The 140,179-nt window shown below is 44.4% G+C and overlaps 7 protein-coding genes across 8 annotated transcripts; 3 read left to right on the plus strand and 4 right to left on the minus strand.

Annotated features, from left to right (window-relative positions):
- The first annotated feature begins 1,040 nt into the window (after window positions 1–1,040).
- On the plus strand, window positions 1,041–15,104 carry DIS3L (DIS3 like exosome 3'-5' exoribonuclease). The gene is made up of 17 exons (XM_084213775.1): window positions 1,041–1,227; window positions 3,653–3,806; window positions 4,536–4,664; window positions 5,184–5,319; window positions 6,032–6,208; window positions 7,107–7,185; window positions 8,047–8,226; window positions 8,780–8,949; window positions 9,284–9,445; window positions 10,125–10,372; window positions 11,120–11,212; window positions 11,752–12,285; window positions 13,037–13,191; window positions 13,279–13,457; window positions 13,788–13,933; window positions 14,464–14,638; window positions 14,710–15,104. The coding sequence occupies exons 1-17, from the start codon at window positions 1,083–1,085 to the stop codon at window positions 15,019–15,021; spliced, it is 3,174 nt and encodes a 1,057-aa protein (XP_084069901.1). The 5' UTR covers window positions 1,041–1,082; the 3' UTR covers window positions 15,022–15,104.
- A 594-nt stretch (window positions 15,105–15,698) lies between these two features.
- Window positions 15,699–22,366, minus strand: TIPIN (TIMELESS interacting protein). Of its 2 annotated transcripts, none has more exons than XM_084213633.1 (8): window positions 21,778–22,366; window positions 21,256–21,415; window positions 20,755–20,848; window positions 20,437–20,512; window positions 19,123–19,245; window positions 18,531–18,594; window positions 16,477–16,671; window positions 15,699–16,222 (listed from the first exon to the last, which is right to left on the minus strand). In XM_084213633.1, the coding sequence occupies exons 2-8, from the start codon at window positions 21,386–21,388 to the stop codon at window positions 16,068–16,070; spliced, it is 840 nt and encodes a 279-aa protein (XP_084069759.1). In that variant the 5' UTR covers window positions 21,389–21,415; window positions 21,778–22,366; the 3' UTR covers window positions 15,699–16,067. The 2 variants fall into 2 exon arrangements, with proteins under 2 accessions (XP_084069759.1, XP_084069758.1); XM_084213632.1 differs by having other exon boundaries at window positions 16,477–16,674.
- A 5,872-nt stretch (window positions 22,367–28,238) lies between these two features.
- Window positions 28,239–61,258, plus strand: MAP2K1 (mitogen-activated protein kinase kinase 1). Its single transcript, XM_084213969.1, has 11 exons — window positions 28,239–28,543; window positions 41,711–41,921; window positions 43,858–44,004; window positions 47,927–48,004; window positions 48,513–48,564; window positions 53,661–53,785; window positions 55,883–56,090; window positions 57,235–57,299; window positions 58,513–58,574; window positions 59,450–59,495; window positions 60,354–61,258. The coding sequence occupies exons 1-11, from the start codon at window positions 28,464–28,466 to the stop codon at window positions 60,465–60,467; spliced, it is 1,188 nt and encodes a 395-aa protein (XP_084070095.1). The 5' UTR covers window positions 28,239–28,463; the 3' UTR covers window positions 60,468–61,258.
- Window positions 61,259–61,709: 451 nt separating this feature from the next.
- Window positions 61,710–64,627, minus strand: SNAPC5 (small nuclear RNA activating complex polypeptide 5). The gene is made up of 3 exons (XM_084213856.1): window positions 64,509–64,627; window positions 63,702–63,791; window positions 61,710–63,202 (listed from the first exon to the last, which is right to left on the minus strand). Exons 1-3 carry the CDS (start codon window positions 64,596–64,598, stop codon window positions 63,092–63,094), a joined length of 291 nt encoding a protein of 96 aa, XP_084069982.1. The 5' UTR covers window positions 64,599–64,627; the 3' UTR covers window positions 61,710–63,091.
- A 195-nt stretch (window positions 64,628–64,822) lies between these two features.
- On the minus strand, window positions 64,823–70,303 carry RPL4 (ribosomal protein L4). The gene is made up of 10 exons (XM_084213851.1): window positions 70,242–70,303; window positions 68,805–68,976; window positions 67,469–67,575; window positions 67,001–67,139; window positions 66,550–66,674; window positions 66,190–66,319; window positions 65,635–65,791; window positions 65,423–65,506; window positions 65,127–65,247; window positions 64,823–65,052 (listed from the first exon to the last, which is right to left on the minus strand). Exons 1-10 carry the CDS (start codon window positions 70,242–70,244, stop codon window positions 64,903–64,905), a joined length of 1,188 nt encoding a protein of 395 aa, XP_084069977.1. The 5' UTR covers window positions 70,245–70,303; the 3' UTR covers window positions 64,823–64,902.
- Window positions 70,304–70,584: 281 nt separating this feature from the next.
- ZWILCH (zwilch kinetochore protein) lies at window positions 70,585–78,923 on the plus strand. The gene is made up of 18 exons (XM_084213641.1): window positions 70,585–70,672; window positions 70,950–71,001; window positions 71,360–71,455; window positions 71,549–71,667; window positions 72,148–72,344; window positions 72,814–72,893; window positions 73,145–73,300; window positions 73,506–73,577; window positions 73,894–73,987; window positions 74,358–74,413; window positions 75,242–75,344; window positions 75,928–76,007; window positions 76,197–76,353; window positions 76,927–76,955; window positions 77,315–77,451; window positions 77,715–77,810; window positions 77,899–78,017; window positions 78,681–78,923. The coding sequence occupies exons 1-18, from the start codon at window positions 70,617–70,619 to the stop codon at window positions 78,770–78,772; spliced, it is 1,791 nt and encodes a 596-aa protein (XP_084069767.1). The 5' UTR covers window positions 70,585–70,616; the 3' UTR covers window positions 78,773–78,923.
- A 1,484-nt stretch (window positions 78,924–80,407) lies between these two features.
- LCTL (lactase like) lies at window positions 80,408–89,103 on the minus strand (the record flags this gene model as incomplete). Its single annotated transcript, XM_084213818.1, has 13 exons — window positions 80,408–80,523; window positions 80,828–80,897; window positions 82,188–82,387; window positions 82,792–82,918; window positions 83,232–83,506; window positions 84,066–84,227; window positions 84,309–84,363; window positions 84,977–85,072; window positions 85,562–85,690; window positions 85,968–86,077; window positions 86,312–86,399; window positions 87,853–88,013; window positions 88,980–89,103. The coding sequence occupies 13 exons, from the start codon at window positions 89,101–89,103 to the stop codon at window positions 80,408–80,410; spliced, it is 1,713 nt and encodes a 570-aa protein (XP_084069944.1).
- Window positions 89,104–140,179: the final 51,076 nt, after the last annotated feature.

Below are 140,179 nucleotides of genomic sequence, written 5' to 3' on the forward strand. Positions count from 1 at the left end.
CATACAGTGACATACTGCCTTGGCTCTTTCCCAGTGGTTTTTTCCCTCCTAAGGACAAACACTACACAGCTCTCACCGTGTATTTCTGTTCAAGTGAAGTTATGGTGTAGGCAATTATATTTGAGAAAACATGAATGCTTTTCTAAGAGTCAAAACAATCATCCCCAAAATGCCACACTGGCAGCATTACAGACACAGAGCACTGACTCACAACCGGAGACACTGCTTTGGACTCCTGACCTTCCACTGCTTTTCTGTTTCATCTCGGACTAGACTTCATCTGTCAGTGCCTTTATGTTCTGCTCTGTAAACGTGAAGGGCAATATTGGTGATTACTGAGAAATAAGTTGTCATTAGGGCTTGCCTGCTCTCCTTACACACCCTTCCCTGATCCCCACCTCCCGGAGCGCTCTGGCATGCGATCACACAAAATCAGGGGTGAGGAACGGACCCGGAATTTCTCCTGGAAGATGCCGTGAAAGACCATGGAGGTTCACACCACTGCATCCCCCACTTGAAGGGAATCGGCCCTCTGTGCTCGCCCAGCCACACAAGCCTGGGCTCCCTCAGGGCTTACACTGGTCGGGCTCCCCCTCACCCCGCTCTCGCCCGCCCCTCAGGGCCGCCCTGGTTCCCTCAGCTCGTCCCCGCTGTCTCTCAGCTCTCTCCCGCCCGGTTCCCTCAGCCGCCCCGGTCCCCTCAGCTCGATCCTGCCCGCTTCCCTCAGACCGCCCCGGTTCCCTCATCTCGCTCCCGCCCGTCCCTCAGCTCCAGCTCTAGCTCCCTCCGTTCGCTCACACCCGTCCTTCAGCTCGCGTCCCCCTCAGCTCGATCCCGCCCGGTTCCCTCAGACCGCCCCGGTCCCCTCAGCTCGTTCCCGCCCGGTTCCCTCAGACCGCCCCGGTCCCCTCAGCTCGTTCCCGCCCGGTTCCCTCAGACCGCCCCACCCGCTCTCTTCCCGCCCCTCGGTTGAAGCCGATCCCCACGCTGTGACCCCGCGCCCCGCCCCGCGCAGGCGCCCCGGCAGTCGCGGCCTCAGGGCCGCCGGTCCTCGCCGTTCCCGGCCGGTCCCCGCCGCCCCGATGCTCCGCACGGAGAAGGTGCTGCAGCTGCGGGGGCAGCAGGGCCGCGCCGTGCGGGTGGTGCGGGAGCACTACCTGCGCCCCGACGTGCCGTGCCGCAGCGCCCTGTGCCGCCGCGCCCAGTGCCGCGCCGCCTGCGCCCGCGGTGAGGCTCCGCCGTGAGGGGTCTGGGGGGAGCCGGGGGCGAGCACTGACAGGGCCGGGATCGCCCGCGGGCCGGGCTGGGGCGGTGGGCGGCGTCCCCGGGGCCGCGGGTGCGGGGGGCAGAGATGGGGACTAAGTGATCCCTGGGCTGGGGGGACCCCTTAGGACAGAGGGGGATCCCTGGGCAGAGCCGATCCCTGAGGACAGAGAGTGATCCCAGAGCCGGGGGGATCCCTGAACTGGGGTGATCTCTGAGCTGGGGACAGAGAATGATTCTCGGGCAGGGGTTATCCCTTGAAGGGGAAGGGGTGATCCCCGTCCTGGCGTGTCCGGATGGTGCTGAACAAATCGCGGCTGTAGCAATGCTTTTCATTCAAAGCGAGATGCTTGAGGAATCAACGAGGCGTTAAGAGCGGAAGGAATCGAGGAGTTGATTGTTAGAGGGTTTAACTGCGAACAGTTTACTGGCAGTGATAAAAGACTAAAGGATTGTTCGATTTTTACACTTCTCTTGTTTTAAAAGATCCTCTAAAATGAATTAATTTCTGCAGGGTGGTGGTTTATAGCACGAGTTAAACTCTATACATACCTGTTAAGTATTACAATGGGGCCAAGCCATTATCTTGAAGCCATTGTAATTCTGCATCAGCAGCTATTTCTGTTCAGTAATTAAATGTAATTGCCTGTGTTATATCAGGGCATTTCAGACACGGGAAGGCTGCCAGGCTCTGATGTCTGCATTTGTTGTTTTTACGTGCTGTTATGTGCATCGTAGATCATCGCCAGAGCTGTGGTTGATATTTCAGTTGGGTTTGTTTTTGTTGTTGTTGTTGTTGTTCAATAGCAAAATTTATTTGCTGCAGGAAAATGACTGGTAAATAATAAACATAATATCCAACCTGTTGAAATCGACCGAATGGCTTGCCTGAAAGAAAAGGTTAAGAATTGTGACACTTTTTTTTTCTTTGGAGCTGTGATTGGCATAGATGTTTTCATTTTTGATTTAGGCTGCAATCAAGGCCAGAAGGTGTATGACTTAGACTATTATAGTGTATTACTGCTATCTGGGAGATCAGGACTAGTGATAGTTACTGCTCCCTAAAATACTGTATTTGGTTGTGAATTCCTCAAGGATAAATTAAAGGCACATATCAGAAAAAAAACTCTAACCTTTCCTGCTGTGCCTAACTCCCCCTCTTTTGTACTTAAATGTAAAATGTGCTACAGGTGACTGTCAGAATATGTCCCCGTGTGATTATTCAAGGTAACCCAGATGTGAGAGAAATATTTATTTTCCTTCCTGACTTTACACAGTGTGCTGAGCAAATCTATTTCATGCCCTGAGAGAGACCGCCTGCAAAAATCCCATCAGCAGGTGCTTGTAGGGGTGGGCTGTGCCTGCCTGGGAGTCATTCTGCTCTAGATGGATGGGTTAGGCAAGGATAGCTTCCTATGGGCACAGCTCCTAAATCTTCCAGTGACATTTCACTTCTAATGCTTTTCTGAATTATTAATAAATATTTGCTTTCTTGTATATCTGCTGCCATCATCCATTATAAGCCTTCAGTGTGAGATGAGGCCAAGTTACTGCATGCACAGAGAGTGTCCCGTGTCAGCTTCTAAGGAATACAGAAAAATAACCAGACTTGTCAATATCTGTATGCTTTACTCTGTATAATTGCCTGCACTGTGATGAGTTCAGTGTTTATAATAAATAGTAAATAGGTTTTAAGAAAAAATACAGTGGAGATCCCCTCCCATCTGAAAGCTTTTGGGTAATCTTTGAAATACCAAAAGCAATTAAACTCTTGAATTTTGAGGTACTTTTTAAGATGTCATCTGTGATGTGTTGTGTCTGATATTTTGATGGGATAGAGTCTCTATAAAGAATGATGGTTGATAGTTTAGGTTTAAAAACATCTTTTCTTTGCAGTAGCAGTGGTTTTCTCTACACACACCCTTACCTGTGCTCTTTTATGTAAAGAGCCTGCTGTAAATGGTGTGTTTGAACAGAGAGGGCTGTGGGAGTAGGGTAAAGGAACTGCTCATAATTCTACAGCCTTTAGAAATGCCATGAGAAGATTTTCTGTGCCAGATGTATAGTCCCTTTTTCATATGGAAGCAGAGAAGAAAGAACTGTAACCTTCGCTCTTTTAAGCTATAGCCTTTTCATAATGAAAGTGGATCTTTTTCACTCCTCTGGATAGAATATGCACAAAAGTTTGCATCAGTGGATGCAAAAGGCTTTTGTCACGAATTTATGGACCACAGAATTAAACCATAATGTCTGTAATTTTGTTCATCAGAAAAAGAAATGTACCCATTTGAGGAGACACAACTCTGATTTTCTTATATCAGGAAAGAATTTCAAGAAACCATTACTGCAACTGAAATTTTGAACCTTGAAACTCTGAATTATCTTCTAGATGGCAAATTGTTATCAGATGATGTCACGCACTATGTTGTCCCCGACTGCAAGGTTGTTCAGGAGTACCTGGAGATTCTGGAATTTCCAGAGCTGAAAGGAATTATTTTCATGCAAACAGCTTGTCAGGCCGTGCAACATCAGAAAGGACGAAGGTATTTATCCCGTAAGAACTTATTTTTTATTTAGATTGAAGTAAAAATGCTGATTTTTGAAAAAAATGTATCATTTGGTTTTAGGCCTTTCAAGTGTCTTAGTGTAGTTTTACAGAAGGGGAAGGACTGGGATCCTTTATGATCCGTGGATATCAATGCCTGGCATAGTTTTCACTTGATAGGAGCAATATGAAACCTGCAGCTTTATTAACTGATCAATTGGCAGTAATGATCTATTATGTGCCCACAGCTAGATTATGGACAGGTTTTGGTTTCCTCTATTGATGCCTGAGCATTTGTCTTTGGGGAGCAATTAATATTACTGTATGATACTTATCTCACCAGACATTAACCTGGGCATTGCCATAGCATTTCGGAGTAAAATTTGCTCTCAGGGCCTTCTCATATTTCTAAAGCATGAAGGCTTTTAAAGTAATAGCACTTGCCCCAAAAGTGACAAACAAAACAAGTTCCTGAACACTTAGGATGTTTTGTAGGGCTCAGTGGAAAATAAGTATGTTTAAAATCAGAAGTGTTCACGATGGAACTTAATAAAGTTTGCTTGCAGGTGATGGTTTAGGATTTATCATCAGTGGTATGATTTAATGAGTGCATTTCTCTGTGCACGACAGTAAGTTTCCCGGAGTTTTTCAGCTGTATTTTCACGTGGAGTTAAAATAGGATTATCAAAAGCAGGAACAGGAATATATTTATCTTCTTGCATTGCAGGCAGTACAACAAGTTACGGAATCTGTTGAAGGATCCCCGTCACGACTGTACTGTGTTCGCTAATGAATTCCACCAGGACTGCTACCTGCCCAGGGAGAAGGGAGAATCCATGGAGAAGTGGCAGACCAGGTTTGTTTGAACCTCTGCAGTGTCACATTGCACAGCATCATGATTTTAGGAATGTGAGCATGCACCAGCCACTGAGAGTTCATGCTCTTTCTCTGCTTAGCTCTGCAACAGTTCACAGGCACTGCAAGTCTGCATTGTGCTTTATGATTATAGAAGTATCAGCATTGTTTTCTTAGGGAAATAGAATGTAATTAAATTAAATGCAATAATGCTAAAGAAAAAGCTGTATCAGTTTAAAGTCACACTGTAGCATCAGAGTCTTTACACCTCCAGCCTGCTTTTTACAGTCACTCAGAGGAACTTCATGTTGTGTTACAAGCGGATGTACTGGGGAGGAAACATTGTGTTCTCCTCTCTTCTTGTGGGGCTTAAGAATGGCACAGGAACATTTTTGCTGAAAAATGTTTCTTTAGCTTGGTGTATATCTCTCAAAAGTCTGAGTTTATGCAAAGCCAGCAAAATCTTGCAAGTAGCAAGTGAGCTGTGCCAGAAGTCTTATTTCAAACTTTGCTTTTCTAGGAATATTTACAATGCAGCAGCCTGGTATCACAATCACTGCCTGGGTCAGATGCCAGTTGTTATGGTAACAGAAGATGACGATGCGATCAGGCAGTACGGAAATGAAACAGAAGGAGTGTTTGTGATTTCCTTCAAGGTAACATGCCAGAAAAATAAAAGGTTTCCTTTATGCTGTATCAAAATGATGAAGCAAGTACATTAAAGTGATTGCAAATCATGCCAGAGTTTACATTCAAGAAAACTGTGAGGTAGCTCATATCTTCATTTATCAAAGCAAGCAAATATGTCACTTATGGGAATCTCAGAAAAAAGCAGAGAGCTGGAAAGATAAACAGCAGCTCTGAGGATAAAGGTCATCTTTCTCAGGAGACCTTTCTGTTGTTTTTAAGGAATTTGCCATTGATGAGCAGTGACCAGTTCCCTCAGGCAGCTGCCTAAATCTGGAATGCAAGCAGTCCATAAGCAGCTGTAGCCTAAATATCCATTAACAGTGTTCTTGCCTGGACTGCTGAGGATCCAGTGATGTCTGAGAAGATAATTCTTCATTTTGGTGTCCATCTCTGATGCCACTGGTACTCAGTGGGATCTGGGGATGGGATGTTAATGTTGAGCTGTGAAAAGATGTTGAGTAAAAACTGCACCAAACTGATTGACCCTTGTTGTATTTAGCAGTGGATTAGGCTGAACCCGGGACAGATCTGGGGGGTTTAGAGCAGACTCGTCATTACCATTGCGTTATTTGGATGCAGTGTGAGACGGATCCTGTCCAATATGGGCTTTGCAAATACGTTATTAAAGGAACAGAGATCTCAGAGTACTTTCCTGTTTATTTCTATTTGTGCATACAGAATTACTTGGATAACTTCTGGCCTGACCTGAAGGCTGCCCATGAGCTCTTTGACTCCATAGTCCAAGCTCGGCGTGAGCGGGAGAGTGAAAGCCAAGAGAACCATGGAAAAGAATATCCTGAGCACTTACCTGTGGAAGTACTGGAGGCTGGGATCAAGTCTGGAAGATACCTGCAGGTATTTGTTACATAGAGAACATACACAGAACAAAGCAGTCTTGTGCTTGATCACTTGAGTTGCCTGAATTCGAGTGATTAGAGAAAGAAATATGGCTGTGGTGGGAAGAGGAAAAGAAAACAAAAAACAAGAGGATGGAAGGGATTAGCATTCTCAAAGTATTTCCCTTATTCCCATGTGGATTTTTTTTTTTTTTTTTTTTTTTGTCTTGGAGAAGTTAAAGTAAGATTTGGCTACTGAGGATTTGAAATTTGCTATGTTTTTTCCTTGATATGTGATGTACCTGTAAATTGTGATGAGACCACGGGTGATTTGAAGCAGTGAGACCTTGTTCTTAAATATAAATAGTGCTGCACAAAGGCAACAGTTCTAACTTCATTTGCACAGAGATCTCCCAGTCAATGAAATTAATTTACATGTTTATGGTTGTTAAGGGTCTTAATATGGATTGTTGGTAGACAAGTGTCCTTCTTTTAAAAATAATTTAAAGAATTAGCGGCAGTGATTTTTTTCCTTTCTTGGCAATTTCAGCAGAGGCAGGAATAAAATACAAACAGAAACGCTGAGGTTTTTCTTTCTTGTTGGAATAATGCCAGATTCTCTACTAAGGCTGGCAGCAAAAGTAATTTTACACTGCCTGTGCTTGGAGTAAAATGTCATTTACCATCTTAAAAATAAATTCAGCATTTAAAAGAATTTACTTTTCCAGAAGTGAATACGAAAGTCCTACACCCTGCATTCCCTCCTGCAGAGAGAACAGTTGTGTTCAAATTAACCTACAGATCAATAAAAACTAATTAATGCAAAACTAATTGTAACCCCCAAAATGTTATCCTTTGAAGTTGTCTATTTTTAGGGTGACTGTTTCATCCATTGTGGGTTTGTGGGTCTCTTCCAGGGTGCACTGAATGTCAATAAGCACCGAGCACAGCTGGAAGCTTTCGTTCGGCTTCAGGGGTTTGGCAGCAAAGACACAGGTGAGAGGTGTTCAGTTATCAAACCAGCTGAGGGCTGAGACCCTGCAGTGCCTGTGTGGTTTTCATGGGCCAGAAAAGAGGCTGAAGCTTAACCAGAGGGTGGAACTTGTGAGGAGAACTCCTTCCTCTTTCTTACCCTCTTTGGCCAATTCTGGCCTCTTGTCCTGTTTGCCTGCACCTCTCTGAAGGGAAATGCTGGTGCAAATTGTCCCTGTGCTGTGCTCTAACCTCAGCTGGCCACTCCTTTGACTGCAATAAGAGTTTGCATAGATGTTGGCAGGATTAGGAAGCTGGTCTTTGTGAACATAATTGGAAAATTGCCTTTTGGATCAAGCTGGTCCAAAGTGATGCAGGATTGAGTTACTAATCAGCACCTTTGAAAGAACAGTCCATTGCCCTTGCACAGACACATTGGCCCAGCTCTCACCAATGGCTACTTTCAAATATTCTTGTGACAGACCCTGCAGTCAAACCAGTGCTCAATATACTCATTATTTTTTAAAAGCTTGTTTTATTCTAAATCCTCCCCAGAATCCTGTGGCAGTGGCTTTCACAATTTAACTATGCTGTCTGTTGTTATAGCTGATGCCAGAGAACAATAAACTTATCCCAGCCTATGCTGCTTTTTATCCAAAAGTTCACTTACAGAATTCCTTAAAAGATCCTTAAAAAAAAAAAAAAAAACCAAGAGGAAAATGTTTTCATTTCCTTTTAGTATTAATTTCTTGCCAGTAGTCCTTTTTGGAAGAAATCATTTTGGAAAAGTCATTTTCTGTTATTGCAGCAGAATGCTGCCAAGAATGGAGGGATTTGAATTTTTTTAGCAGATTATAGTTCTGTTTTCTTTTATTTTAAATACAGAACTTCAAAGTGACATCCTTATTTATGGGACCAAGGCTCGGAATCGTGCAATCCACGGGGATGTGGTTGTGGTTGAGTTGCTGCCTGTGCATGAATGGAAGGGAAGGACTGTTGCCCTCTGTGAAAATGAGACTGAGGACAAAGCACCTGCAGACACCACAGGTGACCCTATGCCCACAGGTAAGGAGAAGCATCCTTTTAATTCCCTGCTGATAAATAATGGGGGAAAAAATGTTAAGTGAAAAAGTATCTCTGTGTGAAATGCCTGGGTACTATAGGAACTTAAAATCTTGTTTGAAATTATTATTCTGCAGCTGTAGCTGCATCTTAAAAGTTGGTTGAGGTCAGAGCTAAAAGTTTCAAGAAGTTAATTCTCTTTTTGTAGGGAAATCATGTTTTGTTTTGCTCTTTGCTATTAAAAATTCTCTGTATTACTAGAATTGGCCCCATTTCAGCAGCAGTGGGAATCTCTGAATAATTTATGTTGTGTATCAGCTCAAATCTATACAATGAGTTAGTCTCCACATAAATAAAAGCTCATTAAAATCTGCCTGTGCCAACAGTAGTTTATGACACACACTTGTATTGTCTGCACACCATATGTTGTTGGCAGTTGTAACAGATTTGGGGACACATCAGTTGATTTTACAAAGCACTGAATCTCCTGCACTCCCACATATTTGCTTTCTTGGTTCTGTTTAATTCTTTAATGCACTATGTTCCTGATTTAAAGGTAAAGTAGTTGGAATCATCCAGAAGAACTGGAGGGATTATGTGGTCACTTTCCCCTCTAAAGAAGAGAGCCAGTCCCAGGGCAGAAATGCTCAGAAAGTCCTTGTAACACCTTGGGATTACCGAATTCCCAAAATCCGGATCAGCACTCAGCAGGCTGAAGCATTACAGGTAATTTAACTGAAGTGTTCCTCTGTTCTGTGTTCCTACAAAGCTGTGTGGGCATAATAGGCTCTAATGATGTTTTCCTTGACAAAGCCATGGTAAAACAGAATCTGTGAGGGTTCAATTTCTGCCTTGAAGGATTGTGTTCAATTCCTGTCAGGACCACTTCAGCTTCAGGTACCAAAGCTTGAGTTCTGAATTTGGACCACAGTCCAGCTGCCCTGAGCACTTACATACCACTTGCTTTGGGCTTTTTCTGCTAAATTTAAGGTTGTGTTAGGGGAATAAATTGTACTTTTGAGGGGCACAGAGCTGTTCTAACAGAGCCATCTCCCTGCAGGAGTACAGAGTTGTGGTGCGCATCGATTCCTGGGAGTCGACTTCCCTGTACCCGAACGGGCACTTTGTGAGAGTGCTGGGGAGAATTGGGGATCTCGAGGGGGAAATTGCAGCTATTCTGGTGGAGAACAGCATTTGTGCTGCCCCTTTCTCAGAAATCCAGGTTTGTCTCTGTGATCAGATCCAGTCTTTTTTGTTCATTTCCAGGATCTTGTTTCTCAAAGAGAGGGAGCCTCTTACAGCTCGACATCTTTGTTGCCAGTGGGTTTTTGAAAGCCCACTGTAAAAGCTGAAAATTTATTATTATTTTGCTTTATTTTACTGGAATCTCTTGGATCAGTAGTTCTATTGATAGTATGGGATTTTCAAGTCAGTAGTGATTTTAAGATAATCCTTTTGCTGTGAGGAGAAGATTACAAACTCTTAATTCAAATTTGAGGCAGACTATTAAGATTTTTCTGTCTTTAGTATATGGTTATGCTACTGATCCTGAAGGCCTCATCCTGCTGAAATCATTGTATTAAATACTTTGTTTTCAACTGGGAGAGGAACCAGCTTTCATGGATAACTATTTTGTTTAACCTACAATTAATAGAAAGAAGACTAAAAAACCAATATGTAATGGTTATATTTGCCAGAGCTGCAGTATCACCACAGTAATAACATTGGTTACTTATACACATAGAATTCTTTTCAATTTTCCCACCCTTTCTGTAAAGTATATGTAATGGACTTGTAAAATGAAACAAAAGAAGAATTTGAAAAACTAATTCAACCTAATTGTTGGCATCTTTTTGTGGAAAATACATAAATCTATGTTCATCAGCAATATTTCCGTATAGATGAGTGAAATGCCAGTGAGTTCTCCAAAGAATCCATGGAAAGTAAGTCCAGAGGAGGTGAAAAAACGCCTTGACTTGAGAGATACCCACCTGATATTCAGCATTGACCCCAAGGGCTGCGAGGATGTGGATGATGCTCTCTCTGTCAGGACTCTGCCCAACGGGAACCTTGAGCTGGGGGTGCACATTGCAGATGTGACTCACTTTGTGGCAGCAAATTCCTACACTGATGTTGAGGCCAGAGCAAGGTGAGTTATTTTCTGGAAATTAGAAAATTTATGGAGCTCAGAAGTTTGTGATGCTACCTTAAGGAAACTTTGGAAGGAAAGAAACATGCTTTCACCTTTCATTTCTTACTAAAGATTTCTTAAAGCTAATTAAAGTATATTAGGTAACTAAGAACATCCTGCTTTTATTTGGACACATTTTCCAGAAAGCTATACAAGTTTCTTCTTCCCTAACCACTCTTCTTTGCTTTATAGTCTAATTTAACATCTGTGACTTAAAGTACTTTTAAAAACCACTTGTTTGCAGTCCAAGGGAGATGAACACCCACAAAATGGAATTAAGTCTTACATGAATTTAATTCCAGAGGTATTTGTCAGGCTTATGTTTTAATATTCAGTCTTGTCTTTTAATGTGCAAATATTTCATTCTCTTTTTTCTTTTATTGCCAGTGTATTGAACTTAAACTGCTGAATCACTTAATAAACTGTATTCTTTGTTGAGTCAAAGAAGTATAATGTGGAGGCAGCAGAGATGTTTGATTAAGTCACCTCTTCTTCAGTGAGCAGATTTTGTCCAGCCCTGCTTCTGCCCTTAATGGCAGCTGAAATACCAAGGAAGGCAAAATCAGGGTTGTATTGTACAAATCGCTATTTCGATAATTTGAATTTGGTATTGCACCTGTGATTGTTCTGTGGGAATAACCTTTTCAAGTAGGCTGTGGAGCAGTGTTTATGGGTGGGGAGAGCAGTAGCTGTGTTTTGTTGCAGGGCTACCACGTATTACCTGGCGGACCGGCGCTATGACATGCTGCCCTCCGTGCTCAGCGCTGACCTGTGCTCCCTCCTCAGCGGGGTGGACAGGTAAGGCTTGGGAGTTGTTCTCAGCAGGGACACTTCTACAAGTCATTTTGCATTATTACTGGAAGAACTGTGTACATTAAAAATTACCTTTCAGTTCTACCACAGGTAGGGTGAATTTTATATCAATTGATAGGCTCAGTTGGCTGCTGGCATGAGGATATGCTAGGCTGGCATGAGGACATTCAGGGTACAGAGATGTTTGTTGTGGATGCATCTGACTAATAAAATAAAAATGGGTAAAAGTAACTATCACAGTGTAGCTCTGCTTTAACATAAAGGAGATTTTATACCTTAGGGGTACTGTGCTTCAGCAGATGCATTGAAGGTACTGCTGTGTAGCTGGTCCTCATTTCAGTTGTGATGCATGAGACTGAAAGGCAAGTGCATTATTTAGTGGTGTTGCTGAGCACTGGTTTAATGAACAAAAAAGATGTTTCCACAACCAGAATTAAATCTATAAATTTCTAAGAGTTGAATGTGCTTGTAATGGGAGTTTAGGTCTATCAGAACTATTCCAGAACTGTGGTGTTGTCTTTAAGATATGCTGTGAGTGTCTTGTGGGAGCTGGAGAAGGAATCGTTCGAGACGCTGAGGGTTCAGTACAGCAAAACCCTGATCCGCTCTGCCTACAAGCTGGAGTATGAGACAGCCCAGGGACTGCTGGATGGGGACACGAGTGTCGTGGGGGATATCCTGGAACTGAAAGGCCTGGATGAAGGAGCGAGGCAGAAGAAGCTGGCTGAGCTGGTTTGGGCCATATCCAAGCTCACCGACATAGCGCGACACGTCCGGGCTAAGCGGGACCGGTGCGGCGCGCTGGAGCTGGAGGGGATCGAGATCCGAGTGCAGCTGGATGACAAACGGAATATCCATGACCTCATCCCCAAGCAGCCGCTGGAAGTGCACGAGACCGTGGCGGAATGCATGATCCTGGCCAACCACTGGGTGGCGAAAAGGATTTCCGAGGATTTTCCCCACCAAGCTCTGCTGCGGCAGCACCCTCCACCGCGCCAGGAATTCTTCACTGAGCTTCGGGAGTGTGCCAGTGCCAAAGGCTTCTCAATAGACACACGGTAGCTTTTATTACTAAAGTTCTGTAATTCAAGCAATTAACTGTTTGGCCACGTTATTGTTAAACAGTTCCAGCTCTGAATATCAATGTTAAGAGACACGGCATAGCAGTTCTTCAAAGGAGTTTTATCAGAACCATTCTGATGATGTTCTGACCAGGAGAAGCTGCCTGCCTTCTGCTGGCTGTACTCCAAATGGCAGTGGCTGAATAATTTTAGACATACCCAGACAAAACATTTGTTCAGTCGCTGTGCAGTGGTCAAGCTCTGCAGTGGCCTTGTTTGCACTGTATTTCCCATGTAAGAGTAGTGGTTTAAATTAGGTGAATTCTGTGCAATGTAGTCATTTTAAATTACTCAAAATAATTCATAATTACTTGGACAAGATAACATGAAAAGGCCATGGTGAAGGGCATCTATAGAGCCTCTGTGACCTGGGGGTCACCTTGTCCCATTTGTGCTGGACACAAAGGTTTGGACCAGCTCACTCTTTTGTACTGCACAGGAGGGAGTTTGCTCCAGTCCCTGGTTCTCCAGGTTGCAGCAGACAACTGGGTGAAAACTGGGATTTTTCTAAACATTTTCTTAGAGCAGAGTTGTTACTAAACTGCATTTAGAGTTTCAATATCACTCTGCTTGCCGTTTTTGTATGAATAACTATTAACTTCTCTATGGGTTTTATGCTGTTGTCAACTGTGAGCCATTATAACCAGGGACAGTGTCATTTTCTTTGGAATTAACACCTTTTTGCCAGGTCTAACAAGGCTTTGGCTGAGTCTCTGGACAGAGCAAACGACCCCTCGGATCCCATTGTGAACAAACTGCTGCGCTCCATGGCCACCCACGCCATGTCCAACGCCCTGTACTTCTCAACTGGCTCTTGTCCCGAGGAGCAGTTTCATCATTATGGTATCTGGTCACTTTCCTGCCTTTCCTGTGATTTCTCAACTGCTGGGGAGGCTTTGACTGCTCATCCCTGTTCCTCTCTCTTGGCAGGGCTGGCCCTGGAGAAGTACACTCACTTCACTTCTCCCATCAGGAGATACGCTGACATCGTTGTGCACAGGCTCCTGATGGCAGCGACCCTGAGGGGCACCACGGGGGATGTGAAGGATAACATCATCAGCAACAAGGATCTGGAGGAATTGTGCAGGCACATCAATAACAGGAACCGGGTATGGGCATCCTTCTGGGAGTCTCCATGGTGCCCTAGGGAATGGGATACCACTCCTGACTCTGGCTTTTGTGAATTAGGAACATCATTTTACTTTTATTTGTATTGCTTTGGGGTTTTTTTAAATATCAGTTTTCTTCTGAGAGTGGTAGTAAAGGTGTTTATACTTCACTTGCACTGCACGTAGGATTTTGTTTTAGATGTAATTTTTCTTGGGGACAGGTAAGAGAAAAAAATAATGGGAAAAAGCAGCTGTGGAAGTGAAAGCCAGAGCTGCTTGTTGGAATATTTACGTAGGTTTTTGTCTCTGTGTGGGGGGGGGTGCTCACAGGCAGCCCAGCGTGCTCAGAAGCAGTCCACAGAGCTCTTCCAGTGCATGTACTTCCGAGACAGGAGCGCCGAGAGCGACGAGCGCTGCGTGGCCGACGGCGTCATCTACTCCATCCGCACCAACGGCGTGCTCGTCTTCGTGCCACGGTGAGCCCGGGGCTGGGACGGACACCTGGTGCTGCTGGAATGCTGGGAGGGCACAGCCTGGCACAGCTCAATTCACATCTGGCATCTCCAGCATTCCACAGCGTTGGCTCAAGAGCATCCCCAGCCAGAAAAGGCTGCTGCCTTACAGAGAACCCAGGGCAAACACGCTGCTGCTCTTCAAGGAGTTTCTTTTAAAATGGAGAACTGACTCCTCACGGTCTGGCTGGAAAAACCTGTAAAGCTGCTCTTCTCCCATCACTGATCCATTCCATGCCCCACCCAGTGCTAAGATAATGGATCACTGACTATTTCACTTCTGCTTCACTGCTCTCAAAACACTTCAGTTCCTGTCTCCATGCTGTTTTCATGTCTGGTTTCTGTAACAATACCTATCCTGTTCCTGGGGCAGGATTATCAGGCTGCAATGCCTGCCCCTTCCTGTTGCTTTCCTACAATCCCAGCCAGCCTGCAGGTTTCAAAACTAAGAGACCTAACCCTGGTTAGAACATCTTCTCTCTGCTCTTCTGTAGGTACGGAATTAAAGGTGCAGCCTATATGAAAAACAAAGAGGGCTTGGTCATCTCCTGTCAAGGGGCTGGGAGCTGCCAGTGGAAGCCTGGATCCCTCCATCGTTCTCAGCATAAAATCACCTCCACTACAGCTGCTGGAGACTCGATGACCTTGAGCCTTTTTGATCACATCACAGTGAGTATCTCACTGTGGGGAGGAAAAGGAAATGGCACCATCAGAACTGTAACCAGAGTATTGCTTTGCAGGTGAGAATCCTTGTGCAGAGTTCGCGCTGCCACGCTGAAACCATCAGGCTGGAGATCATCAGGAACGCGCCGCACCGCACTGCGGACACTGAGGCTGCCCAGAGGAGCCTCCACGTGGTGAAGTCTGACCTGGTGAAAGAAGTCAGCCAGTCTGCAGAGGAGGCCCAGCGTGCCCAGGACACGGCCAGGCTGGAAGTGATGGATGAGGAGTCCAGGGAATTCTGCCAGACCAAGGGACCCAGCCTGTACCAGCTGCTGGAGGAGATCCGGGAGCTGGCACTGCTGGATGTGACAGAGGACATCAGGACTTGAACTGGGACCTGCCAGGGCTGTCCCACTCCTGTTCACTGTGCACAAGTGCTTGGGGATCTTTAAAAAAGCAGTTTATTTAAATATTCAAGAGTCCTTTCGATAAGAAGTTAAATGTCTATTTTAAATAAGAATTATTTTTATCTGATTATGAGTATGGATAAGTTATGAAAAGATTTTATACCTGATAAAGCTCATATTTCAGACTAAAGACAGTGTGCTGTGAATTCTTTTAAAAATCATTCCAAAAATTACTTTGCTCATGTTGTCCACAAATTAAGTTCTTAAAACCTAAATATTTCTTCCCTATAAGGATATAAAAAGCAAATTCCTTCATAAAGTAACACCTGTTGCCCTGAGGGTAGTGGCCTAATTCAGTGTGTAGAAATTCAGTACTTTTTACCCTTTTATTATAAGGGGTGATTCCTCTTCATTCCTCAGAACAGAAAAGCTGTTGTGTAAGGAAAACCAGAATTCTAAGCACAGGATGAAGCAGAGGCTCAAGCAGAGAGGAGGTTCTTTTCTGGGCAGAGATGTCTGACCCAAGGGAGGGGAAAGTGTGGGAGCCCTGGCCTTGTAGGAGCCTCATACAAGAGGTTTGATAATAGCTTCCATTTTATATGAAAAATAAATAAGTAATGGATAAGCAGTTTAAAAAAATCCAGTACCCCTGTTAAAAGACCTGTTAAAAAAAAACCAAACACACCTTTAATAGCAACTTAATCCATCACCATTCCAGTTCATTCAGTTTAACATAAATGATAAAACTATATTCAAAGTAGGTCCAAAAACTCATAAACATTTCCTAGAAAATGTTTTGGGAGGTGGAAAAGATGGCTCCAGCGCAGCTGAAGAACTTTGTTCTATTTCCTGGTGTACTGAGCTGCCCTGCTGCAGCTCCCAGAAATGAGTTCTGTCTTTCAGTGATGCCATGGGAAAGATGTCCCTGAAGCTTCTGGAGTGCCAAGAGCCAGCATCATTTCAGTATAATGAAAGTACTTAAAGCAGGAGGGTCTTTTGGTCAAGAAAGGCATTCATGGTGTGGGGAGCTACTGCTCTTCCCTGGCACCTCCCAATTCATCATCTCCATCTTCTTCTGTGGGAGCATCCTTGGCTGCAGGAACCTGAGTGTCTTCAGTAAGGTCAGGGGGATCCTGAGCAACTGGGCTGTCAAACTCCTCTTCTGAGTAACTGCTGGGGAGCTCTGTTGGGAAAAAAAAAAATCATGAGCAGAGACCATTGCTGTGTTTAACTGATGCTTCCATCACCAGAATCCCAGGCTGTGGCAAAGGCAGCTCAGAGACAAAGCTGTCACAGCTTGGTACAACCACCAGGGAGTTTAACTGCAGGAAAACTGTTGAAATGTGAGAGTTGCACATTGCAGCACTTCCTAGGAAAGCCATCAGGGCCGTGAGCCAGCAGCTCAGGCTCCTGTTCCCGCAGCAATGGGGTCCTTACCCTGGTGCTGGGACTGGCTGAGGCCCTGCAGCCGCGCCTGCCTCCGCTCCAGGGCCAGCTGCCGGTTCTTCTTCATCCGCTCCTGCTGCTCCTCCGTCAGGCTCGGCCCAGGCAGGGAATTCAGCTCCTCTGCACTGCCAGAGTGGCAGTGTGCATCTTCAGCAGCTGCGTCCAGCCCATTGCTGTCCCCTTCTCCTTCTGGTTAAAAAGGAGGGGTGCCACAGGGAAGAGGGGCAGAATCAACACTTTAAACCCACAGAGATCCACAACACATCAGTCAAGAGAACATTCTGAAAGCATTTCCGTGTTCTACATTTTGTATTGACAGCTGAAACTCATTCCATAATTTAATTTTAATGGGAAATTTTCTGTCTAGGCCCACATACCCAATATTCAAAGGGCACAAGTGCTCAGAGCTCACACACACAACAATCAATGCATGAGTGCAGAGGCACAGCTCTGTGTACTGAGTTAGCAACATCAGCTGTGCTTGAAGGGTCAAAAGGGACAGGAAATGCAGCAAATCCTTAGGGCCAGGTAATTTTCCTCCCAACACTACTAATAAAACACTGTCCTTTAAAAAGTGGCAGGAGTCCTACAGGAGGAATTCCAACCTTTCAAGGCCAGGCTGTGTGACACTAATTGAAGGTGTCCCTGCCCATGGCAGGGGATGGAACAGGATGTGTTTTAAGGTCCCTTCCCACCCAAACCAATCCAGGATTCTGTGAATCAGAAGTCTGAACACATCCATTGAGCAGTCAGTTCTGAATTCAGTGTGCTCTATTACAGAGATATTTACTCATCTGCCAGCACTGAAACATGCAAAGTGGAGGCAGTTCAGCTAGACAAACTTCACCCACCCACAGAGCAGCAGAGCACCCAAGGCCTCTGCATCACTTTAAGCCTGCGAATAGAAAGGAGAGCTAACAAAAAGGTTGGGTTGTTAATACAACACCCCAGCCTGAGGTTTTATTTCACACAGCTCCTCCCCTGAAGGCTGCAGCAGTGCCCTCAGTCCCCAGCTGAGAGCAGCCCAGCTCAGCAGGCTGGCAGCGCCGTGTGTGGAACCATCGCACAGAACAATCCGCTCGCTCTGCAGACGCTGTCGGCAGGAACCACTGGCGTTGCTGTCCGTGGCTGCCTCTGGCTGCAGTGCAGCTCTCACACTGCAGCAGCACTGAAGGCAGCCACGTGGCACCACTGCCCCAAGGGCACCCCAAAGCCCAGGCCAGCTGTTTCCACACTTGAACTCATCCACCATTCCCAAGCACTGGCTGGGCTGGAGGCCGAGGTCCACGGGGAGACAAATGGGACAATGGGCAGATAATGCTCTCAAGAGAGACTGACAGTAGAAATGCAAAATCCTGCACAGATCCTTAGGAATGACAATGAAATTCCCTCCTTTCTGCTGCTAAAGGTTTTTTACAACCATGTGAACCCTACTTCCTCTTTAATTAGAAAACTGTTTATGTGTAACTTCTCTTTGACTGGAAGAGACTCTTGCCTTACATCCTCATTAAGTGCTGGATTTGATCCTCCTGGCAGAAGGAATTCTCCCAGAGCTGTGTGCCAGCTCTGACAGACACAACAGTGCCCCCAGCACAAGCAGCACTTGGCCTATGAGGGACACCACCCCCTGACTGCACTGCAACTCCTCAGAGAATAATCAGCATGAGTTTGTGATTCCTGCTTTAACAGGACCCAAGAGCTCTCCAGACAGCGCTCATGTGAGACTACAACACAAACCTGAGTGCTCAATAATTGCAGTTTTAGGGGCTTTTTTGGAAGAATATTTCTAACAATGCTGGTTAATCCCATTTTCTATTTCCTTCAGCAGACCATGCAATTTTATTTATTTTTACACACATATGTACAAGTACCAGTCCAGTTGTGTCATCATAAGACTCACAGAAGCCTGGTTTTAAAGCAGAGACCTCTCAACAATTTCTTCTACACTAGAAAAGCCTATCATGACCATTCACTTCTGGTCAGTAGGAAGGGAAATAAATAATCTTAAGCGCTGAAGTACTGAACAAAGAGCAGAGAGAGCATACCTTCATTATTTTTGAAGTCTTCATGTAAAATAGGAAGATCAAGTCTAATCCGCTTGAGGCAGGTCTGCAGGTGGGACATTAAAAGACTGGTGTTTCATCTGCAGCAAGATTTTATGTTCAACTTTGGGAGCATGGGAAAACCACAGCAATTTTACACTTTATTACTCTGAAAAAATACTCTCACTTCATGTCCATTTCACACACAGACCTTCAGTGCTGTGATCATCTTCCCAGTCCTTCATCTATCCCCCAGCCAGGTGAAGCTGAATTCTTTATCAGCCTTCTTTTGCAGGTTCAAACATTAAAAATCAACCAAACAAAACCCAAACCCCCAACCAGTTCCAGCTAGTTAAGCAACTTGCTGTGGTTAAAGATGGCCTGAAAATGCTGAAGCCAATTCTCTGGAGGATTATTTCAAATTAAAAAAGGTTGTATCTAAATATAAACATAAATACCAGACAAAGCTCTAAATTGAGATAAATTTATTTAAATAACATTATACTTCTCAGCAGTATGTACAACCTAATTCTTCTTTTGCTGCATAATTGATCCCCTAAACCTACCACCATGAAGAGCTGACAGAAACACATACCTGAACCTCCTTTTTGTTTCCCAAAGACTCCACTACGTCAATAAAGTCCTCAAACTGCAGTTTTGGGAATAGTCTGTGAGCCCAGTGCTCCATATGTTGTATCAGCGTCTTCAGGTCCTCTGCCTGGAGCAGGAAAGACAACACGCAGCTGCTAAAGCTGACAGAGAAGGGAGACTGCAGAGGGAAATGGGACAGCAACTCCTGAACACATGGAGCATCTGCAGCTTGCCAGTCTCTGCAAAATGTCAGCAGTACCAATGTGAGGAGAACCTTTCCTTCCTCCTCCCAGTGTCAGTGTAAGCTCAGGCTGTGAGAACAGCACTGACACAAGTTCAGGGGAGCATCTGCATATCCTGTGAAACATCTGCAGGTCCTGAAGCATGGTCCTTAAACAACTGGGGCTGAACTCAGCCTGAACTAAATCCACATGGGCACAGCTGGCATTGATCATGGATCCTGATGTTTAGAATGCAGGTACATCAAATTAGGCTGATCTAGGAGAGGTTTTTGCACCTTTCAGCACTACTGCCCAGTTCCTTTGTGCTCCAGTGGTAATGAGAACACATAAACCAGAGGTGCACAGGTGTCCTTGCAGTGTGCCAGGAGAATCATGGCATTGTTTGGGTTGGAAAAGTCCTTGAAGATCACAGAGTCCAGCCACTCCCCCAGCACTGCCAAGGCCACCACTAAAACATGTCCCCAGGCGTCACATTTGAATCCCTCTGGGGACGATGGCTCCACAGCACAGGCCTCCCAGGGCTGGACAACACTCCTGATGAAGACATTTCCCCTAATAACCAACCTAAAGCTCCCTTGGCACAATTGAGGCTGTTTCCTCTTGTCCTCTGTTTGTTACTTGGGAGAAGAGACAGACCCTCCCCTGTCTACAACCAACTCCATAATGATATGTAATATCATTACAAATAAGCTCTGCCTGTTGAAGTGCACCCAAAACGATAAGAAAGCTTGGAGAGAAAGTCCTGCCTTCTCTTTGCTCAAGTGCTATGTCACACTTTTAAAAAAACTTTGGGATTCAAAACCCTGCTAGTATGGACAATACAAGAGTCACAGATGGGATATTCTACTTTTAGAGTTGAGGAAAAGAATTTTATGATCAAAAGATGGATTTTTTTAAAAAGCATTTAATGTTTGTTTTAAAATTTGCAGCTCCAAATGCCATCAGGGCTTGTCCAGGTACTGCTGGGAAGCAGGCTAGCAGGAGTCCTGTCAATGCTCCCCAGATCAGATGGGCAGTACTCTAGCAAACCTACACTCACCTCCCAGGAAACAAAACCAAGGCTCACCAGCTCTTACCTCGTGCCCTTTGCCCTTGAACTTGACGTTGTCAAACATGTGTCTCAGAGCTGGGAGCCCTCTTTCTGAAATTAACCTGGGAATAGGAAATGGGGGAGTTCTTTGAAACTTTCTTCTTTCAATTAACAAGTTAAAAAAAAAAAAAAAAAAAAAAAAAAAGAGAGAAAAAACTCTCAGACTGCTTGATACAGCCTAAAGCTTGGATTGTTTTCTGTTGATTATAAAGAACTCACACCAGTTTTAGAAGTACCTTAATAATTTCCTCCCACAGCCCTACATCAAACTCAGCACACAAAGAAATATCCTGTATAAAGTTACCTTTGGGCATCTAATTTAGGCCTTGGTCTTTTTATTGCCTTCTGTGTGGTCACAGCAGAATCCTTTGTTTGGGACTGCTGGTTTCCATCTGGATCTGGGGAAGAAAACCGCATCATTTAAGTATTCAAAACAATTGCTATCACCTCGGATTGTATTGTGTACGTTTTAAGTTTCTACTTGTATTTCTGATAAGTGCATTGAGAGCACATCCAACACTCTTATCTCTTTTAAAAGCCAAGTCATAAAGAGTAACTATAGATCATTGCTGCACAATTATTTGTAGCAACATTTTGTCAGAAGAGCTTGAGTTTTATAAAAATTCCTTTGTGCATATATTTTCATGGACTCTACAAAAATAACGTTTTCCCACAAGCTGGAAAGCATCACATGATTGACACTTTATAGTTTGTTTTCCGCCTATTTTTAGGCCCTGAAATCCAACACCACTAATTTCGATTGCACAGCATTAAAATGGGATTTTTAGGGGTCCCAGGTGCTCACCTCCATTAGCCTGAGCCCATTCTGCATCGTCTCTTCCTGGAGAGGCAGGAGGTGGAAGAGGTGGGAATGTTTCGTCTTCTGTGTTCTCATAATCAGGAAGATCAAACAAGTTGTTCTCTAAAGGATCTAACATTGCCACAAAGAAGCCTTTTTTCCCCTCCTGCAGAAAATACCAAAAGCATTTAAGGAGAAGCAGCGAGGCTGCCACAGAAGCGGATAAACGTCAATTATATACAACATTTACAGCTTTTTCAGGAAAAGATCTGCCAACCTGATCATCATACAAATTAAACAGCAGATACCATACAGAGGATAACACAGCCCAGCCTTGCTGAGCCGAATAAAACAAGGGCTCGTGATGTTTCAACTCGTCAAAGTTACTTGGGAGTGTCAGGAATTAACCAAAATAAGTGGATTCCTGACCACAGCGCTTATCCATGGAGCCGCGTGCCACTCACATCCCCCGCCAAAGCCTCCGGGGCTGGGGCGGCAATTCCCCAAACTCACAGCGCGCTCACCCACCCGAAGCGCGGTCTGGAGGAGGGACGAGTGCCCTCTGCGGCTGTCCCGGCCGGAGCGGGGCTGGGCTGAGGCGGGACTGGCTCTGTTCCTCTGTCTCAGGAGCGCTCTCTGGAGCGGGGCTGGGCTGAGGCGGCGGCAGGAATGGCTCTGTCTCTCTGTTTCTGAAGCAGGGCTGGGCTGAGGCGGTGGCAGGAATGGCTCTGTCTCTCTGTTGCTCTGTTTCTGGAGCGGGGCTGGGCTGAGGCCGTGGCAGGAATGGCTCTGTTGCTCTGTTTCTGAAGCAGGGCTGGGCTGAGGCGGTGGCAGGAATGGCTCTGTCTCTCTGTTTCTGGAGCAGGGCAGGGCTGAGGCGGTGGCAGGAATGGCTCTGTCTCTCTGTTGCTGTTTCAGGAGCAGGGCTGGGCTGAGGCGGCGGCAGGAATGGCTCTGTCTCTCTGTTGCTCTGTTTCTGGAGCAGGGCTGGGCTGAGGCGGTGGCAGGAATGGCTCTGTCTCTCTGTCTCTCCGTTTCTCCGTTTCAGGAGCGCTCTCCGGACCGGCTCCGGCCGCGCGGGATCGCGGGTCGGGCTGAGGGGCCGCGGCCGCCCCCGCGCGCGCCGGGTCCCGCGAGAGCTCCGAGTCTCGCGAGCTCCCGAAGGCGGCGGCTCAGGGGTTTTGGCGCCAAAACGCGGTGGGCGGGGCGAGGCGGCTGAGGCCATCCCAGGACTATGGAGTCCGGGCGTGCCCAGGGTGGGAAGGGACATTACAAATCATCTCATTCGCATTCCAGCCCCCCTGCTCTCGGCAGGGACACCTTCCACTATCACAGCTTTCTCCAAGCCCCGTCTAACCCGGCTTTGGACACTCAGGGATGGAACAGCTGCTCTGGGCAACCTGGCTGCATGGCTGCACCACCGTCTCAAGGAGGAATTTCATCCCAATATCCCAGAATTTCATCCTAATATCCCATCTAAACCCACTCTGCCAGTTTGAAGCCATTGCCCCTTGTCCTGTCTCTCCAGATCCTTGTAAATAGTCCCTCTCCATCCTTCCTGTAAGGCCCCCTCATGAGCTGGAAGGGCACAGGTCACCCCAAAGCTCCTCCAGGCTGAACAAGCCCAGCTCTCCGCCCTTCCCCACAGGAGATGTGCTCCATCCCCTTGATCATCCTGGTGCCTCCTCTGGACTCTCTCCCCTTCCTGTGCTGGGCCCCAAGGTGGGGCAGCGCTGCAGGTGAGGTCTCACCTAGGCAGGGCAGAGTGGCAGAATTCCCCTGAGCTGTGGGATCAGCCCAGGACACACTTGGCTTTCTGGGCTGCCACTGCACATGGCCGGGGAATTCCAATGTCTCACCCACCAGCACCTCCAGCTGCCTGTAGTGTCACCTCTTCAGTGAAAACCTGCTGGGGATTAGTGTTTAATTTGAAATATCCAATGTTGCAAAGCCCCACGATGAGTCATCTCCAGGAATGGGATTGAAAATTGTTGATCTCCTGTCACTTCACTGAATCACAGAATCCCTGAGGTTGGAAAGGACCTCCAAGACCATCGAGTCCAACCTGTGACCGATGCCCACCCTGTCCCCAGCCCAGAGCCCCGAGTGCCACCTCCAGAATTCCTGGGACACCTCCAGGGATGGGCACTGCAGACCTGCCTGGGCAGCCCCTGCCAAGGCCTGAGCGCCCTTTCCATGGGGAAATTCCTGCTGCTGTCCAGCCTGAGCCTGCCCTGGTGCAGCTCAGGACGATCTCCTCCTCCTGTGCCTGTTCCCTGGAGCACAGCCCGACCCCCCGGCTGTCCCCTCCTGGCAGGAGCTGTGCAGAGCCACAAGGTCCCTCCTGATCCCCCTTTGCTCCAGGCTGAGCCCCTGCCCAGCTCCCTCAGCCGCTCCTGGGGCTCCAGCCCCTGCCCAGCTCCGTTCCCCTCCCTGGTGTCTTGGTTTGAAAGGACAGGTGTTTGCTAAGGAAGGCAGGAGCCTCTCTTGAAATGGAAAATGCAAACACCCTCCCTTGAATCATTATAATTTTGAAATTAGGGGGCAAAGATGTGGGAGTAGGAAAAGGAGTTCTTTATTAGGGAAAATAAAAATAAAAATGCAGTAATGCAAAACAACAGTGCCCTGCTCCTGTGGCCACACTGCAGGTCAGGGATTCCCACCCTGGCTCACACCAGGGCCAGGACAGCGAGCCATCCTGAGATGTTCTCCAGACAAAGCCTGCTGGGAATTGACAACTGAACAGTCTGCAGTTGTCCAGGCTGGAATAAATATGCCGAGCCCTCAGAGGTTTGGCAGCTATGCACATAAAATGCCATGTAAGGATTTGGGCTGCAGGGACAACAGGAGAGGCTCCAGGCTCCTGTCTCCAAAGCAGTTGGAGCTGTAAATTGTTCTCATATTTTTACAGCTCAGTCCATAGAAGCGTATCTGACTTAAATTATAGTCATTTTTTTGTTTAAACAAAACTATATAAATTAATGTAAAATATTAATCCATTAAAGGAATTGGTTTTCCCTTATTTCTCTATAAATTCAAATTTGACATACAATGTTTCTGGTAATTTAATGTATTCTTTCTAGTATGGCAAAATCAATGGCAGTTACTTTCTGGTTAAAATTCTTTTAACAGTTAATGTTTAAAATGTGAATTCTAACATTGTAGCATCTTTTATAATCAAGAATATATTAAATATAGGGAGAACACACTAATGGATTTTTAGCACTGAATCAGTTAATTCTATCTTTTTAGATATGGCCAATTTCTTCAATCGATTGAGGCAGCTGAAGTAGGAAAATTAACACAGAGATTTAATAATAATCATAGATCAAGTGCTGCTAATTTCCAGCACAAACTATTGTAATTGTCATATAAAATTACTGAAAATCAAATATCTACATGATGAGCTCTTTGCATTGAAAATAATAGGTGCTCTTTGAAAAATCCTTACAAACAACAACAACAAAAAAAATCAGAAGATCGCTTACAATCTCTGCAGAGGACACAGGGTTATAAACCCCACCATATTTATGCGACTTTGATTAATCAATATTTTTGAAGAGTGTTTAATTGGAATCTGGACTTGATGACCTAGGTGGTTCTTTCCAGTCCTATGTTCCTAATTAAATAAAAAGCAAATGCTGGCAAGCATTGATTATTGGTTTTTCCTCAGGAAATGAATAACCAGCCACATGCTGCTAAAATAATAAGTCAGGAAAAAACAAACAAAACACCCCCCCACAGGTTGCCTTCATTCTAGAAAACACTTCTGGTTTCTAGTTTAGGTGAAAAGGAAATATTACTGCTTGTTTCTGTTTGATGACTGTAATTTCATTAGAAAAACTGCAGAAAATTAGCACCTTATTTTATATTTCAGTCTCATTTCCTGCTTTGTTACACGTAATATACAGCAAAGCAAATCTGTCAAATGGATAATTGCCTGCTTCCACGCTTGAAGGGGTTTATTCCTAAGGGAGCAGAATTTGCTTGGCAAAAAACCCTTCAAATATTGTGTTGGCAAAGCTGTTCATGCCATAAACCCTCAGCACAAGTGCTCCCATTGTATCTGTTTTAATGGGAAGTCACATCCTAAGGATTAAGCAAATTTCAGTTATTTGTAATTTATACTTATTTACATTTATACCTTGCTGATCTAATCTAAATTTGATATTATGCAGCCACCTTAAACGTTAATTTCTAAGCTTTTAGTATATCACAAAGCATTCAAATTGTGCTGTGATCCACAAGGCTCTTTTAAATCTGTGTTTCTTGAGGAAAATAAGGTGCAAGGGAGGTGTGATCTCTGTCAGGCTCTCTGTCAGCTCCCTTATAATAATTTTTGATCCTCTTGGCCAATTTCATTAAAATTCAAACCAGACTTCTTAAATTCCATTGCTTTATGGGACTAATTATTTCCCTAACTTGCTTTGCTAACCACCAAATAGATTAAGAAGTATTAAATCTTGCAAATAGAAGTTTGTGTGCACATGTTTTGGCTGTAAAATATGTAGCTCTATGTGGCAATCAAGTTTGAAAAGTTGGCTTAATTTAGATGCAATTGCTCTATATAGTAATTGTGGTTTTCTTTTCATGCAAGAAATCAGGCAAAATTTTGGTTTCTATAAGGGGAAAAAAGTGGTAATGAAGACAAGCTTCTTTGTTCCACTTCTGTTTTCAGAGACAAATTATTTCTATTTTTCCAAGCAGTGGTGAAATCAATAAATCAGAAAGTCTCCCCGCTCAGAAGCCTCTCGCTGAAATGACAGTGCCTTCTCTTTTTTCTTCATCTTTTCCTCTGTCATTCACCTCCAGAAACACCTGTTTGTACAGCAAAACACAGTTCCTTCCACAGAGAATATTAAAATTTCCAAAACATGCGTTCTGTTTTGGCTGAGAAATGCACTTAATTTTTAGTAACTAATGCCCTGAAGTTAAAACTCTTTGTTTTACAGACAACAGTACAGAAATTATTTCTGCAGTGGCATCAATCCATATGCCCATGAATTTATTTCTAGATACAGTGAATCCAAGATATTTTTTGGGTTTTGTGCTTTGGTAAAAGGGATTTGAAAAGAGATTGATGCAATCAGTAATTTCACAGTCCAGTGTTCTCAGTGCAAGGATAAAACACTCCAGAGGAGGGAGCTGTCCCTTAATATCTGGCATTGGAAAGAGGAAATATGACTTTAATGGCAAAGCTGTGGAAAAAAAAAATTACTTTAGAGATGGATAAGATGATAGGAACTCTTCAGCATTTTTGCATTATATATGGGGAACCTTGTTCATAATTTCAGTTTCTGTAAAAACATTAATGATTACTTTGATTAAAATATAATTGTACTTTTGCAAACCACAAAAATTTAAATCATACAGGATTCAGGCTGGTTCTTTATCCACAGTATTCACAGCAGAAATTTTGTTATGGAATTAACTCTGCACTTCTTCTGGTGTCTGAATCAACTCATTGGAGTATAAAACCTGTCCATTGCTGGAAAGATGTTACTCATTTAGGTGGTGTGTTCATGTATCTTGTATATGAAAAGGACAGTTAGGGAATTTCAGGAAAAAATAGAGCAGCCAAAGAGACTGGTTTTTCACTCTTTTACCAGTACCAAGGCACTACCTCCACCTCAGTGCTGAGTTCCCTGGTGCTGCTTCACTTCTCAGCTCACGTGTGTCTGTGAGAGGTTTCATTTATCACTTAAGCAAAATTATGAGTAACTGCAGAGTCTTTTCTGCTCCATGTGTCGTGTTTGTTGACAGATGGAGCACTGTGTGGTACAGAAATGTACAGCAGCAAGAGAAAGAATTTCTCAGCTGTGTCAGAAATCAGAAGAAATCCGTAAGCCCTTCTCACTGTATAACTCCCACAGGCCTTAAAAGAGTTTTCAGCTGACTTCTGCTGGATTCAGACAATGAGAAATTAATCTTATAAAGCAATTCAAACTTTAGCAAAGTTCTTTACCGATCTCAGCAGTAGAGGCAGGATTGTAGTGTCACTCTGTTCACGGAAGTCAAATGCATGGAACTCCTTTTATCTCCTGAACCTTATCATGTGATTAGTGTGTGTGTCACAGTTAATTAACTGCACACGTGTGTCCAGACTGGCTGTGCCACCCAAACAGGGCCTTTGGGTGCTTTAATATTCCATATCCTGCCCCTGAACCCCTTGCAAGACCCACAGCCAAACAACAGCACCTTCACATTCCAGCTCTCCCTGGTAGAGAGAGAACTGCTATGGAAGAACACCTTCCACTGACCATAGCAAGGAGATATTTTTATATATATATATATATATTGCTCTCAAAGCAGCTTTGCTGCCGCAGAAGGGCCCACTGGGGCACGGACACGCCGTGGTCCTGCCCGGGGGTGCCGTGCCCCGCTGGCCCGTGGGGTGACAGCCCCACGCGTCCTGGGCGGAGTGACCTGTGCTGTGCCAGGTCCAGCCGATGGCACAGGACACCTTTGTCCTGCCTCTCCTCTGGATCCCTCTGCTCCCACTGCTTGTAATACTGCCGTTCGCACGTCCTTTAGTATTAAGTGGCAGACTCTTACAAAAAAAATCAGTCGTTCATCGATTTGCGGAAGCAAGTTGGTGTTACAACAAGGTTCTGTTTAAGTCATCACAGAATCGGTTGGGTTGGAAGGGACCTTAAAGCCCACCCAGTGCAATCCCCTGCCATGGGCAGGGACACGTTGCACTATCCCAGGGCGCTCTACGCCCCGTCCAGCCTGGCCTTGGTCACTTCCAAGGGATGGGGCAGCCCCAGCTCCTCTGGGCAGTCTGTGCCAGGCCTGCCCACCCTGCCCGGGCAGCGTTATTGCCGCTGCCACCGCCCACCCCGGGGCAGGGCGGGCTGAGGGCAGGAGCGCGCTGAGGGCAGGAGCGCTCTGAGGGCAGCGCTTCCCGCGGCCTCGCTCCCCGCCGTGCGCGTGCGCGCGCTCCCCGCGCATGCGCGCGACGGGTGCGGGCGGCGCGCGCCGGCGCGGTCCCGGCCGGGCACATCCCGATCCCGGGCAGTGCCCGCCGGAGCTCGGAGCGCTCGGAGCGGGGTCCGGCAGCCGCACGGCCACCTGTCCGCAGCCCGCGGGGGCACCGCCGCGAAGGGCAGCTCCCCGCCCGGTTTGCCGCGCCGCAGGAAGTCCCTCGGACCTGTCCGAAGTGGGGCCGCGGCGGCTCCGTCCGCTCCCCTGCGCGCCGTGTGCGGGCGAAGATGCCGAAGAAGAAGCCCGGGCCGATCCAGCTGAACCCCGCTCCGGATGGATCCGCCGTGAACGGGACCAGCTCTGCGGAGTGAGTGCCGCCGGGGCGGGGTGCGGGCCGGCCCGGGCCGGGCGCTGTCCGCGGGGTGCGGTGCTCCGAGCCCGCCCTGCCCCGCACGCCCCGGCCCGGCTGCCGCGGGCACCGCGGGCGGGACTCCCGGGTACCCCAGGGCGGGGGATGCTCGCCGTGCCCTCCGCGGAATGAGGGGATGCTGCCTTCGGCAGTAAACAAACTTCTGTCACATAGGCGAGGGAAAAAAAACTGGTGAAAAAATAGGGGGAAACTTGTATAACTCCTTTCTCCTAGTCCGTAATGGTGTCTGCCGGGTTCTTAGCTTATATAATTACCTAGTAATGCCAAATTACACGTTTGCGATGGCATATTTCATAAACGTTGTGTGTGGGAGAATTTATACTGGAACCCGCATATTTGTAGAAAAGGTGTTTTGTTTTGTTTTGCCTCGTCCTTGGCTTTAACCCAAACAATCGTTAGTTTGAGCAGATCTGTTTGTCACTAATTGACATGTTGTGCTGGCTACGGCAGGAGCGTGTGTGGAGAAACAGCTTCGGAGCTCCTCTGTGGGCAACACAAACATGACACTGTAAATGTGGGAAGGGCTGAGCTAATCACGGGGACACTTCTGGGGGAAAGACACTGAACACTGGGTGGTTGCGTGGTGGTGCTGGTGAAGCCTCTGTTGCACGTTTCTCTCGGATGTGGGTGGGCAGGGTGGCCTCGGTCAGGCAGACACAGCACCGGCACCGCCAAGTGATGAAATGTTACAGCAGGTTTTCATTTGAGGTTCACGGGTCAATGTTCACACCTTGATTTTTAGACAATGGTGTCGGGCCAGCCCTTCAGTGAGCCTTGAAACAAAGGTGTGTCTTGGAGGAGCAGATTCCTGCCCCTGTATGGTCAGTTCTGTCTTCTCCGGGAGATGTAAACTGAGCTGCGATGTGCTGCTGTACCGCGGTGACACAGAGGATGTGAGGCTGCCTTGCAGTGACATGTGCGGCTCTCGGGCTTTAAAGTGCTCTGTGTTCATCAGTGCCACGTTTTCACACAAGCTCAGATCTCCTTTAACCACCCAAACATCTAAAAAAAAAATCAAACAACCATAACTAAATCAACCGCAAAAGAAATGTAACCCCAAAACCAAGCAAACACCTCCCAAAAAATAAAAAATTCAGCATCTAACAGCTCCAGCTGTGACATTTCTAGCAAACTCTTTTGATGATTAAGTGAGCGATGAGCTGTTTAAAAACTGTTCTTTGGCAGGAGTTACTGATTGTATCTAAGCATTATGATCTAAATATTACAGAGCTTTTGTTCTGGATTGACAGGGGGAAAAATACTGTGTTTTTATATTTGCTTGGGTAGCACTTTCCAGTTGATTTTCTCAAGGCAGTTGGGAATACGTTGATTTAGTCTTCAGGGATCTCTGTGCGTTTTAGTCTTGTTCTGCAGAATAAATCTAATACACCAATCACTTGCTGCTTGTAGTACCTGATGTAAATCACTCGCTCCCAATATAGTCAATATCGTACCTCTTCCCGCAAGAAATGTCATCAATTTTAAATTGCTTTTACATGTATGGTACTCATTTACTTGTTGGAAGCCTTTGGAGACTCCTGGGAGTGCTGGGTCTTTTCTGCACTGATGAACTGCCTTGCTTCATTTTCTGCTCCGTGTGTTGATTTGGCTGGGGTTTGTGTGTGTGTCCCCAGACTTGTGATCTGTGCCACACACAGGACCTTATACCCGGCTTTTGCCAGGCTTAGAGGTGTCCAGTATTTTTAAAAGAAGTAGCTTAGTGAAAGTAAATTCAGCAACCAGTTGTCCTATATACAGCCAGGATTAATTAATGGTGGAAATATCCCCTCATCCTGCTAATTTTAAGCCCTCGTTGTGAAAGATTTCAAATAGCAAAGAACAGTTGCATCAGAATTTAAAAATGTTTTTGGAATTGAGTTGAAAACAGTTTTGTTTTTCATTTCCTTAATCTGTAGGGTTGTTTATTTTCCTCCCCGAGCCTGCTCTGGGTTTTTTCCCCCTTTGGTCACTGCCCGAATTCCTCGGTCAGGTGTTTGCGAGGCTGTTGTGCATGCCGTGCATCCCTGCGCTGCCATATTAACGCTTCCTAAAGCCCCGAGCCTGCCCTCCTGGAATTTTGGCAATGCGAGGCTCTGGTTACTGGTTACATACACAAACCTGTGCCTCTCCAAACGCCTCCCTGCTCCTCAGACACGGCAAAGCACCGCAGGAGCTCGAGGACTTGGCAGGGCGAGAAGGCAGATTCCGAGCGAGGCGCTGGAATTGCCGTCTGTGAGTGCCCCAAGGATCCGAGCATCCCGAGGGAAGGGAAGGAAGTTCTTCAAGCCCAAAGGCGATTTTGGCACTGGCCCAAACGGATGTGCAGGGCCTGGGGAGCTGCGTGCTGGAATTCTGAGCCTTTCTCTCTGTCACAGGGGGAAGGTTCTGTAACTCATTAATGCTTTTAGGAATGAGCGCTTCTGACACCGTGACTTCCTGGCAGAAAGGAAGGGGAAAGGGAGGAAATGAAAGAAGGGGCTGGATGATTCAGGATGTCCTGCTTTGCATTTGTGTCCTGTCCTCTGTCTTCATCCTTATTTGGTGATGGGAGCTCATTGACTGGAACAAGGGAAAGCTTATTATAGCACGTGGTGTGGGGCTTTAGGAGTATGCAGGAGGCCTGGGTCTCATGTGCCTGGCTCTTTCCTCTTTTCCTTTCTTTTTCTATTTTTTATCCCTCTTTTTCCTGGCAAGGTAGTATGAAGGGGAGTTAGCACACTTACAATTTAAATACCTGTATCCCAAATATTTAAATGAAAATTTCACAATGTTTCTTTCCGACAGCAGATTTTGTTACTTGTAGCTATTACTTAACCACAACATCCCGTACCAATAATTTTTCCCGAGGGCCTTCCCAATCCCTGGCTGTGCCCAGTTGGACAATAGAGACAACTTCATGAGAGGTTTTCCTGTGCCCTGAGCTTCACTTCTGCTTTTGACACTTCCGCGGAGCCGCGGTCGCACGGCGAGGGCCGAACCTTTCTGCGGCTCTGAGCTGCCTCAGCTCCTCGGGCTGAAACCAAGATGACACTGGCCAGCTGCAGATTTAATTTCATTCCTTGGAGCTGCACAGATATAATTGTGCAAAGCTTCTGTAGGGAAAGGAAAAGAACCCAGCCGAGCAAACCTGAATGAAAATTAATTGAAGGAAAACTCTTCTGGCTGAATGTTTGGTGTCTTAATAGCCAAAAGAAACAAGAACAAATCTCCAATTTATGGGTTTATGTTCCTTTCAAACTTCTAAGTCTCTGTTGCTTTCACTGTCTGACAATTTTCAATCAATTTTTGTTTCTCTGAAGCCAACCCAGCCTCAGAACGTGAGGTAGGACAAAGAAGCAAGTTTTGAGATAATGCCACTTTCCATATTAGATTAAGTTTTTTGTTCACATGGAAAGAAAGGTGTTTCATGAAGTTCTGTAATTGTGTCTTTGAAATTAAAAAAAAAAAACAAACAAAAAAAACCAAAGAGAAGGGTCAAACTAACTGCTCTGAAACCTGACTTTTTTACCTTGTCTTAATAAATCCAAACAACTTTCCCAGCTCTGGTGTTAAAATATAAACCTTCCAAAAGTGCCTGGGATTTGATAAAATACAAAAATGACAACAATTCTTTTTAAAAATTGAGTGCCACTGACTTTTATGTATTTTATGAGCTTTGACACGATAGGATTGAATTGTATTTTTTTTTCAAAATACAGTTCTTTTCAAAGTCTCACTGTGTATGTGTTTTAGCAACAACTGGTGTCTCCCAAATCAAGCCTGAGCTGTGACCTCTGCAAATCTCAGATGTCAAGTATCGGCTGCAATAGGGAGGTTTGTGTTTAATTAGATAAAAATGAGAGCAAAAAAAAGGTAGGCAACAGAATTTGCATCTTTTCTGATGTGGTGAAAAGAAATGGGCCCTTGAGAGAGATTTAAGATGCTGTCCATAGGTTTATACCACCTTAGGAGCTGTATTTCTCTTTGAAAAAGAAAGAAAATCCAAAGCAAACTGGGAGTAGAACCAAGTCATCAGGTACAATGTGGTTATTCAGGGTTTTCTCTTTTTAAAGCTTTAATTATAACAAATCTATGCCTTAGAATTGTCCAAGCCAGAGTAATTTTGTAAAAATGGGTGACTGCAAATTCCAGTCATAGTTTGAGTATTAATTAATCAGCCTTTTCTTATTGCTGCTGTTTATTCTAGTTAAATTGCATTTAAGGAGGTCCCTAAATGGCTGCTGCAACTCCCTGCGGTCGCTTGGCAAAGAAAAGTTTGGGGATTGTGCAGAACTGGTTTGCACTTCAATATATATTACAATTTACAAAGTAAACAGTTGTTTACTTTTTGTGCTTCCTGCAATTTTTGTGTTTTTCAGTGTCTTTCTCAAGGGAGCTTCAGTTTGGGTTTTTGAGGAGTAGAGGGGCAGGCTATGTCCCATCAGAGAAATGGGGGTGTGGGGCTTTGGGTTTGGGTTTTTGGGCTTTAAGTTCCCATTGTGGGCTCTTTCCCAGTGGATCCTGTTCCAAGAGGATTTGTCCTCCATGGAGTAGGTTTTTTATCAGTTTCTTGGGTGTGAGATTAGATAAAAGGACAGGAAGACTTTCACAGAGTTGTTCACTTTAATGCTGGCAGGGTCATTTCTGCCTTGCTTCCTGGGGGGATTTTTTATTTGGGTTTTTTTTTCCCCTTTGGAATTCCTTGGACATCAGGGGAGTTTTTTTGCCTGTGTGCAGTGTTCTGGAAGATTAAACCCTGGAATTTTATGACCAATCTGGTTGGATTGCAGTTGCATTCCATATACATGTAGAATTACTGCAGGCTTTTAAATATTAAAAAAGAAAAAAAAAGACAGAAAAACCTCTTTTTAAAATCCCCTACTAATGAAGGATTAATCAAACTTTCAAATACATGTGATATGAGAGAGTGCATTTTAAATTAAAATATACTCATGCACAGCTTTCTCTTTTAATGTGCTTGAGCCTGGCATTGTCCTTCACTGAATTAGAAATACCATTTTAATGTTACTTAAGTACACTAATAGAACATGTGATCTGTGATAATAAAATAATGAAAAGTCAGAGCCTGCAGCACCTCACAGACTTGTGCTGAAAAAAATTCTGGCTAAGTGTACACCAGTAGCACAGAAATTAATGAATTAAGGGGCACACTGACCTGTGCAGCTCTTGCTGGCTGTAGGCAGCTTTTTGTTGACAATTATGGATGTAGGAGGGATTTTAAGACATTTAATACTGTCTTGTTATGTTCTGACAGTCAGGTTTGAGCATAATGATGGTAATGGAGGAACACTTTAGTTTGTATGAGCTTAAAAAGCTTCAGTTGGTTTAGGGGAGTTAAAAACTGGGTGTAAAAATAATTGTTGCTGAGGAAATGTGAGGAGGATAAGTGGTGAGGGAAGTGCAGCTCTGCTCTGCATCCAGCTGCTTTTCTTGTCCTTACAGGGAGGCACAGAGGTGTGATTTCACAACACAGCTTGTGCAAGATCCTGCTCCTTCTGCAGAGTCTCTCCTCTCCTGGCTGAGAGCTCAGAACCCCCCAGAGGAGCCCTGAGGAGTTCTCAGAGCTCTGCCCACCAGCACTGGGGTAGCCACAGGGTCAGCTCAGCCAGGGAAATAATCCCACTGGAAATGGGATTTAATTTGTAAATGGGAATGAGAGCCTTGGGGCAGAATGAGACCATCACCTGCTGCCTTGGCAGGATGAGGGACAGAGCACAGGGAGATGCTGGAATTCAGGAATTGCAGCAATTCCTGAGTTGCACAGATTTTAGTGGAGCAGGCTCAGGTCTCTGTCTCAAGAGGAACAAATCTCCTGCCAGACCTTCCAGTGTTGTCTCACAGCAAGAAAAAAGGATTGAGAGGGTCTGGGTAAAGCCAACATGTAGCTGAAATATTTATTGGTATAGCAACAGTGCTGCTGTTGTTAGCCTGGGAAAAGAGGTTTTGAGTTAGCACTAACTTAAAAAAACCCAAACATGAAAATTGTGGGGAATTTACATGAGGCAGGAAAACCACCAGCCACTTTTTAGAGTGGATTTTTTAATGCATTTTACTGTAAACAGGAAAAACATTCTGAAATGAGCTGAGGAAGGAATTTTCTATGAGGTCTGACAAACCTTTCCATCTCACCTTTAGGTAGCTTGTTCCCTTTCAATTACTGACTTGTCAATTTTCCAGTAAAAAAGCTCCTCCCCCTTTTTGCCTGCGTTACCTTCTTTACAGCTGCATTTTTTCTCCCACCATTGCCCTGGGGGCTGCCTGGGCTGTGGAAAGTGTGCAAATTCCACTGTCAAAACACAAGAATGTCTCTTGGAGGAAGAAATGTTAGCTGGCAAAAGTGAATTTTTGGGGAATTGTTCTTTCTTCCAAAGACGTCTTAATTTTTTTTTTTTTTTTTTTTTGAGGAAGCAGTGTATTTCTTTTTCTAATCACTTTTGTCCCTAGAAATCAGTACTCAGATGATTCCTGCTTTGATATGTGCTCAGTATTACTCAGACAAAATCATGGTTACTCTTTGGAGCAGAAGTTCAGGGGCACACCTGGGCAAGGCTCATTCAGTGCTCAGCATCTCTTGGCAAACATCTGTGGAGGAGCCTTTGTCATCCTGAGTCCTGTCTGGGCAGGAGGAAGGTGGATTCCAGCAGAACTCCTCCCTGCTGACACCTCAGGATGGGATTTCCACCTGGATCCAGCCTCATCCATCAAGTGGAGTCCTTAACAAGGGATACAAGAAAAGCAGATTATTTTCCTTTGCATCCTGAGCACCAGGATGGAAATATTCCAACAGTGTGGGATTCTTTGGATGAACGAGAATCTTCTTTAAAATCTCCTTATGGGTTTTTATAACAAACCCTTGAAAGTTCCTGGCAGCTCTTCCTCCTTTCTTGCAGGGTTTTGTACAACTCAGCATTGTTCTGTGCTTTTCCAGAACTTTTTTTCAGTGTGGTGGGAAGATGAGTCAGCAGATTGCAGAACACATTCTTTTGGGGAAAAAAAATGTTCTCTTTGGATATAGATATGGGAATATTTCTGTATGTATTGGTACACTCCATTCATATATTAGGTAAAAGTTATTACTTTCTTTTGCTAAATGGCTCTGCTGACAAATGTTCAGTGTTATGCAACCCATCCATTTGAAATACAGGCAAACCTTCCATCCTGGCTTGCTCAGAATCCCACTTGTGGGGTTTTTGGTCTGTTTTCAGGCAGTTTGTGGCAGTTTCTTTTCCTGGTCCCTGGTGTGGTCTCTGTGGCTCTGGATGGAGTTTGTCCTGCTGTGCTCCAGGCTCAGCCCTTGCACAGAGGAGTCTCAATTCTAATCCTGGCCTAATTCAGGGGCCTTGAAAACTGATCCTGTAACTTCATCTTTTTTATTATTGTAGTGGCCCTCAAAGGCTGTGTAGCTGCCACATGGGAGAGTTGGGAAGATACTGTTACTGTAACTATTGCATGTGCTCATCCTTTGGTTTTGTCATTATATTTAACTCCTAATCCAGAGATATAAAACAATGGGAATGCAGGCCTTGGGTAAATATATGTGTCAGCTGATGATCAGAATTTATAATTCTATGTATCCTCTGTTTTGTGCTTTAACTATCCAATCAATAAGTTCATTTTTCTGTCCATAAGGAAGTTTTAATTGCCCTGGGTTCCTTTATCCTGATAATGTGTAGTGTTGGCTGGGAAAAATCATGCACAGACATGGAAGGGAGATGGAGAGCTTGGATTTCTGGTTCTGAAGATTTGGCTGTAGAATTTCTTGAGATTACAGAGTTGATTTAGGGCAAATTTTGAATGCAATGGTAAGTCCTGAGGAAGGCTCTTAACTCAGAAAAAACCCCAAACTCCCTCTCTGTGGCATTGGTTAGAGAGCCCCATGGTGGGCTTTGGCTCAGGGGAGGAAAATGGGATGGTGGTGAGTGCAAGAGAAAGAGGAGGAGGCTTAAAGCAAAGATTCCCAGCCTAGAGGGAGTTTTGAAAGTTCAGCTGTCCAGTTGGTTGGAGATTCAACAGGGGATTTGAAGTTGTGTCTGCTTTCTTCTTTAAAACTCCTGCCTTTCAGCCTTAGAAAAATGAGAATTTACATTAAATTAGGGCTAGCAGGATACTCTTCTGGACAGAGCAGTGCTTTTCTATTGGTTTTGTTTTGCATGCCTTTTACTGAGAAATGGATTTTAATCAAATGTCTGCCTCCTTTTTTTCTGGCAGTATCAAACCTCGCTCTATGCCATGCAGTGTCACTGTGATGTGGAAGTGGATGGTATTTTAGATATTAGGGAAAAATTCTTCCCTGGGCAGGCCCTGGCACAGAGTGCCCAGAGCAGCTGTGGCTGTCCCTGGATCCCTGGAATGCCCAAGGCCAGGCTGGGCAGGGCTTGGAGCAGCCTGGCACAGTGGAAGGTGTCCCTGCCAGGGCAGGGCAGGGACAAGATGAGCTTTAAAGAGCCAGTCTGTGATATTCAGGTGATAAATTCACCTACAAACCCCACCTGAGTAAAAGGGAAAATTTTTAAGATCCTCTAACACGTTGCAAGGATTGAAAATCAACAAGGTGTATTTTTCCAAAGCAGACTCATTGCATTTGTAGGGAATTTTGGATTCTTTTTAGTTGATGCTCTGACTGCAAGTTTTGTGAGGCTGGAGTTAACCCGGACAGACACCTGTGCTCTGAGCTGGAGGACTTCTGGAATTACATTTATCTTCCATGTTATTCTGTGAACTGCTCTTTGCTAAAGGAAAAGTTTAATAAGAATTTGTCTTGTTGCCCGGGTTTGGCAGAGTCACACAACATAGTAGTCTGTCTTCTCAAAACCACAGAATGTCTTCATGTTCCTAACACTTAATTTCAGCTCCCTGATTGAGGTTGTTCATGGAAATTATGTAGTGAACTGCCTACTTTCTTCTCCAAACTGACAGTTGTGTGGGCTTGGGGAAAGCATTAATGTCACTGTTCTGGAAAACAACCCCCAAGCTTTGTATCCTCATGCGACAGGAGATCTGAAAGTGAAAGTACTTCTTGATGCTTTCACTCATGCTAATTGTTCAGCTTGCAGCGCTGATAGTAATGCCTTTGAACAGGTATTTGACAAATTACTGGTAAAGGCTCTCAGATTTTTCTCCTTTTTCCCCTGCCACATTTTTTTCCTCTCTCTCTAAAGCAGACTTTAGTGTTGAGTAACAGCTTTACTGTAGCCTTTAGGGTTGAGTGTATTAACTTAGCACTAACATGAATTAAAAAAAAAAAGCTCCCAGGGATTTGGAGTACTAGTATTAATTAAGGACTTATTTTCTGGTTTTTGTTATGCCATTATGTGCTAGCAGCCTACAAGCAGCATTTCTCTTCCTGTTACTGCTTCCAAGAGAGCAAGTGTGTTCTGAAATGTTCATGCATCTCCTCCAGGAGTGCTTTCCTCAGTGCTGACGTGGCTGTTCCCAAAGCCAGGAGCTGAGGATCTCCCCTTGCCTTCTGTGCATCTCTGGGTCACAGTCTGTGGCTCCTCCCTGCCCAGCCTGCAGTAGGAAACGCAGGTTTGGTTCTTTCTGCATTCTTTTCCAACTTGGGAGGTCACAGAAGTGCCGTGGGGGGATGCTGCCCTGTCAGAACACTTCCTTGAGCACAGAAAGGAAGAAGCAATAGGAGTTAATAGGACAGATCTTCCCTGATCAAATGTGGGTGCAGAGAATTCCTCCTCTAGGGCACCTGGTACCTCATGCTGCCCTTGGCAGACAGGAAGAAACAACCAGCTTTCCCAAGAACTTGCCCTGAGTGTGTATTGTTTTGAACTTTCCATTTAGGCAGGAAGGGAGAGCTCTCTCAGTAATTGTGAGGATGCAGCACGGAGTGCAGGGGCTCTGTCTGCTGCCTGTGCAGGGTGCTTCTCCCCCTGCCAGCTGAGCAGGGAGGTGTTTACTGCTGGTGTTCTGTGGGATTCCTCTGTTTCCTTACCAAATGGAGGAAGCAGCTCTGACCCCCCCGTGGCTTCATCCCAAGGATCACCCTGGGAGAGCTGGATCCCATCCCTGGTGCAGTTTAGAGAGTGCTTGGCTCCCACACTGCTAGCAATAAATGAAATGATCACCTATTGCTTCAGAGTGGTGCTTGGCACCGTGGAGCCCTGAGCTGATTTGATGATTTCCTGCTTTGATGGATCCCTGGCAAAGCCATGGTGCCTTGACAGTGAAAAACACAACCACAAGACTGCAGCAGGTAATGGGGATGAATTTTAATAGGAATCTTTGTCTCTGAATAAAAGTTTTATAGAAGATTAAGTGACTCCCAGTGCTCTTTCTGGAGGCAGACAGTTGCACAGTAGCATGTTGCTATTTTAGCTGCCAAAGTTCCTGAACATTTTTGTGGTGCCTGGTGATGAACTGTCTAAAGTATTCCTTCTTCTGTATTCTGGATGTGCTGGTTTCATTCAGTCTGTAAAACTTCCTGTGTAATGATTTACTTTCCCCCCTGTTTCTCTGTGCTTTGGAACTTGCTGTGATGTTTTTACCTGGGGAGGGGCCAGGTGATGACAGTCCCAGCCACCAGTCAGGGGAGTGTTCTTACAGTAGTTGGAGTTGAAAAGCTGAAACTTCCAAAGTCCTGCCTCCTGGAAACACCCTGAGTAGGTTACACCACCAATTTAGATGACAAAAATACAACTTCTGTTTACCTGTCTGCATTTTAAATTGATTAATGTCCAGTCCTTCCAGCAAAGAACCAGGATGAAAAAAATCAATTCTTTCCTGATGCCTGGCATTCAGTTATGATAGCTCTGTTCTCTTCATAAAGCTACCTGGAGATGTTGGTAGTTGCACTCTGAATAGTGATTCTGACAATGCATTTGTTGGGTTCATATCTTTCAGATTAATTCACTTTACAGTTAGAGAATTGGTCCTGAAAATCTGAGAACTTCATTGCTCATCACTGCAAGTAATGAAATTAGAGTTTAGAACATTCTGGTGATTTGACTGGTGGCCACACCTGGTGGGGAAACCTGAGGTGCTGAAATTCATGAGATCAAGGCTTTCCCATCTGGGAGAGCCTTTGGAACCTCTTGACTTGTATTCAAGCAGGGACCCCAGCAATAATTCATCATTTCAAGCCAGGAATACCTGTTTGAAGTGAATACCCAGTTTATTTAGATAAGCAGGCAACTTATATTAAAAAACTAGCTTTCTCCAGACAAACATTAGACTAAATAGATGTGAGAAGTGCTATCCTAGCAAGTGTTTTTGTTCCTAAAGCATCAGCAGGACAGTTGTTTGTTCCCTCACACCAGCAGTCTGTCTGCTCCAAGTCATGTGCTCAAGCATCTCTGTGTTGTCTCCAAAGCCAAAAACCCCCTTCTGCCTGAGAGAAAAACTGAATAGTTGTTTTCTTCAAAGCACAGCAAGGAAACCCTTGTTGCATCCTGTTTCTGTGTCTCTAGTTGGTTTTTTTTAAATTCCAAATGGACAACCCTGCCTTATTCAGTAATCCTTAAACTGACTGCAAGTTTCTTCTCAAAACCTGTAAATTATAATGAAGATTTGAGTTCTGCCTTCTCACAGCAGTAATTTTCCAGGGTGAAACGTGGAGTTTGTGTCCAGCATTTATTGTTTTGGAGTTTATTGCAAGAAAGTGAGGGGTGCTTGACTTCTCACTCATGGTGTAAGAAGAGCTGGATCAGGGGTGTTCTAGGAAAGACACACCTCACTTTGATTTCAGCCTGGAATTTGTTTGCTTCACTGGGCACATTTGATGGGGAAAAAAAAATCCAGGGATTAATCATTCAGTTATGCATTTCTGAATTTCAAAAAAATGTGTTTCTTTCTTAATGATTCCTCTTTAAAACAGAGTCAGGAAAAAGATTAACTTGGATGTTCGTGTAAGCCACGTTTATCTACCTGGGGGATTTTTCAGTGGGGATACTCCAGGATTATTGGTGTGTGATTATATAGGTATCAAACAAGGTATGAGGACAGAAATGAAGTTTCTCTTTAAAAGATAGTATAAAAATAATTTTGTTTTGGTGCAGATACTTGATTTTTAAGGTAAGATAGAGGCAGTTGTGGTAGCAGTCATGTATCCTCTCAGCTGACCAGCTCCTCACTGGCTGTGAGAACGTCCCTTTTACAACAGATTTTCAGAGTGAACATTTTATGAAGCATTGAATAGAAATAGTTTTGATTATTGGTGAAATTTATTTTTTTTTTTTTAATGGAAAGGGGTTCTGTACTTCATACTTCTGAAGAAATAGATTATCTCCCTCAAATTCTTCATCCTAGCAACGCTGTATTCCCTGGGAACATTGCATAAATTTGGTGAGGCAAAACAGGTTCTTGCTGTTAAATATTTACTCTTGCAGCAATTTATTATTGCACTTGGAAGCAGGAAATTTTAAAGGAGCCTTTAAGTTGTCATATTGGAATGAAGCATTTCCATAGGAACTGAAGTTGTTAAAATGTTCCTGGAACACTGAACTTATATCTGTAGTTCCAAACTTAACTCCTGCATAAAGTTTTGGTTTTCTATTTTGTGTTGCTTAAAAACATGAATCCTCATGTTAAAATGAGGTTTCCAGCAGATGTGTCCTTAAACAAAATTAATGTCAGCTTAAAACCCTTGGGCCAAAGACTTCCACATTACCAGTGACTTTGTTCTGAGTGTGTTTGTCTGGGCTTGATGACTTTTTACTAATAACTAAATTAGAAACTTGTGAATGAATTGTTGGCTATACAGTGCTGTGGAAATCAGTCAATAAAACATTTAGGCAAACTCAGGAGGAAATTACAACACCACCTTGAAAACACACAACTAAAAATAGCAGGGAGTGCTGTGATTCAGGAGCTCTCTCTGACCAGAAGTGCAGAGTCACGAAGCCACTCCTGGAGGTGATTGGGGCAGGACCTCAGGGATGGGGAAGCTGGCTATCTTGTGTTTGCCATTGTTTTATCTGGGATAAAACAATAAAACACAGTTTACTTAAATCAGAGGTGCAGCAACACATCCCACAGGGTGACTGTGCAGGCTGGCTCCTCCTGAGCAGCGTGTGCAGGTGCAGAATGGAGTGGGTTCACTCTGCCCTCTGCTCCCCCCAGCCCTGCTCAGCCCTGCCCTTCTCTCTGGTGCAGGACAAATCTGGAGGCGCTGCAGAAGAAGCTGGAGGAGCTGGAGCTGGATGAGCAGCAGCGGAAGCGCCTGGAGGCGTTCCTCACCCAGAAACAGAAGGTTGGGGAGCTGAAGGATGATGACTTTGAGAAGATCAGCGAGCTGGGAGCGGGCAATGGTGGTGTGGTCTTCAAGGTGTCTCACAAACCCTCCGGCCTCATCATGGCAAGAAAGGTGAGGGGGTCAGAAAGAGCAGCCTGGGGATGGTGTTTGTACAGGGTGTTGTCTCTGAAATACAGTGAATTTATTCAGAGAAATAATTGGTGGTGACACACAAAAATTACTATTTAATGCCAGCTTTCAGAGAAGGGGATGTGTTTCCATCAGTAGGAAATGTTGCTCTTCCTCAGACTACATGAGCATCCCCGTTTTTCAGAAGCAGTGTCACACGTGTTAGTAATGAAAGGATTGGCATTTGTTCCTCCTTTTCCTCTCACTCAGGAGTAGGAGGCCTAAAAAATTACTGGAAATTATCACTTAGACAAAAGTGGCAATATTCTGTATCCTGGGCAGTAAATTTAGAGGAATGGAAAAGGTATCACCTGTCTTCAGAGTTTCCTTCACAGGCCCACAGCAGAAAAGAGCTCTGGATGAGACTGGAGAAGAAGAGAACTCAAAAAAATGGGAATGAGGGAATGCAGTGGAGTTCAGTGGCATCTCCTGTTCTGTAGTTCCATCCTGGGATGCAATTTCTGGGCAGGAAGGGATTTTTCCTTCTCTGAGAGTATTTTTCATGCTTTACAACCTGGAGCAGTTGTGACCTAGTTTGCAAGAGAACTGAGATTTTTTTTTTTTTTTTGTGACTGAAATAGCTTGATGTTTTAATTCTCATTTAGTTTACATGAGGAGCTTTCACTTCCTGTCAATATCCCTGGGAACAGAACACTCATCCCAGGTCCCATTGTTTTACTACACTGGGAACTTCCCTTTTTTTGATTCAGAAGTTGAAGACTTCTTTAAAAGATAGTATAAAAATAATTTTCTTTTTAAGGTATTTCTTTTTAAGATGGGGACAGTGTCATCTTCAGCAAAAATAAAGGAAAATGTGCTAAGAAAAAACTCTGCTGAGGACACTGGCAGTTTGGGGAGAAGCAAAGGAAAATGCCCAGTTCTGAGATGTGAGAATTACAAAATGCACAAGTCAATGAGGTTTTCTTGAACTGAATCAATTTAATTGATTTTTGTTTTTTCATCTGCTGCAGGTCTAACAGGACATTTTGACCCAGTTCATTAATATTTGATGCAACTGAGATGTTTGCTGAATTGTGATTTTTCTTCCATTTATTAACCAAAATTTCATTTCCATAATCTTTCCTTTCACATAGGAAACCCACTTGTATTGTGTGGGATAAACAGTCTGGTGGGCAAAAAGTACTGGGGAGCTTTTAATGGGAGCTTTTAATGGCAGCTTCAGCTCATTCCTTCCACTAATGCTTTACAAACACCTGGACAGCTATTTTTCAGCAGCTGCCTCTGAGTCAGTGCATCTTTGACACATTTCCCTAAGGAAATGTGCTGCAACAAAAAGTTTCTGCTGGAGAAGTGTTTTGTGTAAAGAGGATGGAATTCCTGCCTTTTCCTGGGTGCTGTGTTGTAGTGTTTTCCCATGGTCACTAGTGTTGGATTTTGCCCTTTTTTGACCCAAAGATGGGGCAACTGAGAGGTGTTTTAAAAACTTTTATTCCATTTTCAGTCTCATGTGAAAGGTGAGAGAGTACAGATGTTATAATTCACAGCATCACAATCAGAAGCCAACTATTTTTTAATTTCAATACATTATAAGTGTTTTTTAGCCTATCAGCTTTTACATACAAATGACATACATCAGTTTACATACAAATACATACTGTGTGAACCTTCTGTCAAGCTTTAAGAATTCTCTACAAATCCATTTCCCACACACTAGGAAAGCAAGGATGGATTATTTTACAGTTAAATTGTAGAATAATTCGGGTTGGAAAGGGCCTCTGGAGGTCATGAGATGCTCAAAGCAGAGTCAGCTCTGACATCAGGACATCTCAGGGCCTGCCAGGTGTTGAAAACCTCTCTGAAAGGCACAAATCACTCCTGAAGAGTGGATTTGATTTTACTGAGTGGGTTTCTTTTGCAGTTAATCCACCTGGAGATCAAGCCAGCCATCCGCAACCAGATCATCCGGGAGCTGCAGGTGCTGCACGAGTGCAACTCCCCCTACATCGTGGGCTTCTATGGGGCCTTCTACAGTGATGGGGAGATCTCCATCTGCATGGAGCACATGGTGAGTGCAGCAGTGGGTTATCCACTGATGGGGAGAGCTCCATCTGCATGGAGCACATGGTGAGTGCCAGCAATGGGTTATCACTGATGGGGGGATCTCCATCTGCATGGAGCACATGGTGAGTGCCAGGAATGGGTTAACCACTGATGGGGAGAGCTCCATCTGCATGGAGCACATGGTGAGTGCCAGGAATGGGTTATCCACTGATGGAGGGATCTCCATCTGCATGGAGCACATGGTGAGTGCAGCAGTGGGTTATCACTGATAGGAGATCTCTGGTGCCTTGTAAAGGCTGACCTGGAGCAGAGGCTGGACAGAGTTCCAGAATAAAGCAGGGATTTATCCAAAGGATCTCCTCCATGGATGCACCTGGGGCAGCAGCAGAGCCCAGCCAGGGCTGCACCCAAGATGAACCAAAATGGCCCCAAAATGCACATGGGGCACGGGGTCTCTCCCTGGGATCAGTTCTGCTCCATTTGCACCTTGCAGTTCATTGTCCCATCCCAGCTTCAGCCCCTGCAGTCCCACCCTGCTTGTTTTCCTCTCTCCAGCCCACATTGTTTATATTCTTGGGCCTGAGATTTGGATCATTTGTCCTTGGTCCCCAGCTAGAGAAGGAATTGTTTCCCTACTCTGTGCAGAGAGCTCAGCATCCCCAAATGTGAAGCTCAGAAGTACACACTAAAGCAGCACAAAATGTGAAAAATATAAAAGCTAAAACCTGAGGTATCATCTCCATCTGCATGGAGCACATGGTGGGTGCTCAGAAAATTTATTTCCTGGGAGTTTTCCCCTGGGGTTATTCCCTGAGCCTTCCTGCAAACCCTCAGAGCCACCAGCACTGCAGTTACCCGAGTTCTCTTCTCCTCTGAAGATGAGGTTTGGATTTACTCTGCAAATCAGAGGTTGGGATTGATAGGAGATGTTTTATCCCCTTCTCCAGTGTCTGCCCTGCACAAATGTAGCTTCCCAATTGCTTCTTTTTTATCCTTTTGTTGTATTTCAAAATATTTACCCAGTCCTGCTACTTAAACACTTGCTCTGACCGGGGTTCAGTTTGTTTTTTCTGCAGAATGAACCAGATCACTGATGCTGCAGCTGTGCAGATTCTATTTTTTTTTTTCTTATTTATATGAATCCATATTTTGTCCCTTTTTAAAATGTTACAGAAAATGCAAAGATGAACAACAGTAAGCAAGCCCAGAGGGATCTTACACAACTTTTTTAACGCCAAAAAAATATTTTTCACCGTGTTTCATTTTCATACAAAGTACACATTCTTCTCGACATCTGTTTGCCTTTCTCCAGCCATATGGACTCAAAACATGAAAAGTAAATTTTCTGTAATTAAGGGACAGTTGAATTTGTTGCCTCACTTGGTGGAGGTTTTTAACAACACAGAGCACAATACAGCCAAAGACCTCTTTATTTTTTCCCCTGAAAAGAGCTGTTTCTTTGGAGAGAAGCTGTATTTTTTCTGGAAAGTGCATGTGATTGTTGTAATGCTTCTGTGGTCCCTCAGAATTTGGAGAAGGAATCGATGGTTGCTTAGGAACGAGCGCTCACCAGGCGGGCTCCAGGATGTGGGAGCCCAGGGGAAGGTGTGCACCCCCAAAATCCAAATTCCTGCTGGGAATGGGAATTCCAGCTCTCAGAATGGAAAAGCAGAGTGAAAATAGGAAAGCAGGTGGTAAAAAAACTGTCTGGGCATTGTTGGAGAAATGTTAAATGTCACAGATGTGCACAGCTGCAGTTGCTGAAGGAGCCTGTGTGTTGCCACATTCCAGAGGAGAAATAAAAGGCCTAAAGAGTCTCAATTTATTTGTCAATGAGAAAATCACAAGCAGCAATCAGGGTTTGTAGGTTCCTAAGCAGGAAATAATATATCTGACAGGGAATATTATGTCTGACAGCAAACATTTTCAATTTGAGAGAAGGCAGGGTGAAATCTGGTGGCTCAGTGCTGAATCTGGTCCAAGCCAGACTGGGTACAATGTTTTACACATAGAACAGCTGATCAATAAGTTATGAAATCAAAAGAGAGCTGGATTATCATAGTCTTAATTTATGTTATTATTATGCTATTATACTATCATTATTATACTATTATTATAGTAATAATTTATTGTTATAGTCCTAATTTAGCATTAACCTTCATGCAGATCATTGGTAGAAGTTTTTGGTCTCTTTTTGGATAAAAGATTGGATGAAAATCTCCAGTGTGGTATATTTTTTTTTCAGTTGTTACCACTCAGAAATCTTATTTTTAGCAGTGGGTTACAAAACCTAAGCAGGATTATGAACAAAAAGTTGGAGGTGGAACGGGCATGGAACTTGAGTGTTTGATATTTTTAGGTACCTGAATTCAAGATCAATGCCTAACTTTGCTTAGCAGCAGGTATTTAACAGGCAAAAGGGTTGGAGGCAGCTCCTGCAAGACACTGAAGGCTGCAGCCAAGACAAGGCAGCTGAATTGTGTTCAGCCTTGTCTGGGATCAGAGCTGCTCCTCAGGGAAGGGGAAAAAAGGCTTTTTTCTGTAATAAAATTATGGTTAATATACCAGTGTCTCAGCAGAGGCAGCTGTCCAGAAATTCAGGCTGGTTTAGCAAGAGATTTCTGGAGATATTTTTTTTCTGCTGGTGTATTTTTAATCAAGTGTGGAGTATGTGGGTGTGTTTTTCACAAAAATACGTGATCAGATAAGTATTTATATACTTCCCTTCTCCTAAGAGTTGTAGATTTGAGTCCTCAAATAATAAACCTTTGTGTTCAGTTTTTTTGCTTTCACCATGTGTAAAGGTTGATGGGAACTTCCAAAGGGGAGGTTAAGGCAGAAGGCAATTAATTACTCCAGTTGGATCTTTATGGCAAGCATTGGGAGTTACCCAGTGCTGATCCAGACAACAGGATATGGTTTTAAATTGGAAAAATAACTTTTCAATTTCTTCTTTGGTTGTATATGCTGTGCTCCAGAGAATCCAGACCTTATGCACAAGTCTATTGTTGAATCAGTTGCTAAAAATAAACAACATTTTTCCCAGTTTTCCTTTTGAAAAGCTCTTAGCAACAGTGGGATATATTTGCCTTTGCTGGGGGTGTGTGTGCATGCAGGCAGTTTATTTAATCTAATAAACAAGGCCATGGCTTACCAGGGAACCTTCAAAACATTTTCTCTCTATTTGGGATCTTTCTGTGCCAAACCATCCTTGGAAGAGTCACCCTGGACCTGCAGAACTGACAGAGGCAGCTCCTCCTGGGCAGGAGCTGCTCTGGGACAGGGATCTGGGCTCTCTCATCCTCCTGGGGTGCCTCTGGCAGCTGGGGCTGCCCTGGATCCCTGGCAGTGCTGGACAGGGCTTGGAGCAGCCTGGGACAGTGGGAAGTGTCCCTGCCCCAGGACAGAGGTCCCTTCCAGCCCCATCCTTCTGGGATTTTCAAGCAGAAATCTCTGTCTCTTTCAGTATGAAGAGTTTTCAGCCTCAGAAATCAGGATCAATAAAATCTTTTTTTCTGTCTTTGGAGGGGGAGGATTATGGTGGATGGATGTGACAAAAGAAAATGCATTGGGCTGAAAATTACAGAAAGCTGTGAAGTCCTTCCTGCTTGCTTGTCACTGTTTGTGGACAGTGCTTCCTTAAGGAGATCCAAACCATGGAAGTGCTGCTCTGGAAGAGCATTGTGTGCAGTGTTTATTTGAGTGGATGCTGTTAGTGGCCAAATGTTTATTTAAAATAAACACAAACCTGACTGATTCCTCCCTGATTTATTTATTTCAGATTTGCACCACAACAGTGTTAAAGCAAACATGAAGAACAACTTGGTTTTTTTTTTTAAACAAATTAAGGCTTCAGTTTACAGCCCTGCTTAAAATATTTTAGAGTAATTTGATTCAAGTTTGACTGTTCAAATATTTCTTGTTAGGATGGTGGCTCCTTGGATCAAGTGCTGAAAAAGGCTGGGAGGATTCCAGAGCAGATCCTGGGCAAAGTCAGCATTGCGGTGAGTGGGGCAGGGGGTGGCACCTCTGGGCTGGGCTGGGCAGTGCCACATCAGGGGGATGGGATGAGGGAGGAGGGAACATTCCCAAGCTTTTCAGGGTGGTTTTTCATGTTTCAGTTGGTAGCTGTGGGCACTGGAATGAGTAACACATTCTGGGGTGTGTGCTTGGAGTTGCTGCTTTGGGATCAGTTGATGCTTCTGGATGAGAGCTGAATTAACACTTCCTTATTTTTCAGTATTACCTTTTCCTCTCATTCTGCAGCAAGAATCTGCACAGAGCTCCCTGTACACAGAACTCCCAGGAAGGGGTTGGGTTTGTTTTTCATTTTTCTAGTCCGAGCTGAAGCGACAGGTTAAAACTCAGTGTTGATTGGCAGTGACATTTTGGGGTCTTCTGAAACATTTTGGGGTTTCTGTTAAGCTGCATGCATTTGGAATTCTTGTGCAGACAAAGCATCCAACTCTCTCTTCTGCTTCCTAAATTAATTTGCTTTTCATTTGTCTCTAGGTAATAAAAGGACTCACATATCTGAGAGAAAAGCATAAAATAATGCACAGAGGTGAGATAAAAGTTTGTGTTGTAACTTTCCTAGAGTATGATTTTTATTCACATTAAAATACCTCTTTTTTTCTATGCTTGGGTCTTTATGGTTCCATATTACTTTGGTCAAAGGGTTTTTCTTGGGCAGTGTAAGGCAAACTTTTTGTTTTAAATCCAAATCTCTTCCCATGACTATCAGGTGTCTTCAGCTTCTGTCTTCCTGCAGCTTATCTGGGTTTGTAATCCATGCTTGAACTGCTGTTCTTACATTTTTTCTGCACACAGAACTTGATTGCAGTGAAAACCTCTGAGCTAAATTTCATTTGACTGTTCAGTAGTCACTGCCATGAAAACTCTTAAAAGAGAGACTTTCTTCCCCATGTTCTCACATGCACATGCTGCTTATTGAGAGCTGTCATGCAGAACTGCATCCTTTGCATACTTTAAAACAATTAAACACCATGCTGAAGCTGTGTAAAATGGGAGTGTTGCTTCTCCTGCCTCTTTAGTTACTTTAGAATAAATGTATGAAATTATTTTCTGCTTTTAGTTGCCCTTTTTAAAATCCAGCTCCTCCATTAATCTCTTGCATGTTCCATTAAAGAAAAATTGCCCCTGGAACAGTAATAAATCCATTTTTGCTGCTGTGGGTGTGCTGTGAAGGTGGGGCTGCAGCAGTGCTGGTGCCCTGGGTGCCACCCACAGCAGCTGCTGGGCAGCTTTGGACCACAGGAGAATATTCAGATTATAAAATATCTGCAGCAGACATTAATGCATGGCTGAATTTACATTTATTGCCCAGACCAAAAAGAGGAATCAGCAGTCCCAGCTTGCACAAGCTGTTGTAGGATCACCTTACACATGAAGTTGTGTTTATCACACATTCCTGGTTTGTGGGGATTTTTTAAACAAATATAGCTCTCTTGTGGAGCAGGGAGGTTGGAGGGAGACTCTAAACATTTCTGGTGACAGTTTCAAAGTCGTTTGTCTCTGTTCAGAGCATAAGGACTCCAGGGAAAGAGATCACCTTATTTTAGGGCACCCTGGAAGAGTTACTGCTGCATCTTGTCCTCAAGTCAGCCACAGCAGTGGGTTGTTGGGTTGTTACTATGTTAGTTGCTTGGGGTTTTTTTTTAGGTTGATCTTGCTCAGCTGAGGCAGCAGTTTTTATTTATTTATTTTCAGTTTTACCATCTGTAAATCTGACAAATCCAAAGTGAAGCCCTCCTGATCTTGTTTAAGTGCAGCTTAACCTCCCGGTGTTCGCCACGTCAGAGATTGCACCGCAGGTTCAGGGAGCAGCACAAATCAAAAATTCCTCCTCTGCATTGCCTCCAGTTGTACTGGACTGAGCTGCAGTGTCCAGCTCCATGTCCACGTGGTGGTTTTGTTTTTCACCCAGTTTCCCTCCTGAGTGCTCTGACAGCAGCAGGAGTTGGTGACCTCGTGCACTCCTTGCAGAAGCTGCTCTGTGATCACATCTGTGGTGTCTGATAAAGAGGGAGCCAAAATGACATTCTGGGAGTTGATCATGGCCAGTGCTGGCAGCTGAAAGGAGAATCAGTCAGGGCAGTGAGTGCTTCTCCCTTCTCTGGACAGCAGAGCCAAACTTGCAGCTTCTGTCCTCGGTGCTGTCCGTGGGTCTGTCTGTGGCACCGACCTGCTGCATTCTTTGGACTCCCCTTGTGAAGGCTGGAGTGCAGGTGAAGCTGCTTCTGGCAGTTTTTCCAAACTGCCTCTCCCTTGGATCCCAGCTGAGATAAACAGTGCTGGTTAAAGCTCTTTTCCTGTGACTGTGTCAGCATTATTTTATACACAGCTCTAATAATTGGAGATTTCTGTGCTTTGCTTTCTCTCCTGCACTGACAAGGTGAGAACAGCATCTCACATGGGCTGTTTGTTCTCACTCATCCATCCCTGGGGAAAATGTGTGCACTTGGTGGGCTTGTTTTCAGCAGGATTTATTGGAGTTGTGCTGTGGGGTGAGTGGGTGACTTAAAAATGAAGAGACATCCCTGTTTAACACGAGAACATAGCAACAAAGGGCCAAAAAATCTGTTCTAAAATCTAAAGACAGCCAGGCTTGTGAGAACTCATTTGCAGAAAGGAGTTTATTCCACTGCTCTGTTTTATTACTTGTGTGGCAATATCAGCAAGTTTGGAATATTTAATCCAAACTGCTTCCATGCACAGCTGTGTCCTGGACTAACTGAGGAGAAATGTTCCCTTGTCATTCCAGACAGCTCAAGGAAGAAGATTTTGGGGCTTAGTAGAGCAGGAATGGAAAATACAGGCCTTTTTCTAAAGGAAAATACAGTTGTTTTCCAGAGGAGAATGGAGTTCTTTTCTAGAGGGCTTGCTCATGTGGAGCACTGTGCTTTGTGCTCTGGTCCTCTCTGAGCAGACAGGAATGAAATCACAAAACCTCTGGAAGTTCAGCTGGTGGGATCCAAGGCACAGGCCAGGAAGGGGTGAGAAGCACAACTGTGCTGGATATTTTAATAATCTCTTCTGTTCTGTTAGATAAAGATATCTGTGGTGCTGTCTGGAGTTGAATCCTCTCTGGAAGGTCTCTCTGTGCAGGGAAGCTGCTGTGTAAGGTTTTGAACCCCAGCTGGAGGCAGCAGCTCAGGGAAGTGTCACTGCTCTGTTTCAGAGGATTCTGGTGAGATCCTGCCTTGACAAATGGGAACTGATTGGAAGATCCCAAAAATGTGCTGCAAGACAGATCTCTGCTCTGTGTCTGCTCACATGTCTGCTCTGTAGCTGGTACAGAGTGAATTCTGGCTGAAGGTGTTATGATAACATCCAGGGCCACCTTTCAGAATGAGCCTGTGGGGCAGAGCAGAGGAAGGAACCTCTCACAGAGATTATCAGGCATTCTGGAATCTTCTCTGTGCTACCAGCTCCCTTTGCAGTGCCATAAATCCATCCCCCTGGCACAGGACTTCTCCAGAATTCTCTTCCTGGCTTGTCTGGGGTGGTGTATAAAATATCTTCCACTTTCTTTAAAGGTGAAGTGCTTACATAACACATTTTGTGTTGCTTTTGTCTGTTCCTTGCAAGTTCCAGCATACATTTTGCAGGATGCCTTGGCATTCCTGTTCCTCTGGCAGTACAAATCTCTGGTTTCCAGAGAAACTGCTCAAGTGCTCAGAGGCTCTGGAGTGAAAATAGAATAGGTGCTACATTTAGAGGGGTGGAAATGCAGCAGCCTTCCAAACATCACACTGATCACATGGGGTGCCTTGTGTGCAAAATGAAAATACTCCAGGGAGAAGAAGCTTTGTGCAGAAATGCAGAGAGGAGATGGGGCTGTGCTGCTCTGGGAGCTGCAGGGTGGCATTGCCACCTGCAAAAACACTGAGGGGAAAGGGGAGACCTTCAGGAGGCCAGGGGGATGCTGAGACTTCAAGATGCTCATAAAGAGAATTGTTTGGCACTGGCAGTGGAATGGTAATGATTTTTTCTTTGCCATTTTATGATGAAGAATCAATGAACTCTAGAGATGAAAGAGAGGATTTACATCTTTGTTTTGAGTTTGTAGCTGTGCATTGGTGAGCAGCACAAGCCTGGCTGGCTGTGGTTTGTTGAGGCTCTGCTGTGCTCCCAGTGTGTTTTGCAAACACTGTTTTTCCCACCTTGCTTTTGCACAGAGCTTTGGGTGCAGATTCCTGTGCAGCTCTGATCTCTCTCAGCAGGCAGAGCTTGCAGAAGGTGCAGCTGTGTGCCCAGCAGGCCAGATCCTCCCCCAGGGTGGGCAGTGGAAAGCAGCACACACAGAATACCTGCCTGGATTTTCCATCCACAAGTCAGAGCAGGAAACTGCTCCTGGACGTTTCACTTGCCTGGAAGGGGACAAAAACATGGAGCCACAGTTTCCCCAAGCAGATAATCATCCAAACTTGGTGCTACTCCTCAAAAGGAGCAGGGAGGAACAGCTGGAATTGTTTTATTTTCCCCTCCCCACGGATCTTGCTCAGTGAGGCATAAACCTCCTGCATGGAGATCTTTGTCACATCAGTGTCCCCCTCCCAGGGACATCCCAGCCAAAGGGCAGCTCCTGGAATAGATCTGTGCTTCAAAGTGAAAAACAAATGAAAATGTGACAGCCATAGACTTCTGAGTCTGCTCTGAAGTGGAATCATGATTCTCTTTCTTCAAAACAATTTCCCAGTTCCCTTTTTTCTGCAGCATTACTCTGCCAATGTGGGCTGTTGGTTGCTTATTTTGATAATGGTTGGTAATGACCAGCTAAGCAGTGAGATACAGTGAAAAACCTCCTTGCAGCTATAAAAGAAACACTGAACACTTGTTCCCTGTACCTTTGCATTCACAAAGAGCTGTTATTAGTTGCTAAGCTACCAGTGACCCTTATTAAATTTCCATTTAGGAACAGTGATGAATTCAAAACCATGAGGGGGCTCTGTCACAGGAAAAAAACAACCTCCAATTATTTAAAATACACATTTTCAATAATAGGAAAATAATTTTTTCAGAGCTTTAAAAAAAAAAACAAACAAAAAAACCCCACCCAGATCTAAACCAACAAACAAACCCAAGACCACCACCCCAAAAACCCCAACAAACCCAAACCCCGAGAGCAAGATCCCACTCCAGGGCGTGTTTGTTTGGCCATGGGATGATTTATGCCTATGTAGATATGAAGGAATGATAGTCTGGCTGCTGTAATTCATTGACCTTTGTAAAATAAATATGCAGGGCCTCTTTATTGATCATTTCTAGGCAAAGCATCATCATTCAGGAGGAGTTACACTGTTGCACACTTATTTATCTCAAAGGAGACCATTTATCTGCAAGGAGGATGTGGATGCCCAAACCTAATAGTTAAAAGCCAGGAAATAGGGTGAAATCAAGTAGTGTGAAATCAGTTTTTCATGTGTAATTTTGAATATTTATTTTTATTTATCTGTAGGTAAGTAGACAGTCTGTGAGGTGGACCTGGGAGGGACCCAAATCTCTGATTATTGCCAGAATTGTGTCACAGAAGGGAAGCAAAGGGAGGCACATGAGAATTCACATGAGAATTCTCACCTTGCATTGTCAGATTTCCTGTTTCATCTCTTAAATCATCCATGATTTTTTTTTCCCCAGATGTAAAACCATCCAACATTTTGGTAAACTCTAGAGGTGAAATCAAGCTTTGTGACTTTGGTGTCAGCGGGCAGCTGATCGATTCCATGGCGAACTCCTTTGTTGGCACACGCTCCTACATGTCTGTAAGTACAGATTTAAATCCAGATCACACAGCTCTGAGTTTGTTAGGGTTGAGTTGTCCCAGCTCTGGTGATCAAACAAGAACCAACTCTTGCTGTTCCTGGTCCAGCTCTTCCTGCATTCCAGGAATATTCCGGTGTCACATCAGATTGTGTGTGTTGGGGAAGAGCTGTTGCAGGAAAAGCCAAAAACCTGGAATATTTATAACAGTGCAGAAGAGCTGGGGCTGTGTGTGCTCTGCAGAGCCCAGTCAGGGGTTACCTTTGGGGTTACACATGTTGTCCCCCAGAAAAGCCCAGTGTTTATGGTTTGTTTCCCTTGGGTTCTCTTCCCACTCCAGCATTTGCTGGGCTGGCTCTGCAGGCAAAGTGCAGCCACAGGAGGAATCCTGGCAGTGGGCAGGGAGTTCCTCTGGGGCTGTTCCAGGGTGTTCTGTGTCCCTGGGCATGAGGAACACCTTGGAGCTTCTTTCCAGACCGGCTCTCTGTGTGCTGTGCAGGCCCAGCTGATGGCAGCAGCAGCAGCTCTTGCACTGTCACACACCAGGAGCTGCTGCTCTTGTTCCCAGCTCTGGCTGGAGGATTAGAGCTGTGTGGGCTTGGACTTGGAGGGAAAAGCTTTACTGCTGGCTCTGTTCAGCAGGAGCCCTGCATTGTCTTTGTGTCACTTCTCCTTGGTGACACACCTGAACCCAGGCTGGGCTCGGAGCTCTCACCCCTGGGGGCTGTTGCTAATGAGCAAAACCAAATCCACAGCTCAGCTCAGCCATGCTCCTGCCTGGCCCTGGCTCCTCCAGGAGCAGGGATGAGAGCCAAGTGCTCTCTGCCTTCATTTTCTTCAGTTTGTTGTTTTTACAGGCTGAGGGTTTTACCTGGGCAGTTTTACTTTGCTCTCTGGCATCACAGACCACGAGGGGGATTTTGTCCTGCTACTGTCTGAGGGATCTTCTCTTGTAGTAGCTCCCTTTGCACACTTCTATACACACAAAACCATGTGGAATTACTACATGCAAACATCCCTTTTTACCACATGGAAGTGTGGAAAATAGCAGTGTTTTACTTGAACAGACTTCTAGATTTTAATTATATTTATATTTATATTTATATAACAAATGGTCTCTCTGTTTCCTGCCCTTCCTCATCCACCCACCTTCCTCTACACTTACATTTTATGAAAATCTTGGGATTTGGACATTTCTATTGCTGTCCAGCAGTTGTGTAGTCTGTCCAGATGGCTTTGGAACTGACTGAGGTGGAGCACTGGAGAAAACTCAAATATCATCTCAGTAAATGATACAAAACAAATTAAACAAAACTATCACCCCCTTATGGCAGAAGGAAGAGGCTTTACTGCATGCTCACATTCTCTGAGAGGGAGCTTCAGATTGCATATGTATTTTTCCAATATGTGCATGCAATCAGAGAAGAATCTGCACCATTTTGGTAAAATAGGAGTTTGATTTTAAAAAGAGTACAGAAAAGTGAACGTTTTCTTTGAGAACTCAGTAAAAATGGACTTAAGGGTGAAGTAGATCAATGCATTAATAATTTCTGGAGCCATATTCAGCACTGAACATAGGCTGACAAAGCAGGTGCAAAAACTAAGCAAAAGGAGTTGGTGCAGCACTCATCTGTGGTTTTGGCAGAAGCAGGAGGCGAATACACTGCTCAAAGCTGAGGATCTGTGCAGCACTGGGACTGGAATAGTCAGATACACTTCTTTCTGATCATGATTCAACTGACCAAAAAAACCCACACCTAAATATCTTTACCGTGTGTGAATCTCCTAAAGACAATACAAAATGGATTTTTGGCTGAGTCTGACCTTGCCTGCAGAGCCTTGTGTAAGAGTTCATTAGATGTGTGCTAAAGAAACAAAACAGCACATAAGAGAATAATTTCTGAACAGTCTCACACTTGTCTGCAGTGCTGGAATGTTTGGGGAACTTCAGGAAGAGACCAAGAAGTCACTCATTTGAGCATGCTGTGCTAATAAGCCGGGGTTTCATGCTTTAATTGCTGCAGGTCATTGCAGAATGTCACTTTTTGGAAGCTCCTTGTCACCAAGCCGCCTGTCCTCCCCTCCCCTGTGTTTTGCAGCCCGAGAGGCTGCAGGGCACTCACTACTCGGTGCAGTCAGACATCTGGAGCATGGGGCTGTCCCTGGTGGAGATGGCCATTGGCAGGTACCCCATCCCTCCCCCTGACTCCAAGGAGCTGGAGCTGATGTTCGGCTGCCCCGTGGAGGGCGATTCTCCCGTCACAGAGACCTCGCCCCGGCAAAGAGCGCCCGGCCGGCCCATGAGCTGTGAGTCAAACCCTCCCCTTGCTTTTCCTGCAGCTTCAAGGTGCTTTTTATCTCATCCTGGGCTGCACAGAGGGGATTCAGGCTTTTACAGAATCAGGGCTGTGTTGGGCACCTGGCTCAGCTGCGCTGTGAGGAGCCCTGCAGGAGCAGAGCACCAGAGACCTTTTGTTGTGGCTCTTGTGAGCAGCCCCAGCAGTGAGATGTTGAACCCTGGCTGGGAGGATTTCAGATTTCTGTGCTGCCAGGCACTGACCCCCCAGAGAACACTGCACTGACCTGAGGCTGTGGAGAAGGCTTCCAAAATGGAATGACAGAACTGGGATTGTGGGTGTGCAGTTTGAATAGAAATGTACAATATCACATAGTAAAAAACTTAAAGAGTTTAAGGTTTTAGAATATAGTAATATATATAAAACAAGATAGATATAAAACAAGATAGAAGTTTTAGGATAGAAGCTAATAGAAGTTTTAGGGCAGAAGCTAGTCCTTCTTCACCTTCTTCTCCATGGGTTTGGGTGGTTTTGTGTAATTGGCTACAAAAGTCCACATTGCAAGCCACAAGTAGTTAGTTATTAGGTTAAAAGTAAAAATAATTTAAGTGTGATTTCTTAATTAGACAGGTTTTCCCTTGTAGAGAGAAAGATGGAACTCCATTTTTAGTTTTTTTTTTAAGTGCTGTAAAACTCACAATTTGTGAGACTATAATATAGATGAGAACTAATAAACATCTGAGTCTGAACAAGAAATACCATCTCACACATTTAATCCCAGCCTTAACAAAAAACCCCAAAAACTCCACAGAGTGGTGCCCCATGTGAGAATCGAACTCAGAACCTTCAGATTTCATCATCTGATAAAAAACTGATAAAAACCAAAAACTCCACTCTGAGGTCCCAGTCTGGTGCTCTGGTTTTCTCCAGGATGCTGATCCCAGTGCAGCAGGATGATCCCAGTGGAGTGGATGCTTTGGGTCAGACCTGGGAATGTCTCCTTTTGTGAAAGCATTTCCCTGTTGCAGCCTTTCCCTGTAAATCTGCTGGGTGCCAGAAGTGTCAGACCCAGGCTTCCTAAAGCACCCCTAAAGCCATGGAGGGAGAGTGACACTGATCCCAATTTCTCCAATTTCTCTCCCATTCCTTCCCAGCCTATGGATCAGACAGCAGACCCCCAATGGCAATCTTTGAACTTCTGGATTACATCGTCAATGAGGTAATTTATAAACTTAAAAATCTGCACCACTGTAAACTCAGAAAGCATCCTGGAATTTGGGGTTAGTGCTGTTTAGTCTGGTTTAGCCTTATGACTGAGTCACAATTCTCTTTCAAATAGCCAAGCTCCAAGGCTAGTTGGAGATTCAGATTTTAGAATGGGTTGTTTCCAGTATTTTCACAAGTACCTCTGAAACTTGTGTGGCTCCACTGCTTGTGTTCTTCAAAAAAAGAAAAAAGCATGCTCGTGTTAGCTGTCATTTGCAGCAGCTGGATAACAATTGTTCCAGCTGGATGAATTATTGAAAACTGTCCAGCTCACCCATTTGAAAGGCACAGTTGGTGTCTGGGTCCCTGCATTGCCTGTGCCACTGATAAATTGATTAATGGCTTCTGTAACTCATCTGCTTGCACAATTCTCTCCCATTACAAATCTGTTTTGCATATTATACAAACCCCAGTCTGCCAGCACTAACTCTGGGAAGGGAGTTAGCATTGAATCACTTCAGCTGCTCTGCTCCTGTCTTGCAGCATCCCCGAGGGGGCCACTTGGGGCTGAGGAGCTGCAGTAGTTCAGAGCTTGGCAAGATTTTCCTGTGCCACCTCTGATTTAGCACAAACTTCCTCAGCAGGAGCTGCTCCCTCCAGCACAGGCTGTGCTCCAGTGAGGGAGGGGTGCCCTGTGCAGAAAAGGAACTCAGTGTAAGGATGGGAACTTCTCCCTGATCCTGTGGCCAGCTCCTGGAAGACAAGGCAATAACGTGCAGCTTTATGCACTCCCCCTTCTTTATTTGTCAGAATTCTGTCTGAATTCAGAGCCTGAACAAACTCATTCCCAGGGACAGAAAACTGACATCAAAAGGATTATGGAATTAATGATGTGCAGGGCATCTTCCCTCAGCAGTGTGGAGAATGACAGGTTGCTAATTAGTGCTCTGAGCCTTCTGTAATGAGAGCTGAGGCTGTGCTCACCCCATCCAGGTGTGTGTGTAGAGAAAATAGAACAACCAACCAACCAAACCCAACAAAACCCACCCCACAGCAGGGAGAGGCTGGTTTAGTACTGGAACACCTGAAGTCCTGCAGCTGGGAGTGATGACCCAGATCAGCCAGGGTTGCACAGCTTTGCTCAGATGTGGGACATGGCACTGTCCCACACTGTAACATTATGCTGAATGATTGCTGATTTTAAAAATGTATTTATTTATTTGCAGCCGCCTCCAAAACTGCCCAATGGTGTCTTTGGTTCTGAATTTCAAGATTTTGTTAACAAATGGTGAGTATTTTCTCTGTTTTCTCTGTGGTTGAGTGGCAGAGGGACACACTGGGCTCAGCTTTGTCTGTCAGGCACTTGGCAAGCAGAGTCCCTGCTGCAAGCCAGGGCAAATTTCAGGATTGCAATCAGCATAATCAATCCTCTTTGGCTGTTAATTGCCTCAAGTTCATCTCACAGGCCACAGGTGCATCCAGAGGAGCCCCAAGGCTGGGGGGATTCCCCTCTTTAGCCCTGAATTTGTGCTGCTGTGTGCAGCTCAGAGCAGCCCTTAGGGAGTGGCCCCAGCACAGCCACTGCAAGGCTCAGGCACCTCCTCCTGCCCTGCTGGGCCATGGGGTACACAGTCCTGCAGGCTCCAGGTGTTTCTCCTTGCCCATGAGCCAGCACCTTTATCCCAGCAGCCATTCCCCATCTCCTCACTTCCCCAGCTGCACCTCAGTGGTGCCAGCACTGAACCAGTGCTAAGGGGGGCAGCTCATTGCAGTTCAAAAGTTTGTTTATTTATCAAACATCTCTATTTACAGCTTCCAAAAGGAAGGACAGTCATGCAATAGCTCTGCTTGATCCTGAGCTTGAAGGACTTGGGGCAAAGAAACATGAGGGATAAAGGGGTTCATGTTGTTTGAGTTGAAATGGGATTTATCTCCCCAGCTTGGTTTAGACACTCATCAGTCTCAGCCAGCTCAGGATTTCCTACCTGGAGCTGTGGAACCCACAGAAGGGAACTGCAGGCTCCCATCTCTGTCTGAGAGGCACCTGGTGCTTTTATTGAGTGGTGTCATCAGAGCAGAGCAGTGCAGCCAACAGGACCCAACTGGAGCCTTCTTTTAAAAGATAATGGAGTGTAACTTGTGCACCACTTTGTGTTTCCCCAGTTTAATTAAAAATCCTGCTGAGAGAGCCGACTTGAAGCAGCTGATGGTGAGTGAAGGTTTTTAATTTGATCTAAGAGCCCTTTCCCAGGCAGGTTGGATTCCTCAGCTGGCCCAGGTCAGAGCAGTGGCCTCGAGGGTGGCTGGTGGCCCATGAGCAGCTCAGCTTGAGCAGGAAGAGCTTTCCTGAGCTAGAGATCAAGGGGCTGCAGGTTTCACACCTCCTACAACAGGGACTGGCAAGGAGACCAAAAGTCTGGTGGGTTTTGGAGTCTGCCATTTGATAATCACAATGGGTGACTTAAATTAATGTACAAAAGAATTCTCTCTTGAGTATATTGGTTAATAATAAAGTATTGATTAATGCTCTTAGGACAAAAGAATAACGCTCCACATACCATATGGACTAATTAAATACATTTTTAATCATCTGTTGTGAAACACAAGATTTGTCACTTTTTTACCAGCTTTGTCTGGCAAAATCTGTAGAACTCAGCACACATCCTGCATTTTTCTCTGTGTGAAATGACCATATCAGTCTCAGTGCATCTTTTTATGATTTTAATGTAATGCCAGGACTTCAGTTGTACTGCAGGAAATCAGGTTTTCCCTGCCCTGACCCTGCTGCACAATAATGGTGCAAAATGCAAAGTGCAAAGAGACTTTCTGCCCAGGCAGACATTTTCCAGAGAGTTACCCTGAGTGGCTGAGTCACATGCTCATCATTTCTGTGGTGCAGCAGGCACTGGCAGGATCCCCCTGGGACACTTTACCTGGTGCTGGCTGTTCTGCCTTTCCCTGGGAAGTTTCACAGCTCGATTGCTCCAGGTGGATTTACGGGTGCTCCTGAGGGCTGCTCCTGAGCAGCCTGAGGGCTGCCACCCTGACCCTGTTCTCCTGTGCCCAGATCCACGCTTTCATCAAGAGATCCGAGGCGGAGGAGGTGGATTTTGCGGGGTGGCTCTGCTCCACCATCGGCCTTAACCAGCCCAGCACCCCCACGCACGCCGCCGGCGTCTGAGCCCGGGGCCAGCTCCTGGACTGTACCTCTGGTGACAACCACGCTCTCCTGGTCCTCTCTCCTCAGCTTGTACCTGTTCCAACATGTATTTCACCTCTCGAGGAAGAATGTCTCGATAGCATGTGCCAAAACGGTTTTAAATCTCGTCCTAAACTAATTGGTATCGTTCCGGGTTCCGTCGTTCACTGACCAAATGTAAGCTGTGTAAGTTCCAGTGCTTGCTGATTTTAGGTGATTATGGATATTCTTTCTTAATGAAAATATCACTGGGGCAGGGGGGGGGTGGCCCCTGGCTCGTCTGAACTTTATCAAGACTCTTTGTAAATCGTTGGTACTTCAATCATGCTTTCCCTGAGCTCCCCGGGCTCGGGATCGGGATGCTCCGAGCCTGTCTGTGAGCATGCTTTGCTGCTGCCCAGCTGTTCCCAAAAGTTAGGCTCCAATTTTGCTGTTGTCTAGAGATCTCTCTCTTTGCAGGTGAAGAAGGCAAGAGCTCTGCATTTCTCAGAATGCACAGGGCAATATTCTAATTGTAGACTTGTTCATATTTCTATATTTATTTTTCGAACATATCATCATCCTTGGATTTAGTGATGTATGTCTTTCTAATTGATTTTTAAAAGTTAGTTCTTGGAAGTGTCCTATGGAATCAAGACAATGATCCAAGCACTTTGCTTTCTTTTAACCTAAAGAGTCATGACAACTGTGTTTAGTGTCTAAAAGTGTATGAAAATCCTTTATTGTTTTATTCTCTCAGATGTTTAGCAATGGGTTCTCTTAATAAATATATTATCAAGTAACTTCTTGAAGCTTTTTTTAAAACTTGACCAAGGCTTTTAATCTGGTCACTGCACTATAAATTTCAGCTCTTTGAAAGGATGCTTGGGATGAGGAAATGCCTGAAATTCTTCCCCAGAAGGAATCCCCATCAGTGGGCCATGAACTTCCACATGGCCAAAGGATCAGGTATCAAAGGGCTGGCACAGCAGAGGCAGGAAATGACTCATTGACAATCCAGGCCTTCCTCCAGCCTGCCCTGGCTGCAATGAGAGCTGAAGTGACAGCTGGGAGGGTGTAAATCAAACTCACTGCTGAGCTTTCCTACACCCAGCAAACTGAGCCCTTTGCTGTCTGCTGAAAGAAGTGCACAGCGAGGTTTGGGAGGCTGAGCCCCCACTTTGGGTTGTCCCCCCACACAGCAAGAATTTGGGCACTGCAAGCACAGTTGTAAGGACAGCAGGAAAAGAACTTTATTGCAACATGCACTAGAACTGGGCTGTTCAAACCCAAAAGCACTCGTTCACAAAAGCAGCAGGAATTCTACCCATGAAAACTACTCTGGACCATGCTGGGCACAGATAACATTTTTCAACAGTCAAAATTACCCTTTGGAGTTGAAATGTGCCAAGAAAGGGCAGGATGGCTCCTGAGCTCCTCCCAAACCAGCTCTTCACACACATCACTGCGAGGGCTTGTTTGACCATAGCATTGTTGGCTCAGACTTCTGGGATGTTTTTACCTGTCAGGCTTGGGAAAGCTTTGTTAAACAATCTCTTCACTCCTGTTCTGATTCCTTCATTAAGACATCCAGCATCCTCAAAACCCAAATAGTCTTTAGCACAGGATGAAGCCACGTTTACATCCCAACAGTTTCCATTGGTACAAACCAAACAAGAGCCAAATTAACACTCATTAAACAGTGGCAGGAATTCACTGGAGGCTGAATGCCAGTTCTGACCACCCCCAGGACACCAGACACTTTTCCAAATGCAAGAATGGTGGGGATTTCACATCACTTTCCATTTATAACTTAAGTTCTTACACTCCTCATGCTCCTCCTTGAGAATCATGAAAGCAGGTGAACTGGCCTTGATTTATGAGGTTACAATGAGAGAAAAACAAAATAACACCAATTTAAGAGTATTAGCTTAGTACAAGCACCACGGATCATTTCTTAGTCTACAATTTGTGGACAAATAAAAGGCTCCTTGGCTGCTGCTCTGAAGGAGCAGAAGTAGAAAGTCCTCTGGGACAGACTGACAGAACTGAAGAGCACCAGGGGGACAGAGACACCTCCCTGCTGTGCTCAGAACTGGGAGGACTCTGGAAGTAACTCCAACTTTCCGTGGAACTGAGAACACAGCAGCTACAGGCTGGAGACAGCCCTGGACACATCTTTTCTTACCTGTATCTTAGACTGCCAGTTTAGGCAAATGAGGTTAGAATGTAATCACTGGGGCAGCACCAGCTCCAGGACCTGGATGTGTCTCTCACATCAGAAGTGAGAACAGACAAGTTATTGCTTTAGTGCACGTGTTAATTGGTCTGGCTGATCAATTGCTTCTCCCTTCCACATACAGAGATGTTGTAAGAGCTACATTAGGTTTGAAATGTGGAATGGATTATGCTACATATCTGTGCAGCAGATTTTCATTCTCTCAAAATCTGAGTCAAGATGTGCCCAGCTTGGGAAGTTCACGTGTTCAGTGTCACTGCCCTCGACTCTGTTATGTCAAGCAGTTCATACCCACACAGCACAAAATGGAAATCACTTGGTGAGTTTCAGATGAATGAAGAAGAAATTCCTGAGTCTGTATTAAAAATCATCTCTGATTTTTTTTCTCTCAAGAATCAGATTCCTCCTCCTCTTCCTCCTCCTCCTCTTTATCATCCTGAAGACTGAGGTGTAACTCAGTTTGATTGATGGCAGCCTCATTGTCCATCTGTCCAAGAGTCTGTCAGAGAGAAGGGCTGATTACCAAACCTAGCACAGACACCAAACATTTCTCAATCACTGTTAGAGCTGTGCAGTCACTGTTAATTAAAGATCCCAAAGCTAGAAGTGCTGACTGAGGGCCCATCATAGCAACAAGGCCCTGATCTCCATGGAAAAGCTGCATCTGGGCCAGGCTGGCCAGGTATTGAGTGAGAAGCAGCAGCACCGGTGCCAGCCCAGGGTCACAAGCATTAATCAGAATATTTAACACATGGTGGACTGAAGCTACAGCACAAGGGTATTTCCCAATCCCCCTGGAAACACCGTGCTCCTTCTGGGGATGGGAAAAGGTGAAGCCCTCTAACAAACCAGGAGCAAAACTGGCATTTCACAGCTGAGTGTGCAGCGATGAGAAGCATCAATGAGATGACACGAGGAGCTGCACAGGAGAACCCTGCAGAGCCCAGCTCATGCTGCCAGCCCCGTGGGGCCCCCTCCGAGCGCAGGGACCCCCTTACCTGCTGAGTGTCCTCGGCCAGGGCTGGCAGGGGCACGGGGACGTTCTCCTCGCTGGCGCGGATCATGGACTGCAGCGCCAGCTCCTCCACCTGCAGGGACCGCACTGAGCGCGGCCGGCACGGCCCGGCACGGCCCAACGCTCCCCACCCGCAACTCGCCGGGTTTTACCTCTTAAAGCTTTGTTAAATCTTCTGCAATTCTGTTCTAAGCTCCTTTATTATGACATGCATGAGTCTCTAAAGCCAAGTAGTCTTCAGTTCCACTCCTCAAACTGTCCCTTCTCCATCCATCCGCTAAGGCAAACCAAGCACTGCCGTTCACCTCTCAGCGATGTATCATACTCACATTTATCTCCTAATGGATCCTGCATACTCACGTTTACCTCTTAGAGAGGTATCTGTGCACACTCACATTTATCTCAGTGTATCCTACATGCATCATACTCAGTTACCACTTTGAGACGTATCCTACATACACTCACACTTACATTTATCTCTTAATGTACACATACACTCACAATTGCAGGTACTTATGACAGAAGTGCCCTACACACACTCACATTCACCTCTTTGAGATATACCCTGCACAGTTACATTTACCTCTCTGAGTACCGTAGGCGGATCCCCCTTCCCAGACCACCTGTGAGCAATTCCCCGCTCCCTCCCGCCGCGCCGCTGGGCGCAGGGCCCGTCCCGCGGCGGAGCGCGGCCGCGCTGGCGGGCAGGGCTGAGGGCAGGCCCGGCCCGGCCCCGCCGCTCCCGCTCCCGCTGCCGCTCCCGCCCCAGCCCCGGGGTGTCCCCGCGCACCCGCAGCCGCCGGAGCTGGTCGTGCAGCGCCGCCTTGACCCGCAGCAGCGTCTCCTCCTCGCGGCGCAGCTCCTGCAGCCGGCTCAGCATCGTCCCCGCCGGGGCGCCAACCGCCCCGCCCCCTGACGTCACGGCCCGCGCGCCTGACGTCACACCGCGAGAGGCGCGCGGCGGCCGCCCCCGCGCGGCCACCGCCGGTCACTGCACCCGCGGCCCAAACGGCGCGGCCCCGGCCCCGCCACGCCGCCCTCCTCTCCTCCTCTCCCCGAGTTTCCGTTCGAACGCCTGCTCGGACACGCACACCCGGACACGGCTTTCTGTATTCCAACAACGTTTATTAGGGAAAGCCTGCGGGCACAGCCCCCGCGGGGACCCCAGAGCAGCATGGCCGCAGTTACGCCTCGGCCTTGGCCTTCGCTGCGGGCTTGGCGGCCTTGGCTGTCTTGGCCTTCTTGGCAGCGGGCTCTGCCTTGGGTGCAGCTGGGGCCTTGGCAGCTGCCAGCTTGGCCTGGGCCTTGGCTTTCTTCTCTTCCTTGAGTTTGTGCTAGAACAGACAGAGAGAGGATCAGTCAGGGCACCACCTGAACCCCGAGCCCCAGCCCTGGCAGCCCCACTCACGTTCTGCGCGTGCCGCAGGATGGTGTTGCGCCGCATGGTTTTGGCGTACGGGTTCAACTTGATCATGATTCTCAGGTTCTTCAGTGGGTTCTTCTTCAGGACCCTGCGCTGAATCTTCTTCCTGAAAAGCACAGCCACGTTGTATGGTCAGTGCCACAGTGCCACTTCTGCTAAATTCTCCCTGAGATCTGGACAACTGCAATTCCTTGTGTTTATACCCAGGAATTAAGAAATCACAGCCTGAAACCAATTTCACCTCCCTGCACAGCCCTCGTTCATTAAATAAAATCACTCACTTTGGAGCACGCAGGGCCTTCTGGATTTCCTGGCTTCTCATGATTCTTCCAATATCCGTATTGGTCATCTTGTGCATTGGCAGGCTGCGAAACCAACGTTTGGAGAGTGAGTGGGTGATAAAACCATGGCTAATTGACCACAACCAGGCATTCAGGAGCAAGTCCCAATATCCCTTTTCCTGGGAGAAAGGGGAAACCCTGGCTGCACTCACTTGTAGTCGCTCTTGAGCGTGGCTGCCTTGCGCCAGGTGCCGTACAGATCGTCCAGCTTGCGGAAGGCGCTCTCGGTCCAGATGCAGAAACGCCCCACGTGGCCCCCAGGAGCGAGGCGCAGCAGGTTCAGCTTGTTCACGTTCAGCAGAGTGATTCCTGCAGGAAAGCAGGCAAAGCAACCCCTTCAGTTTGTGGTTAAAATTGAGGAATGTGAGGCTAAGCAGTAGACAAGATGCAGAAAGAGACTGGGGGTTTTTGGCTTTGGTATTACATAGCTACACATACCTCAATCTACTGAATTTTAAATCAACAATAAGCCTTTTTCCAATGGCAAACTACACCAACCCCATTTTTAACTGCCCCAAAAACAGTTGGGAACAGCCACAACATTTGTCACAAAACCCCTAAGTATCATCTATAAGAACACATCAACTACTGCAGCCAGTCAGAACTTCCACCCAATCATGTGTTTCAGAAACACGGACCATGAAGTGGAATCTCATCATTCCAAGCAGTGTCCCAAGAGAGGAGCGAGTGTGTGCCAGGTTAATTACCGGGGATATTCCGGAAAGCTCTGATGATGCCGTTGTCCTCGTTGTAGATGATGCAGGGTCCCCTGCGCTGGATGCGGCGGCGATTCCTCATCTTGCCCTTCCCGGCCCGCATGCGCTGGGAGGCGTAAACCTGGGAAAAGCAGAAACTGAACATCCCAGGAGCCCACAGCCCAGCAGCCAGACCCAACACACTGCATGGTCAGAACTTCACCATCGTCACTGCAGATCTGCAACACGGACCGGTGAAACATTCATCACTCTCCAGAGTCAAAATACAGAACTATCTGGAATTCCTACTCTAATAACTGCACTCCTGAATCACCTGTGTTCTGCCCTTCAGATCACACCTTCCCAGCTCACCTTTTTGATGTCATTCCAAGCTTTAAGCTTCTTCAGGAGGAGAACAGCTTCCTTGGTTTTCTTGTAGCCCTCAACCTTGTCCTCAACAACCAGAGGAAGTTCTGGAATCTCCTCAATGCGGTGGCCTAGACAGGATTTCACAAGACACTCAGTGCTGCTCACTGACTTTGGCCAGACCATTCCTCAAGGTTATTGCTTTGTATATTCATAAATGATGTATGATAAATAAAATTCATGATAGAAATTCATTAAATGAAGTCAGGTACAGTAACCAGAGCAGTGAAGTTCCAGTGGTGTCTTACAGGTCCCACTCACACAGGACTTTGTGTACCTGAGTGCTAAGTCTCTGCCTCCACGAACAGCAATCAAACTGCACTACAAGACTCCACCTAAGCCATCACAAGCACCCAACAGCGGCTCAGACAAACAGTTGCAGAGGCAGATTTCTCACCTTTAGACATGACCAGAGCTGGCAGGGCAGAGGCAGCCAGAGCAGAGCAGATGGCGTAACGCTTCTGCATGATGTTCACTCTGCGGTGCCAGCGCCGCCAGGTCTTGGTCGGGGCGAACATGCGGCCGCCGCGACACATCTGGGAGCTGCAGTTAAGAACAACTTTTTGGAGCTTTCTTATCCCAAAGCGACTCCTTATTGCTTGCTCAGCATTAATGGGTCGTCAACCACCTGTGCCAGGACTCTGACAGCAGGCAACTGTCCCTGGGCACAGGGTAAGGCGCAAATTACGACATCATGGCAAGACAGAAAGGGTCATGTGGTTTGAGAGTGGGAATCACATCAGATGAAGTCTGAGCTGCAGCCATTACCTCAAGAAAAAGATTCCATCTCACATTTAGATAATTAAAAACGTTTCTGCTGGCTGAGTTCGGTGCCCCCAAAGCCAGTATAGCCATGGAAGGATACGTTGCCAAAGGCACCCTGGCCAGAGCGGTGAGTGCCACCACCCCGGACACGTGGGATTCGAGCAACAGCTCTGCCAGTACCCCATGATTCAGCACTGGTCTGGTGACCTGCAACAGAGAGACATCATCAGGGTCATTCAGGTGACAGCACTGCCATGCTCCCACAGCCAGAGGGATGCTCAACTCAGGGCACTGATCAGAACTTCCACCCAATCATGTGTCTCAGAAACACGGACCAATGAAGTGGAATCTCATCATTTCAGCATAACAAATCTTGATCAAGAAAACTTAATCCTAGTCCATTAACATACTTGATTATGACCTAAGATCTTTTAGACACTTATTTTAAGCTTGATCCTCAATCTGAAGGTCTGACTTGGCACTGCTATACCTAGCAAGTTAGGATGTTTATGTGAAACTTAGAAATAAGGTTAAAAAGGCACATTCGAGCACAGACTTCTTGAGAAGCACAAACAACAAAAGCAAATCTAACAAATGTCCATTTGCAGGGGTTTTTCCTTGGTGAATGCCTCAGGCAAGTCTCATGAGGTCAATGTGGAGCAGGGATTTTCACCTGGAACACTTTGAGCCATTCTACATTTTTCCTGGAAAGAATGATGATTCCATCTGAGGACTGTGATACTTCCAGCAATGTGCACTTCAAGCAAGACCACAGAGTACCCCAAAACACCACCTTGATGCTCCTCAGAATAATAAAACTGCTGCATTATGCTACATTTTAAACAGTTTTAAATAATTTAAAACCACACTGTTAACAACTGGCCTCGCCTTTTATGCAGAACCCCACAGATAAACACTTCTCTTATCGCAACTCCAGCTTTATTTCCATGTGAACCCCCCTGCAGTGTAGCCCTGATGCCTTGTAAGGCTGACCTAGAACAGAGGCTAGATGGAGTTATAGGAGGCTTATTTATTTGGAGGCTTCAATGGATACACCTTGGGCAGCATAAGAGCCCAGCCAGGGCTACACCCACAATCAATCAAAATGGTCTCAAAAATAGACCGTGCCTGGTCACGGAGTCTCAAATTTTTTAAGTTTTGGTCTATTAGCATATTGGAGTTAATTACAGCTTTAGCTTATGAAATCCAATCCTTGTTTTCCTCTCTTCAGTTCATGTTGCTTGTGCTCCTGGGCTGAGATTTGGATCATTTGTCCTTGGTGCCCAGCTAGAGAAGGAATTGCTTTGTCTCCCTGCTCTGTGCAGAGAGCTCAGCATCCCCTATCACCAAGCTGAGACTACAGCAATGCACACCCTACAGCACCCCAGAACCTGAGCAATGGAACAGCCGAAGGCCGAGGCAGCGCGCAGCCGTACCTGCGAGCTCGCTGACGGCGTAGGGCTGCCGGTTGTTCTTGCGCAGGTTGGTGTGCACGAAGTTGACCACGTCGGGCCGGATGGGCGCCTTGAACACGGCGGGCAGCGTCACGTTCTTGCCCGACGCCTCCCCCTTCTCGGAGTACACGGAGATCAGCGGCCGAGCGCAAGCCTGGGGAAGCACAAAGCCTTTAAGTACAAAGTCAAGTGAATTCCTGGGGTCTGACCCCCTCAGATATTGCTCAGAACCAAGCAGTCGTCAGCTCAGCAGCGCCAGCACGATGACAGCAGGCAACTGTCGCTGGGCACTGGATAAGACGCAAATTACGTCATCACAGCAATACTGTTCTCCAGAGCTCACCTCCAGAGAACTACACCTGAATTTCCAAGGCATTTGCATAATTCAGTCTCTGGGCTCTCTAATAGACCCCTTCAAAACTACTTCCCTGCTACTACTAAAAAAACCCACCCGTGTTAACCAAACATTTGTAATTTGAATTAGGAAATGTTGTAACCAGCTCATCAGTGTCAGAGGACACTGAACAACTTCTGGTGCTTTAAAATTTGTACACTGAAAAATTAAGCTGCTCTCAGCACCAGCTGCTTGTCAAAAGGCTGAAAGGACGCCTAAAAACAGGCAGAGGATGAGCAGCACCCTTTAAAAAAAATATTTTAGCATTATGTTGTATTGGTTGGTAATTAATCTGGTAGTAACAGTACAAGCAAAGCATTCTGATTCCCCTTTGGCAGTTCATTGTAGAGGTATTAAAATGCTTCAGAACTCCAAACTAAGTAACCAATAACACTAGAAGGGCCGCCTCTGCATGTGACACTGGTCACAAGCAAGGCTCTGGCCCCTGGCGTAAACCCTGAGACCCCAACACAAGCAACAAATTTGGCCAGGGTGAAGCCATCAGAACACAATCTGAGCTGTACTGGAAAGATTTATTTGCAACCTGATTCTAGACCAAGGCCTCTTAAAACCTGTTTTGCAAGAAAAATCGGTTAAAAAAAGAGACATATACAAGCCGTCTTCCCCACTCTAGATAGGCGCAAACGCTCCCGTGGGGCCTGTTTCGCTTTAGATAAATACATAAGGAAACTACAAAGCGCTGCCAGATGGCAGTGGGGACCCATCCCATCCCTTTCCGTGCCCACGGAAAGGAGAACTCTGGGCCGACTACGCCGAGCTGCCCTCCGCGGCCTCCCCGGCCCGGCCCGGCCCAGCCCCGCTCGGTCGCTCACAGGCTCCACGCGGCCGCCGAGCACTGACGGGCTCAAAATGGCGGCCGCGCACCCCACGCCGCCAGCACGGGCCCCGAGCTACCCGTGGCACGGCCCTGCCCGCCGGGCCCGGCTCTCCCGGCCCGGCCCCGCTGCCCTCTCCGCTCCCCCCCGGCCCCCGCTGCCCCGGGCCGGGCCCGGCGCTCCCCTCACCATGGCGGCGGAGCTGCTCGTGCGGCCGCCCGCCTGCGCCGCGCCCCGACCGGAAAAGGAAGAACTCGTCACCTTCCCGTCACTACGTACATGTCCCTCCGCCTTGTGACAGCCGCCTCTGCCGCGCCGGCCGGTCAACCCCCGACACCCAGTCCCAGTTCCGGACCGAGCTCCAGCCCCGGTCCCAGTCCCTATCCAAGTCTCTTCGGCCCCGTTGCGCCCATCCCGAGCTCTTCGGGCGCCTTTGTCTCGCTCAGTTCCCCGCCAAAGCAGGGGAGTCTGTTCCGGCGGAGGGATCCGGAGTGGCGCGTCACCCTCCCCTCACAGACATCGCATAGCGCCGGCGGGCGGGAGGTTCGATTGTGGCGGGCGGCGATGGCGGCGGAGCGGCGGCGCCGGGCGGGCGGCGTCCTGAGTGAGCTTCTATTCCGGTGAGGGTCGGGCTGTTCCCGGGGCTGAGCGGGCTCCTGCTCCGGTGGGGATCGGGGCTGTTCCCGGGGCTGTCCGGGCTCTTGAACCGGTGTGGATCGGGGTCACGCCCTGGAGGTCTCCGCTGCTCTGCTGAGGGAGGTCTGGCCCTGCTTGTGGGGAGGCTCCTGAGGCTCCGGTTGTAACCTTGGAGTGTTTATTGTATGTGGGTAATGATGCTGTTTAATGGGGAATGCTGAGGAGAAAGGTCGCATATCACAACGTTTTCTTTTCTTTCAGGATACGCGAAGAAGGAAAGGACAGTATCCCCGAACATCCCTATCTCTATGAGGTAAAATCGTAGACTGGTTTGGGTTGGAAGGGAGTTTGGCAATCATCCCATTCCCCCCCCGCCCATGACAGGGACACTGTCCACTGTCCCAGGTGCTCCAAGCCCCAATGTCCAACCTGGCCTGGGACACTGCCAGGAGTCCAGGGGCAGCCACAGCTGCTCTGGGCATCCTGTGCCAGAGCCTCCCCACCCTCACAGGAAGGATTTCTTTCTAATTTCCAATCTACACCTGCTCTGTCAGTGTGAAGCTGTTCCACCTTGTCCTGTCAACTCCATCCTCTTAAAAAAAATGATGCAATGCAGTGTCTCTATACAGTGAGTTAAAAAGTTTTGATTTTTTTTCTTTTTTTTTTTACAGACTGATGTAGAGATCTCATTGGTTGGTGGCAGTTGCAAAAATCCTGTTGAAAGATTTTGGAACGGAAGCGCAGCAGTGTATATTTTGCAGAAAGCTGTAAGTGTGCTTGGTAGATATTAAATATAATCCAGACTTTTGGATTCCCATCTGATGTTTTTCTCACACCTTTCATACACATTTCTCTTAAAGACACACAGTGAAGAAAGAGACTCCATGGAGGAATCAAGAACAGATGATGCTGTTTATGCCTCTGAGGTTTTGCCAAAGGAGAGTCCTGGAGCCCTGGCTCTTTCTGTTGGAAAAGCAAAGTAAGTGTGAAAGCTTTCCCTCCCCTTTTGAGGGAGTTTTCTTTTGTAATTCTGTGTCTTTTTCTAATATTCATAATCTGTATTTTTAATCCCCTAAATAAAATGACTCATTAGTTTATGAGGAGTTGTGATTGTTTTCATCCTGCAAAAGGGCCTTCCTACTTTTAATGGCTAGATGTGTTTTAAAAAGTAGCTAAAATCCAGGTAGTCAAAAAGCACTTAGATGAGCAAAAAAGCTCAGTAAGACTTCAGTGCAGTGTCCTTTTTTTTTTTTTTGGTAAAGCTCCTGTTAAAAAAAGCTGATTTGCATCTTTGGTGTTATTAAAACACCAATGCATGGTACCAAAATGTGGTTTACCTGACTAATGTGTTCTCTTAATTAGCTTAGAATGTAATATTCAATTATAATTTTAGAGTCTTCAGTCTACATTAATATATTTTGTTATTTGTTGTCATCTTTCTCCCTGCTCCTGTTTCTAGGCAGTTGATTTCCTTGTACACAATGGTGCAAAACCCAAACATGACCTCCCTGGGGATGAGTGACCTGGCTGTGCTTCCTCCCCTGTGGGCCAGGTGTGATGGTTCAGATCCTCAGCACACCTGCTGGATTGGAGCTGAGCCTCTCAAGGCTGGAAACAAAGTCACAGGGCTCAATATTTACCTGGTTTCATGTGATGGTAAGGTGGTCTTGGTGCACAGAAAATTAAACGAGGAAGGCTAAAAAATGTGGGAATGCTGATGTCAGAATGCTGTCTTTGTGTGATACTGGCTTGGAAATGCTCTGTATTCCTGGTTTCAATGAGCAAGAAGGGATTAAAATAAGAGAAAATATATTTTTACCAATGCTGTGGGGGGGAAATGGCTTTTTTATCTACTTGGTGCACCTGTAGCTGTGCAGGCCTACCTCAGCTCGTTTTTAAACTGCTCCATTCAGCATCTTACAGAACTCCTGACTCATTCTAAACATTTATCTATGCTCATATCAGCTCTTATCACCAATAGAGAAATGCAAGCAGAATTCCTGCTTTCTAAAGGACAGCACGAGTCATGCCTCACCAAATGGAGTATTTGGGAATGAATTTGAAGTGCCACATTTGAATTGTGTCAAATGGGGGTTTTTGATTCTCACTTTTTTTGCTTTCCTAGGTCCTACAGCTGATAAAACCCGTTTTCCAAACCTGGAAGAGCTCAAAATGGAACATAAAAAAAGACATCATGCATCTGTTGTAGGTTTTTATGCTCTGTCACGGCTTCAGTTGAAGTTTAAAAACTCTGTTTTGGGTTTATGATGCTGGTTTGGGGAGGCTTTTTAGATTCTCTGGGGAAACCACCTTAGTATGATTCTGTAGTATTTCAGGTTATGTTTATAATGTATTTGTCTGCTATTAATCCTTTTTTGCTTGCTGTGAGATGCTTTTAAAATTACTTTGCCTGTAGTAGTTTTGTTGTTTTTATTTTTAAAATCTGTTCATTTTAGGTGACAACAAAAGGATTTGCTCGGTATGAGCTGATTGCAGCTGCTGCAATAGAGGACACCATTGCAGAATCTGGAAGCAACATCTATGTGGATATCACATGGAATGGTGTGGAAAAGATTCTGGAGACTCCCCCAGTGATCTCTGCTGCCACCCTGGTAAGTCAGGATGGAAAAAGCAAATAAACTCAAGCCTGTGGCACAATATTCACATCATGTGTAGTATAAAGGATAGAAGATAAAAGCAGTGTAGCCTGTTCATAAGCTGAATTGTAAGTTGTGCAGACAGGCTTCTCACTGATGAAAATTTTAAGATGCTTAATTTCTAAAGTTTGAAACTGAGATCAAGTTGTGGAACTTTCAGAATATTGCCCTGGAGTCGGGGGACCCCAGAAGTCCTGTGTTCCAGCTGTACCGAGAGCTGCAGTTCCTCTTGGTGAGTGCAGGGGGCAAATTCCAATTTCACATTTGCATGGAAGGGGGATTTTATGTGCCAATAATTTCCTTTATTGAAAACTTCATCAGACCTTTCAAAGATAACTTCAAGTGTTTATTTTAGCTGAAACTTTGAGCTCAGTTTTAGAAATCTTGAATAGAATGAGGGCAAGTCATCCAGGAAATTCTGCAAATTTGTAACTCCTGGTTAGCTGTGCAGAGATTTGTGATTCTTGGTGAAGTTGTCTGTGAAAGATGACACATGCAGGCCTCCCAGGAAGAACTGATTTCTTTTGGGATTTTCCTGCTGCTTTTAGGCTTTGGCTGAAGGTCTGAAGACGGGTGTGACTGAGTGGCCCGAGCCTTCAGAGTCTGAATCAGCTCTTAAACTGGTCCAGGAATTTCTGACTGGTAATTGCTGCTTGTTCCATGGGGAGGGAGGGGTGTGGCACTTCACAGGGATAAAGGGGAATTCCACATACAACTTTTAAAGCATTAGAACTGGGAATGTTCATTTCTGTGCTGTAAGCACTGCACAGAGTAGTTAAATAGGTTAATACATATTTGTCATTTTTCTTTGTCCTAATATCATAGATCAAAGTAATAATAATAAAAAACATTTTTTAAAAATTTCACACTATATCCTTACCCAATAAAACCAGTTTTAAAGGACTCAGATCTTTTATTCAGTGTATTTGTTAGTTTTAATGTGCCTGGGCATTAAGGATGGGTTTGATGACACTTTTCATAGTGGTGGAACTTATTTTTTTAACTCTACTAGATTTAAAGAAGAAGCTGGATGGAGATTATATATTTGAAGACAAGAATGAAACAGAGGTTTGTGCAATTTCCTAACAGCTGCTTTGTCATTTTGCTTCCATTTTTACTGCAGATATTTCAGATTTTGACTAAATCTTGTATATTGTTTATATGTGTAAATAGTGATGTAAAGCAATATGGATCTCTTGCTTTCTGTCTCTGCTGTTTAAAAATAATGGGAAAAGGTCTGATTTCTTCCAGGAATTCTGACCTTTCTGCCATTGCATTCTGTAATTAATTTGCTTTTCTTGCCTAATTTAGTTATTTGATGCTAATTTAATAGTATCAGTTGAATATGTGACTTAGTTATCTAGAGGTTTATGGTATTGTGAAGCAGTAGGCAAATTCAAATTATAAAAAATATATTTGGTTATATTAAGATTTTTTTCCCTCTCAGCTTACAAGGAAAGGTTTAGATCTATTTTCTATTAAGAGAGAAGCAGCATTTTGTTGATAATCTAAGAATATATTGATTTCTGTGTCAACAGAACTATTCTGTGTCAGGATTACAGGGAAATAGTTTTCTGCTTTGAGAATTTGTGTCTCTGGATTTTGGCCTCCCAGGCACTGCTGGGTACACAGACAATACCTGGCGGAGATCTGAAGTCTCTCTGCAGTGGCTTTTGTTTCCTGGTCCAAGGCTAGCAGTTGTCCAGTTGATAATTCTGTAAAGAATCAGACTCACTTTTAAATACAAGTATACTGCCAAATACTGTGTGGTAGTTTCCCTGGAAAAAGGAGGAAATAAATGATAGAGCCAGTTTTGATCTCTGGAGAAATTCAGATGTGGAAAGTTTTTGACTCTTAAGGCACCATTTTTCATTGAAGACCAATAAATTCTTCCAGAAAATCAAATGTGACACAGCTGCTGTGGACAGTTGCATAAAATCAATCTTTGGTGAGCGAGGAGACCTGGATTTCACTGAGCAATTATGGTGCAAAATGAAAAGTAAGTGTATTGTGACTTGTTTTCCTTTCATTTTCTTCTCTGTCTGCTAGACAGTATTGCTTTTTCAGGGAAATTCCTGTCCATTTCTGAGTTTTAAGGACTCATCAGCTCTTCAGAAAATTGGTATCAGCAATACCAATTGCTCTCTTCCTAAAAGAGCCCATTTTAAGGATGTAGGATGATCTATTTTCTTACAACCTTCCCATGGCTAACCAGCATCTAGCAGGAGATAATTTCATTTTGTTTGACTGCAAAAGGTGTTAAACCATTGGTAGTTTCTCTAAAGCTAAAATCCATCTGCTCTAAAACTGAAAACTTTATTATTTCTTTTTCTCAAGATCTGAGGGACAATTTTCAGTGTATATAGAATTCACTGGTCTCTGTTGATCAATGTTTTGAGTAACCTTTTTTAAAGTCATCATATGACAAAGGTGCCAGAAAGCTGTGCAGTCTGTAATTTCAGCTCTCTTTCTTTAACTGAGGGGTTTTGTTCATGCAAGGCTGTGTTGACCTGGTGTTAGTGCCTTAACAGCTGGAGAAAGAGCCTGAATTGATAATTCAAATGCTGTGGTTCTCTTTCCAGGTGTCAGTTCCTATCAGGAGTTAATAGACTGTTTCACACTGGTCATAAAATCCCTGGAATGTGGTGAGATACAGCCATGGGTATGTATTTGTGTTTCACAATAGAAGTTAAAATTTGGGATAGTTTAGAGTAAAATGCAGTTCTTGTCCCTTCACTGCCCCTCATTTGTGTTGTTTTTAAATTGTGTGTTTCCCTGGTATTGAACTTCTGAACACTGTTGGTGGTGCTTCATGCACAGTTACATCACAAAAAGATTTGTTTCTTTTTAGATTCATCAGGGAAGTAGCACTTTCTTAAGTCAGTTGATCCAACAGTCCTACCATGGAAAGATGGAGGATGTTACCCTCAGTGACATCACTCCCATTCAGATGCTCCTGGAGGTTGGCTTGGAGAAGATGAAGAAAGATTATGTCAGTTTTTTCATAGGTGAGCCTGACACTTGGTAACAGCATTAGGAATTCAGGAGAAAAGGTGTTCCATGCAGGAAACAATGAACTTTTTGGGTAATCTCTATCTCTTCATTCCCATCTGCTGAAGTGCAGTTTCCAGCTTCCTTAATAATGGGACTTTTCAGCTTTTAAATTTCAAAATTTTAAAAACTTATTTTTTTCAAAAGAAGCATACCTTTGTGTTTTACTGTTGTTGTTACCCCTTCATTTCTTTTTGGCATTTGTCATCCTGTTCTCATTCTTTGTTTATTTGCTTTTTTATTTTCACTACTTTTGTAAACTTGTGTGTCCTGAGGAGGGTGGTTGTCTCCAAGTACACGGTGGGTTTCTTCATTGTGTAGCCTTGGTGATAAATGAAATCATGCCTTGACCATGCCACTTTAGAGGGGTTTTCTTGTTTGGAATGAATGATCATGTCAATAAATAACATCGCACTCCTGCTGACTTTGTCCTTTAGTAGATTTCCTGTTTGATCACCTGAACGTTGCTTATATTTCATCTGATACCATATATTAAATTTTAATTTTTCTTCCTGCTGTTCCTTTTACAGGCCAGGAACTTGCAACAGTAACCTACTTGGTGAGATGCTTTATTTTTATTTTATAAAGCACAGCATGCTTAGCTGATGGTGGGATGCAAATCATATAAGTTGAGAAACTGAAGTGCAGATCATGAGGCTGGAAATGTCAGAAATGCAGAAATGTCATTGTTTTGTTTCCTCATTCCCAGATAATTCCCTTAATATCTGATCTGGGTCACTGTCAAGGCAGTGAACCTTTGTCACACTTTGATGAGACTTGGTTCTGAGTCTGCTGGGCCACTCTAAAAATCTTGGCTTCTCCAAAGAAACGGGAAGATGGTTTTATTTGCTGAGGGTGTGTTGTTTGTCTGTATCAAGGGAGTGCTCAAGTAAGAACAGAAGCTCTTTGCTCTTCCAGGATTACTTCATTTCCACATCAGTGGAGCTCCAGGAACAAGTCCACCGTGTTCAAAAGCTTCACCATATGCTGGAAATAATGGTCAGCTGTACAGGCTTACTGCAGTTCAGACATGAGAACCTCTTCCCTTTGACACAGTAATTATTTCATTTCTACTTTTGCACTTTAAATGACAGTCACAAATAGAGTTTGTTTGGCAGTTTTAAAAAAACACCAAAATGTTGGTGATAGTGAGACTGCAGAAGGAGCAGTTGGATCTTCCTGCCAAATTTTTCTTTGGGACTAAAACTGAAAAACTAAAGGCAATAATAAAGTGTGAGAGTATAGTTAATTTTGCACAAGGTTTTTGCTCTGTTGTACAAGCATTTCTTTAAAGAAAGTAACCTGATATCTCTTGTAGGATTTGCATGAAGTATTACAAGGAAAACCCTCTAAATGAGAAGCATGTGTTTCAGCTGCCCATCCGACCAGCTCTTGTGAAGAAATTCTATCAAAAGTAAGAGAAACTTCAGCATTTGCAGCATAAAATTCAGATGTGACTGAATACCTGACTCAATTTTGATGTTTTTTGATTATGCTCTCAGTGATAACCCTGAAGTCTGGAGGGTGGAGATAAGCAGTGGGCATGGACAGAAGGAAGTTAAAACAATGTGGCAAGTCAGTACCAATGCTCCAGTTGAACATGGGACATCAAACAATTCAGGTGGGGAATGGTAGTGGTGAAATGATATAATCAAAGCACAAACTTCAGACAAGTTCAGTTTTTATCCTGAGTTCAGCAGGTCTGAACTTTATATTTACTTTTCAGCAAAAGTGAAATGATATTTTGCCTTCTACTAAAAGAGTGAGGTGGTATTTACAGAATTAAGGATATTCAGAAAATGGTGATTTTTTGCGTTCTCACCTTGACTGAGTTATGTTTTTAGAGTTAAAATGACAGAATAGCTATAAATATGAGATGATTGATACCCAAAAAGTCTTGCAACTTATTTTTAAAGTATTTGCTAATGAATCTGAGAAGAGTTTTGAAGACAAATTTCCATGTTGCTAATGCTGGTCTCAAGTCAGAGAAGGTGCAAAGGGGAGAGAGTCTGCCTTGCTGCAAGCAAATGCAGAACAAGTGGAAAAGCATCAGAATGGGGAAGAATTAAGCAGAGAGACTGGTACAGAAATGATTTGCCTTTTTGGGATGAGGTTTGATGTGAGGGTTTGGTAAATCTTCCTTGTCATTGATTTTTGTCATGAAGTGCTTCAGTAAAACTGCACTTTGAAAACTGTTCTGGAGGCTGCTCCAAGGAGTAATCTGGACTAATCTCTACCTTCTAACAAGAGGGGTTAATCCCAACTTTTCCCTTTGTCCTTGCAGGTTTCTTGTCTGACTCCACAGTAAATGGAAGCAGTGAAGAAAGGCTGTATTTTGTTACCATGACTCAGTGCAGTCAGGTGCAGTTCACTTAAGTTGATGTTACTGAGCAAGCAGGACTGGAAAGGTACAGAAAGGGAGAAAGTTTAGTGTTTTCTGTCCCAACAGAACCTTTAGAAACTTAAGGCTTCAAACAGTTTATCTTCACTGATTTATTTGTTTTATTACACTTAAGTGGGATCTCCACAGCCACAATTCACCTGTAGCACCTCATTTGTTAAAAATGCAGTGCAATTATCACTGTACAGTATAAATATTTTGTAAATATGGCGGATATTTTTCATATATTTAGAGGCATTCAACAAAGTTGTGCACTTTGGGGTTCATATTTAATTTTTTGATCATTAAAAATGCAATCAGACACTGTTCAAAGTGTGAATTATCTTAACCAACAAACCAAGCAATATTGTTATGTTCTCCTGGGATCGAGTGATGCTTTATCATCCTGAAGGATTTGGAAAGTTCTTCATCCAGGGCCTTGGGATCTTGAGCCAGTTTGGGTTTCTTTGTCCCTGTATTTATATTTTGGAGTATTCTTGAAAATACTTCTCTCTTCTCTTCAAATTATTTTATTCCTTCAATGTGAAGTGAGTTATTTTAACAGTGTTGTCTTCTATGTTTTGCATAATTTTTTAAAAAACAAATTCAGTATAATTGGCTGACTTAATAATTTAAATGTGTTGGGAGTTGCATGTGTTATGTTGATTAATCAGTGAGGTAACATTTTGGTGGTCTAATTTAAACAATTCCATAGTTTTGTACATGCTGACTAAATGATCTGAGACAGAAATATTTTGTATTAAAAACTCAACTATGGGTAAGTAAGAATAAGGAAACCCCCCAATATTCATGCTTTTAAAAATATAAGTTATAGATTATTATTATTATAAATTTTTATAACTTCTGGTTTCAAGCAAAACTGTATTTCAAGTACAGCCAGCTGAATTGTGGAACCAAGTTTTTATAGTACTTGTTTCTACCTGCAGTAGAAGGGAATTTAAGGTGGAATGTTAATTTTGGAAGTACTTGGATTACTTAAAATCCACATTTTCGTGTGTAATATATTATAAAGTTGTATAAGGTAAGTTTAAACTGCAGGGGTGTGGTTTAAATCTGATTCAGAAGTTGTCACCTTGGATTACTCACTTCAAACAACTCTTCTCCACACCTAAATAGCAAGGTATATATTATTCTAACTTTTAGACATGAACAAATTCATTTTTAAGCAGTGCTTTTGGAATATTTAAGTCCTTTTATATTTTAAAATCACATGTCTTTCCTCAAATAGATGGTAATCAAAATGCTGTTGATGAACAGACTGAAATCAGAATTTGCAAGCAGCTTTTGATCACTTGAAATTTGTACTGGCAAGATTTGAATCACTTTACTCTTAACTATTTTTCTGACTAACAAAATGCGTAAAAGTTTCCAAAATAATAAGGATTGTAAAATCTACTACTTAGAATCAGTGGAAAGAGAATGTATTTTGGTAAAAACAAAAAGATGTTTGGGAATTGAATAGAAAGATGATGAAAGCTCTAGGTGGATTGGTAAATAGTATTTCATTACAGGGGTATAAAAAGAAGCATCTGTGGTAAATTTAAACTACTCAAATAAAGCAGTTGCAGCTTAGTTCTTTTGGCACATGAAGATGTGTGCAAACATCAATTTTAGCTGTGGTTTCGAAGGTAGAATATGAGGAGGACAATACTGATGAGAATGCAGAGTGTGAAAACTGTAGGAAGAACAATCTCTGTCACCATTTCCATGTGAGTAACCAGGGAATCTAAAATTTGAGAAATGAGGAATATGTGAGAGGTTTAATCCCCTGGAGTACAGTAATACCTAACTTAGAGTTAACATAAAGATTTTTTTTGAACATAAAAATGTTAACATTGACATAAACAGCAAACAAAGCAAACAGAACTTCCTAAGTCTGCCAAAGCTGGGGCAAATCCACGATAGTTTTTCCTCTCTTTGTTTGTGAAGACATGTCAGTGCTCAAAGGGTTGCAGAAATTGTCCTTGCTGTGAGTTAGCTGCAGTGCATTAACAATATTTTACTGATCCTCTGATATTTATTTCCCTCACCTGAAGGTGAAAGAAAATTGTCAAAGAGAAATCCTTGGGAAACTTTGGCCTTTTTATGATTGTTCTGTATCTGTTTGAAAAATTAAATGGGTTTTATTTTGTAGAACTTTATTCCTCAGAGAAGCCTGGAAGAGTTCAGTAAACCCAGTTCATTCACACTGAACGTGACTTGGAAGTGGAGGCTGAGCAGGATTAACTTAGGCTGGCTGCTGGGATGTTTCCTACCATGTGGAGTTTAGCTCTTCCTCTTGTAAACATCTATAGTAGTTATTTGATCTTAATAAAATCCTTACTCCAGGAATTCTGAAAGGTCCTGAATTACACCAGGAGGTTTTTAAGTGTTCTGGATCACTTGTGTTGGGGTTTCTTTGTTACCAGGAGCGTCAGAGCCCAAATTTTATCTTAGGCCAGTCCTCAGCCCTTTTATTTCTTTTTATAGTTCCACTTTATGTAAAAGTCAAACATTTAGAGATTTTCTGTCTGTGTGGTTTTCTTGATTTGTCTGGGTTTAGTTAGTGTTTGAAAAAGCATTCAGGAGTTTTCTTTTAAGGAGAATCCCCAACCTCAATTTTAAGTAGTAACTCTTCTAGTTCCTGTATTTCAGTAACATCCACAGCTGATCCATTTAGCCACAGTGGTTTTAGTTGGAGACAACAAATAAAAACATGTTTCTTTAGAGGCTTGTATTGCTTTTGGGGAGAAAATACCTTTTAGCAGCATTCAGAGAGCAATTTAATATCTGAACTTTGCAGAATCTGCTTTTATAGAACAAAGCAGAGCCCTCCTTACCTGCAGCAAGGTGTTGGTGTGTGGCAGAGCAGGTGTCCATGGCCTTCCGGTGCCAGTTTTCCACCTGGGAAGGGTGACACTCTGTGAGACTGAGCATCCTCCTCACTCCCACAGCTCCCTCCTTGTCCCTGCAATTAACTTGAAACCACTTCATTCTACCAACACCTGGGTTCCTGAAAGTTTCTTTGTGGCTTTTATTTCAGGGTATTTCTCCGAGTTAATTGTTTAAAAAAATTTGGATGGCAGATAATACATTCCAGTTATTTGCCAGTAGGGTAGGACATCTGTGGAGTTTTCTGCCTAGAAATCTGACAGCACTGCTAAATAACTTCTGATGGAGAACTTTTGTCTGCATCAGTAAGTCCAGTTGGAGTTTGTGGAATGCTTTAGAAACAGTAATTGAGTCTCTTCCACTTTCAGTGTCTGAATATCTGTATTAAACAGATCCCTATTTTACAAAGTGTCACTTCTGTAACATATTCATACAAGTTGTTTCCTGAAATTCAATGTGATATTTGCACATAAATCAAAGAAAAAGGGAAAAAAAATCAGAATTAGCAGCTGTCATTACCTCTCTTGGATTTGGGAATCCATTTGCACTGATAATCTTTTTATAGTAGTCAACAGAAGCCTTTGGGTACCGTGGTTTGTTCTTGTTTTTGAAGTCAATGTGGTAAAGCCCAAATCTTTCAGAGAAGCCTTTGTTCCATTCAAATTTATCCAGCAGTGACCAGGCAGTGTAACCTTTGACATTTACACCATCATTTAGAGCTGGAAACAGAACACAAATCACTGCTAAAGGTGGGGTTTGTCCTTCAAATATGGTTCTGGAAATGTTTTGGTTTATAGTAGGAAGAGATGGGGAAGAGGACAGAAAAAGGAAGTACAAATTAATTCAGATTCTTTGAAATCATCTTTAGCTTAGAGGTTCTAGAGCTCTATGGGCATGGTAATCTCCTTTCTGAGAGTGAAAACTGAAATATTGCAGTAATTAATCTCAGGTAGGTTATTGTAATTATTAGTATTAATATGTTTGCTTGGGTTGATATTTTGGTGAAAATTTGAGTCTGGTTTGCTGTCCATTTTGACTTGTGAATAGTTATTCCTCTGTGATGGAAAGGACAAAGTAAAAAATACTCCAAAAGTCAAATCCTATAAAGCTGTTTTCAAGTGACCTTTGAGTATTTCATTGATGTATCCCTTCAGGTACTGGATCCTCCACTCATCACACAGCTGAGGGCACTGCACTGTTTCAGACACTCCATTCTCTGTCACATAAATCAGGGGGTTCCCATACTGGGTCTGCAAACAGAAATGTTTAAATTGCTTCACATAAAATAATTTTATTTTGACAGAATATGTGAATTAGTAAAGTGCATTAAAAACAATTTTCTACATTTACTTACCTAAGAAAAATGTGTAGTAGGAATTTTAGTTAACTATGGGGCTTATTTTAAAATGACTGAATTATATAGTTTCCTGAGCTGAAATTAAGGGGTTTTTGACAAAGAAAATTCCCACAAGGACAAGACCAATAGCTGGAACTGTTGAAAATCTAAATCTAAACCAGGCATTTTGTTTGCTTCCTTTATAATTAAAGATCTGCTCTGCTCACCTTAATGAAGTTGAGCAACCTTCTGAACCCCCAGGGCACAGAGTAGAGCCACTTAGGGCCTGGGGCTGGCCAGTCAGGGTCCACCAGTTCAGCCAGGTCAGGGTCAGTGCGGTAACTGGACACTTGGAGGAAGGGAAAGCTCTTCTGCAGAACATAACGAGTGGTAAAATGACCAATTCCCAGGAAATCCGAGGTGCCTTTAATATAGGTTTTCTCTTGCACTGAGAAAGTTGGTAATCTTGATGTCCCCAGGCCCTGCTGGGCACTCTTCCTACCTAGCAAAATAATTATAGGAGACAACTTCTGAGGAGCACAGAAATTGGTGTTCTTTATCTCACCAGCAATAAATCATGGAATCATAAAATCCTGGATGGTTTGGGTTGGACGGGACTTTTAAAATCACCTCCCCCCCTGCCATGGGCAGGGACACCTTCCATTGTGCCAGGGTGCTCCCAGCCCCACCCAGCCTGGCCTGGGACACTGCCAGGGGCAGACCCAGCTTCTCTGGGCACCCTGTGCTGGGGCCAAAGAGGGTTTTCTTTAATTTAGTGTTAATGTTGAGGACACCTGAGCTTAATTGGTTTTTTCAGATGAGATCACCTTTCATCCTTTTGGTTTGGAGAATTAAGTTGGGTACAATACATGGAGAAACAGTGATTTCAAGAGTCCTGGTGTGTCCCCAGAGTGCTTTAGGAGCCGTGTCCAGCCCGGGGGCCTTTGCTTTGCTATCTCCCCTGTGCCCTGACTTGACTAAAGCACATGTTGGCCAGGAGTTACTCCCCTGTAGTGTGCTAGAACTGTGGATCTATCCATGTCACAGCTACTGGGACTTACCTACATAATTCTTCATAACTTCTGGGTAGTCCCCTCTGTAAATGGGGTTTGCAAACCATCCCAGGTGGAACTGGATGTACCTTTCAGCAGCATCTCTGTCTGGCTGGCTGTGTGGATCAACAGGTTCCCCCCAGCCACTCGTTAGAGAAATTCCAACCATCCCTTAAAATAGAGGGACAGTTCTGCAGTTCTTGAAGGCCTTAACAGAAACAGCAGCACAATCAGAGAATGAATCCTCATTACCTCTCTGCTCCCTGCGCCAGGTGCTGTTGTAGGAGTGCCAAACCTTGGCATGAGTCTGTAAAAAAGAATGTTAAAATAAAATAAATCTTGTGCACATTTTCATCCCTTATGGCATGGAAAGCTGGTGAGCACTTTTTGCACTGAGGTCTCCCTGAAAATACCACAGAATTTCTTTTGTGTTCATTATAGAAACTTTGATTTCATGTAAGACATCACAAAATTCTTCGTGCAAGATTCCTTCCCTAAATTCCAGGACATGGAGCTGACACACAGCCCTCAGGACAGGGCTCTATCCTATGGCTCTGCTCTTTGGATGTCTCTCCCTCATTTATTCAGGCAAATGAAAGTTCATTTTTACCAGAGACTTCCTGAAGTCACTTGCAACATCCAGGTTCATTTCAACAGGCCAGGATGTTTGTTTCTAGACTAACCTGGATGTTTTCTTTTTCAGCCAGCTTGAAACAAATTAGAAGAGACATTTATAATATAAGGAATTTCAAATTGTTGCAAGTGTTAAATCAAGCACCAAACATTGGTAGTGCTTTGGATTCTGCACTGGAGGTTTAAAGCCAGATGATAATTTCAGGGCTGTGAAACTACATTTCAGTTTAAGGAGTGAAATCTGATAAAGATCCTGAATTGACACGTAATTTCAGGAGCTTTTTTACTTTAATGATGTGATGAGCAGCTTTGTAGGCGCCGCAGCCGCCGAGCTTCAGTCCTGGCGCGTGTTCTCCTGTTTCATAGCCCTTTTCAGCCACTGCCTGCAAACACACAGAGGCACAGTCAGTCCTGCTCTGGGCTCCAGAGCCAGGGGATGTGCTCCATCCTCTGCATCCTGTGCTCCCCTGCTGGGCTGGCCCTCTCCAATCCCCTCTTCCCTTGGCTCCCAATTCCTGCCTGCTTGGTACTGAGCTGTGGTGTGTTGGGAGCAGGGTGTTGGTGAGGAGGGTTAGAGGGTGAGCTGAGGAATGGGGAAGGGTAAATAACAACTGCCTTTCCAGTTCCTAATTTCTAATTTCAGTCTCTCCAGCTAAGGAGTTTTCAAAATTTTCCTGGAATTTCACGTCTTAAAACTCTGCCCGTGTGCAAAATCTGCCCACTGAGATTTTTGGCCACCGAGATTAATGGTTTAAATCTTTCCCCTTCCCTCTCCATTTTTCCCCCTACTCTTCTCTAGTGTCACTTGCACAGAACTTTGGGAACAGAACAGTGCAGTGGGAGAGTTTGGAAGGAAAGCATTGATGACTTACCCAAGGATTGCTGAATGTAATCCAGTGTTTCACACGGTCACCAAACTTCTCAAAACACAGATTTGCATAATCATTAAAATAATTCATCATGCTTATGTTCTGCCAGCCACCATACTTTTCTTGGAGAACCTTTGGAAAGAAAAATTTCAAGATTCAATAATTGTACTTCAAAGTCAGCTGCTGCTTAAAAAGACTTTTATTTCTATTTAATTCTACTTCTAGCTCAGAAAGAGATTTTTCAAAACTTCAATGCACATAAAATCCAAATGAATAGGAAATATTTACAAATTCTTAAAATCATGCAGGCTTCTCTATTTTTTTTAAGTACCCTTAGTTCTTACCCTTAAGAAATTATTTCTATCAGAAGGCTTTATTTAAGCTGTTTCACGAATTTAAATAGTCTGACCTGTGGCAGATCCCAGTGGTAGAGGCTCACAATAGGGGTGATGTTGTTTTCCAGAAGACTGTTAATTGTGTCATTGTAGAATTGTATTCCCTTCTCATTCAGTTGCTCAGCTGATGGAAAGCACAGACAAGGAATTACCTGCATTGGTTCCCAAATAACTGGAAGAACAGAAATCTGAAAATATTAACCAAGGAGTTTTACATTACAGTGTTGGGAATTCTGTAATAATAAAATGCAGACAAACAAATCTGTGTAACAGAAAAGTTGAACAACTGAGGGTTACTCAGGAGTAAAATTCCTTCCAGATGAGAATATTGGGAAGAATGTGGTGAAATTGTGCTTACCTTTGATGCCTGTGGGCATAATCCTTGGCCATGAGATGGACAAGAGGTAGTGATTCACCTTCAGCTCCTTCAATAACTGAATGTCATCCTGTGAGAAGAAAATCCAAATGACACATCCTGAGGCCGAGCAGAATAACTTCAGTTCCTCATCTGTCTTAACTAATTCTGAATGCAGAGAATCTATGGAAAATTTGCACAAAAGAGGATTCAATCTGTTTTCTTCTGATCTTTGAGGTGATGGCTCGTTCTGCTTGAGGCCTTCCTCTTTAACCACTTTTTTTGACAGGCCAAAGAAGTCCTGTAATGTTTTGTGCAACTGTGGAGACTGAATGTTTGCACTACAGAAAAATGAGCTGAGGTTTTGCAATACTATTATATTTATATCAGAATTTGTGTTAGAAAATAATAGAGGCCTGTAAATCTTGACTTCAAACATTTTCAGCTCAGGCTCAAAAACATAATTACTTGGACTTTCCTTCACTGTCTTATACTGGAATGAGAAAACCTCCTAAATCCCATATGAATATATGTTCTTTTGCTAAGAAATTGTACATCTTCAGTGTTCAATGAAATTAGAAATTGGTGGTATTTGGTGCCAATGCAGAGAGGATTCTGATGATGAAAGCAAAGAGTGATCTGATATAAAGAGGACCAGGTAAGTGGACAAATACAAGCAAGTTTTAGAAAGTATTTCTAAATCCAAATCCAAATAATCTCTGTGTCAATCTCTTCTGGTGCCACACCCCAGGGAGGCTCAGAGCCCCAGCTTCTCTGAGATACTTTTTAAGCTGTTCTTTCAAACTTCTGCTGGTTTGAGAGCTCAAATGAAACCTCTCGTGCATTTTCCCATTTTAGGAGAGTAAGGCATAGTTACTTTTCTCTTAGTTCTTGCTGAGACCTCTGGTTCTCCTTTGAACTTCATCTATGTGGAGAAACTTCAGGGGAATATAACTTTTATTAAATTTGTTGCAATTCCAATTATGTAACAATTATGTAACCCTGGCTTCTCACAGTCATTTGGATTCCTCTTGCTGTGTATCTGTCTTTCCTCCAGCACAGTAATTTCAAAATTGGTTTTGATGGTATTAGCCTTGGAAACATGTTGTGAACAGAGCTGCATTGATTATTTGTTATCCTTTCAAAAAATGGGCAACATCCAGACTGAATTTTAAAGCCTCTGAAAAATACTTGGAAAACCTCATAAGTGCACACACAGAGAAAAAGTTAATTTTATTTAAAGGTTAAGTATGTTTATTGTATTTCTAACTAAGCATTTGGACTTCCTGCAGCATCTACAATATTTTTTGGACAAAAATCCTGAAAAGCTGAGATGTATTTGGGAAACACTGTGGGATTATTGATTCTATGAGATTATAAAGGAAGAAGTTTTTACTGTACTGATTAAAAATATCAGCACTTGGATTCCTAAGGTCAATAAGCCTTTAGAGCAGCTAAAGCTGTTCCTTCAAAATGGGACACCAGGATCAAGGAGGGGCCCCAGAGCATTTGCAGAGGCACAGGTGACTCCTCCTGAGCCGTACCTTGACCCTGTAGTAGCCATCGCAGGCGGAATCTCCCGTCTCGTTCCTCAGCACCTTCCCTTTGCTGTGGGTGAAGGCATCCCAGATGCTGGGCCCTTTGCCATCCTTGTCCCAGGCCCCCTCGGTCTGGTAGGCAGAACTTCCCACACCCCACAAGAAACCTGAAGGTAAAAGCAGGGGAGTTATTGGAACATGTTCCTGCTGCTTGATCCTGGTGCTAAATGTTCATAGGAGAGAGGAACTGGAAGCGAAAGGAAGCGCTGCTGGAGAGGCTGAGGTTTTCTGCATTTCAAAATGTGTCTGTGCCTCAATAGGTCTGAAAATGGGGAATAAATGAAGGTGTCCTGTTCTGATGCACTGAAAAAAGAAATGGCATCCTTTCATTTATTAAACCTGTAAAATCTGTATTTTACAGTGATGAGGTAGGGTATTGATAGTGTGGCAGAAATGTCTAACTGTAAAAAACAAATTAGGGTTCCACATCATTTCTCCCTGCTGGTTTTCATGGTAGTTTTAACAACTACAAGTTTAGATGTTATGTAAAATATACAGAAATATTCTGGATTTTTTTCCCTATTGTTACACAAAATACTATATCATAAATGACTTAAAAACTTGAGCATGAAAACCAGTCAGTGCCTGTATATTTCTAGTTTTGATTTTGCTTGGATGAAGTATGTTTAAATATGTGTTGAAGAAAGGATAAGGTTCATAAATCCATACTGAAGAGTGGATTGGAAAATACTGAACAGCTTAAAACAAACCCAGCACAGTTATTTCACCGTTTTCTTAAATTGGCTGCATAACAAAGGGTATTTTAGTTTATTTCATTAGTTGTAGGTAATTTATTAAAAAGGAGGAGAGTTCTCAGGTTACACTTGGACATGAGCTGTTATCTGTGAGCCTGTCCTTGTGTTTCCTATTGAAGTGGCTCTGTGGAATGCAGGGTCATGTGGATCCCTGTATTCCCACAGCACATCCCAGAGCGCTCTGCATCCTGCAGCCACCTCCATTTCTGTTCCTGCCATTTCCCTGGGAGGACAGGGAAGACCTCTGGGTCACTTCCTTGTGCAAAGGAGCAGGTCTAGAACATTCCAAGTCCCAAAGCAGCCGGGTTTGGGCCGTACCAGCTGGGAAGGTGCCGTAGTAGAAGGAGCCTGGGTTGTTCTTGGTCCACGGGAAGTCCTCGGCCACGCTCAGTGCCATCACTGCCACCAGCACAGCCCAGCGCCTCAGGGTGTCCCTCCTCATCCTCACCAGCTGTCCCTGCCAGGGAAAACACCAGAGCTCTGTCAGGGGTTGCTGCTCCACAAATTTGGGGGGTCAAAAGGGAAAAGCTGGTTCTTTTTCTGCTGAATGGGAGTTATAATTTAAGGCTGAAAGTTTGGGCAGAGTGGAAGCAGCAGTTAAACTTCTGCAGGCTGGGGAAAATGAGGGAAGATTGATCCCCTCAATCAAAATTATAATTATTAGAAGCCACATATTTTCTCTAATGTTACTTATCTTTGTTCTAAAGGTCTCTTTGTTGGTACCTATTTTGTTCTGAATTTCAAACTGTCCCACAAATATCAGTGAGTAAAACCCTCTAACCATGACAAAAAGAAACAATTATGCTGGTAGCATATTTCCACCTGTCATGGTAACAATCCCTGTGGAAGCTGAAAAGGAAAACTAATACTTGCAATTATTGCAGTTTTAATTAATTGCAGCTTTTATCTTGATGTTGTCCTTTTTATCCAATCCCAGCATCAATTTTAAACTGTGACATCGAGTTAAATTATTAGAGAGACACATTTTAGCTGAGTTAAATAAAGTTTCAGAAGGGCTTTTTAGAATAGCACTGATTTCCCCAAATTGATACAGTCCCCAAAGGATGTTTTACATTCCTGAGCATCTGCTGGTGGATCTGAAGATGGGGCTGGGCCATGAGGAAAAGCAGAACAAATATTTTAAATAATAATGTTTTGCACTGGAGTACCTGAGCTGCTTTGCAGGTTGGCTCCTGACCAAAATAAACCTGCAAATGTGGCAAAAAACAAAAGGCAAAGGACTGACCCCCCCCCCCCTTTTCAGAACGTGTAATGAATGTACAGCCTCAGAGACCTCCTGTTCCTCTGTTTATTAATGATCATGTCCTAATTAACACAGGAACTGCACAGCTGGCTTGGGAAAATGGAACTACTTCAGCACTAAAGCCTTTAGTCCTGGATTAAAAATATCTCCACCTCGGCATTCCAAATGGGAACACTTAGATTGCAGGGTTAAAAAAAGCCCGTAGCAGACTAAACATTTTCAATCAGGTCTAGATACTCTAGAATTGCTTTTATTTTGAAGGTTGCAAATACCTTTATTTATAAAAGGTTGCAAATACATGTGATTTTAACTTAGATGAAAGCTCTCTGGTTTAGTCAGTAAATTTAAATTTAGCATTGCCCTTCATCTTCTCATTAGCACTGACCAACAGTCCCAGGAAAAGGAGCCAGGAGAGCAGGAAATGTTCCAGGGGTCTGTGCATGTTTCTGCAGCTGAGGCACTGCCCCAGGGCAGCAGGGCTGGGGGGTTTTACTGAGTGCTGCTAGGAGCTCGGAACTAGTTTGGAGTTAGGCATAACAACAAAATCAATTCTTCACTTTTGGCTTGATTATTCTTAGTAGTAGAATTAGAAATAATTTCAGTACCTCAAGAACAATAAAACACTTAAGGATTTTACAGCACTCTGTATTGAATAAAACAATCTATGCACAATCTACTGTGGAATATTCAACCAAACACTTTTCAAATTCATATGTGCATTTTGGAGCTCTTCATTGCTCTGGTTTCTGGCATGTATCTCTACAATCACAGTAGAAGAAATAGCTTTTCAAATAGTACAAAAAGGTTAATAAGTTTAGGGGTTAATAAGTTTAATAAGGTTAATAAGTTTAGACTGTAAGGATGGTCCTGTAAAACCCTTTTCACCCCCTTGCTGTCTGGCAGCTGGGATCCCTTCTGCCCTGATTGTAGCTGGAGTTATTTCCATTTTCCCCCATGCCTGCCTTACCTGGTGTTCTTCACAACAGATGTGTCCTATCTGGGAGATTCCTCTGAACTGCCACAAACCTACCAGGGCATTCAGAATAAATTTACTTGCCCAGAATAAATGCATGGAATTAATCCAGGCTATCACAAAACCTCGGGAGAAACATCTAGTTGCAAACAGCATTTTTTTCACTTACAGTCACAACAAAAAAGAACAATCCTTTTGTATCCACAGCCAATGCTGCAGGACGAGCTTTAGCTTAACCACAGGAATCTGTTAGCAATGAGGATTTTCCTTTGTAAGCAAAATGAGCTTTGCACTTATCTACACATTCATACAGGACTGCCTCTTGAACAGGGGCTTTGTAGATATTTTTCATCAGGAATTGTAGTGATGAGCCAAGGATGGATTCAAACTGAAAGGGGAAATTTAGGTGAGATATATGGAAGAAATTCTTCCCTGTGAGGGTGGGGAGGCCCTGGCACAGAAGCTGTGACTGGCCCTGGATCTGTGGAAGTGTCCCAGGCCAGGCTGGATGGGGCTTGGAGCAGCCTGGGATACTGGAAGGTGTCCCTGCCCATGGCAGGGGTGGAATCAGGTATTCTTTAATGGCCCTTCCAACTCAGCATTCTGGGATTCTGAATTCTATGATGTTCTCTTGGTGCAAATGTCTGTGTCCTGGATGGTGTTTGGCAGGGAGCACTCAGTGACAGATTTGGTGAGGCCAAGGGCTTTGTTTATACATAGCATCATTTAAAATCAGATGCATTTAAAATTAAGATGCAGGCTTGAAAAATCACATGCTTTTTCTTTTCTTTCTAAAGGAATTCCTTACAGTGATGTCTTTGTGGAAAAAACAACTCTCCAGTCTGGATGTTCAGCTCAAACTAAAATTCATTTCTTTTACTTCTGGAGTTACAGTCAGTCCCTCTCACACATAATGTCCATTGAAAAGGCAAAAAACCAGGTAACCACTGCTGTGATTTCAGACATCTCTGCTCACCTGGCTGTCAAGTGAGAAAACCTCTCTGTGCTGAGGGAGAGGGGCAGAGCCTGTGCCTGAGCCAGGGCAGAGGGAGGCTCTGGGCACGGAGCACAGCAAAGGTGTGGGAGCTTTTCCCACACCCACCTGAGGAGAGGGATCTCTGGGCAAGGGGAGCCTGGCAGGGGCAGCAGGAGCAGCTCAGCTCCTTTTGAGGGTGGGGGATTTTCTCCTCCCTGCTGTGCACCCCCGAGCTGCTGGATGCTCTGCCTGGGTGGCTCCTGCCCGGGACTCGCTCTCCTGTGCTTTTGCAGCTCGAGTTTGTAAACAAACTCCTTCAAGCTCCTTTTAGTCCTTTGCTTACACAGTTTTGTCTTTTTTTTTCCTTTTTTTTTTTTGTTTTTGTTTTTCCTGAGCAGTGCTGGTGCCCTCGCGTGGCCAATTTAATAGCTGAGAATGCTGCCTGGTAGAGTAAAATAAATATCAACATTGCAGTTCTCAAAAAGCTTCTCAGAAGAGAGATCCCAGAGATATCTCAGAGATCTCAGAAATAAAAAATGCACTGAAATGAGAGCAAGAATATCACTAGGAGCTCCTTGTTCATCCCTGCAGGTCTCTCTGTCCACTTGCCTGCCCTCCTGCTCCTCAGGAGGAGCCATTTTCAGGGACAGAGGTGATGATCCTTGAAAATCCAGCAGCTTCTACACACAAAGGGTAGCGCTGTTTGCACTACCTGCTGGGGACATGGGTGCTGGAGGCACATTTTATCACTTTTTTTTGGCATTTGGCACATTTTATCTCCTGCAGAACCAGGCAGGGCAGTGAACCAGAGTCACCACAGCTGAACGATGTCAGTCAGAGGTGTGGTGATTAAGGGTGGGCATTACTCATTCCTTGTTAAATCATAATTGCACCTAAAAACACCTCAGGAACAAAGGCTTTGGCACGCCAGGAGAGGCTGGGGCTGTTCAGAGAGCTGGCAGGGAGCAGACTGACAGCTCACCCCTCTCTCCATGTGAGAAGCTGCACGGATCTCACACAGGGAGCTTGGATCAGGCCAGGGCTGAGCTCAGAGCTCTGGTCTGGCTGCCTGGTGCCATATTCATAAGCCAGGCTGCTGCTTTAGGGCATCACTGAAGTCACTTGGTGAATTGTCACTGACTCAGTGGTCGGGAGGAGCCAGCCCTTGGTGTGCATGAAAACACAATTCTTTCCAACTGCATTTAACATGGGCTGCCAGGAACATGACACTGCTCCACTCGAAGTTGTGTTTGCATAGGTTTTCTCCTCTTAACATAATCTTTTCCTGTGATGTTGTTTCCCAGTTTCCTGCATAAAACCTCAAGTTAAAAAAAAAAATCATATTTACATTGTGACAGCTTGGTCATTTTTTCCTCTTGGAAAAGTTTTATTAGCAGCAGTTTTTGAACCGTGCCAGAAACACATCAAGGCTATAAAATCTTTTATTGTGTTTTATTGGTAAAAAGAATGTTTTTTAAAAAATCTACTCATTGGAGTCCATCCAAAATTGGTCAGTGAAGTAAGATGCAATAAAATAACCTGGAAACCAACTTCTGCAATGGGCTCACTCCATGAGTGTGAATTCAGGGACTGACTCTGAGAGTGCTTCACTTGTCTCCAGCCTGGAGTGGATCTTCATCCATAAATGCTGCAGATATTTATGGCTTCTCTTGCTGCAGGATTCTGTGTGAGCACATCACAACACCTTTGGCACAGAGCCCACTGTGCTTATCCTCCCACTTTATTTTCTATCTGTGCCACTTTGTGTTGCAAAACCTCTTATCTCCAGCTAGACTCCAGGGATGGAGCCACCCTAACAGCAAACACCTAAACCTGCTATTTATTGGATTTCTGCTTTTAGCCCCTGTGTTTTGATGAAAAAGGAGAAGCTGTCTTTCCTAATTCCCTGGCAGCTGTTCAGACAATGAGACCACATCACCCTCACACAATTCTGACCTACCTCCTCAGCTTCCTGATTCTTCATTCTTCTGAGCTACACTCCCTTTCCAACCTTGAATAGGCCTTTTCTGTCTCTGAAATAAAAATCCTTTCTCATTATACAGCCACCAGAAAACCATGTAATTTTTCCAGTGTGTGGTCTGCTGCAACTACACTGAGATATTGGAGTTTTTTCCAAATCAAAACAAAACCCACTTACAATTGTTCTTGGAACAAGAACACTTGTATAACTGTGCTTGTATTTTTCTGTGTTACAAAATGACTTTCCTTGCATTATATTTGCTGCTTTTGGAAACTTTTTGTCCAAAGCTCAACTGGGTTTATGACCTGGTTTTGTTTTTCAGAGGAAAACATTGGAATTATGGAAGAATATTGGAAGGAAGAGAAATGAGGATGGTTTGCTTTACTGTGGGGAACATTAGTCTGGTATCCTATCTGGTATTCTATCTGGAAATCTGTGGGCAGCTTCTGGAAACAGTCTCCATTGCAAGAAAACCTCCAGAGTTTGAGAGATCTTGTGTTTGAACTGGGATTCCTGAGAAAAGATGGAGAGGAGTGACTCTGAAACTTACACTAAATTTCCTTAGCAGCTCCTGCACTATTATGAGAGACACTGCTCTCACATTTTATGCCATTGAGCTCACTGAGGAGCTGCTATCACTAGCCACTGGCTTTATTGGGGTCATTATTTAAAAAAATTAAACTTTTTGAGGATCTGCCACCTCTGTTTTGCAAAGAAAGATTGTAAAGATTGGCAAGGATAGGATAAATCTGCCAAATCTATTCTGGTTGTAGTTAAAGTACCGATTTTAAAGGTGTCATTTTCAACCCAGCTCCTAAATTGTACATTTTTAATGTTTCTTGGTGTATGCAGAGAGGTGTAGACACTTCCTCCTTTTGTGGAACTCCCAAATGGTCAAAACTCCTGAGACTTGGCACTGCTACAGTCAAAGGTGCACACTGGATTTGAATGGCCAGGCTCAGTGGTTGGTTAAAAACCCCAGCCATGATATATAATAAATGACAGATGTTACAGATACTCCTGGGTGCAATGAGGAAGGTCACAGAAATTTGCTTCTAAAAATCAATTTTAATTTCTCTTTTCCTGCTGACAGCTTGGTGCTAAGGGTGGGCCTCCATTTGATGTGAGCCCTGCAAGCTGCTGCAGGCTACCAGTGATTGGAATTTACTTGGATTAGTCTAATTGCTGCCTCTGCCATCATCTGTTTGCAATCACAAAGAGGAAGCTTCTGAAGCTTGGGAATGAGAGAAAATGAAGTGTCCTGACAACCACAAAACAGCAAGAAAGCTTTTGGAGGTTTTCCCATCACTGTTTGTGAGTAGGAACAAAAAGAAACAGTTATATTTTCTTTCCATGTCCATCTTTACCCTGCACCCATGACATAAATACATCCAGCCCCAAAGAATAGTGGTAATTAGTGAAGGTCCCCAAGCACTGTCAGTTGATAATGAGTAAGAGTTCATGAATTGTTTTGGAAGGGGTTGAATTGTTCATTATTGAATTAGTTGAATTAGGTCATTACTAAAAACATACAGTTGTTCTTTCTATGGATATTCAGCTTAGATTATGAAATATCCACATTCAGGGCTTTAAATTCAGTTTTAAAACACATTTTATCTGTGGTTTTGCCCCAGAAGGGCCCTTTCTCATGCACCAGACGGGCACAAATTGTCAGAGAGTGGACAGATAAAACACTTTAATAACTAAAGACATCCAGACTCATTTTGCTTCTGCCCAGGGCTGGAGTTGGGCCTGGAGAGGAGAGTTTGGAGCCTGGGGACAGCCTGGGCACTGCCAGCCTGGCCTGCCCTGGCAAAGGAAAGGTTCTGCACAGGGCACCAGGGAGCTGCAAACTCTGATTTCTGCCTGAGCAGTCAGGGATGGCCAGGGCAGGTGGGGAAGGGCAGCAAAGGGAGCAGAAGGTTCTGCACAACCTCAGGAGCTGCCAGGGACAGGAGGGCTTTGCTCACATAAGCACAGCCTGAAAAAAGTCCTTTCTAAATTTTCAGGCTCCTGATTTCCTAAATAAAATTTTAAATTTCATGGAGAAACTGAATATGAACTGGGGTAATCGAAATTCTTTCAGAAACTGAATATGAACTGGGATAATCGAAATTCTTTCACAGCTCTCACAGTCACAGTTGTTTGGTGCCATGACCTGACCTTCTTGTGGCTTATTTATCAAGTCAAACAAATAAAACCAGTGAGAAGAAAAATGACAAAATCTTTTTCTTTTGCTTTTTCAGGGATAAATTCAGAGACAAGACCTCATTAATGCTCCTTAACAACTTCAGCTCAAATCCAAAACCAAGTGATGCCCCTGGAGATGAAATGTGTTCGTAAAGTGAAATGCCTGCCCTAGTGCAGATATTGCACTCTGCTCCATCACAGCCTCCTTATTGTTTAAAAGGTAAATCAGTTAAAAGTGTAGCAAAGTACAGCCTGGCTGGGTGAGTTCTGAGAGCCTCTGTCACTTTGCCATGGGAAGGGTCAAATACACCCTAAACACAATAATAATAGCAGTATTGTTAATAGAAGAATTTAAGTATTTAAGATGCTGCTAAGTGGTGCTTGAGATTATATTTGTGAACTTTCTTTTTGCTACCTCAACTCAAGAAAGAATCTTAGTCCCAGTCATCTCTGAAATTTTCCAATTTGATGTGATCCAACCTGATTTAGCCCATTTTTAAGAAGCTAAGCTACATTCTTTAGAATGAATCTTCCCATTATGCCAAAAATACAAATTCCAAAACATATTTGTAATAATAATAATAATAATAATAATAATAACAGTGCTGCAGACATGCCAGGTTTCCAGTCTGGTGGATATAAACTGTTGGCATTGTGCATTTTTCTTTCAGCTGGCCTCTGAAGACAGCTGAGGAACAGTGAGAGATAAGCAACACAGACCACAAGAAGGGAAAGAGATCCTATGGGCTGTCAGAACAGTGAGTAAATGTTTCTAAAATGTTTCTAACAAGCACTTTTCTCTGAGCCTGTGCTGTAAAACAAGCAGCCTGACAGGGAATCATGGATTGATTTCCCTGACAGGATGTGCAGGTGGGACTGCAGGCTTGTATAAACTTGAAAATTGTATTTATCAAATGGTTTCATACTTGTGGAAGAACCTGAAGCAACATTTTTTTCTACAATGTCTCAAAAGCAAAGTTACTTGATTTGTAACCCAGATCCACATTCAAAGGGTAAATGTGAATTGTGTTTGAGGGGAAAGATTGTGTAGTGCCTGAGCTAAAGTCTGTTAAACCTTTGCTGATGGTGGATTAACTGCTGAAAAAGAACATTTGCACTGTTGTGTGCTGCACATTCAAAGAAGTTTCAGGTTTTTTGTAATCAAATATGACAACATTTTGGGTTTAGGTGTACTACATAACCCCATGCATGTACAGAGGCCTGCAAACAGAGGTAGGAGTAATTCTTTTGCCTTTTAAATTGCAAATTTCAGTGTGCACCCTCCAGAATCAAGTGAGCCAAGAATAATTTCACTCCAGCCTTACTTTGCTACGTTTCTTTGCTTCAGATCAGGCCTTGCTTATTTGCCCCATGGTCTTAGAAGGAGGTGCTTTAAACCACAGAGAACAAGGTTTGCAGATGCTGTGGCCACTGCTGAAAGGAAACAGATGCTTTCCCAACACCACAGCTCAGGGCACTGCAAGGTTTGGAGCTGTGTCCCAGAGAAATGGGGTTTTGTTACCACTGGTTTGCTAAAACCCAAGAATATATTATACACTGTATTACATTCAGATGATCTCATCCTAAGCAAAACAAGCTTGTGGGACCTCTGATTCTGATTAAGCATTTGGGCTCAAGGGACTGTGCTACCATCCTACCTCACTGGCAGGGGTTTTGTCATGAGACATTTGTTATGTTTTTGAAGCAAATATTTCTGTGATAAGTGTTATATTAAAACCCACAAGGATGTGAATAATCGTGTTTTCAGTGAAGAGTTTAAATGGCATGCTATAAATAAAGCCAAGGCCACACATTGACTCCAAAAGGTAAAAAAAAAACCCAACCAGAAATACTGAATAGCTCTGTTCATCCTGCCCACTAAATGGGGTGAGGCCATGGGGGAAAATAGCTTTTAATTGTATCACACAGGAGATGTGAATTAGGAGAGCACATGGCAGCCTTAACTCTGGTGTTTCCAGCCCTTGAACACTTGACTTTTCAACCCTAACTTAGGAGAGTGGGGAGGTTCTTATTGATTCTGTCACAGGCAGCTCAATTCCCCTTGAAAGCATTGATATTTTCAAATTTATTTTGAAAATAAATTCCATTTCATTTACTCAGTCCCAACTACGGGTTTTTAAGCTGGGCTAGGAATGAGAAATTCTCCCTGAAAAGGAGGATTTGCCTTGTTGAGAAGTGAGGCTCTCAGCTGCCACCTTCACTTCTCTCTGCTCACAAGCCTCCAGCCAGGGCACAAAGCTCAGCGAGGCTCCTGCAAGGAACGGGCGCCCCAAGGAAAGCTGAGCAGCCTCCAGAGCTGTGGAACTGCAGTGACATCAGCACTCAGACATTTCCAGTTGGCTTTTCCAGCACATCCAGGCAATCAGGGGCTCTGGAGCCAGCACACACTGACTCTTTATGGCTCCCCCACTGGGAACACGGCTCTGTGAGAGACCCACTGCAAGTGCTGGGTCCAACACACAAACAGGCTCAGTCTGTGCTGAGGGCTTTGCCTTCCAAGCCTGGCAGTGACTGTGTCCTTCAGCCAGAGCTTGTGTGGGGAGCAAAGCTGAAATTCAACCTTGTGATCCCTGGCCCTGAGCTCTCTGACTGCTGGGCATCAGCCTCTGTGCATCTCCCACACCTCTTCTGCCACCTGAAATCCCTCCTGACGTTGCTGCTGGCCCTTCCTGCAAAGCTGAAAAATTCCTTGCTCGGCTGTATTCCATTTCCCAGTGTGGGGATTATGCTGAGCTCCACTTTGAAGTGCTGTAAGGGCTGGAGATGAAAAACAACCTCTGATGAGGGAGTGTTTTAGCTCTTAAGTATCACTGATGATTCTCTAGGATGGTTCATTCCTTTAACACCACCTGAAGGAAATCCAGCACTCTGAGCCCTGCTTTACCTGTGGGAAGTTGATGCACTGGGCAGGATAAGAACTGGTTTTGTGCTTCCTTAGTGTGGCAGAAACAGAGGAATGCATTGATGTTCTTGTGCCAGAATGTTTTACCTTTCCTTGACTAGTCTTTTTTTTTGGAGAAAGTAATTTTCCTCAACCTTCCCCCATCTCCTTACTAATGTCTTTCCATGTAGAAATAATATTTGGGATCTGAGATTGTACCCTCTGAAGTGGTTTTCATCTTGCTGTCCTCCTAAGAGAACTTTAACCTTTATTGAATGGTTGTGTTCAGCTACATATAATTACAAATCCATAAAAAACCAAGTCCCCTTGTATTTGTATACACTGCAGCAAAATGTACCTTTAAGGAGAAAACATTGCTTCAGTGTGACTGTCTGAATTTATTGGCTATTAGAAACCTTACAGTGTATGGCTCACATTTTAGAACTCTCGATTTCAAGCTTAATGTGGTCAGGAAATATAAAAATACATTTATTTATGTCATCTATTAAAAATCTCAACCTATGTTACTGCAAGTCGAACCCAATCTGTGTTTATGTTGGAGATGAATGATTGGTTTGTAGCTGCCTGTGTTTCTAGCCAGGCTCAATGGAATGATTCTGCAGCACAACTCTGTGTGTATTTCTTTTTTTTAAACTTCTTTTTATTTACTGCATGTGGCAGCAATTTCCTTCCTCCCAGAACCCACTGCCCAGTTCTCAAGGGCAGTGAAGCTGTCTGATAATAATAATTATTATTATCAGGCTGTGCACATGGAGTGCTAGGATTTACTGAATTGTTCAAGGTTGTCAAAATCCAGGCAAATATTTCATTATCACTGATACCTGTTCACTGTTGCAAGCTTGGATTTGATTTGCTTTCCCCAGTCTTTGCAGCTGCTTTTGCACAAGCTCTCCTTGTTATTAAACTGCAGGAAAACAGATCTGAACAGAATTTCTTCTCAGACATTTGATAATGGATGTCTGTGTCAGGCTGCAGCAGCTTCCCTGTGGTACCTCCTTTCCCTGGAGCTTTAGTTCTGGTTTAGTTCCTGGGCTGAAATCCCCACAGAGGGATCTCAGCTGAGCCTCCCCGTCCCAAGAACCAGCTCTGGTTCCCCTGAGCTGGGACTGCAGAGGGGTTTGCTGGCTTTTCCTGCAGCAGGCACAGCTGAGAGCAGCTCTGCCCTCCTGCCATCAGCACATTTAACCTTTCTGTCCAGCAAATTTCCCATCCTGTGTATGTGGACAATGAATCACACATTTCCTTTTAAATGTGACGGCTCCCTGGTTGAAAACACCAAGTCCAGGCACCTGGGGCTGTTCTGCTCCCTCTCAACAGAACACTCTTGTTGCCTTAGATTTTAGTGATTGTAGGATCAAACTCTAAGTTTCAAATATGTTAAAAGTAAAATTTCTTTTCCCTCTGAAAGTGAGGGTGAATAACCAACTCAGTAAAAAAGGGGTAAAGAATACAGAGCAAAAAAGCCATGAAGATCTGGTGTAAAAATTCAGGGAAAGAAAAAAAAAAGGCATTAAATTCTTGCTTGGGAGTCCAGAAGTTTGCCAGAAAATCAGAAGCTGAGGTTGGTGGAAAGGATTGTGGGACCTCTTTGGATAAAAGCAGGAGAAGAATTGAGGAAAAGCCAAATCACTGTGCCTGGAACTTTCATATCTTCCATACCATACTCCAAAATGAGGTTTGGGTCACTCATCCACCTTCCCAGCTACTGGGGAATTCATACCTTGGGGTTATTCACCCAGGGAGGAAATAATGTTTTAAGGATCCTTGGGTTTCCATGTCCTCTCTACTTTGTGTCTTCCTTCATACATAAAGACTCTTAAAACAACAATAATGTGTGTTACAGAACAGAAAATAATACAAGTGGGGGGTAATTCTCTCACTATTTTAAAATTCATGTTAGCACTAATTTAGTTTAAAAAGTGATACCTGCATCTGTCAGTATCAGAGCTTTGCTCACCCTGCAGTGTTGTACTTAATTTTTGTTGAAAGATACTCTAAAATTATGGGAGAGCATTGATCATTCCAATATATATTTTTCAATTAAGATGTTCTCATGAGTGCCATCACCCAGCAAACAATCCCAGTGCTCTAGTGGGACAATAAATATGTGTAGAGCTCCCAGCCCTTGCAATCCAGTATGAAGGGTTGGGTGATTTTAAAGGAGCTGCTTTGTTTGCTCTAGGAATTCATCCATCTCTGGGACAGAACTTCCAGTTGTTTTAACAGTGTGTGTCAGGATTAGCAGCCAAGTCCTGAATATTCTCAGCTTCTCAGGCCAACCCCTAAATGCATATGGTGAAGGAAAAAAAAAATAAAAGAGGAAAAAGCCCCCACAAAACCAGTTTGGGAAAAAAACCCATAAAAACCAGTTTTTATGGTTGTGCTTGAAAGAAAAACAGCCAGAATAATGTCCATCAGACAATTCCATGTAGGAAAATGGGACAGTTCTGTAAAACAAGGCTTGAACCCCAGCAGCAATGGAGAGCGTGTTGTTCTGCATGAGCTGTCTCTGGATATCCCCTTTATGAAGGTTTTTTACTTCTATAAGGATTTCTGCACAGATTTGCCATAAAGTAGCCAAGGTCTCCTGGGCTCCTCTGCCTTGTCCTGCCACAGACATCTCATCCAACAGCCCTGGTTTGGGAAAGGAGCCATGAGGGAAAAAAAAGAACAGGCTCCTTTTGTAGCTAATAACTTCCTTTAATTGGTAATTAAGCTGCCTGCTACTTATAAATGTCAATAAAGGTCAAAATATTTAGAAGCAGAATCGTTTTAGTGGCTTCCCATTTCTCATTGCATAAGCTGCCTGCACGGACCACACACAGGCACATTTGAAGATGGTTTGGATTTCAGAGCCCTCATCTTCCCACCAAATTCTTCTCTAAAGCAGCCCAGAAGGGACAGAGCAGCCTCAGTCAATAGCAGGGAGGATGTGAACGGAGGCTGCTGGGTGAGCATTCCTCACATTTTGGAATTGCACCGCAGGCGCTGGGCTGGAGCAGGAGGGCTGCCCAGATGGTGCTCTCATTTATTCCTGCATCCAGGGAAAGAAAGGGGCTGCATCCATCCATGTGCAAAAACACTCAAGGAAAAGCTGCCTGCTAACACACTAAACACCAACTGCACCTTGGAAACGAGAATTAGTGTAAATCCTGTTGTTTCTGTCGAGCAGAGAAAAATACAGAGGGTTTTTGTGGAGTTAACATGTACAAACACTTATCCTCACTGCATGGATCTGCTGGTTTTGTGAGCACTCTTCCCACTGAAATTAATCAGTTTACAAGGGGGCAAGTGAGGGGACATTTGGCTTTGAAGAGTGCAGAGAATGTATTCCCAGAGGGATCTTTGATCTTCTTATGGTGTTTTGTTTCTGAAGCGTGTGTGTGTGTGTCCTGCAGCGACTTGGCATTTTGGAAATCAGAGCCACGGGGACTAGACTTTGATATTGCACTGAATATAGCTGGAATAGTAGAATATGAATATGGCCTCTCTTTTAATGCTTTCCCAAAGGATCCCCAAGAAGCTCAGAGCCTCATTTACTATTCCACAAGCTCCCTGTATAGGACAGGCTGGGGGAGGACAATGCAGTGGTGCTTTGTTGACTCTGGAGGTGGAGAAGAGCTGACCACGATGTCACGTAGAGCTGGGAATGGGAAATCTTTCCTTCCAGACTAAACTGGGCATGTTGGTGAGGGTGCCACATGCCCCCAGCTCAAGTTTACTCTTGGTAACCTCAGTCTGGATAGATGGAAGACCTGAGAATGTTCTGGAAGGGGAGATGTCTGCTTGGCACATTGATCCTGCCTGGAAGTTCACTGGGAAATCCAGCTGTCACTGGAGGCCAAGATTCCGTGGGCTCCTGAGTGTGGAAAATCATTCCAGCCATGTGGAATCTCCAGGTTCTCCTGGGGCAGGTTTGCTCACTGGCTGCACTGTGTGATCCCTGGTACTGGGTAACTGATCAAACATGGCTGGTTTTACAAATAAAGAGACTTTGCCATAAAAACATAGAGCACATAAAAACAGGGGAGCAGTTGTGCTGGTGTGACTCCTGCTGCCTCATTTGCTCCCTATGTCAGCCCCAGATGTTTTCTGCAAAGATTTGAAGGAAGTGGCTCTGAAGAGCAGCTTTATAGATCCAAGTGGTAGCATTCAAAAGCCAAAAATGCTCTCTAAAGACAGGAGATTTTGTTAAAGACCATGAGCTTAAAGCAGATAAGCGTGCTTTCAAAATTCATTGTCTCCTGGGTGTTTTGGGGTCACTGGAATATTTGTATCTATTTTCTTTCAAACTTTTATTCTGTAATTGTGATGGAGAGAAGCTTCTTATTGAAAGCTCTGAAAACAGAGCACTCTGAAAATCACTTTAATGATTTCAGAAGCTTCTCATTTGCTAATAATACAAGTAATTATCCCAAAAGAGCAATAGAACTGTTTGACCATCATACCAGAATAATAATGTATATTTTGATATCAAAGACACAAACATGAATTAAATAGCATTTTGAGACTTTTGAGATGAAGTTCCTATTGCTTCATCTTTCATAAATCCTCTCATCATTTGACTGGGGATGGTAATGTCTATGTGTCCATCTTAAGAGCCAAAAATGGACAAATGAAGATAAACACTCAAGGAATTTAAACTTTCATTTTCATCTCACAAGTTCTGTAACATGATTAGGGTTTGTCCTGATCCTTCTGCTAAAACTCTTCCCCAGTACCAGCACAGCCCTGCAGCAGGCAGGATTTGTGTCTGGCCTCCCTGTCTGCCCCCACCCATCCCTGTCCCACATCCTTCAGCTGATGGAATTTGCAGCTTATTGGAGGAGGAGCAGAGGAATGGGAAGGATGACTTATTTCTTACATCATCATTCTGGGCATCTTCAGTGGGACTGAAGGAAAAATCAAAAAGAAGGAAAGAAAATGAGTGAAAAATTAAAAACGAAAATATATTTAAAAACAGAGGATGAAAGAAAATAATTCCAATGGCTAGTTATTATGCTAAAATAAATCTATATATTCTCCTGGGATCCAGGTGAGAAGCAGTGAGGGAGTGGGGAGGAAGGTGGGAAGAGCTGGGCTTTTCCCTGAACCCATCTCCTCATCCCCATGCAAGTTTTTGTGTGGCTTGGGTGGTGTGGAAATGCCTGTGATCCCTCCTTAGGAATCCTTTCCTGTGTTCCTTCCTCTCCTCATCCACACAAACAGAAAATCCCTGCTGTACCCCTGTGCTCACAGAGTGCTGAGCACTGACAGCTCCAGCCACCAACAAATGGTGCTGCACATTTTCCTGATGGTTTCCCAGCACTGAGTGTATGATTTAGATCCTTCAGCCTCCCAAGTGCTCCACTGGGTGTCCTTTAATATTGCATTATATTACTCATGATGCATCGTCGATTCCACTGCTTCCATTTACTTTAGCAATGATAAATGGCACAAACTGGACGAGAAGTTTATAAATTTTAAGTGCTTCGTAGGCAACTGTTACCCAGAGAAATTTTCAAACTGTTTGTTACTTTGGATCATGGAAAAATTGTTTCCAGAAGCTTGGTTAATGAGTTTCAAAACAGGGCAAAATGCATGAATTCTTTATGACTAAGAAGCATATTAGTGTCAAGATTTTCCCTTCTGTAGGAATCGTCAATTCTGCACAGTTAATATTTAAAAAGAGTTACAAAAATATAGCAGAAAAATTCAAGGAACTTGCAATTTAGTTTTTCTCACTGTAATGGCTTCCTAAAAACTGTTTGGCTGCTGGGGCAAGGCTGGAGCACCATGGCCCAGATGATTCCTGCGTATGGAAAGTTGAGGCAGCTGCAGTAAGCCGTGCTCTGGTCAGAGTGGTGTCAACACCAGTCTGTGTCATCCCTCTCCTGGTGTTTGCAGTATCCCAGAGTGGAGTGAGCCGGAGTTTGTGCCCTGTGGTCTGGCAGTGCTGCTTCCCCGGGGGTGATTTGGGCAGTCTGTGTATTCCTGCTCCCTCTGGCCGTCTGTTGGTCATGGATGAGCCACGCTGCAGGATGAAAATGGGACTCCTGGCCTGCTGTCTGTGCTGCTGGAACGGTAAACAACAGCCAGCAAAGCAGGAGGACAAAGGAAATTGGGAAGGAGTTAAGGAGCATTTACAGAATAGAGTTCTCTCCATTTCCCATAAACAGCGAGGTAAAGCACTCAGTGAGAGCAGGATGGGGTGATGGCTTTACTGCAGGGAAATGCTGAACCTTTGGGCATGGAGCACAGCCAGAAATATCCATTCCTATTTAACCCTCGGGAGGCCACTTGCGTCCTGTCTGACTGTGAGAGCTCACAGTCCCCAAAATTAATCCTGAGGAAATCGGGTCTGCCCAAACGCCAGCAGTGCTTGACGGAGGGGATCACGGCTTTAACCTGCCAGAGGGCAGGGTTAGGTGGGATGTTGGGAAGGAATTCCTGGCTGGGAGGGAGGGCAGGCCCTGGCACAGGGTGCCCAGAGCAGCTGGGGCTGCCCCTGGATCCCTGGCAGTGTCCAAGGCCAGGCTGGATGGGGCTGGGAGCAGCCTGGGGTAGGGAAAGGTGTCACTGCCCGTGGGGTGGAACGGGATGATCTCTAATGTCCCTTCCAACCCAAAGCGTTCCGGAATTCCGGCTCGGCCGAGCGAGCGCTGCGAGGAGCCGGCGGCACCGCACGATGGCAGCGTGGGATCGGCGCTGCGGCCGGGAGCGCCCGGGGGCCGGGAACCACCGGGATCGGGGATGCGGGACCTGCCCGGGACTGCCGAGGGAACCGGGAGCATCCCGGGCCCATCCCGGGCCCGGGGGAGCCGCTGCCCTGCCGGGGCGGCCGGAGGGCCGAGCTGCAGCAGCAGCCCGACACAAAACGCCGCTGAGCAGGATAATCCTGAGCCTTGCGCTCTCCCACTGCAAGCAGCCGCTGCTGCAGGTCAGGGTTATTTTAAAAGAGACTTTGACATTTTGCTTTCCTGTGTTTTGTGGTTTCCCTGCCCCCGCAGCCCAACCTTTGTGGGGGTGGTGGGAGAGGTGGAAGCCCAAACGGTAAAATGGGAGCTCAGGAACATCGCAGTTTGCAGAGGCTCCTTTAGTGCACAGCATCCCCGGAGCTGGGCAGCCGGCAGGATCCGGCCGGGCTCCAAAGAAATCCTCAATAAAGAGCCCGGCCTTCAAAGCCGCGGCTGTGAAAGCGCGTGGGTGATAGGCACTGGGGAGGATCTTTGAAAGTCTATGCAAAAATAAGGCAGAACTGCTCCTATCAGTTCCATCTGGTAGAGCTGCACAAAAACATCCAGCCAGGCTTTCCTCTATTCCTTACAAACTGTGCTTACATTATATACATTGTCCCTATTGTGCATTGTAGGGGATGGTCTCTCTCAAATGCCAGCGTCTTCTGGCTTTCATTTGTTCCCGGACCTCCCACCAAGTGGCTGCTGATTGAAACCCTTTTTACTCTCCTGCCAGGTTTAGCAAAAAGGGCTTGGTGTACTCAGGGCCTTTGATCTATCTGGGATGAACATTTTCATTGAAAGAGGTGGATGAGTCACTCTATATTTGACACGGAGCTATCTTGGAATACCTCTGGATTTGCCTTTTCAAGCTCTTTTGTAGTTTTCTTTTTTTTTTTTTTTTTTGCATGTGGCTATAAATATTTTTCTCTGCGAGAAGCATGAAGCTCTTTTTTGGAAATGAAAGAGCCCTATTCCAAATAGGAAAAACACACTTAGCTAAGGTTTGTGCAGTGCATATTTAGTGGTGGAAGGTGCTGTGTTGGCCCTGCCTTGCTTTTCAATACAATATCCTGCAGTGTGAAATGAATGGCTGTATTTAGAGGTATCTGGAAGTGATGACTGATGTTTGGAGAAGTTACAAGGCTTTTCCTTTTCCACATGAACTCTCCAACCTGGCATTTTCACAGCAGTGAAATACTTCTGGGGCTGAGATCATCTGATTATTATTTCCTGTGTCATGTGCAGAATTTATTATTTTGTTGAATATTACAAATATATTCTTAAGTTGCCTGAGTTTGGGGTTCTTCTGTAAAGTTCACTGGCATAACAGGGATATTGGACTGGCAAAATTAAGTTTCTCTTCTTGGATATTATTTTGCTGTGATAAGTGAATGAAAGTCACAAATGAAGGAGAGGGAAGGGAGAGTGAAATTCCCTAAAAATGCTATGAAGATATTCTGTAAAAATTAAAATACATATTTTTGCACTAATAACTGCTAAAAGCCAGAAATTTAGACTTTCTATTTGCTTCAGTGTCCAATTATTTCTTCTTCTTTTCTTTGGGAAAGGTGAACACTTCTGTGCTAATGCAGGATTATTCCTGGTCACAACAGAATCAGTGCTGCTACTGGGAATTGCAGAGGGCAATGGGTACATTGCCTCAAATATTTTCATCAAGATTTTTTATCTATTTTATACCTCTAAAACCCTCTGAAACAAAACAGACCAAAATCTTAAACTGCCCAAAGAAGTCCCAACCCAGGGCATTCTGTGATTCTGTAAAATCCAGTAAAAGCTCTTCAAATAAACTGTGACATTAAAATGCCAATTAAAATGTGTGTGCGGTCCCTGCAAGCATTAAATCAGGATATCAGAAATAGCGAGAGTTATCTCCCATCTCAATGCTGTTGTTTTAAACTGGGCTTAATTCTCTAAAAACTGACTCAAATGCCACAAAGGTCTCTTGAGCTGCCTTGTGTGTGCTCAGAGCGAGGTCTTTTTGGGCTCTTTTGCTTACAAATAGAGTGGGAGAATAAATAATTAAAAAAAAAAATTGGCATCTGGATTCTTGCAATTTGTGTATTTGTGACACCACCCATATTTCTTCCTCCCTTGTTTTGGAATATTGCATGGTATGTATCCCTTCATTAAGGGATATTTTGTCCTTTGGCTTTTTCTGCACATGATTACACAGTAGCCATCCGTTCCCAACATCTGTGTTTATGAAAACCTTTCCAATAAATCTGTGCAGAAGGGAACTGTCCACATTTCCTCTGAGTCCTGCAAAAGATGCTGTTTTTCTTTGTGATGAATTGGTTAAAGATTACCCAGCTGAGACGTTTGGTTTTGAGGTGAATCTTCAGCATTGCTCCAGAAGCGGATTGCAAATGGATCTTGGGTGGGCAGGCAGTGCCTCCAGGGCTGTCCAGGACACCCCCTAAATCCTCACCCTGGATGGCAAAGCCAGCTCAGGGTGTCCCAAGGAGAACACCTAAGGAATGATTTGGACAATCAGCTGGTTTGCCTGTGTGCCACCCTCTGTTCCTGGGGGTGGCTGGTGCAGCTCCCGCACTCCCAGTGGATCAGAACCGCCTTGGCACAGACCATAGGTGTGGGATTTTGGCCAGCATTGCCAGCTCTGTGTGACAGGGCTGCTCTCAGGCAGATTTTTGGCTGCCTGATTGCAGTCACATGAGGGTGCATGGCTCCAGTTGTGGCTGTGGAACAAAAGCCACCAACTGTCCCAGTGCTGGGAGGGAGCCTGTGAGAACAGCAGCAGCCACGCACAGCTGTGCGCTCTTGGCTGGGCAGCTCCAGCTCCTGCTCAGCTCTCCCACCCAGTGTGTTTTGGCTTTGAGTTTCACCAGGGAGGGGCAGGCTGGGAGGCAGACCCTCACAGGTGATGCCAGTCAGGGCAGAATCGTTATTTGTCTATAGGGACTACCTGAAAACCATTACAGAGCTGACGAGCTTTTGTCAGGGGCACAAGGAGCTTGGAAATCTTTTTGTGAGTGAAAAAGTTTGAGGTAGCTCTCCCTGCTCTGGATGTCTCTAAGGCCCAGGAATGATGAAGACAGCCTGGATAAGTATGTAGAGTTTGAAAAGCTTCACCACTCAGCTTTTGATCAGTCAGGTAACACTGCCTTTAACTCTTGGGGTGCTTGTGCTCTATGGTCTGTGGCACATTTATTGCAGACTAAATTCTCAGCTATCATCAGAACTATTTGTCTGCTGTGCAGAACTTACAGAAACAGAGACTGGTGCCCTCCAAACTTCTATGTTCAGAACTTACCTACTGTTTTTCTTTGAATAACTTTTGTTAACATTGGCAGCAGGGCCTGGGTTAATTTGTCTTGGGGCTGGGAATGTTGAACAGGTGTGAGGACAGGGGTGTCTGAGGTGTTTTTTTTTATTTCTTTCTGTGTCTGTGCTCAGTGACTTGGCCAGACTCAAGGATGGTGCAGAGGGACTGGGTCTGGAGTTTAGTAATTTGACCTGAAGAGTTACACAGAGATTTATGAATCAGGAACTGGTCACTGTTGGATTAAGCTCAGTCAGATGGTATTAGAGCATAAACCCTGACTCTTTGGGGCTGAGAGCACCTTCAGTTTTTCGAGCTTATACTCACCAAGAGACAAACCCTGAGCTACAGACCTGCTCACCTTGCTGTGTGTTGTCCCTACAGCCATTACATGGCACTGTGAAACCACAGCTCTGCCCTGTGGAACCTTAAAAGATATTGAAGAAATTCTTATTGATACTCACTTTCTGGTCCTTGGACAAAGGATTTGCTCTCTGGCAGGCACTTGCCCATCAATAAAACTGCAGTAGTTTGTTTCTAATCCCAGGGAGAGTCAGTTTTCATGAAATTAAGGCAATGTCTTGCTTTTCTCTGATGTGAAAAATCAGACTTTTGAGGGCAGTATATCATTATCTTTAAATTCCTAGGGCTCCCCTTTTCCTATAAGTAGTCCTGGACTGAAAGCTTTCTGACTATTAAGAAACAAACATTTTGCTCAGTTTCTCCTCCAAAGTCTCAGGAATTCAGTGGGAAAAGGCTCAGGCCTTTGTGGAGATGTCGTTATCTGTCAGCTCTCTTTAAATTCCTTTGAGGGATTTTTATAACATTGTTTTTCCTTTCTTCTCATTTGTGTTTTACATGCAAGTCCTGGTATTTTGGTTTAGCCCACAAACAACATGAAGCCTTAATTTTTCCTGCCTACTGCAAGCCAGACTTTTCCCCAGCGCCAATTATCCGGAAGGGAGCTGCGGATGTTAAACCACACCAAAAAGTCTGAAGCCCGTGCAAAAGTATTTGAGCTTCTTGTAAAAACTCCTCTTCCTCAGTGTTGTCTTTGGGCCACCTTGTTTTTCACCATGGCAGAGGTGCTGCCCATTTTACCATCTTCTTCCTCATGGTGGTTGCTCTGGCAAGCAGGAGATTTATGGTTGTTGCTGAGGAGAAAAGAGCTCTCCACAGCTTCTCTAGAATTTCTTATTTTTATTTATGCTGTGGAAACCCAACCTAGAACTGAGGTTATGACAAACTGGTTGTGTGGAACTCTTCCTTCTAGTGACCAATGCACTGAAGTTTGGCTTCTAGGAAGAAATTTTCTCAAGCCTGGATTTTGTTTAAAGGGATGAAAGTGTTTGTGTGCTGTGCGTGGGCAGGTTTAGCAGGGATGGCTGATGGGACCCTGTGGCAGGCATTCCTTAATCCCCCCAGCCTGCAGCCCAGCAGTTTCACCTGAGCTGCCACTGATTGCAGTTTATCACTGCTCAGGCTGTAAAATGGGGCTCTGGAGCTGCCTCAGGTGATGGGATGTGCAAGGATGAGGTGACACTGGACAGGACAGACTTCCCCTGGCTTGCCAAAGCTCTGTCAGAAAGAATCCACAGAGACAGCAACAATAAATGGCATTTAGATCTCTCTGTTATGCACTAGAGCCATAATGCACATTTTATTTCTTATTGTTTGTTTCTTAAGCTGCAGGGAGCAGGGAAAATACAGTCAGGAAGAAGTTCAGTCCACCATGCTCTGATATTTGCATTTTCTGCCCCAAAACATTTGCTGCTGGGAGCCACTGGAGACAGGATGCTGTTCTATATGGACTTCTGATCTGATGCAGGTTGATTGTTTGCCTGCTTTTAAATACTTTAGGGCTGGATTTTGGCCAGATCTCCTGGGGCCTATATGAAGATAACAAATCAAAATGTCTTCCCCAAGGAGCAAACAATTTAAGCACAAGACGAGAAAGACACAGGAACAGAGACAGTCTGGGGAGTATTAAGAACAAGTTTAAAATTTCCAGCTATTAATGAGAAAAGGTCTTTCATTTTTCATCCAGCTCTGGGGAGGACATCTGAAGAGTTTGGATTTCAGTTTCACGGTCTGGGAAGCCGTGCTGGCAGCATTGTTGTTTATCTCTCCTGAGAAACAGCATGTTTCAAGTTGATTCTCTATCGAATAAAGGTTTAAGAAAAATATTTTGTTTGCTGCTTTCTCAGCTGTGCACAGCATTTGTCTTCATCCTTTGCTGGTATAATATTATAATAGTTTCTTGTAAGTGCTGAGCCTTTACTGCTGACAGCTGCTGAGAAATGATGCTGTCATGAATCACGCTTGCAAACACAGTTCTGTGATGTGACCAGTTCTCAGCCCCCATAATTAACAGCCAATTACTTCCTCTCCGAGAAGCCAAAACTCCAACAGATGAAAGAAATAGTGTTGTGGGAGCAGATGTGTTGTATCAGTTCCTGTGTCCTTTGCAAACAGACAAACACTGGCTTACATGGGAGTGCAGCAGTGGAAGTCCCTAAAACCACGCCTGGGTTTGGCCATCTGGGCTGGGAGTGCGTGAGGAGAGTGAAAGGGAGGAGGAGGAGGAGGAAAGGTCCATCCCAGCTTGGCTGCACCACTTAGTGTTCTGGCCGTCCCGGGAGGGCACAGCCCGTGTTTGTTCATGGGGGTGTGCATGGGGAGGGGAGAGCTGAGGATGCCAAAACCCTGCTGGCATGGTGCCAGTCCTGGGCTGCAGCCTTTTGTTTAACCAGGACACCCAAAGCTGAGCCTTCTCCAGCGGGAGATGGTGTGGCACAACCCGGGGTGGTTTAGGAGACAGAGCTGGGGAATGGGAGCCAGCACCTCCTGAGCAGAGCCTGCAGTCAGTAATTTACTGACTTGTTCTCCTCTTTATTGATTGTTTGTTAGCAGAATTTCATTTTTCTTGGTTCACTTGTGTCATCTGTGCAGGACTGATTTCCTGGGAGCAGATTTAAGCCCACAAGATGTTCCCAAACTTTTTGCTTTCTCTTTCTTCCATAATTTTGTATGTGCAGTACTTGACCGAGCAACTAAATTCTGCATCCTGAAAGCCTGGCTGGGAATTTATAAGTAGAAAGAGTTAAATCAGGATTCAAAAGGAGCCTTTTCTCTGGATGTTTCATTATCAATCCTCCACATAGCCCTTGGTTTTGTCGACATCACATTTACTGTCACTAGTCATTAATATCATGAAATGTATGCAGAGATAATAAGGACCTAAAATTAACCAAAGGGTTCTCTTTTATTTGCATTATCATAGCTGTGTAAGGGTGGTGGTGCCACCAACCTCCTTTTCATAAATATGTGATGGAATTTTAATTAAAACTTTATAATGATCCCAAATTGTAAGTATAAAAGTGGGTGTGAATGCTGTTGTGCTAAATCTGTGTGTGCTATGAAATGAGCATTCTTAAATATTCTGCAATATTTTTTAGCTCTGGATCTCCTCAAAACTGCTACCAACTGTCTGACTTTGGAGAAAGCTACTTTCCTGCCTCTGCTGCTTCTATAAAATGTGTTCAGAACATTTACAGGAGGCTGTAGGAGTTAGTATTTCTGTAATTCTCTAAACATATGAAAATGTAAAATATTTGCAGATGTAGTGCCATATGTAACTCCATAACAAATTTTTATTCCTTGTATACTAAATTTCTGAATAGCAAGAAGTCTCTTGGCTGGCTGCTCCTCAGCTGTGAGACTTTGAGAGATGCTTTTTGGGGAATGAGTCATGCAGGCTGTGCTCCCAAGCCAGGCTTTACCACCTCCTGCCCCGCTTTGTTGCTGCTCTCACATCAAGAGCCCTGCAAAGCCAGAGCCTGCTCCTGCCTTTGAGCATCCTGTGCTCAGCTGGCTCTGTGATTCATGCTCTGGGATCAGCCCCACTTCAGAATGGATCAAGGAACAGGCTCTCTTGCCTTTTAACCTTCTGTAATTTGTACCAAGGCTTTCCTCTGCAGTTGCAAAATCTAATTTGCTCACCAGCAAACCCTGTCAGCCTGACCAAAACTGAGTTTCATAGTGTGTTATTTGGATTATGAGAGTCTCCTCACCCCTCCTCCACAGGATTCAGAAAGTTTTGTGGAGTTTAACGTGGCCTCTCCCCCTTTAGAGCTGCATGATGCTAATGAAATAACTCACAGCTCATCAGCGTTATCCAGGCAGGGTTTATGGAGCGTGTGGCATTGAAATTCAGGCTTTCTGGTCAGCAGAAATCCCCACATCTAATGAACAAATAGAATGCTTTTCCAAGAGAGCAATGCTTTGGATGAATGTGAGAGCCTGAGAAAAAACCCAGAATTGCCTTTTCTGGTTAATATGCCTGTAAGGAACGTGATCAACTTCCGCAGGGCTCCAGCAGGACCCGGGCCAGCCTTGTGCTCCTGGGCCACTTCCAAGTGCCATCCCAAACCACTTCCTCCCCAGTTAATGCCAAGTGCCATCCCAAACCACTTCCTCCCCAGTTAATGTTTTCCTAGCCTGCTTCCTTCCCATTTATCTTCATCTCCCTGCCACTGGCAGCCCAGGAGAGAAGGCAGCTCATGCTGCTCATGGAAACAGGGATGTGGTGCTGGGTGGCAGAGCTGTCTGTGCCCTGGAGCATGGGGAAAAGTGATCCAGACTGGCCATTCCTCCCCATTCCCAGGGTGCCTGGTCCAGGGCAAGAGGAACTTATCAGCCCTTGGTGTCCCTATCAGCCTCCCAGCTGTGTTGGTATCCCACAGGAGGACAAACCTGGAAGTACAGTTCTGATTTTGGAGATGGCTTTGGGTTTTGTTTCTGCTGAGTCTCATTTTACAGGAAGAGCTTTGTCAGTCTTTGGTGAGAACTGGACCTCTAAAACTCATTGCTGGGAATGTTGTACCTGCAGAAGTCCCAGAGATTGCCCTGGAGGCTTCACTCACAGCACTGCTGGTGAGAGGGGCTCATAAGGCAGAATTGCTGCTTTAAATCCCATGCCTCTTAATGCCATTGTAATCAGTTTATTTTAGGACAAGCTGTCCAATGACATCCTGGTCATTAAAAAAAAATCAACAGGAAATTCTGAATATGAGTCATGCCTTTGTCTTAGTGTTTTTCAAGGATTTTTGGAATTTATTAAAAAAAAAGAAAACCCCAGAAATCCTTGATGTTGACAGAAACAACCTCTAAGTCCAAGTACTGAGAAGTCCCTTAACAAGGAAAGAATGTCTGTAAACTCTATTATTTACTTGGTATCAAGTCTTTTTGATTAACCAAAACCCCACAACTGTCCCAAACCCCACAGCTTCCAGGCTCATCCTTGGGTTTTGGGGACTGAGCCAGTGTCCTGGCTCTTTCTCTTCCACTTGGGAAAGCTGAGTTTAATGCTTTGGTGATAGGAAGGGTCTGCACTGTGGGACACTGCAGAAATCCCAGATGTTCCTGAATATCAGATGCTTTAGGAACATGCAGGGATTAATCCTGTGCTCCCATCTGGAGCTCACAGGCTCCTGATAAATGCATGGATGTAGCTGCCAGCTCACTGCATTCCAAGGGCAGCAGCAAACTGCTGTGGAGCAGTATGGAAAATGGGAGCACTTTGGGAGGCACTGAGACTGCAGAGGCTGGAGCCCTCAAGCCAATCCCTGTCACAGGTCTTTTAATAATTGAAGACAGGGAATTATTCTCAATCACATGAAAAAAGCTTAAAGTAGAACTGAAAATTTACTGTAGTGAACTGTACAATTTCCCTTGTCATCCTGCCTTTCATGAGGAAGCAACAGGGGGATGGAGATGAAACCATACATCCTCTGGTTGTCCTGAAGTCCTTTGCCAGGAGATTTTAGGGCAGTCCTTGTTCTCAGGAGGGGCATCATCTGTTTTTTGTGTGAGATTAGGTTGCTAAGTATTCATCCTCAAGTGATGGACTTGTAGCTGATGGAATAAATTTCAAGTAAAGGTGAAGCTGGATTCAGACAGGTATTGACCAATGCAGAAACACTTTTACCAACCCCGGCCTCCGTGAAAAACCATGTCAGGCTCTGGCATTGCAGCAGTATTGTAAGAATAACAAAAAATTGAAAGGGAAGATAGCAAGATGAGCAGTTGGTGGGGTAAGGGAGCTCCTTGGAAGAGGAGCCTCAGGTGGATGTGGCCGCACGTGTGTCCGTGGCCAAGGTACCAGCAGATGGTGCTCAACAACACGGAATGTTCTCCTCCCCGAGCTCTGGGGGCCGCTGGTTCCAGCCCTGCCACTCAGCAGCTCTGTCACCCTGGGCAGCGAGAGCTGGCCTGGCTGGCCTGGAGTTATTCTGCATCCGGGCTTGGAGGGGACAAACACGCGGCGTGGGCAGAGGTGCAAGGCAGAGCGCTGGGACAGGACAGGACAGTCCCCAGGCAGTGCCTGAGCACTGCAGTGGAAGCTGGGTGTGGAGCGAGGGATCCCCCTTGTCCTGTGCTGACATGCCAGGGTTGGGGAACACAACAAGCTTTGCCCTGTGCTCCTGACACGTCTGAAAACACCCGGGTCACATTCACTCCTGTACTGCTCCTGGCACTCCATTTCTGCCTGGAATCGCTGCTGTGGGACAGGGGAGTCTGGGCAATGTACAGCAGGAAAATCTGTTTGGTCAGGGCTTGCTGCTGTTGCTTTGCCATGGGTTTGTTTTTTTTAAAACCCCTACTGTACACTTGGAAAAGGGATCCTGTGCCCCGAGTCAAGTGAATTAATGTTTTGTAGAAGGAGGGTGTAATCATTTATTAGCATTGTGCTGGACAAAGTTCTTTGTCTTTGGAGATTTGGCCGAGTGCCCAGACTCAGGCAGCCTCTGACTTTTGCTTTAGTCTCGAGATAAACTCTCAATGAAACGAGGCTGGAGCTGCCCCAGCTGACACAGATCCAGGGAGCAAACCCTGTCAGGAGGAAGGGCTCGGAGCAGTGCCAAGCCCAGCAGAGATGGCAGAACCTGTCACAGATGTTTGGGGTGCTGTGGGACGTGGGCTCAGGGATCTGCTCACAGCCTGAGCCCTGGTTCTGGTCAGGTTTGACTCCACTGAACCTGCTCTACTCGTCCCTGTCACCAGATCTGATTAGAAGGGTCAGTTTTCTCTCATCTGTCTTTTTTATCTTTTTTTTTTTTCCTATGGAGTATTGAATTTGCCACTGCCCAAATATCACAACGTCCCTGGCTCGTTTTCAGCTCTTGCCTGTGGGTTCTGTTTCCTCTGGACACTGAGCCCGCGTCTGACTTGGGCTTTGTTTGAAACACACCGGCAGCTTCAAGGGCAGAGCCTTGAGCCTGAGCGCCGTTAATTCACTCTGAATGTCACTTTGAGCCTTTTCCCAACGTAATCTCTCCAAAGGTTAATCATAAAGTGAAGGAATGTGCTCTGGCTCCTGACACAATGCCTGACAAATATTTTCAGCAGGCCACCGCTAAAGAAACACAGGTGTGGTCTCGCTCTTAATGTCTCTGGGAGAGTGTTGTATCTTTGGAGAAACAAAGATAAATTGAGAGCTTAACCCATTGGCTTCTTGGCATTTAAAAAAAATTAAACTTCCACTTGTCCTGGTTTTGCTCATCCATAATTCCCCAGGGGAGATCGTGTTTCAGGGGGATGAAATACACTTGATGTCTTTATGAAAAATGCAAACAGTGTGTTATTTCTAATGATGCCGAAGGTTTTCTGTGCTGTCAAATTCAGCAGGATGCTCAGAAGCTCAGTATTTACACAGTGAACTTTAACTGTTTTGGACTTGGAAACAAACAGTTTAAGGAGTTTAAATAATCTTACTGAAATATATTAATGATTTCTGGGATGATTCATTATTTTTTATTAAAGTTTTTATGTATCATCCAGCATGCTTGTTTAAAAATAAACTGAAGAAAAAGGAGTAATTCTAAAATTGTTTCAGTTTTGCTTCAGTACCAAAGGGAACACACAAAACTGCTTTTAGTAACTGGGGACATCTTGGTTTTTCTTTTAAAGTGCCACACTATTTTTTCTTAATATAACTTGTCATTTCCTTCTTTAGAACATGGAATTAATAGATTTTGTTTTGTTGTGTTTGTTTCCTGAGATAGGATTGTATAGAGGGAAATGGGATGTTTTATGGAAACATAGGAAATCTTTCCAGCTCCTGTCCTGGTCATGAGCACAGCTTTTACTGAATTATGTAATGTTTACTGTGTCTTGCATCCTCAGAGTAGCTGCATGTCAGGAGTTGATGTTCTGCTGTGGGGAGGGAGGAATTGCACTGAACTCTGGTGCTTGCACGAGTCATTAGAGAGATGAAAGGAAGCCCAGTGCTGAGTGTAAAGAGGTCTCTCCCACAGCAGCTGCTTTCCTTGTGCAAGCCATTTTTGGTTTATCCTTTTAATTGTCACTTGAGGCTGCTCTCAACCCAAGCACGTTCCTACCCTTTCCCTGAACCCTCCCCTTGGAGAGGGACAGAAGGCAGCAAAGAGGACTCGCTGCTTTTTCCCACCAGAGGCCCCTTGGTGTGGCTCTGGGGGAGAAGACTTCAAAACCCTTTCCCCCCTCATGTTTTACCTTTGAGAAGATTGCTGTTTGCATTTATGAATCAAAACACTGCTTGAAACCCTTCAGTGTGTTGAATTTTGGTCCCTCCGCTGCATTTCTCTGTGTGTCAGGCAATGTTGGCTGCAGAAGGTTATGGTCTTCTAAACCTTTGGGCAATCACACTTTGATCAGAGGCCCAGATTTTCTCAGCTCTTTGGTTTCTATAATGTCTGTGCCTCCATAAGGTGATCCACAGGTGTGAAAGTAAACCCCAAAAAGATAGAGAGTTGCCCCCATTTCATAGAAAGTCTGTGGCAGGCCAAGAAATTCAGGTTGCTAAAACCCTGGGTTAGAGCCTGACCTCTGGCCCTCCTTCCCCTGGGGAAGGTCCCAGGAAGGGGAGGTCCCTGCTCATGGAGCACTCACACAAAACCCACCCAGGAATGCAAGTTTTAATGCCATCCTTTAGTCCATGGACTTTCACTGAGGAATTCCTTCCCCGAGACACGCAGTCTGGGCCTGACATAAAAAACTGATTAAAGTAGCTGAAAAAATAGAGCAGTACTTTCCAGTTTCCTCAAGTATCAGTTCCATTTTCCAGTGTCTGAAATCTGGTCAAATTAGAATGTTGCCTTTTGGAAATCTGAGGGGGGGAAACCCCCTCCTACTGATAGACACTCATTCAAGGCGTGCTGCAAAGTGACCATTATGATATTTCATTTGTCAGCATGTGCTGCACTCACTTGCTCTGGATCCCTTGGGCAGGCTGCCTTCAAATCAATATTAATTATGGACCACTAGACAGTAGCTAATCTGAAAGAAAGAACAGGTTTCATTTAACAGCTGACTGATGGTTGCTTCTTCCTTGGGGTTTGGTTTAGTTCTGGTTCCTTTTTTATTCCCCCTTTTGAGAAATCTCTTATCACAGTATTGAAACATTAATTGCGTTTTGCTTTATTTAGTAAAATTTTTAAAAAGAAAGTATCACCGTGTTTTCCATAAATCTAACATGGAATTCAGAATATCCAGCATGCTCCTGACTGAGATTCTGTAAGATCCATCAGCACAGTTCAGCCCCAGCTCCAATGCCTTCAGAGAGCTCACCCCTGGGTAACATTTTCATTCCTCCTGGCAGCTGTCCAGTGAACAACAGAGGAACCTGACAAAAGTGGCTTTGAAATGTGTGTTTATTGCATTGTCATGATGCCAGAACGAGCCGTTTGTCTGGAATTTGTAAAACTGCTCCTCATACTCGTGTCTGAGATTGTGCAGAGTGATCTGTGCTCGCTGAGAGCTGGATGCTCTGCTGGGCTGCCTGAGGCTGAGCTGATTCCTGACAGGGTTAGATGTGTCCTGCTCCTCCTTCACTGCCAGTGTCAGCTGAGAGAGACCTGGATTTTAGAAGATTTATTAGTAGTGTGTCAGTAATCAGTGACGTTGTGGATGTTGGATATAAATTTGTTGTTGTGAAATCAGTTATGTAGGAATAACAATCAAATTAATGACAGAATCATTAAGGTTGGAAAAGACCTTTAAGATCATTGGGTCTGACTGTCACCCTGCACCACCCCCATGACCACCACTGAACCAGGTCCTCAAGTGCCACATCCACCACGACCCCGGGCAGTTTGTTCCAATGCTTTACTGCAGGGCTGGTGATGTGAAAGTGCTCAGGAATTGGAAGAGAAGACTGGGGAGTTCCTCAGAAGATCTCCCAGTCCTTTGCCATGGTCACCTACACCAACATCACTCTTGACAGCTGTTTGTCCATTCTCAAACCTCCCATGGTTACAGCTCATGCTCTCCCCAGCTGGATCAAACCAGACTTTCACCCAGTGTCCCCAGGGCTCCAGCAGCTTCCTAGCAGAATTTTATTATTTTTTTTCTATTTTAGCTCTGTGACTCTGGGACCAAACCCCTGAGAAGCCTAACTAATGCTTCTCTTGAGAGAAGAAATATGGAATGATAACTAATTTCCATCTTGCTTCTGGTCAGTGCCTCAAATTTGGCACGTTTCTGGGCAGCTCATGAAGTTGGAAGTTGTCTCAGTGCAGTTGGAAGTGCTGGTATTTAGAATTTTTCTACCATGAGTCGTTCTTGGATTTGCAAAGAACAAAGTGTTACTTGATCTGGCCAGAGTGTCACTGCTACCCCACATTGCTGCAGCTCTGGTTGCCTCTTAGCCCTGCCCTTGTGCTTTTCCAGCCATGGGTTTTGGGCCTCCTTTTTGGAGATTCCAATATCTATTAATCAACATTCTTGGGTCTTCCTTCATCGCCGTAACTCACTCGAGCCCAAGCAAGAAGAAAACTGTCAACTCTCCCTGTAAACTGAGCCACCAGAGTCCTGAACAGTGCTGGAATTTTATTTATTAAGCAAAGACTCTTGGATTTCTGGCTTTTGCTTTGGAATGGCAGCCGGGAAACTCAACCCTGCTCCCCGTGTCCCTGGGGAATGGGGCCTGGATTGAGCAGGCAGGGCAGGGGTCAATCTCATGGCAGAGGTGGCCCAACCACAGCTGCTTTTCGACAGCTTTTAAAGGAAGGAGGGTCTTCATGGAGCTTAGCACAGAGTCCTCCATGCCAGGGAAGGAACATCTGCTGAAGGAATCATAAGGGAGAGACTATCCCTGCTGCTCTCTTCCTTATTCCATAGAACAGCTTTGCATCTGTTACCTTTAAATCCTAAAGAAAAACCTTTAAAAACCTATTTCGGTCTTAGGTGAAGGTATGGCAGAAACTCACTTTGATTTTTGGGATTCCATTTTAGGCAGGAAACTGTAAATACTTTGAAAATCATAACGCTTAGGATTGCATTCTGAACACAGTTTGGGAGTGGTGTGGTTTGGGTGTTTTACATGGAATATCCCGAGCTGAAAGGGACCCACAAGGATTGTCAGATCCTTGGCCCTGTACAGACACCCCAGGAATCATTTCCTTGCTTGTTTTGCCGTCCATGTCCATGGGAACAAGGGTTCTGCCTGATGAGAGACCAGCACTGCCATTATCATATAGATTTCTTTGAAAACTGGGGGGAGATGAAGCAATGCAGCAAACAGTGTGAGCACTGAGGAGTGCTTATCTGTCCATTCTCAGTGCTTTAGGAAATATCCCTGGGGAAGCTGTGGGAGGTAGACTCTAAACTCTCCAGACATTTAGATTAGGGAATTTAAGAATTTAGGGAAGTCTGAAATTTTTTTACAAATTGGAATGGGCATCATGTGCTTCCCATAATCAAGCATATCTAAACATGGTTGCAAGTTACCCATTAGGATATATCAGAAAAACCTTTAAAACTAATCTTTGTTATCATTCTGTGGTCCACTTTCTCATATCTTATGGTCCTTAGTTGAAAACACACACAATTGGAAGCAGAAGTGACTTCCCTTTTTAAAAAGGCTGTTGTAAAACTAAAAGTTATGTGCTTCCACTTGTACGAGCACAGAAATTCGTACAATTGAAACATAAGAGCAATAAACAAACATTCACAGCTTGGACTTCTCTTTTATTTTTGTTTTAAAAAATTAAAACAAGCTAGGCAACACTCCAGGAAATGGTTCTTGGTGCTTTAAATATATTGTTTTAAATTTAGGTGATCCTTCACTTTATTAAGTGGGTGGGGGGATTAAGAAACATTGTTGTGCATTACCTGTTTATAAACTCTGCCTCCAGAAATAACTGAGGGGCACAATTCACATCAGCACTATCAGAAAGCAGATCATCTAAATCAAAGCTTAAAGCTGAAATTCTTGTTTACCATTTTAACTTCACCTCATTTACTGTGTTTCTATTCAGATGAAGATGTAAATAAGATACAGAAAAGAAATTGTTGTAGACCGGATGTGAACTGAGATGCAAAACCCTTTTCCAATGCTTTGTGTCCTGGTTTTGACCTTTGCTTGTGCAAATGCCTGCCTGGATTTGCAGGCACAGTCACTCAAACCTCCCTGGTTGTGTCCTGTACAATTTTTGCTTGACGCCTCATGGTTGTTGAATATCCGGAGAGCTGTGGCTGTGCCATCCCTGGGAGTGTCCAGCACCAAGTGGGACAGGCTTGGAGCACCCTGGGATGATGGGAGATGTCCCTGCCCGTGGCAGGGCGAGTAGTCATGTGGTCTGTAGGGTCCCTTCCAATCCCAAGCAGTCTGGAATTCTGGGAATACCATCAGGATGGCTGAAGCTGAGCCACCTTCCCAGGATGGTGCTCTGGGTGATCTCAGAGGTCCCTGGCTCAGCTCCTGTTGGCTTGTGGACTTGGCTGGCTTGGGTTTATGAAGCTGAGTTGCCAATATTGCCCATCCTCCTGAGCTGGAAGCATTCCCTTGCCTTCTCCTGCCTGTTTGTATCCATCTCTTTTCCTGTTCCAAACACAGGCCTTGGAGCCAGAGCTGTCATTTTGGAAAGCACAGTCTCAGTGCCTGGTTTATGACCAGCAGTGCTGTGCATCCTCGAGATGAGTCCCAAGCCTCCCAGATTTGAATCTGTTGGAGAATCTGGGTCTGGGAGAACCCAAAGAGTGAGACATTATAGTCACTGGGGGAGTCAGTAACATAAAAGTACAAACAGCTCTGGGGTTTCCACACGTTCTTTGCACACCCAGCTGGGGTTGTCCACTCCTCTGGCCATGGATCTGCACACTTTGCTGGATATTTGCATTCTTTTCATGTTGAAACTCTGGCTTTTTCCTTGAATTCTTCCATTAGCAAAGCATTTTACATTCCTCTGCCATCTGCACTTTAATATATATTATATATAACTCTGGATTTATGGGAAATGTCTTTACTTATTTTTCGACTTCTTTTGGGACATTTATTGGAGAAGATGCATTTGGCCTGGGAGGCAGGGCTGGGATGCAGGACAACTGGGGTTTGCTTTCAGGAGAGGAGATCTCTAGAAAAGCAGGATTGTCTCCACTGAAGATTTACTGTCTGGCACAGCCCAGTACAAGCCTCCAAACCCTCCAAGAAAGAGCCACAGCAAGACTCCAAGACACAAGGCCACAATTTTCTCCCTTTCTGGGAGAATTTTTAATCTGGGCCAGCACTTCATTTTGGGTTTGGCTCAGCAGTGGAAGTGGAGCTGCTCTCTAATTTCTGGATGTTAGATGGTGACCTGGTTATTGGTTGTTTGCTGTGTGGACATGTTGCTGTAGTTTAATAGGAGGCTGCCAGGGAAAACAAGCAGTAAGGAGACAGAGTCCCTGGGTGAGCCACCCAAATTCCTGGTGCTCTTTGAGACAATGGCAGGACTGGTGGCTTGGAGGAGTCTGGCTCAGCCTCAGAATGTATTTGCAGAGCTGCTGTGGGTGAGCAGGAATGGAAAGAACAAAGCAAGTCTGGCCAGATTATAAGGGACTCCCTTTCTGCAGAAATTTGGCACTGTGTGACAGCCAGGTTACCACACGTGTCACTTTGAATGTTTTGAAGAAACCAATACTGCTGGAATTCTTTAACCTGTTTCAGAGAATGCAAAGTAAATGCAATTATTTATTGGCTGTGGAATGCTGCTGGATTTTTGGATTTACAAATTAATCCCTCCCAGTTCCAAACTGCCTGCAGGACTGAGACACTTGATATAAGCTGATGTGAGAGTGGAATCACCTTGTCCATGTCCAGCCCACCTCCATGTATCATTTTCCCTCACAGGAAACCACCATCTAAAGTGTGAGTTAACAGTAGGTGCTGCAGAGCCTGTTCCAGCCAAGGAACCTCCTGGGAGCACAGAGGATCTGAGTGCCATGGGAACAGGACAGACATTGATGTGTGGTTTTCCCAAACCTTGCCCAATTGAGCCAAAGGCTTGGTCTGGTGCCCTTTGGCAGCTGCTGAGGTGGGAGCATGATTTACCCCCTTGCAGTGATACTAAAGCTGTAACCTATATCTACAAATTAAAGTCAAGGATTTATGAACCTTGGAATATTTTACCCAAGCCTCTGAACTGCCAAGTGGAACTATTCTGGGCTGTAACCCAAAAAATAGTTTACTGAAATTCCACTGCTTTAATGATGACTTTTTTTTTTTCCTATAGAAAACAATATGAAACATTCTGCCATCCAAACATAATTACATTCTGCATCTGGAATTTGTTGGTGTTTCCTTTTGCTGCTCATACACATTCAATTCAATGAAATGGTTGGTGAATGCTGTGTATCCTAAATCGTGGTTGCTGTCGGTGGTTACAGCTCTTGTATTACAAAGGGAACTGTTGGATGGTGAATTCCAGTGGCTACTGTGTTGAAGGAGCCCTGTTCTGTCCTTTTTCTCAGAAGGTTTGAAGAAGTAGGTCAGTCAGGCTGAAACATGTCTTGGGAATGAAGGTGAAAGCAGCTGGGTGTGCATCACTGTCGTGGTCTGTGCCCCGTGTGCACAGCCAGGGCTCCTGCAGCTCTCACTCAGCAGGGATGCTGGAATCACAGTGGGAAAGGCACCTGGCACTCCTGCCATCTGCTCTTGACAGAGGCAGAAGTGTGAATCTCTTACAAAATGTTTGGTGGTTGCTGTGGCTACTGAGAGAGCAGGGAGATGCCACAGCCCCCAGCCTGGGAGTGCCCTGAGGAGAGCCCTGCCCTCTGTGCTGGAGCTGGGCTGGAGAGATGTGTGTTTTATTTCTTTTCTGTTAGCCACATCCCCAGGGCATCTCCAGGAGAAGTGTCCCATGATGAGGATGGTATGAGACAGGAATTGGGAGATCTTTAGACAGCATGAGTTACAACTAGCCTGATGAGTGAATCTCTGTTCAGCAGTTGTGCTTAGACAGGAGAAAAATGGGAGAGCAAAAGTGATTCGATGGAATTCCAAGGATACTGCTGGCATGGATTTCAGCAAACCTAAACTTCCTCCAGCCCTTTAACTACAGTGGAAATCAGGCTGGCCTTGGGTAGGATTGTGCATGAAGGGCATTTTGTCTGGAATGCCTTAATCTGGTGTGGCCATCAGCTGAACACAGCAGATCCATGAGATTCAGAAAACCCAGCCTGCTTCCTGCCTTCTGCCCGTGCTCTTCAGTGGTTTCAGGGGTTTTTATGTGTGTTTGTGTCTTTCAGCATTTTACAATGAAGATCCCTTTCAACCAGGGCTTTTCTGAAGTAATTTGGCAAAGCTGAGCTCCATGCTTCTTGCCTGTGAGCTGAGGTTCAGCTCTGTCTGTCAGCAGCAGCCACTTCAAGCCGGGCTGAGGATGCAGGCTCTGCAATCCCCCCGGGCTACATCTGCTAAAGCAAGATGGTGACAGGTGAGGGAGGCACATTGCAATGCCTGGAATGAAACCCAGGGGAGTAAATGGGCCTTAAACTTCCTCTGGGCTTTTATGAAACCTGCAGAGTTGGCTTTGTAATTACCTGCTCAGTGTGTGCTGCTGTGCTGCCCTTCACTTCCAGACACTCAAGTTTAATCAGAGGGACCTGCCCAGGAAAAACATCTTCAAGGAAGCACAGCAGGACTCACAGAAGCAATTCCAGAAAATATTTCAGTAGGGCAGTGCAGTGGTGTTATCACCAGTGTGTTACCCCAGCAAACTGCCCCTGTTCTGGCAGCCCCTGCACTGGGTGAGGGCTCTCACCCTTCCTTCTCCCATTGGGCCTGCTGGTATCAGTCAGGACTTCTGTGATCTTGTAAATGAGGCTGGTAGGGCTTGAGAGAAGGGCAGAGGCCTCGATGAGCAGCCCAAAGGACACAGCCACCTCCTCACCTGCACCAGCAATGTCCATAACAAACCACCAGCACAGTATAAGCACATCTATCTCTGCAACTTATAGCTTGCCCTCTGAGAATACTCCCACATCATCTTTTCAGTGATAGCCTTGGAGCTCACAAGCGTTAATCAAATGCCAGGATGTCGCCAGGAGGGGAATTTAGGAAAATATGAAGCACAAATCCAGGGTAAGAACTGAGAAAATCCAGTCCCTGCAGTCACAGGTCACTACAGCCTCTCATCTGCTCTGTGCATTTATAAACAACCATTTTAAACCACAGTAACATTTTTTGTGTGGTTTCTCCCATCCTGTTGGAAGGCTGTGCCAGAATCTTTCTGCACCTTTTTCTCATTTCTAGCAGAAATTTATTAAGGGCTGGCTTGTATCCACTGCTTGTTGTGCAAATGTTTTCTTTCAGATTGGATGAGCTCTTCCTGCTGATTGCCCTTCTGATTTATCTGCAGAGAGCCCTGGGTGCCTCCTCTCAGCCTCACTTCTGGTGCATCCTAAAGGTGCATCTCTGCAGTGCCTGAGGGAGCAGTGCAGAGAATTCCAAGCTACTGGTTCCAGGGGATGGGAATGTGCTTTGCAGCCAGGTCCAAAAATCTGTCTGTGCTCCCTAGCCTGGGTTTGTGTTCAGGAGAATTCCAGGTGTGCTCCCATTCAGCTTGGACACAGCAGCTGGACTAAAGGGAAGATGAAAATGTGGAGGTTGTATCCTGAATGTCCTCTTGTCTCATCACCTTGGATTTGTCAGGGTGTGTCAGAGCTTTGAAGCAGATCCCCCCCACACATTCCATGTGTGATCAGGCAGGAAGGGTTCATCCAGCCCTCAGACTCCAGCAAACCACCAGCGGCTCGGTGGGATGGAAAATGTGGGAGTTATTAAAGGGAAATCACATCTCTTCCCATGCTGAAATTTGCTCAGCAGACAGGAAGTTTCCAGGAGTAATTCAGAGCTCAGTGTGGTGCTTGCCAGGCAGAGTGTCTGCTCAGAGATGGGACAGAGCAGCACTCCCCGTGTCTGTCACTGAGAGATTTTCTGTGTCCTTTACAAGCACTTGACACGGGGAACGCTGTGCTCACAGCAACAATTGCATGGTAATGCAGGTTAATAGGAGTTCATGTGGCTCAGGCTTGAAACACTTAGCTCTCCTTTTCTGTCTGCCTGACAGCTTTATTGCTGCAAAAACACCGAGGAGCCAGTTCAATAAGCTGAACACTATCAAAAGATTTTTCTTTATGGTCTTAAGAGGGCTTATCTGTAATTCCTGGCTGCACAGTCTTTGGAAACTATAATGTTACAGACAGTGATTTTTTTTTCCCTTTCTTTTCTTTCTTTTTTCCTTTTTTTAACCATGTGGTTTATTTTGAAATAAAGACCTTCAGGGTCGTTGTTAACTCTTTTTCTCCCTCAGGTCTTTCAGGGAACCTGCACAGATTTGACACAGTTGCTTTGTTTTATCAGTCTGTGGCAATTTCATAGAATTACTCAATTTGAAAGGTTGCCTCAACAGTGCAGAGAGTTTAAATATTTCATAGTGAACTGAAGAAGTTTTGCTGCCACTCCCTCCACTGAGCACAGCTCCTACCTGGCCAGGGCTGCACCAGTCTGAGATTGCTCAGTCACCTTTCATTATTGCTGCAGTGATTTGTTTGTTCTAACTGAGGATTTGCAGTCCCAGTTCACATCAGGAAATACTTTCATTTCTGATCCAACCTGCTGCCATCATGCTCCCCTCTGGATCTGGAAATGAGTGGCACACATGGGACAGGAGGGAGCATCCATGGCAGGGATGGGATTCTGCCATAGAAAACACTGGCTGGGAGCCAAGGAAAGATCCCTGCCCAGAGGCCTTCCCTTTTCTTTATCCTCCCACTTAGGAAAGGCACAAAGGGGCCAAACTGGTGGGGCTTGAGCATATCCCAGCCATGGGACATGGTGATGTGACCACACATCCCAGCACTCCATGGGAACACATCCCCAGCTGCTGTTTTGGGATGCTCACAGGGATGCCTGGTGCAGCATGGAGCTGCAAAGGATGAGTCAGGCTGAGTGTGAGCTATGAAACACCTTCCCTGGAGCTGGCAGGAATTCCCAGTGGCAAAGAGGAGCTGCAGGAAGCCTGGCACACCAGCCCTGCTGCCTTTGATCCAGCAAGGGCCAGACCTGGCTGTTATCTGTCTGACACTTTTGCCTTCATCTGCAAAGCTTGAACCCTGGTTTTGAAAATGATGCTTCATTGTGTCATGGGTTCTAAAGGAGATGTCTGAAAGCAGTACCATGAATCTCAACATCACTTTGTTCTGCTTTTACAACTCAAATTTCATCCCTAGAAGAAAAACAAGGATTGCATGTCAGGTGTAACTGCAAAAATATCTAAGTAGAATAGGAATTGAACTGAATGCTGACACAACTGGGATGTAGGAAGTAGCTATAGCTGGAAATGTATCTACAGGTAAGCAAGGCACTGGAAATGTTTGATGATCAGTGTGAGCTCTGTGGTTCTGGACTGTCTGGAGAAAGGTAACTTGGAAGTTGTGTGTTCTCACCACCTGAAAACTTTAAAATTCTTCAAGGTACCCAAGCTGAGCAGTTGGTAACTGAAACGTTTGAAATCAAGCAGTTTCTGTAAAAATGTAGGGTTTGGTTTTACAAAATGGCACTGCTGATGTCAGAGTGGCAGCTCCAAGGTGAGGGTAAGCAGGAGAAAGGAGAGGTTGCAAACCTGGCTGTACATTTTCCTGCTTCATCTTGTTTGAGGGAATATTTCAGATTATTGGCAATGGAGAAGATGCATTTTACACAAAGTCCACGTGGAGTCCAGCTCTGAGGCAGAGGAGGAGGTACTGCCTGAGCCAGGGGTTACGGGGAAACTTGTTCTGACTTTGTGTTCACACACAATTAAACCTCTGCAAGGCAGCAGCTTCCAGTGGGAGCAGCTTTCAGTGCTGAGAGGGAGATGAGGGGGAGAACAGACTGTTCTGCTCCTGCTTTGTTTCTGGACACCAGAAAAGTGCAGCATGACCTTAATTATATGAAGTGGGCAGTTTCGACATCTTTTTCAAATTACTGAAATGGAGCTCTCAAACCCTTGGAGTATTCATCTCTTTTTAGATTTGGTGAACTGAGGAACTCTTCACAGAGAGATGCTCCTTCCACATCCTGGGTCTGCATGGGGCTTAGCTGTGTTCCAAATCCATTCTAGCCTTGGAATACACTTCAAAATAACTCTGAAATTCTTGGTTTCTTCTTCTTCCAAAAGCAGAGCCATCAGTGCTTACTGAGAACAGGGCTGCAGCCAAATAAATACTGTCTTTCTATACAGTGAGCAAGCCACACTTTTGAGATATGATGTTCCCAGAAATGGTAGCAGGCTTTTCAAAATTGAAAACCTCTGGACATTTTATTTATGCTCTTCTGTTAACAAATGCCTCGTTTGATTGCTTTTAAATGTTGTTTTTCTGGAATGAAAATAGAATACTGGCATTTAATTCTGTATGTGTTATTATTTCAGCTTAGGAGAAGGCTGGAAGATGTTTTTTTAAAAAGACTGGATTGTTTTAAGATCATTGTAAAGCCAAATGTTTAAATACTGACTGTTTTAACTTACTTCCCATACTCTGCAGTAATTGTTAGAAAGCCTGAATCTTTTTTTGTGACTTCTTAAAAAGTTCTTAGTTGATTGAAAAGTTTTTTGTCAAAGTCTTGGCTATCTTGGTGTAGAAGACCCTGGTGAAAATCTCTTGCAATCTGGGGTTTTTCTGATTTGTGGTGTTGCCTTTTAGCTGGACAGACTTTTCTGATAGTGAAAAATGAACCTTTAGGCAATTTGTTTGCCATGAAGCCATGCAGAAGCAGGATTTGGGGATATTTTGGTTTACATGTCTGATACAAAGGTTAGGAGGAAAGGGAGTACTGTCAGGCATTGGGATAGAATGCTCTGAAATGAAAATTTCTCTGATTTTTGGGAAAATGTAAATCTCCACCTGATGTGGAGCCAGTTCTGTCCATGCTTTGCATGTGAGCAGTTGTTGGCTAGCCAGGACCATTACCTGGCACGCAGATTTTTGCTCTTCTGTGGATCTGGACTTATCTGAAAGGATCTTTCAACTATCCCAAGGACCAGGTCTCACAGTTTTCTCAATTTACCTTTTTTAAGATGTACTGACAAGTAAAATTATGTTCTCTATCAGGGGAGATGTCATTATTAGTCTGTGCTAAATTCTGCTGTTGCATGTCTGCAAATACTTCTGAGGTGGAGGTTTTTTTTCCCTGAGATGGGATTTGCATGGTCAGTTGTACAAAAAACACAAGTATTTATATTCCTATTCCACTTCCAGATCTCCAGCTTGTCCTAAAAATTAAGGGGTGTTTTGGTTTTGTTTTTAATAAGTATTTTTATAGTTACCTGAAAAGCCTGAAATGAGGAATGAGTTACAAACATCCATCCAATTTTTTCTGTGTGCTGAAAAGAGTTAGAAACCTTTGAAAAAACTTTGTGCAAAGTTTTTAATTGGCATTTTAAATGTTTATAGCTACTTTACTCATAATTAGTGAATAAATTTGTCAGCTCATATGGCATAGCTGCAGCTTCTTAGATCAGAAATACTTTCTGTTTTCTCTCCAGCTGGTTTCCTGTAAAGGGCTGAATTATTCTAGCTTTTATGGGTCATTGTTAAACATGGCAGGAAGGGTCATTGTTAAAAATGTTTTCAGAACTTTGATAACCAGTTTATCAACTGATTCACATGTTTAATCAGTTAATAGGTTTTCCTTTTCAGTGCATGGGAATTTCTTTGTTTATCTTAACTGAGTAACTGTTTCTACAGTGGAAAGAACTGTAGTTGACTGATAATCTTTTCAAATATCTGGAGTTTGCCTGGACAGATCCTGCACTGTTACTCCTATGTCTGTGTTTATAGGGTATATTCCATCAGAACAAGGGTTTGCATGGGCATGGAAGCCCCAGAGGGTTTAGTATTCTGGAGATACAGGGCATGGAGCAAAAGTCATCAGGCATTTTATGATTAGGCTTTTGAAGGTGTTTGTTTATTAAAAAAAGAGGGACAGGTGCTTTTGAGAAGTGCCAAATATCCGTGGTTCCTCCAATACCTTGTCAAGAAGTTTTTTTGCAACACACTTTATCAAAAGTGTCAAAAGGCATGTGCTCAGCATGAAATATCTCCAAGAATCACCATCCTGTGGCTCTCTGGGCACCTGTCTGGGGGCTGCACCACCTTTCTGCTGAAAAACCTTTTTGCTAATCTCTGATCTGAGCCTGCCAAGGCGCAGTTTTTGATGTTGCCCCTTTTTCCAGCATTTGTCTCAAACAAGAAGTTTGGCTCTGTCATCACTGTAATTTCTCTCCAAGTGAGGGAGTTGTATCTGTCTCCTCTTAGATAACCTGTTATTAAATCACCATCTCTTCATCAGGCCCAAGAGGCCAAGGCCACCCTCAGATGAAGCCCTCACTTGCTGAGAGCACTCTTGGCTCATGATCAGCTTGCAAAAAGGTTTTTTCTGCCATTCCATTGTAATAAGGCCAGTCTGCTCCTGTGTTTATAAACAAACTCGAGGCCAGGCAGAACTGTAAACTTTAGTTTGCTTTTTTCAGAAAATAAATTCAACTATGTTTGCTTTCTACGTAAAGCGCGACTTGGCATGGAATAATACACAGCAATAAAGTTGCAAAATTTGAGTTTACATGACATTTATCTGCCTTGAAATTGCAGATCTTTGGAGAGCCCTGCAACCCTCAGCTGGGTTCACAGGAGAACTGTGTTCATGGAGTCACAGCAGCTCCTGGGAATTGGCATTTGTGAGAAAGAGTCAGCAGCTTGTTCTGTGCATCTGGGATTTTTAGATGTGGTCATTCCTGTTGCTACATGAAGGAAATGTGTTGAGATGAACACAAACCCAAGTAAAACCTAAATGACACTGGAAACCCAGACATGGGGGTTTTATTGGGATGCCCTGGGCTGAGGAACACACTGCACACATCGTGGCTCACATCTCAACTGTAAATTTCTCCCATAAACAGAAGAGAGGTCAAATTCATAGATTAGACATAAGAAAGGAATTGTTTCAATGGTAGTGGTAAAACACTGGCACAGGTTGCCCAGAGGGATGGTGGATGCCCCTTCCCTGAAGTGTCCAAGGCTAGGTTGGAATTGGGGGAAGGTGCCCCTGCCCATGCCTTTAGAAGGTGCCTTCCAACACAAACTATTCCATGATTCTGTGAAATGAAGTCTATTCTGTCCTGTTGAGAGAGTGCTGGGAATTCTCACAGAGAGCCTTGGTTGGGAAACACAAGAGGGCCTGGATGTGTCCCAGGAAAAAGGTCTCTCCTGGAGCCTGCCAGTCCTGGGTTGTGTTAAACCAGGGCAGGACTGTGCTGCCATCCAAAGGGACTGCTCTGCCACCGATGGGAGAGAGAATGAGCAGGCAGGAGGCTGCAGGGATTTGTTCTTTCCTGTGGCCACCAAAAAACAGGAGTTGATGGGAGGGAAGCAGTGGGATCTTGTGGATGTGGGTGAGAAGAAAGCAGAAGGTTGTAAAACTTGAGTAGGATATTTGGCTGTGGATATTGAAAGCCAGGGATACCAATCCTGCTTACGCTGTTTGAGTAGTTACCTGTTAGAAAAAATATTTTATCAAAAAAGATGCTTATTTTAAAAATACTGCCATGAAATGTGGGGAAGATAAATGAAGTGTTACATTTGAAACCTTTTTTTAAAATTTATTGTCATTTTTCTGTTCTCTTCTACTAAAAACTCCTCTGTGGTGGAGAGCCAGAGGCAAATACGATCGTCCAATTTGTTGCTGGAGCTTTCTGAAATTTAAACCCAATTCATTAGGTACAACGTAGGTGTAGAGCGTGGGCAGTCATTAGGATTTCAACAGCAAATAATGCAGCCCATGAAACATCAGACTTATTTCCTTCTCATGTAAAACACAGTAATGCGTTTCACCCTGGCTAAATGCGCTCTTGAGCTTTTATGTCAGAGTGAATCACGATCTAACGCTCACCAGATTAAATCTAAACGTTGCAGTATTTCCTTTCTAATTCTGGCTCTTCCCACTAGGATAATATTATTTGTCTCGTCAGTTATGTGCAAGTGTGAATGAGGAGCTGGAGTTTGTACATGTGTGCAAACAGCCGTGGAAGCGCGGCCCGCGGGGCCGGGGCTCCGCGAGCAGAAAAGCCCTCTGGATAATTAGGTAAAACGCATCATAAGATCCATGTCCACAGGGCCAGCGTGGCCCAGGAGACTTTTATTTGCGCGAATTCCTGGTACAAACGGGAAGGATCTCGCTGCCTCTCCGGGGAGGGCCTTTGGGCCCATGCCCGGCGGGCCCCGAGCCGCCGGCGCAGCCGAGCGGGCCCTGAGCGGCTGCGACAGCGCGGCCACCGCGGCCACCTGCGCCCGGGCCTCGTTAGGGCCTCCGCCAGCGCAGCGCGGCCAACGCGCCCAATTAGCGGCCCTGAAAGCCCCTCTCCAGCCAGCCATCACTAACACTCCAGATAAAACTTGACATCTTCCCCCGCTCCCCCTGCCCCAAACTCCAATTAATTGAAATGGTTCTACTGAGGGACCGCGGCTCTGCTGAAAAGGCAGAGGACTTTGCTCGGGTAATCAGCTTAAACAGCGGCCCGTTTCCTGCCCTCGCTGCTCCCCACTTCCCATTTGGGAGACATAAATACTGGTTTTATTTTAAAATCTTTTTTATCTCCAATTTCCTCCAGTTTTTTGATGGGCCTCGTACACGACTCTGTTTCAAAGGGCAGGACGGTGCAGCCAGTAAAGTGGATGCAGACAGGAACTTTTAAGTTCAATGTTGATTGCCTTTATTGGAAGAAGGGGGTAATGAGGGGCTTCACATGGAAAAGGTACATCTTCTCTGACAGTCACAAACTGGTGATAATTAGGAAGAAATCCACAGTTTCATTCATTTTTCTACTTTTTAAACCCTCCTGCCTTAACAAGTATTTTGAATCTTCTGCTGCAGTTGCAGAGCAATAATTTTTTTTGAAGTTAAAAAGAGGTAACAGCTCATGGTGTACATTTTTATAAATATATTCTCCTGAAGCCATGCCAAGGTCTGGGTCAGCTGTAAGATAAGCTATGAAATGCCAATATTCTGTAAAGACAGAAGTTGTTAAAGAAGCATCTGTAATTTGGTCTAATGCATAGTTCAGTTTCTGCCAGGGTTGGATTCTTCACTTTTCATTACTCAAGGGAATTGCCATGGAGTGGATGAGCTTTGTGGGGTCAGGGTCTTTGCTCAGGTGAAAGACTTAAGTGTGTTTAATTTTAGGAGGGTAAAGTGTGGAAATATTCCTGTGCTTCAAATTATGCGTGCACACCATTTTATTCCTGTATTCACCATGAATTTTTTGTCCATCAGACATAAACTGATAGGGAAATTCTGTTTTCTAGGAGGAGAATTAGGGATTAGTTTGGGATCAGTGCTTTTGGGGGTGTTTGTTTCTTTTAAATGGCCAATATTTCTCTAACTTAACGTTCTCTCATTTTCTTAACAGGCAGTAGGAGTTGGCCTAGAGGACAAACTGCCCTCCAGCCACAATCCCACCCCATGGCTGATCCAGAGCCTTGGGAAGCAGGCACATGGTGACCTCAGAGATGGCAGCCAGCAGCAAACCCACAGGACCTGCAGTGACACAGCACAACAAAAGTCAGTGTATCACCCTCTTCTCACAGCTCTCAGAAATTCCCTCCCACCCATTTTAGGGATCTGCTCAAACTGTCCCATGTTTTTACGCCAGAGGCTGTAAAGTCACACTGCACAGGAGTCAGAGAATCATTCATGGACTCCACACAGGTTTCTGGAGGCAGGTACACGTCACCTGTCAGGGGAGGTTCATCCTCTCTTTAAAGCCCAAGTCAGGACCCATGTGGCTGTTCTGGGATTTGCATGGATTGTCAGCAGTTGTGTTAGGAACATGGTGTGTAGTTGGTTGTCTGTGTTCAGGACCCAAATGAGATCTCCTGAGGGGTGCTCAGAAGCTTCTCCTATGTCAAGGAGAAGTGATCTGTAGGAAAATCAAGCTTCTCATCCCACATTTTTATTTCAAAAGGAAGGGGCTGGCTGGTGTTGATGTTAATCATATTATTTGACTGGAAATGGCTTTGGGTTCCACATCCAGAATTTCCCATCCAACAGCTGGACCCAGCTCAGCTCCTGCAGGGGCACTAAAATAAATTGACAGACATGCAAGAATTGCATAAGAACTTCCAAACTCAAGCTTAGGAAGCTGATAACAGTCAAGCTTTCCTAAGCATGAACATGTTAACAGTAATGGTTGAAGGGTGATTTTTTTCTGGGAGGGAGGTGTCATGTTCTTCACCTCATGGCAGCAAAGCCAAGATCCCCTTCCATCTGTCCCAACCAGAAATGGATAATATCTTTTCCTGACTGGGTTTTAGGAGAAAAGCATGCTGTGTTCCCAGGTGTTTGAGAATTGAAGAATTACCTTTTTTTAATGTATTTTATTGATGTCAGTTTATACATTTATTACCTTTTTTTAATGTAAGCCCTGTGTGTTGCTGTTTCTCCAGTGCCAGTTTTCTAGCGCTGCTTAATGATGAATCATGAACATTAACTTTATATATGTGTAATGCTTTATATATACACATATATATTTATATAAAAATCTGGGTGGTGGCAGGGAGAGACGAATTCTGTCTGCTCCATCTTTTGTTTGGATCTAGTTGCCATAGGAACACTAGGATCAATTTTGACAGACTAAAATACTACAAATTACACTGTCGGATGACCTCATTACACAGGGCTGGCACGTTGGATTGCAGCATTGCTGAGAGGAAAAGCGTGAACGCTGCAGGAATTTCTGCTCCACGGAAAAATGTTATTTTTGGATTCTTCAGGAAGGCGTGCACATAAAACCACCGGTTCCCTGGTGAGTGACTGGTCCCTGAGACCAGCACAACTTTCATCTTAATTTTTGGTTGTGGTAGGTGATGTCATATTTGGCCATACATTTCCTTAAGCTTCAACTGGCATCTCACTGAGAAAGACCTTCATGTTTTCCTGTTAAACACTGAGGCAACTGATTTCTTACAGGAAGGCTGGCAGAATGAATCTTTTTTCTTCCTTTTTTGGTGTCATCTGCTACCTGTGTGCCTTGGTATTGATACAGCTGACATTGGTTTTGTGTTTTTTTACCTTCCTGATCAATTAAGAAACACTGAACTCTGCCTTGTGTCTCAAAACTGGTTCATGCTGGAATCAAATGCCCCTTTAATTCCTGAGCAGTGTGTTTTGGGATGGATTCTCACTTGCAATAGGAGGTCCCTGCTGCATGGGGACAGCTGTGACATCTCAGGTTGCTCTGGGTTTTCCTTCCATCCTGTTTCCATGCTGATGTGGGCCTTGCAGTTTCACTCAGGGAAATGTCTCCTGCAACTTTATTGCTGTGTAGTAAAAGACAGGTTCAGTCCTGGGTTTTATTTAGAGCCATTTATATGTTGGTATTATTTGTACACAGGGAGACAATGTCTGTGAGCTGGCAAACAGTTCAGCCATTCTGTTTTTCTTCTAGTCAAGAATATTACTCTTGCTCTATCTAATCTAGAGTTGTAAATTGCAGCAGAGGTACAAATCCAAAACAAACATTCTGAAGAATTTGAATGGAGTAGAGCCCCAATTTCCATTTCAGTTCTCTCTCTGTTGTCCAATTTGTTAAACACAAGTGGTCCCATGTGCGAGTAGCATGACTGCCAGAAGCACTCTGCAGCCATCTGCTTTTCTGGTAAGTCTTTGATTATTTCTCTGTCCAGTTTTCTATCCAAAATTAGAACTGGCAACTCAATTGGTTGATGAATATTGTATTTTTTATCATTTAACATTTCCAGCTTATGGCTAGGAAATGTCATCAAGGTCATAAAAAGCACCAGAAATGAACTTTCTTTCTCAAGACCAACTTTACCATGGTAGAACTTTTTTACCACATTGTTTCAACCCTTCAAGAGCACCAAGAGAATTAAATAGGAAAAGTTTCCCTGTTTGAGGGTAACACCAAACTGGAAGGAAAAGACAAAACAGCCTGGATTAATCTGATGAGCTGTCTTGAACATGTGAAGAACTGCCAGGCACTGGTAGAGGCATCCAGACAGAGCTGAACTTAAAGCCAGCACTGCATATAAATCCCAACTAGGGGACTAGAAGGAACCACTGGATCTTTTAGAGCCTGTGGTTTATTTGGGCTGAATTGTGGGTTTAACAGATTGGAAGTGAAGGGGAAGGTGGCTCTGAAGGAGGCACCCCAGAGGATTCCTGAGTCCTGCTGCGTGTTGTGGGCAGAGCCCTTCTGTGTTTGTGCAGCTTCGAGGTTTCAGTTCACGAGTTGCATCAGTTGACGGAAACTGAAAGGTTTTAGATGCTTAAAGCAGAAATTCTTCTGGAAACACTGTGAGACAAGCAGAGGGTGAGTGAGAGCTGTGGGTCATTGCCCTTGTATTTACTGCATGAACTCCCTGGAGCACGACAGGGGGCTCTTGGATCGGAGCGTGCCGGCTGTGTCCGAGGCGTGAGCCAGAGGAGGCAGAAATGGGTGAGCCCTGTACTACAGACTTGGCCACTGAGACTGCATGAGAAACAGTAACTGAGTATTCATTGGTTTGGGTTTTTCCCCTTTTAAAATAAATTGCATCAGAATTTTGGTCTGATCCAGTTGCATCTTGGGAAGTGCAGCAGGTTTGCAGGGCAATGGTTGAAATCACATGTGCCACATGGAGAGGTTTGGTATTTCCAGCACCACCTCAAACTGCAGATGGGGTGGATGAGGAAGGGAAGGGCTCTTGAGTGCAAGCTCACCTTGTGAAATGTGCCATATTCTGATGTCATTGATGGGGGAGGTGGCTGGTCCTAACACAACCTCAGTCCATACATTTGTCCTTGGCATTCTTCTGACTGTGTAGACAAGATCAAAATGTTTCTTTCAAACATAAAGATCTTTGGAAACTGAACTCTCTTTGCATTTCCAGGACTTCCCTCTGACTGGGTGGGAGACATTGGTTTTTGTGGCAGTATTATGCAGAAAATCAGAAGTTCACCAGACTCTGGTGGTTTCAGGGCTGCTCTTGAGGGTGGGCAGCTCTGGCTGGGCTGCAGCTCTCCATGCTCAGGCAGCTGATGGCCAGAGTGCTCAGGGCTGTCAGAGGGACAGGGAAAGGCAGGCACTGTCCAAATACACAAAGACTCAACACATTAAAAATATTTTTGTTTTAAATTTTAATGGAGGAGGGGAGTAATTTAGCAAGTGGGGAATGTGGTGGGAGCCAGCCAGGCTGGGCTTTGCTAATATCTGAATAAGGCTGTTTAAAACTGTTCTAAATCTGCCAGAAGATCCTGAAAGTTCAGCTCTCCCCAGTTTAAGTTAGTGGTGACAGGATTGGGCCCTCTATTACTTTTTTATGTGGTGTTAAAAATGACTTTCCCATATTTCCAAAGCCATTCTCGAATCTTTTCAAAGCACGTTGTGAAATCATTGTGTGCATTACTTGTCCATATGTACAGTAGGGTAATACAATATTTGGGCTTTTCCCTTTTGTTTGGCTTCTGCAGAAGAAAGGCAAACTAAAAATCTTTCCTCCTCTCCCCATTTTGATTTTTTTCCAGGTAGAATGATGGCAGACATGCTCAGCTCAGTTCCATATAACATATTGCTTACTGGAATAACCAATTTAGTTCTCTGCACTTTTACTGTAAACTTGGGGTTTTTTTAATGTATTTGTGATTTCCTTTGAACCATTTATAAACAGGTTAGAAATACCATTTCACCACTCTATTAATAATCAGGGCTCTTTATATGGGTTCTTTAGGAACCTTTCTGTCTAGTAGGAACAAACTATGATAAACAAACACCTCCAAACTCTTCCTGCTGCACAAATATTCACTGCATTGTTTGGTATTCCTTAGAGCATTCTGCCTTTGGTCAAAATGTTATAGTCAGGGATTTAACTGGTAATTGTTATTTCCAGGAAGATTTTTGTTGTATTGTTCTTTTAGAGTACAAAAAGAAGTAATCTTTGCAACAGCATTCATGTTGCATGAAAATAAAAAACAACTTCAAATATTTTTGGACAATTGTGAGAGTTGGGATTTTGGTTTCAGATGCTGCAAGGTTTGCCTGAGTTCCTTGTGACACCACTGCAGAGAGGGGTGGTGTCACCCAAGACATGACCTCCCAGAGCTGGAGGAATTCAGCAGCAATGAATATTTTCTTAGTGCTTTCTTCCCTCTAAATATAAAATTCAGGCACCAACTTCTCAGCTGTGATAACCTTTTCATGAACTGTCCTGGCTCTTAGGCTTTCACCTGTTAAAATAAATGACATTTATTAAAAAACCCCAGTCACAATAACACCAAACCTGTATTTTTTTAGGGTATAAATCTCCCACTTCAATTGCAGGAGCCTGTCAGTGAATTTCTGACACCAAGTTATGTTATTTAATGAGTGCTATTAGGTAGTTCTGTCACTTAATAGGATTGAGGGTTGGAAATGCCATGTAATATCACTTCACTGGAGAAAAAATCAACAAACAGCCCTCACTAAAAACCTTGTGTTGCCTTTGAAGTCGGTCAGAGCTGCTGTCACTTCAGAGGGAACCCGCAGGGCTGTTTTCACTCCCATTTTAGGGGAGGCAACAGTTATTCTTGGCAATTTACAGTAGGGGCACTCAGAAAGCTCCCACCATCTGACTGGGAGTGAGGAAACAGAATAGTTATGGCAAAAAAGGGCCTTTGCAGGCTCCTGTCCATAGCTATCATCTCATTCAAGGAAATGGGAGTACGGGCTCTGCCAGGAAAAGTGCTAATGGCCATTATTGTCATGGGCTGTCATTTGCACTCAGGTGCCACCTAGAATCCCTGGGTGAGGTCTGGGCTGCCTTATGTCCCATGGAATTAGTGGGAGCTGGTTTTATCCTGACAGCTCGATGGTCATGGAGTCACCTGCGTCCCTCTGGTTGCCCTCTGAGCTCAGGATGCATCTTTATGGGAAGAAGGTGTGCAAGAAAGTGACAACAGCCAGGACAAAGCAAAATGGAGCCTTGGCAGATGAAATTCTGTTTTAGGTATATTTTGTAAGTTAAATTCATCAGATTTTTATGTCCTGATGTTTTCCCCTGTAAGGAAAAAAGGCTTTTTTCTCCAATGAGGATTCTCACTGGGAGAGCAGACACCAGCTACAGGTACAGCTGACGAGAGCAGAGGGAGGAAATGTCCTCCCCTTGGAGCCTGGGGCTGAGCATAGTTGGTGGCACTCTCTTCATCCAGAAAGTCAAATTTTCCCTTTGATGCTGGTGAACAAAGTGTAGCTAAGGAACTAAAATCCCTCTGCAGCAGCTGAGCAACTTAAGTGGGTTAAAATCAGCAAGATTAGATTCCCTGGGAAAGTTTAATGGAAAAAGGTGTTTTGCCTTTCCTATTGGTTTCATTTGGAAGTCCCTGTGAGGGTTCTGGGGTTAAACACGCTGTCAGTACCTTCATGAGGAGTCCCACATGTCTTCAGATCTTTCCTTAACGGGGCTTCCTGCGTTTGCAGGCTGTGAGCTGCTGACTGGTGCAGAGGATGACTCTGTGTTCCATAAATTCTGAATTTCCCAAGGCTACAGCCCCGTGTTCACACACACAGGATGCAATCTGTACCTTCTGGAGCCTGTGTGCAATAGCAAATAAAATCCCAAACCATTCAGAATAAGGGGAGCTACAGCATTATATCCAGACCAGTTGTACTGGTTTGCTTCTGTAAATCTACCAGATTGGGGGGAGAATGAAAAATGCTGATAAGTGGTGAAATATGTGTAACAAAATAACAATTAAAGACATCAAAACTTTTTAAAGGCATGGCTGTGGAGGGCCAATAGAAGGACCCTGTGCATGTACTGGAGACAAGGAACATTCCAGCAATGAAATACAGCTGTCCTGACATCCCTGACACAAGTCTCTCT

The sequence above is a fragment of the Fringilla coelebs genome, assembly GCF_963513975.1.
Source record: "Fringilla coelebs genome assembly, chromosome: 12".
Classification (NCBI taxonomy): Eukaryota; Metazoa; Chordata; class Aves; order Passeriformes; family Fringillidae; genus Fringilla; species Fringilla coelebs.

Bases quoted from the DNA above. Each gene is read 5' to 3' on its own strand.
- DIS3L (XM_084213775.1), top strand. From the start codon at position 1,083: ATGCTCCGCACGGAGAAGGTGCTGCAGCTGCGGGGGCAGCAGGGCCGC. The intron at 6,209-7,106 runs GTATTTGTTACA...GGTCTCTTCCAG, and splicing joins AGTCTGGAAGATACCTGCAG to GGTGCACTGAATGTCAATAA. The intron at 11,213-11,751 runs GTAAGGCTTGGG...GTTGTCTTTAAG, and splicing joins CTCCTCAGCGGGGTGGACAG to ATATGCTGTGAGTGTCTTGT.
- TIPIN (XM_084213632.1), bottom strand. From the start codon at position 21,388: ATGTTAGATCCTTTAGAGAACAACTTGTTTGATCTTCCTGATTATGAG. The intron at 19,246-20,436 runs GTAAGAGCTGGT...TTCCTGCTCCAG, and splicing joins TCAAGGGCAAAGGGCACGAG to GCAGAGGACCTGAAGACGCT. The intron at 16,223-16,476 runs GTAAGGACCCCA...TTTTCCCAACAG, and splicing joins CAGCCAGTCCCAGCACCAGG to AGCTCCCCAGCAGTTACTCA.
- MAP2K1 (XM_084213969.1), top strand. From the start codon at position 28,464: ATGCCGAAGAAGAAGCCCGGGCCGATCCAGCTGAACCCCGCTCCGGAT. The intron at 57,300-58,512 runs GTAATTTATAAA...ATTTATTTGCAG, and splicing joins TGGATTACATCGTCAATGAG to CCGCCTCCAAAACTGCCCAA. The intron at 59,496-60,353 runs GTGAGTGAAGGT...TCCTGTGCCCAG, and splicing joins CCGACTTGAAGCAGCTGATG to ATCCACGCTTTCATCAAGAG.
- SNAPC5 (XM_084213856.1), bottom strand. From the start codon at position 64,598: ATGCTGAGCCGGCTGCAGGAGCTGCGCCGCGAGGAGGAGACGCTGCTG. The intron at 63,792-64,508 runs GTGCGCGGGGAC...CGGTCCCTGCAG, and splicing joins ACCAGCTCCGGCGGCTGCGG to GTGGAGGAGCTGGCGCTGCA. The intron at 63,203-63,701 runs GTAAGGGGGTCC...TCTCTCTGACAG, and splicing joins TGGCCGAGGACACTCAGCAG to ACTCTTGGACAGATGGACAA.
- RPL4 (XM_084213851.1), bottom strand. The intron at 66,320-66,549 runs GTGAGCTGGGAA...TGCTTTTCCCAG, and splicing joins CTTGGAATGACATCAAAAAG to GTTTACGCCTCCCAGCGCAT. The intron at 65,248-65,422 runs GTGAGTGATTTT...TGTGCTTTTCAG, and splicing joins AAGGCCCTGCGTGCTCCAAA to GAAGAAGATTCAGCGCAGGG.
- ZWILCH (XM_084213641.1), top strand. From the start codon at position 70,617: ATGGCGGCGGAGCGGCGGCGCCGGGCGGGCGGCGTCCTGAGTGAGCTT. The intron at 73,301-73,505 runs GTAAGTCAGGAT...TGGAACTTTCAG, and splicing joins TGATCTCTGCTGCCACCCTG to AATATTGCCCTGGAGTCGGG. The intron at 73,988-74,357 runs GTAATTGCTGCT...TAACTCTACTAG, and splicing joins GGTCCAGGAATTTCTGACTG to ATTTAAAGAAGAAGCTGGAT.